We start from the raw sequence: 144179 nt of genomic DNA, 5'->3' as shown, positions 1-144179 counted from the left end.
ATATTTGGTTTTAAATAATTGATGCTATAAAAATATGGTCAAATGTTCTGATTGACAGCTGAGACTGACTTATGATTGGTCCAGCAAGTGTATCCCTGGAACATCTCCACTCTGCAGACTCTAGATAAACAAGATCCGGGATGTTTGGGCTTAATTTCTGGATAGTTGGAGGGAGCAGAGACACGTCGCCCATCTTTATTTACAGTCTATGGTGAGCGATAGTCTATTTATATTTTTACTTTGCTCGGACTAAAGCTGCTTACTACCTACATTCGATTTTGATGTTTCCTTTACCCTTGTCATGGCGAAGAAGCCACTTCCTGAAAATCACCTCCCCACAGAGAGCCCGAGTCCCAGGTGACCCGTTGTCCGAGGCTTTACCCTCCACCGTCCTCTGTCTGTCTGCGGGACTTTGATTTGTGAAGCAAGCACATTATCCACACTGGCTTCCATATAGACAGGCGGGAGGAGGAGACGGAGAGCGGGAGGTAATGATCTGCAGTGTCCCGGGGAAATTAGCTCCATTAATCACTCCATTGATTGGTCAGCTGCAGAGGCCACTGGCCGTTAGCCGTCTCTTTCACCAGAAGCAGATATGAAGTGTGGGGACTACAGCCATCTACGGTTAGACTGCAAGTGATATGTTGATGGTGGAGGTGGAGGAATATCTCCTCTCCGGCTGTTTGTGAGCAGTCGGTGCCTGCAGATTAAGAAGAACTGGGTTCGAGCACTTCCTCCATCTTGTGCTCATTCGAAGACCTCACAGTCAGCAGTGATTTGCCCCCAAACCTTTACATCTCTCTCTCACTCTCACTCTGTATCGCTTCCTTAGTCCCTTCGTCCTCCTCCTCTGATGTTTTATCTGCAGCTCCGTGACCGAGCAGCCCGTTTCCAGAGGGGCAGTGTGAGAGCTCTCTCTTTGATTGATATCCACCTTTCAGAAAGATGTACGAGATTTACTAAAAGGAGAGGACATCACTATGCATCAACCATCAATTCATCAAACTTACCTGCAAACATGAAAGAAACCTTATTGTTATTTCCTATAACTTTCAGATGGGCTGTATGTGACAGGGTCAGTGGAACAGGGGTCTCATGCATGTTTAGATTTCTAAGTTGCTGCATATTTAGGATTGTGTGTTTTTATATTATTTGTGTATTTTTTGCTGTTTTTAATCAATGTGATTTATCCCTGTTTGACTGCAGTTAGCAGAGTTGCTAACTGGCCCTGGCCTTTTTCGGAAGAGGACTTTGGAGGGAGCGATGGCAGGAGTACAGAAGCAGAGGAGGAGCCGCCACCGGAGCCTGAAGTGCAGTAGGCCGCGTCCAGATAATCAAGCCTGGGCCAGTAGAGTGTCATTACCGCCAAGAAAATCTGAGCAATTTTCACTTGCGACATTTTGGATCTAGTCATCGTGTTTTTTTTTGATTGCTTTAATAATAAACCTTCCTAAATATACTTTTTGCTGTGATTTTAACTCTGCTTGCCCTGGATTTTTTAAAAAGAACCTGCATAGTCTTACATAAACCTCATGGCTCTCCATATGCCTAGGTGGTGTTGACGGTTTAAATTGTTTTTAATTTCCTTAATATTTATATTTTTTAGAGGAATCCAACAACAGCAGATTATTATGCTTTTTAATCGGCTGAATGGCCGGGGGCCACTACTTCAGGTCTGTCTCAAGCTTCCATTTGAAATGAATTACAATATGAATGTGAATAACGCTGCAGTGTTTTCATTACAAGCTTAAACCAGCAACAAGCAGAGAGGACAAAAAGTTTACGTTTGCATGTTTTTATATCCACCCGGCTCACATGGCACCACTGACCATGAAGCCATTGAACAAGTGCACCCAGGGCATTGCAGTTTCTTTGTTCTCACCAATAATTAGAACAGGAGAAGGGATTTTCCTCACTGTTTCTCCTCTGGGTACTTGAAGCTGCATTTCTGGAAATCAGATGCACAAACTCACCAGGTAGGTTTAAGGGAAACAAAGAGAGGGATTTTCTTTGGGCTTTGCATCAAACACCAGCCACCGCCCCACAGTTATTACTGTATATCCTTTAGTCGGTGCGATACAGATTTTATGAATTCGCAAAAGGCATTCACTTCTTTTTTAATGGTTTCTGGGTCTTTTTACACAGTTATCACACAGATACTCTGCATGGTTTGCAAAACCTTTGAAACAAGGCTAAGGAAAAGTGAGTTGTAAAAGAAAGAAAAACTATAATTTAAGGTTGTGTAAAGCTTCCTGCGGAGACAACACATTTTGAAGCTTGTTTTGCCGACTGGAACAAAGTTTTTATGATTCTATGTGATTATAGATACCAACTATAGACACTAATAAATTGAAGTCCTTCTTCTGCAGGAAGTAATTGCACATCCAGTTGTTAATGTTAGCGAGGCAGTACATAATATTTCACACGAGTGGTACCAGGCTTCAATAAAAATACTTTTTGAGAGGAGGCAGGACATTAACCAATACAGAGCCGCAGCACTGATGCCAACACAGTTCTACCAATGGAGATGTTTTTGCTGTTAAAGTGGAGAACAGTAATAAGTCATTGTTGATGTTGACCAGAGCAGTTTGAGTGCTGTGCAGAATCAAAAATATTTTTCATGAAAGAAATGAACAATGTTACGATTTTATTAAACTACTGGATACAAAAGGCAGCGTAGAGACTTTAGTTCTCTACAATGGTCCAGAGCAGAGAGGACTTATTTAAGTAGTAAACAGAGACATGTTTAAAGAGGGAGCAGGAAAACATCTGGGAACACCTGCAGTTCTGATCAAGATGGATTTAGCTTGGTTACATCTGAGTCAATCTGAGTTCATGTTCTAGTGATTCAATGGTCTCTTGAGGATATTTAATGACACTACAGTTATTGTAGTAAAGTATAAATGAAGCCATGGGAGGCCTTGGCTGCTAAACGTCAGCATGTTGACCTTTACAGACGTTGATACATGAGAGTGTGAGAACAACAGAGAAGCAGAAATATCTGTTTATTTTCTCCTGCTCGGAATTCAAAGCTTCCTTTGACAGTGATGCATTTTTATCAGTAGGAGACATGGGATACAATCTCTTCATGTTGTACACCTCAGCAACAAATCTGCTAAATCAACACAGCCCAGACGTTTTCCCTTTTTTCCCCCCCTCTCTCTCTCATTTTAGTGATTATTTTTCAGTGAGTTGAAAGCTGCAGGCTCGGGAAGTGTTATGCATTTCAGACAGTCCAGAGAGGCAGGCTGCACGGCTACCCGCTGGTAACCCGGCTTTGTTTGCTTTACCTCACTTTGCCCTGGACTTCATTTTGCTACTATGGCCACGGCAGGTCCCCTGTTTCTCTTCTGTGCTCAGCAGACTTTTGCCACAATCTCAGGCAATTAGGACAAATTCAGTGGGATTTTATTAGCCTCAGTCAGTCGTTAATGTCGTGCAAAAACACGTCCCTCCCCTCCACAGGGTCAGGCCTCTGAGGATTGTATAAGGAGGAGGACGTGAAGGTTAAAATAAGATGACGGCTGACTGGATGAGACAAATGACTGTGGGAAAGATGAAGCGGTCAGCCTCATGAGAGCAGCTCTCTACAGGGGAAGTGTGGGCTGTAGCCATGTCATGTATGTTATATGAACACAAAGAAACTGACTAAAAGCAGTGAAGGGTATAACCACAGGATGTATGGCCAGTGGCCTGAATAGCCTGAAATATGTTTCCGTGTGTTTACGTCATGTGTGTTAGTGTAACTGTCTAATGTGTGTGCGGTGATTCACTTTCAGGATGATTCAAGCATCCGTGCTTTTGTTGCGTATACTTCAGTTACTGGGTCACAGTACATTTCTATATATACGGTCCAGAGATTGTAAATTAGGTCAACTCTCAGTCACAACTCCACATGCATCATCTACAGTAACATTAACAAATACAGACACAGGGAGGGTTTTGTGTTGTATAAAACTGGGGAAACAAGTATCTATTTAAGTCTTTTACATATAATGAGCAATAAAAGAGAGAGAGAATTTTAATAATCAGTTGTTATTATTATAATATTAATTAATAATAAAAAGGTCCAATACAATTTCTATATAATATAATATAATATAATATGATATGATATGATATGATATAATATAATATAATATAATATAATATAATATAATATAATATAATATAATATAATGTAAGGGACTTTTAATATATACACGAAATTAAATAATTAAAAAAGTATATGAAAGCAACCAGAAAAAAAACACCTAATGTTGAACAAGTCACGGCTCCATAAACCGATTATTATTTATGTTCCTTTCTTTTATTTTACAATCTCATTTCATTTATCTCATTGTCTTTATTTAACATATATAGTTATATGTATGACACTATTGAACTTCCATACTTGTTGTGAAATTTGCACCTCAGTGAAGAGGGAGAAAAAAAAGTTCGCTGTCGGTTTCTGATGGGAAGGAATATTTGGTAACACCGCCTTCACCTCTGACCCCAGGAATCTACCTGTGGGGACACATATCGAACGCACCCGGCGGATCAGCGCGGTGTTTACATGTTTATACTCATGTGTATGCAAACAAACAGATGTTTTAGCCGCGATTAACCCGTGAACAGAGCGGAGCCTCCGTTATAAACAGTGTTAATATGAAACACGCTCCTCAGTGTGGACACGACTCTGTGAAGGACCCGTAACTCCAGGACCCTTAACTCAGGACCCTTAACTCCAGGACCCTTAACTCCAGGACCCTTAACTCAGGACCCGTAACTCAGGACCCGTAACTCCAGGACCCTTAACTCCAGGACCCTTAACTCAGGACCCGTAACTCCAGGACCCTTAACTCCAGGACCCTTAACTCAGGACCCGTAACTCCAGGACCCTTAACTCAGGACCCGTAACTCCAGGTGATATGTTAAAGGTGCTGCTTGTTCCTGTGGCTAACATCATGTGTCCATGTCAACACATTTTGACACATTGCATGTTTAGTTGAATGGTTGATTGGCTGGATGATGTGACTAGAAATGACATCAAGATTAACATTTTCACATCAGTCTATCATATCGATAATTCTAATGATTGAAGGTTGTGGTTTTAAACTCTTCTTTATGATCAGAGAATGACAAACATGTTTAAAATGTTCGAGTTATATCTACAAAGAAACTCTGGATAGATACAGTATCTATATATCTCCAGCCCCTGTGCTGATGAGTGTTGTGGGTCAAAATCTAATTTTAATAGCTATATATTATTTGTCTTTTATTACGCATATTCCCACATGGGGCTGGGCGACATGGCTAAAAATGATTCTACGATAATCGTTAATTACCATATTAAATGTCACAATATTATTTCTTTGAAGTTCAGAGGCTGATTGTTGCTCCTGAGTGAAGGTTGTGGCTTTGAACGCAGAGAATAACAAACCGTTGATGATTACACACATGATTATTTCTGTTGTTGTATTGCACAGCCCTGTGTGAAGGTCAACGTCCTGCGGCATGAGTAGAAAGAACTGTCCAGATCTGAGTCATCCGGTTGGTGACTGATGAATTTCCAGCCTCCTCCTGCAGGCCAGATATTTCAGTCTGATTTTCATGCTGAGGTGGGAAGTGTGTCTAAAAGCTTCATCTTGCGTTCTGTGTGTGGGTGTTGAGGTCTGCTCGGGATCAGGGTCCCGATGGAGCCTCTGTCCTGACTTATGTTTAGTTCGAGTCCATGTTGTTGCTTCACACTCTATGTCAGTGTGATGTAGTTAATGTTGCTGGTTTGGGATTTGAACATGTGTAACTGTCATCTGCTGCTGCATCACAGGTTACTGTGTGTGTGTCTGTGTGTGGACTCTTCATTCTACCAATCGATACTGGTCATTCTGTGTCAACTCATCACAATTTTCAGCCGCACTGTCACAGATCTTAGTGAAAATTAGCATTGTGATTTGGTCACACGAGAACAATATGGAACTAAAGTTTTGTGTTTCTCGAATCCTTATTAAGTTGGCACTTTTTCTAAAAATCAAGTTCCACCGTGGATCTGCTGTCCACGGTGTAGAACGCCATTTCTCAGATGCTCTTTGCTCGCCAGCGTCCTCCATTATCGTAGCAAAACAACAAAACATCTCTGTCTTTACCGAGAGGTCAACAGGGCAGGCAACAGGTCAAGCTGATAGTGATTGCCCTCTGCTGGATCATGAGGCAAACTACTTTGATTCTAGATAACAGTTTGAATATGATCATTGCCCCCCACGTTCCAATGAAGGTTGGAATTTCTAATAAAAAGTGACAGCCCTATAATGAAGGGAGAGACTTTTCTCTTGTGACCAAATGAAAAAGTTTATTAAGATTTGTGACGGTGCCGCCGAAAGTGTGATGATTTGACACAGAATGACCCATATATAATTTTTATAACAGAGAGACACATATTGAAAGAAAAAACCCTTGAGTTTCTGAGACTATAATTTAATGAGATTAAAATAAACCTCTACTCAGCACCGCCCAAAAAGAAAAATAGAATCTGCTTTGAGTTCTGCATGTGCGTTTTCCTTCCTCAGGCAACCATACCTGACGTGCACATATGAGAACTGTCATATTTGTGCAGTGGAGTTTTTACCGTTGTGAACGTGCACTCCTGCTCTAATCTGTGTGACCGCTGATGAGGTCAACGTGTAAATCATACTTTCAGTCGGTCGCTCTCATTTCTAAGAGCAGCTCTGTCGCTTGGATTTGCAGTCAACCTGCGCACCTCGTGGCACGGCTGTGTAAATGGATTTAAGACCTCATAATGGAATTTTCATTATTAATGACTCGTTGACAAGGCGTGATGAAACTGGCCGCGCACCACAGACGACACTTTGTAGGGGGAAACATTAAATTGTCTTAAAACTGTCGCTCACTCAGCAGCTACGGTGCTGTCACCTGCGCGGCGAGGACAGAGGCACGACTGTTTACGGTGCCGCGCTGCAGAGAAGTCAGCACACGGGCTATATTTATAGTAAGCAGCTGTGTTAGCGGTGAGTAGCCACGGCTCTCTGACAGTTACTTAGCAAACCCCTGTGGGCTCAGACTATCTATGCTTTTTACAGGGAAGTCATTATAGAAGTGGATTATACACGACAGCAGAACCTCATTTCCAAACCTCTCAGGAATGCAGGCTGAAACGTTCCCGGAGTAAAATACTCGCGTGTGGCTCATTCCGAATGTAAAAACATAAATTTGCACTCAATTTAAAATGCTCTGTGCGGTTACATTTTTAACTGAGACTGGTTTATCAATAAGTAAGATATTTTGACTCAGTGAACACGCTCGACTGGGTTCATTCAGCCTGGACCGCGAGCCAAAGCCCCACATTCGGACTCCTTGTTTGATGACTGAAAGCATCTCAGATTCTGATCTGCTTTAATCTGCCCTCTAATCCCACAGCACACAGACACTTTGACCTTCCTAATTTATGAGGCCGTTATCCGACCGCCTCATTGCTTGTAAGCTGCACTGAGAAAGTGGATTTTCCGCCATGTGATGAAAGATGGCCGTATACTGGGGAAGGTCAGTAACCCCGTGGAGTTTTTTTTTTATTTTGGTCTCTCACTTTTCAAAGGGAACGTCCTCCTCGAGATTGTTCCGACCGGTCGTTGTCTTCTGGGTCATGACCTTCGACCCCTTCCCAGCTGCAGCTGCAGATGTAGCATTGTTTCTTGGTTGTGTCCATATTTAACACAACACGTAGTCCAAATAAAGATACAGTTAGAAGTTAAATATATTTTTCATCTTGACCCTGAACTAATCTTTTTAGTTCTCCAGTCAAAGACCTAAATAAATTGTTGCAGCTGAGCTCATTTTGAGGGTTTTCTGTTCTCGGAGGTCATGGACCTGGACAAGGGTCGTTACTGATCATTATAACGATGGAGCGTTTACGTTTGCTTGGGCCTCACCACTTCATGTCAAACTCTCTCACTGTTGTTGAGCATTGTAATGAAGGAATTGCCTTTATGTGAAATCGGGTCGTTCGCTGGAGTGCTGTCACCGCCATTGCCCGCCGCTATGAAAGAAGCTAATTAAAAATGGTACTAATTCTAACACCGACTATGGATCTTATCTTTCACGATCTGTGCATTGCGTCAAAAGCAATTAAGGGAACTGGATGAGCTGAGTTGGCTTTTGTTCCCCAGTCAGTTTAATTATTGTGATGAATAGTGTAAGAACTGGGATATGAACCCTGTTCAGCCCAGAACTCACTGAACAAGTCAGAGAAAGAAGCTTTGTCCTTTATTTTAAATGTTGCGACTCTATCTCTGCTCCCCCAACAACACAAACCGGATTTCAAGAAATGGGGACATTGTTGAACACATTTCTACAGAAGTACTGATCCAACCTGACCTCTGGAGTTTTCCATGTTACATAGAAATCTGTTTCCCGTGAATATGTTCGCTGCAGTGTTGTTATGAGGCAGTTTGATGAAAATGTACATTAACATGTTGCTTCTCTTCAGAAAGCCCACTGATGAAATGGTAGTAAACTATTGTCCAGTGAAGGAATGGTATATACAGTATTTTGTATGTCGGACAAAAATTGTTTTACGAGCGCTCTTGTGTTTGTCTTAAATTACAGGGTACAAGAGTTGTTTGTCTGTAAACTCAATATGGTTAAAAAGTAATATAGTTTGTCTGTTTTTTTTATATTAACAATTCATTAAATTGTGTGTGTATGTGTAAAGGCTGCGCAGCTCTGCAGTTTTCTCCGCAGTGTTTTAGTGTCTTAACTTGTTGTGTTGGTTCAACCACGTTGAACCAATATCTCAGAAACACCTCCATGGAATCTTTTCAAATATGGTACAAACATTCAGTTAGACTCACAGATGAACTTAAAAGTATTTGATGGTCAAAGATGAAGGTCAAGGTGGCCTCACACAACGTGCTTCTCGCCTCTTGAACATGATATTTTTTGCTGTTTTATTCAAGTCTGCCTTTCGAGAATTTCTTCAAATTTTGACCAGTTGTCACTTGGACTCAAAGATGAACTGATTTCAATGGTCATGAGTCATAAAAAATAGATATAGTCTGAAACTGCCCTGGTTGGGGAGGCATACAACCAATTCTAGTTTACTTTTCTGATATAGTTTTATAAATACAAAACTACTTACAATGTACTGGTAGCTTTCTCTGCAATCCTCTGATTTAACACATATAAAGTGTTTCCAAGTGTTTGCACAATTACAGTACTACAGGACAGTAGGTGTGGTCTAAAGCTGCAGATCTGTGCTTTAAAAGGCCAAACAGCTGATAAACAGTATAAGATGATCTGCAGTGTCTCTGTGTACGTCCTCAAAGCACACACTGTGTGATGCATGCTGTTTAATGATGCAGCGTGCTAACACAATGTGAGCTTGATCCACACTCTGCTGTGAAAACACAGTGAAATCCTTAAGCTGCTTACAGAGACATATGGTGAGCAGTAAGTTACTTTATATGTTTATGGCTGCAGGCGTTCTTCCACTCTCATTAGTTAGTGAGGCAGATACTGTTCAGACAGCGCCGAGACACAGAGGCCCGAGTGAAATGGAGGGAGATGGGGTAATGGTTTAATAGCAGGGCAGCTGCTGGTGCTCATTCATACTGATATCTCTTAGGTCCAGTTACGCACGTGTGCAACAGAAAATAAACACACACTGTCCTGGACAGAGTCATGTGGGACATCCACACTGACAAATGAGTCGGGAATAAACCTTCCGAAATGATAAATGGTGCATGGTGATATCCAGCCGGCTCCTCCGACAATGGAATACATGTCCTCTGTGTGTGTGTGTGTGTGTGTGTGTGTGTGTGTGTGTGTGTGTGTGTGTGTGTGTGTGTGTGTGTGTTCACCTCTAATCATCACAAACACATACATATGCAGAGCTGAAGAAGACAGATGATGCAGACTGGCAATACATGCACACACACACACACACACACACTCACACACACAAACCCAATGACAGATAGATGGCATTCTCTGGCCAGCCCACCCCATTAAAGCTGCACGCTGTCCTCCCTCTCCTCGGCTCGGTCCACCAAACCTCACCCACGGGGTCAACAACAATCTAAATTTCAATTAAAGTGGAAAACGCCGCTGATAGAGACTGAATGAATGTTGATGCCTCTTCGTTTGAGGGTCCAGGTTTCAGCGGCTGCTTGTTTGGGGGTGGGGGGGTGGAAGCATTTGGGGCAATTATTTCATTATCTCAAATCCGCTCGCAGCGGGCCGGGGTCGCAGCCCTGGCAGAGATTAGCCGGGACCACAATTATTGTTACAATTAGAAAGCAGGCAGCACCAGCAGAAGTGTTTGGCCCTGGGAAAAACTGAATGTCAACTTCAAGACTGTTATTAGAAAGCTGAAGGTGAAGAGAAGAGTGAGAATGCAGAGGGGGACGGGGCAGGATTGGGAGAGTTTTCTTTTTTTTTAATTGTCTATTTTCCATGTTGTTCAAAGCCCGAAGTCGAGGGAGGATTTAATGAGTTGAAGAAAAAGAGGAGAAAGTGAAGCATATCCCTCCAACAACCTCGCATTAAACCACATGTGGAAAACTGGTTTGCATAAAGAGTAAATGTTGCTTGCTCTGGTGAGGTATATGAGGTACTGATCAGAGCACTGACATTAGAATAATAACGGAATAATATACAGCGTGTTGCCTGGGGACAGCTGGCGAACTTTGGCCCAGTGAACGAGCTTCGGTTCACATCGTCGCGCTCGTGCTCGTCGACGGGTGAAGAACAAGAAGAGACGGCTTTGATGCCGAGAGCGAGAGGTGCAGCCTGTACCTAAGAAAATCTAATTAGCATTCGTATTACAAATCCAGTCCAGCGGCATTTTGCTGACATCATGCCTCTCCAATTACTGTTAACAAAATAAGGGCCCACTCAGCAGTGCAGGTCTGTCTGTGTGAGATCAAACAGGGAAAAGAACAAGATGTAAGGGCACGGTGGGGTAGAGGGGGTATAGGTGAGAAGTAGAGTTGGTGGAGTTGGAACAGAGGGAGGACAGCGAGGGGAAAGGAAAGGATCACTGATGATTGCAGCAGAACCTGAATTGAAATCAACTCTTTCATTTCACACATATTCCTCTTTTATTGACAAAACAAGGTTACCCAGAATGCAGCTTGATCGCTGACAGTTCCGTCAGAGATCAGGTTGGAGCTTGAACAATTTTCTGTGGATTAATAACCTCTGTTCATGTCTTCACAAAATGCTCTCACATTTTTATAGATCATGTTAGCAAAATAAAAGTAGGTTGCTCATCTTTTCCCCCCAAAAACGGGACTTATAAACACTTAGAAAGATAAAGGTAGATGTAGAAAAAAGAGCAAACATAGACAAACTTATTCATTTCACTTTGCAACAATCTGTTTAACAAAGGGAACAGCAAAAACATTGCCTATACAACAGAGCTCATGTCTCTAAAAGCTCTACACAATGGTATCGACATTATACCCAGTCAAGGCTGGCAGAACCAACTGCTGTGTGAGTGTGACAGAAGGATCAATATGTTATTGTGTTTGAGAGAGAGAGAGCGACAGGTGCACAAGAGCCCAAGGCATTGATGCTTTTCAAATGGACAAGTGCGTACTAAACAGTAACCGTAACAGCAGAGAAGGTATTAACATATTGTATGACACTGCATGCGTCAGAAATCACACGTCATGTATCTCGTGTGCGTTCATCACAGCCATTGTTGCTTCAGTACAACGCTCAGTGCAAGAGGAAAAGCAAATGCACAACAATGTGTCTGTCGGGCGAACCAGGGTCTGATAGCTTCCTAGAGCTTGCTTTAATCAGAGGTTTATATGTATTTCTTTTATAACATTCTCTTAGTAACATAATGCATTTGAATCTAAGTTGGCTGGGGGGGCCAGTGAGTAATGTGGATGAGCCAGTGAGTCATGTGGGTGGGCCGGTGCCGCTGTAGCCCATCACTGTCTATGCTTCTGCTTTCAAAGCAAAATACAGTGCTTTGTCACAATATTTGGGTTTTGACAATATATCCTCTCACTCTTTCTGTCATGTATACTGCAGCATCTGAACAAAGATAGACCCACAGGTCCCAGGTCAGACTTTTCCATTCTCCAGAGTATCCCCTCATGGTCTTCCATGTCTTTGATGGAGTCACCGCCACCACATCTACTGTTCTTAAGCAGCCTCTCCGGTGTCAGTGCATTCACCTGTAGCTTCTGTCCCAAATGTTGCTCTTTGTCATGTGACATGATGATGGTTCTTCTTCTGAAGGCTTTTTCAATCTAACATGATACCTTCACTGCACTCTCTTAAGCTAAGCCAAGTTTCTCTCATCATTCAAGGGACGTATGTTCTTTCCTCGTGCCTCTTCAGTTTGCTTGGCACCATCTCAGCATCAGCCAACTTCTCCCGACAGACCACACACTCGGGCAGAGTTCTGTTGACATCCTGCCTCCAGCTAAGGCCATGAGACAGATTTCTTTTTTTGGTCGATTTGCACTGGTGCTTAGTTGTGGTTTGCTCCAATCAAGAATGGGATCCTTTTTCCGCCTCACAGATTTCGTTATGCCTCTGAGCTGCTGAAGTGACAGCCAGTGGCCGGAGACATTTTGTTTCCAGATTGTCTGTCCCCCCAAAAAAAGCCTCGGGGAAATCTCTTCATATTTGGCAGGATGAACTGATCAGATTTCGGTGGTCAAAGGTCCAAGGTCAAGATTATTGTTTGTCACCTCACAAAGCACAATTTTTGTTGTGAACGTTATACCTCAAGAACACCTTGAGGGGATTTCTTCACATTTGGTACAAAAGTTAACTTGGACTCACAGATAAACTGAATAGATTTTGGTGGTTGAGAGTCAAAGGTTAAGGGTCGCGTTGACAAAGCTTTTTTATTGTCTAGTGAATGCAATATCTTGAAAATTATTTTATATTTGGCACAAAATTTAACTTACACTCTCTAAATATACTGATTTAAGGTCATGGTCACGGTGGCCTCACAAAACCTGTTGAAGTCTGCCTTTGGGGAATTTCTTAAAATTTCAACCAGTTGTCACCTGACCCAAAGCTTAGCTGATTAGATATCAGTGGTCAAAGATCATGGTGACCACATATTATTGTGAATGCAATATGTCAGGAACACCTGATGGAACTGAAACTGCACTGTTTGGCAGAGGTATGTAATCGCAGGTAGGTATTCTAGTTAGTTTTTAACTTGAAGTCTTCAAACATGACCTAAGTGGACACAGGTGAAATCACCTGAGGAGATCAGACCTCAGATAAAACATATGCAGGGGTTATCCCCCACTTGAAATGTGCACTTATTGGAAACATACATGATGTTGTGCTCATAGACTGAGGCTAAAGCTGCATAGAGCAGAATATAAACACTGTTTCATCTGTTTCTTTTACTGTGGCCCTGGTGGTTGTAAAGGTGAGCAGTCAGTTGTGTGTGGGGTCAAAGATGTACTGTTAACACACCACTGTTATAATAAATCAGATCCATCCATTAGAGCAGCAGCAGCAGGTCTCAGAGGAGAGGGGACTTCATTCTGGTCTCCGTCCTTTTCTGTATGTCTCTTTTTGAAAAGAGACGGAAATGTGTGTTTGGTAAGTGATCAATCACTGACATCTGTTGGTTATTGCCAAGCTATTATCAAGGCTGCAGCAGCAGGAGCAGATTGCATTGCAATTACATAGTCTTCAGTTTACAATATTGAAACCGATTAAGAAATCATTTCAACAGGTGAAAAGCAATCTGCTGAGAAACAAACTGGTTTATTTCAGTGTGTGTGCTGTGATGTAAACTGCCACTGAGCAACTGAAGGAGTCATGGCTATGGGAACTTAGACACTTTAAGTCCCCATTATGCGCCAAAGAGATGTATGTCCCCACAACAAGAGTAATAGCTAAACCACAAACACACACACACACAAACACACACACACACACACACAAACACGCACGCACACACACACGCACACACACACACACACACACACACACACCAGTCTGACTGTTCCATTTGTGTGTACCGAACCCAAACTTAATTCTAATCTGATGCTCAAAACAAAGTCTTAAAGGTTCAGTGTGTAAGATTTAGGTGAAAGGGATCTATTGGCAGAAATTGAATATAAAATAATCCTTGTGATGTTAAATTGTATTAATGGTTGTTTTCTTTACTCTAGAATGGGCCCTTTTATATTTACATCGGGGAGCGGAGGCCGCCTTTTTTTTTTTTTACAGTAGTCCAAACTGGACAAACTAAACACCTTTTGAGTTTTTACAACAACTGAAGGCTACCACAGGTTCTCTTTCTTGTTTGGAAGGGGAGGGGTATTCAGCTGCAACATGCAACCTTTAACCCTCAAATAGCACTTTTTTATTTGTGAGGACCATTTTTCTAAATTCTTTGAAAGTCTTTGTTGTCCATCTTTATATACATTACATGTCATTTGGCTTATATTGACTTACAATTAGTGCATTCAACATCTACGAGGGGCCATTTAGGGGTTCAGTGTCTTGCCGAAGGACACTTCGGCATGAAGACTGAGGATCGAACCGCCGACCTTCTGGTTGGAGCACGACCACTCTACCCCTCAGACACAGCCGCCCCACTGACAGCTCTGGACTAAATACATAGACTATATATACCTTTTGTATACACACACACACACACACACGTGCACGCACACTCTTTCATAAATGTGAGTTAGTTCTACTTAGCAGTGTAGCTAAGATACTGTTAGCATCAACCAGAGAGTTTTTAGTGAGGGGATAATAATTGGAGATCTGAAGAGGTCGTCGTCCCCACTAATTGACTCCAGCTTAGAAGTGGGCCCGAGTCGACAGTTTCCTGCCTGGCTCCTGTAGACAGTTGGTATTAATGTCATGGCGAGGTGGCAGAGAAAGCATTCGGAGACGGCAGCGTAACTAGTTTTTGATTTGTTTCACGGCAGGGAATGAGGTCTCCAGCGCCGGAGTGAGAGCGCCAATGTGTGTGTGTGTGTTTCCGGCTCCAAGAACACATAATGATCATCATAGTCATAACATTAGCGTCTCAGCGTGATAATGTTGCAGCGTTAGCAAGAGCTAATGGGAACGTAATGATAGTGGCTCTGATTGCTGGGAGGTGTGTTGGCAGGTTGGAGGAAGCTGAACAGAGACACCACACTGTGTTGCAACAACACTGCAACACTACAATGTTTTTCATTGAAGATCGGTGATAGACACATGATGCTTTAGTAACACACCACAAATGAGCATCTACAGCTGATGTCTGACTTAAGCCGAGTTCAGTCTACGTGACTTTCAGTGTTGTCGGATCGCTGTGCAATTTAACACTACACAACTCACTGCCTTGTGATCGGGAGTTTTGCAGAATGACACATGAAGCTCGACGAGAGGTGAAATGCTTCAGCCTTGTTTTTCTGTACGAACCCACCTGAGCGTGAGAGAAAACTGACCTAAAAAAACTAAAACTGACATTTTTGATGCATCACTGCTCAAGTCAGTGCTCATTCAAACCTTTAACAAGTGCTGTGGTCGAAATCCGGTCGATGTTTGCACCAAGAAATCGTTAAGTTCCTGAATAACAGCGTTTTCACTGGCCTTTTCTAAGGAAGGTAAGTTTGCTATCGACCTGTTGTCATCTATTACTGAGGCATCCAGACTGGTTCTTTTAGATTTTCACCACCTGGATTCTGTCTGTCTTCGCTCTCTTATTTTGAGCTTTTGTCAGTGTTGCATTCCTCCGTTTTTTCCTTTTTGTCTCACAAGAGACAACTTGATCTTTACAGGAGCTACGGCGTCAATAACACTTTAACTTCAGAGCTGAACCTGTTTGAAAGGTTCTGGTTGAATAAGTGTTTTTTATTGGTATAGGGCTTTAATTCTGCTGATGTCAGCAGGGATGGTCATTTTTATAGAAAACGCAGTAATAGTCAGAACAGACATTAGTCACCACAGTCGCAGAAATTCTGACCCATGTTAATTTGATTGCATCTCAGTAGTACTCTCCAAAACTTCTCTTGACATTCTGCAACTACCCAGTTCTTCCTCTCCCTCTTAATTATCAGCCGACAGTAGTTGTCTCACATCCTGGATCATTCACAGTCAAGTCATGCACTGTTGTGCTGCTGCCAGAAATCAGTGCTGAAATAATCAAGCTCAGTGGAAGTGGATGCAGCAGGTCGGCAGGTGATTCCTGATTAGGAAGCTTCCTGTCTGCATCAATTTCCAGCGGAAGAACAAGTTGTCATCAGACTTTCGCCATGTGCAGAAATTAGTGTCTTTTTTTAGTTGAGAAGGACGGTGAAGCAAACTGCAGAACTGGATAGGGTTGGGGGAGAGGGGCAAAGATTTTATCAAGATGAAAATGTTCATATTTCTGATATCGTGACAAAGTAAGGTTTTAGTTTTAAACTCTTCTTTATGGGCACAGACAAACACTTGATAAGCAGCACAACATGTTAAAAAACTAGCAACCAAGCGAGGCAATTGCACCACAATTCAGTTTCGTGGCAGCTCAACGCGTCTCTACTCAACAAGTCTGTTTTCTTTCTGTTGTGTTCTAAAGTGGAGTCATTTTGTGCTGGATTGTAAGTGCTGATAAAATGGTATAATAAGAGGCTGCCCAGTTAAACTGAACTTGGCTCAAAGCTACTGTATCATCCAATAATAGTGTAAAATGCAGATAAGTGGCACTTTTAGATCTGATTTAGTGAAACAATTGGAGGTTAAGGTTATTTGCTCACTTCATGAGGCCATTAGAGCCTCATGAAACCGTTGCAAAACCAAATGTGGCAGATTCCGAATGACACGAAGGCTGCAGCCCCTGAACTGAGACACATGCAGTCTGTGGCACGACTCATCGGTGCCATTAAATGAACCTCTGCTCATAAGTCAATACAGAAATGTTCTGGCTCTTTTCACCGATCTGAGGTCAGCATCTGATCAACTGTGAAATGAAAGATTCTGTGGCAAAACAATGTGTTTATTGAACCATGTGACGTGTCAGTGATCTCCATGGCAATAAATCTACACTGTGTTGATCAACCTTTGACTTGGCAACACGTCTGGCTCCCTATAGGGCCTAATTATTTATGAGTCCCAGCAATATGGATCTGAAGAGCTAATGAGATGGCACCCGCTGCTGTGCCCCCCCCCCCCCCCAGCAGCAGCAGGACCTAGTGAAGGTTTCAAACGCGTGCCACCGCCTGACACGTGCCACGGACTCAGCTGCCAGTGAAGCTCCACTCATTGATCCTGTGTGACTGCGAAATGTGTGTCATAATAAATTCATTGGGGTATTGATAGGTGTCTGAGCTGGTTGAAGAGAACGTGACAGTTTATCAGGGATGGTCAGAAGTGTGTTCATAGGATCGCGCACACTGCTCGCCATACACCGGCATTACCCTTCTTTTCAATTGTTACCCCCACCATCCCTCTATCCTTCCCTCTGTATTGCTTCCGTTCACTATCTTTCCTCATTCTGTTCCCTTCCTCTGCCGCTTCCCCTGCCTGCTTCTCTCCTTCTCTCTGAATGATGCCATCAGTCCTTATTGAGGCATTTGCCCAGGCTCATCACGCAAAGTGCCGCTGGCTGCAGCTGAATGCATCTCAACAGGCGAGCAGTGAACGCCAAGGGACCGACCGGAGGATGCATCTGCCATGACACTAATACACTGACTCAGCGCTCTGTGCTCACTACTATGGCCTGGACAGACCCTCAGGGGTTTGGACTCATACAAACATGCACCCACACACAGGAAATCAAACCTGCAGACAGATGTGCGTGTGTGTGTGTGTGCGTCAACAAGTGCACAATGAAGTTGTTTGGATTTGTGTCTGGAGATTTCTAAATGGAGAAGAACATACACGTGCACAGGGTCCCAGCACTCTCCTCGGACGTTCTCAGTAATATCCAGGCCGCCGCCCATTTTCCATCAGCATCTGGAATACAAAAACTCCACCAGCCCTCAGGCCACCCGCTCTGCCAAGATAAAATTTGCTTCCTTCCAACAGCGTTTTGTGTTTTCCTCTCTTTCCCCCGAGCTTTATCTCCCTCACATCATCGTAAATTGCCTTCCTTTGTGAAATACAGTGTGCAATGGAGGGATACTTACACACACACACACACACACACACACACACACACACACACACACACACACACACACTGGGAGTGCTGCAGCTGTCGTCCTAACAATGATAAATTGCAAAGAGACAGGTTGAGATGTAGAATTTTCTCTTTGTTTTCATCACCATCAATTGTCCCCCTGAGCAGAACGGTGATAATGCCTCTAATGGCTCAATCTCCATCAACTTCATGAGCAAAACATGCACAAGCATGCGTGTGTGTGTGTGTCGAGACACACGAGCTCACAATTACTGACTCATCCATATGTTGCAGTCCTCTACCTCCTCCTCTCGCTCAGCTGGCCTGGGTCTCGGTGAGGTCAAGGGAAAGGGTGGTCAAGCAAAACAGGTTTTCAATGAGTGATGCTAATGGCTTATGTATAAAACCGAAAGTAAATAGTTGTTGTTATTTTCCATCTGTGAAATACAACAAAGTGAAATATAACAAATTAGGTTTACTCTGGCTTCACAGTCATGCAGATCTGGGTTAGTTTAATTGGAGACTCTAAATTGACCATAGATGTGAATGTGAGTAGTTGTTTTTCTCTGTATCTTTGCATTTGTGGAACATCAGTATCATGTGAGTGGCTATTCTCAGCCTTGGGTCATCAAGTTAGCAGACAGCACACAAGACTAACAACCCTGTGTGTGGACATGTGCTGCTGGCCACTTATAGGCTCTATTAATATAGATCAGTCTGTTGCTAAAAATAATCATTTATTGGGACTGATTGACATAAAACCTGCCATCACCACTGTATAATGTTATCACAGCACTTAGATTATCAAACAAAGACGAGCAGAGAGATTTCTAAATGTGATCAATGCTCTGAAATATTAGTGATGACGCATTACAGTTAAGGACAGTAGGAAACCTGGAAGTTTGCCATTGATGGAAAATCCTGAAACATATTCCGTCAAAAGTGATGAAGTATTCAAATCGAGAGCCAGGAGCGAGCTGCGTCGGAATAAAGAAAATAATCTTTGATCTTTGGGAGGATTCCGAACCCTCTTCAGATCGGCTCTAACATCAGAGATGAACACTATTAAATGGAAATGATCTATTTGCTCATTTTTCAGCTGAAGAGAAACTTCAAAGTTCAAACTAAAATTCCCATCTGAGTCTCTGAGCGTCCTGCTGTTTTCAATGATGTTGTTCTCTTTGCTTGTGTGAGAACAATCAGATTCACGACCCCAGAACCATCAGAGACATCATGTGTGGAGCACTTTGGGTTCGATGCCATAAATGAAAAACTAGTGGATAAAGGTGAAGCTAATCAGTCTGAATCAGAACGAAAGACACGTTGGCTCAGATTTGTTCAAACCTGCGTCTTTGAAAAATGACCCACCCCCCCCAGTGGTAGATTAACATTTCAGATGCTTTTTGCCATGCAGACGACGGAGAGAACAGGAGCGAGCGGAGGGTAAATGGCCCCAGTTGACCTTTCACTTGAAGCCAGAGAGACAGTAAAAGCTCATCTGTGTTTGTGTGCTTAGCAGCAGGCAGACCCTGTGTCCACAGCCAGAATATTTTCCAACGGAGATTAATCTTTTTTTTTTTGTGGTTGCTCAGATGAACCGCAGCACTTTTTCTTGCTGAACTAATGGAACAGATGGCCTGTGTGTTGTTAACGCTGGATCCAAGCAGCAGGTTTGCACCATGTTCCTTATCTCAGGAAAGCAATGTCGGGGTAGTAGTCTGGACAAGTAGACTCGGATGTTTTCATTGTGCCATGAAGACATCCCAGCGTAGATTGTTCAACACCTCTTCAAACTTTGTTAGTAAAACATAAACAAGTCTTCACTACAACCTCAGTCAAGATGGTTTCTGCATTCTTCTGTTATTTACTGCGCTTTCACACTTAGCTTGTTTGGTCCAGACCTTCAGACTTTTCATTTTAGTGTCAACCACAATAACAGGTGTGAAATGTGCTTCAGAGCCCGGTCAGGACCCACAGACCAAAATGTTATCCTACCACAAGAGGTGGTCTGTGTTTTTATTAAACTCAAGCATGTATTGGTTTGTTTGCAGAGTGAAAACACTTTATTGGATTGTTTGGATCAGTGGTCCAAACTAAATTTATCAGATAAACATTGTAGAATAAACAGAGAAAATGATCTTGATTCACCTGAGTTAAATGTTTATCTGATGAATATATGTGTACACGTTTAAATAAATCGGTTCAGTTGTGAAATATTTGCAGGAGAAGAAGATGCACTGCTTCATACTGTAAAGTACTGGTATTTACTTGAGTTCACACGATTGCTTTTATATATTGTCATATTTATGGCCATATTCAAGCCAAAGCCTTTATGCAGAAACATTGTGCTGCAGTAGCAGCTCCTCTGCAGAACATGTTGTTAAACTGAGGAGCTAAATATTGAGCTTGAAAAGGTTGGTGACCACTGGTTTAGACTTTTTGACCAATTTCAGGAAGACAGCATTAAACAATAGAGGAAGCAAAAGAAACTGAAACCTTAGTGGTCTCAAGAAACGAAGTTGCCCAGGCTCACAGCTGCTTGCGGTCTTTGCCTCTGATGGTACTTTTGAACAAGGATGTTCATTCGGCACATTTGCACTAGTGTTGATTACTGCTTCTGAAGTTGGTGATGCTGGCAGTTATACTGTTAATTCATTTTCTGCATTTAAATGCCTACTGCCTACTGCCTGCCTGCCAAACTGACAACATGCCGATAGTCAGACACATGCCTGTCTACAAACCAAACAATGTCACATATAGGTAGACACAGCCCATGTAGGGGGTCCTGATGACAAGACGTATGTACATGTATGTCATACAACCGTCCAACGTGTGCTCCCTATATAGTAATGTGAAACCAATGTGAAACTTGGTTCAGACTGGTCTGGACTTTCAGGTGTGAAAACGGTCTTAGTTTCACTAACTGCTCCAAAGGATTTCCTGTTAATGACTTCACACACTTTAGAATTTATTCAGGCCACACACTGTGTTATGGGGCTGCAGCCCTTTTTTTAATAACATCAGGTTTTAGCATATAAATCTTCCCTTCTGCAGCTTTATTGTAGAAGAATTATCTGAGGGCTAATGTAAAACATTATTATCACTCCATAGAATACAAATGTATTCAGTATTGATGTGATTTGGGACAATGAATAGAAACTCAGCCTCTTATGGGAGCCATTATATTGGATTTTATACAATTATTACAATTATAAGTGTATAATTTCTTCAGGAATGTCATCAGTTGCCACAGCTGAAAGGATTTGAGCGAGTCGATATTGTCTGACAAGAAAAGTTAGCTGTGGAGAATGAGGCAGGCAGATTTACTGCATAAACACCAGCACATTACAGGGCCATTGGACAGGATGAGATTGTGTTGCCCACGGGGCATCCAGCCCATAATGCATCGGCTGCAGAGGCCTGGTTACCTTTTACCTAGGCCTGTAATGAGTCAGGTTTGTCAGCTGGTGGGGGAACAGGGGAAGTCAGAGGAACGTGATTGAAAGTCAATGCAACAGAATGAGTCCTATTGATCTCTGTCGCTGATACACAGTGGGGGGAGCAGACACAGGCGGCCAAATGACCCCATTTAACCATAATGTGTAAAAGCCCCAGTTACTGAATCACCCGTCCACTTTTGAGTCACTATGGCAAATCCAATGACCTAGTGCCTGACAGCGAAGTTCAGAGTAAAGATGGTGGAGGCTGTTTGATAGCTCATCGTCTGTCGGTCCAGAAAAAGTGTTGCACATTAATCCTCCGAGCGCAGCATCGAGGAGATCTGCATCACTCTCACATGGACTCACCTCCGCTGGCTGAGAGAGCATCACTATCTTGGTGTAGTAGTTTTAGTGTCAGGGGAGTGTTGCTGGAATCAGTCCCTTTTAAACACTGCAGACAAATATCGTTTTCTTTTCACCCCAGTTGTTTTTATTTCCAGTGTGTGCAGGTATGCTCTCAGGCCGGCCAACTACCATTCAGCCACATGTAGCTGAGGCGATAAAGTGCAAGTGGCATTGCTTTTATAGTAGCGAAGGGAGTCTGGAACCAAAGTGTGTGGCTTTGCTGATAATATGAACATATGCCAGTGGAAAAATGTATTTAATGGTGTTTCTAAAGATGTAGGAGGTGATTACAGAAACAGATCTCATCACTCATAGTCAGAAGCTGGTTGAGAAAAACAGGCTTTGCAGGTTTGCAGCTATTTATTCACATGAAAACACGCCACGTTTCCTCTAGAGGGGGGAAACTGAAAAGCGGCAAATGAAACGAGATAAGTTGTTCCCTCTCAAAGTCCCAAATGTGTCCTAACAGGATAATGTTAGATTTTATGAGTATAAAAAGGGGGTCCAGCAGAGGTGTGGTAGCTGTTTGTCAGAGCCTCCCAGGCTGTCTGGTCTGCCTGTAGGTCACGGTCGGCCGTCTTCAATGACGCATCTACCTCTCTCCAAAAGCCTGGCCTCGCAGTCCAAAGAGTCGGCTCTGGTTACCTGAGGGGCCTTCCCCCGTATTCTGAGCCCATATCGAAGGAGGGGAGGGGGCCACATTTCAGATGCCCTGGGGGGGAAGAGTGAGAGAGGAGCTGCCGAGAGATGGTTTTGACTTTGCATGCATCTGGAAATGCTTTTTCCACGAATCAATTTTTTCAGCTTTTGTCACTCATAAAAGCCATAGCAAAGAAATGAGAAGAAAAAAAAAAAAAGCTGAAACCCTTTTCTGCTGAGCTGCATTCTGCAGAACAAGACGTCTGAACGGATGACCTTCATCGTCAGTGTAATGGTTTGAAATGACCTGGTGTTGACAGTCGTCTGTCATCAATGAGCCATAATGAAGTGACATGAGGACAAATTAAAAGGACACAGGAAGAGAACGAGGCTGATGTGAGGGGACCTGAGGGAAAATATCCCATGTTGTGCAGATTCCTCTTTGAAAACACGGTTAATTTTGTCTGGTGCAAATGGATTCTTTCTCTCTGCACCTAGTTTTAATGTGATGGCTTCTCATAACATAACTTTAACTAATGTTCAGACCTAACGTCCCCTTAAACCCAATCAAGCTGCACCAAATTAAACACACTAGTAAAAATCAGTCCCGTATGAAGTGTGATACAGACATTCATGGTCCCCAGAGGATGAATCTGTATCACTTACTTAATTACCTTTCTCATCTCCTGAGTTTTCCTCTAGTGCCGTCATGAGGTTTACTTGTGTGCTTTTGACTGGAAGATGAATGAACTGAGTTGAAATGTGGTTTCAGACATTCATGGTCCCCCTGAGGATGAACTGTATAAACACTGGTCATCACTTAACTTTCCCTACAGCGCCATCATCTGGTTAAACTTTTAATGTGGCTCATACACCTGCAACAATTAGTTGATTAATCCATGTAACAGTGTGTTGCTTTTGTTGGTGATATTTGATGATATCACCACGGGCGCTAGCATATTTTGATATTGTGACATTTTTCAGATTCTTCTTGACCAAGTGCTTTAGTTAGATTCGCAAATTTCTGTCCGAACCAGTCTGAGCCACAGACCCGAACCTGACAGGCATTCTCTTTTTAGTGTCCAAACCTGCCCCCGGCCCAACTGTTTCCCCAATTATAGGCACGTGCAGTGTGAAAAAGTAGTTGGCCCCTCTAATGTGACCTAACCCGACCCGAATATCAGTTCAAAAGTTCTGTCTGAACCCAGCCTGATCCACATGACAGGTGCCAAAGGGCTTGGGTCCATTATACAAACTCCGACCTGCACATCACCTGTACATCACATTTTGGTTAGACATGGGGATGGTTACATTATCATGTAGCTCTGAGCTGCACAGTCTAAATGAGCTGCTAATGTGTCTGGAGACTCTTGGAAAACACGCCCCTGTGTTGTCTTTACCCATCGTTGTTGGAGCTTTTTTTGCTCCAAGACATTATCGACACCAAAAGTTTCATCAGCATGAATTAAAATGTCTCCGGGAGTTAAAGAAAGGCAACTTTTTGACAGCAGGTCTATTTCTCTGAATTTGAGCCTATCAGCGGCTGAATATGGGGCCACCATAGCCTTTTACTTGAGGTTGAAGACATCCCAAGGGCAAAACAAACTCTTCCCTCCAGCCACAACTCACCTCACCCAGTTGGAAAGAAAACACATTTCTCTCCGTTCTGCATTTCGCTTCATCTCGATTGCTCATATGTCTTATTTGTCTTTCCTCGTCCACATGGCTCCTTCTCACTTTCTCCGATTCAATCTTCATAATCCTTTCCTCTCTGCCTCTTTTCTACCCTGTGCATCCTTCCTTCTCCCCTCCGCTCCATCTGTTGGGATCATCACAGGACACGCTCATATATCCAGATGTCTTATATTACACAAATGCCTTTCAGAAGAATTGGCTTTCAAGGCGACCATGCAGGCCGGGGCTGAGTCGAACATCGTCGGGCGCATTCTAGCATCGCCATCAGAACACCAGCTGCCGTGCACTTCATAGCCCATTCGGTCCCGAGGTGCACCTCAATCCCCAAAGCTGTCAAGGCTCCTGACGTGATTGAAAGGTGGGCAACAGAGAAAAAAAGCCTGCAGGGATCCAACACAGCATGATTTTGAATGAATCAGCACATATACAGACACCATAAGCATTGACCCAGTAAAACTAACAGGAGGTTAAATAATCTCAAAGACTTGGCAGACGGTGATAAGTGTGTTTGCTCTGTCTTGGAACCGAGTTGTATCAACACTGGTGTTCCAGTGGTTCCACAAGAGAGGATTTTAAACACAAACATTTTCTCATTGCACACCCAAATGCTAAAGCTTCTATAGTTACCTCAGTTTGCAAAACGCAAAAAGACAAAGCCACACCGCCAAGGAGGCTAACAAGTGACCTCAGGCACATCGTAAAAATGACGACTGATGTCCTGCAACCATGCAAAGCGAGGCCTTGCATTCTCAGATATATGTCCTGCCTCCTGTCTCCCTGCTGAAGCAGGAGTACCCTCTTTGCAGGATGGGGGCATCCTGCAAACAGCGGTGTAATGTCGTGGAACAAACTCCTTCTAGGCTCAGAGTAGCAGCCCATTTTGTCTGCTCAATCTACCAGTCAGAGGCTGACAACGAGATTTATGAGTGAAATAAAGGCAGCCATCGTCTGCGGGTAAACAACGGAAGCGAGAGGAAGAGGAATATACCTTTTTTATTTCATTATTTCTAGTGGGAAAGGGAGAGGACAAAAAACACACATCGCAAATGACAAGAATTGGAAATGTTTTCCAGTGTCGATGCATCCAGAAGGCCTGCGGAAATATCAGAGCTGCGTTTGGGGAGGTGCTGAGTGATGTGGCAAAAGGCTGGAGAGAACAGTTGGGGATAAAGTGTGGAGTGTAACAGAGAATGTTTTAATGGCATGGTATTCACAGTGATAGGACGGCATATAAAAAGGAACATTCACTTCCCTGCCAAGAGGGACAAGTTTCATGCGGCTAGGATATAGTGTATGTCCACATGGGACTGAGAGGACTGTTGTGAGGAGGAAACTTGAAGAAGTAGAAGCGGGGTCAGGGCTCGGAAAGCCCCATGTTGGAAGGGCTGTGGATGTGGAACAGGTGGCTCATGTTTTCACAGTGAGCCTCCCTCAACAACACACCGTGTTCCTGCGACTCCCACCCTGATCCACACTGGGATTTTCTTTACTTTGAAACCGGCTCAAACAGCGAGCTGTATCCTGTTTCGATTCCCCTATCACCCCCTGTCATTATTCACTTAATTACCTTCAACTATAACTCACCGGTCCCTGTGCATCCCACTGCTCACTGACCCAGGAAGGTGCCGCAATATCTGAATTTCACACCGTGTTCTATGGCTCTCGAGGGTCAGTTAACATCACATGATATTCTACCGATTGAGCTGAAACCTTTGCTGAGTTTGCAATTTCCATGAGCCATATATTTAGTATTATTGGTCCGGAGCCTGGGAAATCATTGCGAGCAGTGCTGAGCTGACTGGTGAAGAAGAATCGAAGTGGATCACAGGATGAACTCAGAGTGGGTGCAGCCGCAGAACACTGGGAGAAGCAGCGGGACACAACCTGTAGTTAAACTTGGTGTCCTTCTCCTTTCCCTTTTCCTATTGGTATACTAACACTTATTAATGAATGACAAAGAAAGACAAGTGAGGACAAATGACACTACTTAACCACACTAACAACAGCTTATCCCAACACCAGCACTGGAAAAGAAAAAAAGACTGAGGAAATAAAGAAAATAAAGAAAAACTGTACTATTAGTGATAGTGGAAAACTAACAAAGAAACAAACAAACTGATGCCCAGACTAAACCTTTCTCCCTGAATCACTGCTTGTTGTTAGATATGTCATTGTTTCACATTCACACCATCATTCTCACTTTGCTGTCATGGACACAGTGATGATTGCCCCAGAAGCCTTATTACACATATCAGTGGATCCCTTCATAATGAATATACCTTCCTCTGACTGTACAAAACTGCTTTACAAGTTTCTGAGCAGCTCTCATTATATCGTATTTACATGCTGGTTTAAGTGAACCTGGCCGGCTGCGGGATCAAACACGTAATGTTTCTCATTTGTTCGCAGCGGCTGAGACGCCTCTCGCCCGTGGGAGAGCAGAAATGGGTCAGGGATATTATTTGGTTGCCTGGCCCATTATTTGATGAAGTGCTTAAAGTTTCCCAGAGGTCTAAGTTAAGATCCTCTAATGTGATTTCCCTTCTGGCTAATTACATCCTGAATAATTTGCAGCCAGTCCACCACTCTGGATATAACATCTGGAGCTGATGGAGGGAAGTGTCTGTGTCTGTGTCTGTCTGTGCCTGTGTCTGTGTGTGTGTGTGTGTGTGTGTGTGTGTGTGTGTGTGTGTGTGTGTGTGTGTGTGTGTGTGTGTGTGTGTGTGTGTGTGTGTGTGGTTCAAACGTAAGCAAGGAAGGAATAAAAAATTAAACGCTGAGGGGAAAAAAAACCGATCTCTCTTAGCGACAGAGGAGTGCATGAGGGTGACAAGGTAACGGATGTAGTGTCTGAGCAGCCGGCAGAAAGGGCCATTAAACTGGGCCATTCACTTCACCGCAGACCATAATAAGACAAGATAATGCGTCGCTTTCTAATAAAACCTTTATGAGAGTGAATCCATGCCAGAGCTAGTGGTGTGCGGATCAGTCAGTCTGCTTGGAATCTAATCAGCCTCAATACGTTAAAACCGTGAGCATGTGATTGGAGCGCATAGTATCCAGGAGAGGAAAACTGTCTTCATGAGAGAGCATCTCGTCCCGCGAGGACGCGGCTGTGACCAGCGGCCGCACGACTCTTCCCAGAAGTTCACTCGACACTCACTTGCACATCGAGTTGACTTCTGAAACTTTGTTCTTTGTACAAGGGAACAGCACAACACTGCCACTTATAGACAGGTGAACATGTTTAATACTTTTCATCTAGAAGAGAAAACAGGAGCGATCAAAGATGATGATGCTGCAGCTTTCCAAGAAATGTGTGTGTTTGTTTTTGCCCTCAGACGAAGGACTCGACTCATCTGTCGGAGCGGAGCAGCTGGGAGGGGTTCGGGGGGGTGGAGCTGATATCAGGAGACGAGCGGTGTCACCCGTCTCCACCATCGTCCCTTTGGGTGTTTTTGACGCCGTCACTGACACGGTGTAATTAGTTTTCTTTCTGTTGTTTCATTTTGCGGCGCCTGTGTGTTTTTTGTCCTTGCGCTGACATGTAATTGGTTGGCAAGTTTTTTGTTTTTTTTGTATGTGACAGTTGTGCAGCATATGGTGAAGAATAATGGAAACGTCCTAAAAGTCTCTTTAAAAACTGTTGGCGTCTGGTTCACAGGTGAGTAAGGCAGAAAGAAACTGTGGTTTTCTATTTGTAAGATCAGCTGTGCTCCTCTGTGGCTCCTGTATGGCCCCTCAGTTTGTCTGAAATGAGAAAGCATAGAACATAAAGTGACCCCAGTGATCCATAACTCCTGAATCCAGACCAACAAGGACCACTGACACTGTGTTGATTGATAATTGTAACGCTGAACTGTTATTTGGCTGAAGGATGCTCCAGCCTCTCTATAGTCTGGTAAAAACAGATGTAGCGTGAACCAAAGATGTTTTATACACTGCATTTACTGCTTCTTGTGGTCTTTGTTTAGAAACAAAGGAAAGGAAGTAAAATGTAATTTCAGCTTCATACATTTCATTTCTGTCTATAAAATTGACCCTGAAGCAGTTTTAGATTTCGGTGATACTCTCTGCACCGAATGTAAAAATAGACAAATTCAAACCCAACTTGTATACAAGAGAGGACCTGTGACGGAGAAGATGTAAACCACAAACAACAGGATTTTATTTTGGCCTGAAGGATGAACCACAGAGTGTCTCATTCAGCCGAGTAGACCCGGCTGTAGTTTGAGTAGAAATCTCTACTAGAGCAGCTTGAACCTGTAAATACACTGTTTTAGAGTAAATGTGTCGGTGGTCAAATTTGGAGGAGATTAAATGAGACAACAAGAAGAAGTGGATGGAAGTTATTATAGTTTCTCTCGTATTATGACTCTTCAGAGCATGTTCGGCTAAATAGGAACAATACTGAGCCTGTAATTGTCCATGTCTCTGTTCAGAGCTTTAACAAAAAATGTAAAAAAATCTGCAATATTTCTTGAGAAAGTAAAATTAATATTCGCACGATGTTCAAGAAAGTGGGGGATTTGTTCCTAGATCTGTTCCCTCAGGCCTTGTCTGCACTACTGCAGGTATTTTTTTCAATAGCCATTTTCTCCTCCGTATTTAAAAAACAATCTTTGTTTAACAAAATATCTCTGTCCAACACAAAACTACTAGAGGCCCAAACACTGAGGAAAAAGTTCATTTAGCAAAATATCCTCATTGGTGTGCACAGGGCGTTAATCGAATCTGCTCCACAAGTTCGAAGGCCGATACCCCACCCTTGCAAAAAGTTTCAATAAAGTTGGTTCAGTAGTTTTTGGGTAATCATGTAATGTCAAACTGCAATGAAAACATAACCACCTTGTCAGAACACAACCTTTGCAGATGTTTCAGGAGCCTGTTCTGCACCAACCTGTGCAGTTATGAGGACCTGTGAAGTGTCTTACTACAGGAAATCTGTTAGTTTTTGCCCTGTGTTAAAGTAAAAGTCAGACACTTTGAGTGACAATATTACCAAGAGGGTTTATTAAAACAATTCACCCTTCTTCTCTGCGTGTGCCTCGGAGCGTCCCATGTCGCTACCTGTCCCGCAGATGGTGGTTATACTGTAGGTGACAGACGGACGAGCTGAGCAGACGACAGCAGAGGTAGGAAAGATGACACGGAGGACTGAGAGGGGCTGAACATTTTGAGGGCGAGGTACAGAGAAGAATCCAGAGTGACAGAGCCGCAGGAGGACGGGCAGACCGTTGAGCAAATGAGGAGGGATGTCATGTGCTCATGAGCAGCGGCGGAGAGAGGGCTGTGGGAGATGAGCGCTTCAGACTGACAGGGGGAAGAAGAAGAGATGCAAGGGCAAAGAAAGACGGCAGATTACGGGGGAGAAGACAGACTTTTTGAAGGAAGAGGGGTTGCAAATCGTCTTTTACACAAAGTCGAAAAAGTCTTTGCAAAATGTTACTTTCATCTACTTATGTGGTCTCTATTTGCATCCGTATCCACCAGGAAAGTTGCTCTTCCTGCATTTTGTCACGAGACAGTTCTGCTCTTAAAAGGCGGTTTGCTGGATAATAAAGATTGATAGTCAGTCTCATTCACTCTCTAATTGGCAGCATTTCTGCACAGTAAAATAAAACCTTTCCTCAAGTGGCTGGGACACCCCCCACACCACCACACCAAGAGGACAGTTGGACACTGAATCGTCATAATGAAGTTTCCTCATTACCAATCACTCTACTGAACGGCCCTCAAGCCAAACCTCTCTTTGAATCCTTCCTGGATATGTGTGATACTTTGGATGCTAACTGGACTACACTGGATTCTGGATTTCATATTTATTTTTTCAATTGAATCTTATGATCAATGCAAGGAGTGGCAAACCTTATTCAGACAAGATTATTTTTTCTGCTCAATCTGTCGAAAGTATTTGCAATGTTTGATGGCCACTTTGCACTGGATAAGAAATCTGTGGAATCAGTTTCAACAGCTGCTGATGGGAGTGGCTTTTTCATTTGTGCAAACTTCTTCTTCTTCTTCTTCTTCTTCTTCTTCTTCTTCTTCTTCTTCTTCTTCTTCTTCTCCTCCTTCTCCTCCTCCTTCTTCTTCTCATAAACTATTCAAACACTAAAAAGACAGCATGGCCGTAACACCAGAGAAACTCATCCCAGCGCCAATCCAATACAGAAACATGACAAAGTGAGTGGGGACATGATGCTAAATTCAGTGCCTTGTTCTGGTGATGACTGGTACATAACCACACTACCCACAGTGTAGTTAATCATGTCCAAATAAGGCAAACGACAACAGCATCCACCCAAAGCTACCCAGGTCTCATACAGAGGGCTAATCTGAGCCTCAGCAGCAGGCGCAGGGTCTCGCACAATGCCTTGTGTAATTAAAATACAGTATCTAACGATTCCAGAGACATTCTAGGAACGGCAGGGGAATTCATTCATTACTTTCTTTTATATTTGCAGAGTTTGCAGGTTTGTAATTTGTGCTGTATTAATGACTGTATTTAATAACAAATGTAAATCCATATTTTAAAAGGGAAAGCAATCAGCTGTACACATACACTGTTGATGATGGTTGATAAATCTCTCTCCAAATGAAGTGACACACATTGCAGAGGCAATTATCCAACACCTGGGCGAACTGACCCATAGAGCAAAATTACAAAATCCAGTGTTTTCAACTGTTTTTAGGGCTGTAGGTTTGTACCTAAGCTAATGTTGCCTCACATTGCATTTTTGAATTTTGCATCCAAGAAAATAATCACTGAGCTCGCAAGCTAGTGTTTTTAGGTCTTAATGTTTCGGTCTGTTTGCTCATTGTCTGACTAAATACACCGATATAGAGCAAGGAACGAGACAGAAAACTGCTGCTTAAGTTTCTTCTGTGAAGCTCATATACAGAGAGTATGTGACAGCAATACAATTACTTAAAGTAAAAATTCTGTCAAGCAGAAATTGAACAATCTCCAAGTCCTTCTGCCTTCCAACTCTCTGAGGCCTCTGCACTATAGTCGGACTTCTGATTCTGGGGACTAAATTTGCCACGAGGTGTTTCAGACTCTTCCTTTGGTGAATAACTCACGAGACCCTTTGGCAGCAGAAACTGGAATCTCTTTTCAGTTGGGATACAAAAATATATATATCATAGTTTATCTGCTGTTTTGCTACACATCGACTTCTATTTTACTTTTTTATCTTAATATAGCCTTTATTTTCTCCGCTGGAGTAGCGACTGCTCCATGAAGTGTGCAGATGATTAAAAGTCAATGGTACAAATACATTGTTCATCTTTTAAACCTGCTTCAACTTAGCGCACAAGCTCACCAACTAACAACTACTGACTGTTGGGACTGACCGATTAACCCAACAGGGAACCACTATGTCACCAGACCTCGACATGGAAGAATTTAGTTGCTCCACATGTTAGCAGTCAGACATTGATGGTGCAATAGTGCTGCCTCATTCAAACCCAGACGACGAATCCTGTAATATTCCTTCAACAAAGGTGCTGCCAGTTTGCTGTTTTGTTAACTATACCAGAAGCAACAGTGTGGAAGGGAAAACCAAACAGCAGTCAGACAGTGAGCCAGGGTCAGTGCCATGTTGTCTGTCTCTTCCTCCCTCTGTCGTGTTTCCAGACACACACACAGGTTCCCATCACCCTTGGAAACCCATCAGATCGCGACCACAGTGGTTATTAACCTCTGCCACAAACCATACGCCAGCAAGTTGGCAGCCGGTCTAAAGAGTCCACGTGTCTTTGATGAGGTTTTTCGAGGTCCCTGGTTCTCTGCACAGAGGGAAAACACTGCATCTTTGGACGGTTACATCATGGTGCAACAGTGTGTAGATAATCGTCTTTCAGTGTATTTGTTTCCCATTTGCATCTCCAATTATCCTGTGAATATTGCATATACTATTCCTCCAGCAGTCATTAGTCAGGGATAAAACAAACAGTGCAGACAAAGGAAATTAATTTGAAAAGCAATGTGTAATGTTATTGCCATTTTCTCATTTTTAATTGTTTCCGAAGTAGCCACTGGAGATGGAATGCTTGATAATTTTAAATTGTGTTTATTGTGTTTATGGGGTTGAAAGTCATATTCATGGGCATTGCATTGTTCCTGGCCTCCAATTGTTTTATTCCATGAGTCTGACAGTAAATAAGCAAAGCTGGCACTTCTGTATTAGTTTGATAAAGTCCCTAAACACATCAAATGGCTGTGTAATAATTATGGTAGTCTGAAGGGAGTTAAACTTGAATCACTGTGGATTATTTATATAATTATCATAACGGAGGACCTTTTTTCCAGTGTGATACTTTCTCTCTCAAGAGACTGAGACATGTTGGATATTTTTATTTCTCCATTAACTTTTGCCTTCTTCTGCCCAAAGCAGAAAAGCAGCGGAGCGTTTGACTTCTGTCTGGAGGAAGCCACCGCACATAATGTCTGTATTTGTTGGTTTGGATGATGAAGGCGGATTGTGTTTGTTACCATATGGTTTCATTTTTCAGCTGAGCCAGTGGCCTGGAGGCGGAACCAGTTCCTCTGTTGTTATTGTTTTCTAGGTCTGCTCTCAGTTCTGAATTTAGGCCTAACAGAGCCGAGAAGATTCATTTGAACTTGTCAACTGGTCAAGAGCATGAGACAATTTAGTAGTTTGCTGCAATGTCTGCGTTAAGGTTGTTCACCATGAGGATAGAAAACGATTAGATTAGAAAAGGATCCGATTTAATTTAAGAGGCCCAAGGTTTTCTCTCCATTGATTAACAGATCAGAGTTAGCCCCGGGCTACTTCTGCACCCAAAACGAGGGTACAGTGTAAAACACTGTTCTTTCAACTGGAAAACAACTTGCCCTGTAGAAAGTAGTCTCAGTAATGGTCCCAAATGCACCGTCCAATCCACACATGAATACAATACTTTGCCAAATAAATATATCACAAAATCCCAAGTTGTAGTTATGACTGGGAAAAGAAAACTCTTGATAAGTCGGATTTGGCATTAAAAAGAACAGAAAGTCCATTGTTGAACACAACTGAACACTGCAATCAAATAGATGTTGTACTTTTAATACTCACACAGTAAAACAGCTGTCACTCCATATTGTACTGCTTTGTTCAAATGTTCAAATTGTTCAAACAACTAACTGTCTAGAGACGTTAATGTTTTTTTTAGGCCAATTGTTTGCTTGTACGGTTTACTCACAAGCTTAGTGCAGTATTTCATCAACTTTTTACATCTCATTTAGATTAACCAATCATCTGTTATCATATGGTATAAAGTATGTCATGAAAACATCATTATTAAATGTTATTACACATCATATATATACATATACTACATCATTATTACAACATCTAAAAGTTTGAAGCTCTATGTGAACACTACATTCACTCAAAACATAGTTTCAGGTCCTCGAGTCAGAGAAACTCCAATGGCTCTGTAAATGACAACTAGAAATCAGGCTAATCCTAAATGTAATTCCTTCCACTTTATTTTAATGGTTGCATTGCCGTTGCCACGGTAAAGATCTACACTGTCACATTAAATTATGAATTTCCTTACTTCACTTCTGAGACTAATAATAACAAAGAGATGACAATAAATAGCAAAAAAGCTGACATCTCATTATGTTTTCCATCACCTAGGCCTTCAGCGGTACAGGAGTGAGATACACAAAAGTGAAGCGCCCACATCAGTCACACACACACACACAGACACAGATGCTGCTCAGCACTCTCCACCTGCCTCACCATGTCTGCCAAATTAATCTGTGTGAGGAGATGAGTTTGGGATGAATTCCTCTCTACTGGATGAAAAGCAGCTCCCATATGTTGGGCCTGCTGGGAACCTGAGTGCCGTATCCTTATTTCCCCTGAGGCGGCAGTCGGTGTAACCCAGACCGAGGCATGGCGGCTGTAAATGGAGTAGAGATAAGGGAGTTTTATCTGTAGAGACTGCTGGGAGCGCACACACACGCGCACACACACACACAGAGCTAAGCAGAGGTTCATATCCTTAATGCGACCTACTTCTCCTTATGTTACCTGATGTTATGATGGCTTCTTATCTTCTGTGTATGAGATTGTGGGTCATCTGAGGTGAACTATACTGCTGGAGATGTCGCCTTGAATTTAAATCAGCAAACAGGCAGCAACAATCTTCAAGAGAAGCAGACACAAAGAAATATGACAAATAACAAGCTCTGAAATCAGCGTGGTGGGTATCTATATATTTATAACTTAATACCTAATAAATACATTTTGGATTGAGAAGTCCTCTACAGTGTGTAGTACCAGTTACTTAATAAAATCATATAATTTTCCATCAGTAAAGAACTACTTGAAACTTCAATTTTCAGTTTCAATCCCTGTTGGGGTGTTGAGTCCTCTGACAACCCTCAGAATGTAAAAAGTGCGCACAGCCAATTCAATAGAAAACACTGACATTTTGCTCTGGGAGTTTTAGCTGAACAAGAAAGCAAAAATTAGCCAATACAAATAAAATGAGGGTGAATTATTTGACTAGTATGTGTAAATCAGCCGAAAAGAGATAGGTCATGTTTGTCCGGTTGACTGAATGAAGACAAACACATTTACTTTGTCAAGATGTTGTTGAGACCGGGTCCTTCAATTGGAACGTTGAGATCCTATATTCTAGCTGTACCGTTGTCTCCGAGTTTTTTTCGTTTTCAATATTGTGACCATATTCTTCTTCTTTTGTTTTGTTTCTGTGGGTTTCTTCGATAGGAGCTGTGAGTATTAAAAAAGTTTGGACCGTTTTAAGTGTGAAGGATGTGGACACGAATCAAAGCTGTGTTGTGAATTCATCGTCCACCACCGACAAACTTCTTTGTTTTAGGAAACAATGCATTTAAAGTTTCCAGATGTAAAACATTTCGTGTGTGCATTTAAAAAAACATGTTTCTTATTTTGTGAACTCCGTGGCTGGAATGCTGATGTGTTGCATTGTGTGACCCGACCATTGATGTCATTTGTTATGTTAGGAATCTGAGGAAAATCATAAATAAATTTGTCAGCATAACGAAACAGAGTTTAGCCATTCCGATGTTATGCTCCGACAAACATAAGAACCAAAGCAGCTATATTGACCCTCATATATTATATTCAGCACAGCCGTGTCTGGAGAGGATCAGCTTCTTTTGTTATGCTACAGCTGTAAAACAGCACAGCCCCATATGGAAGATATCACAAATTCAAAGGCAGGTTTCAGTTTCTCAGTTTTATCTCCAAGCATAATTTCCCTCTGCTCTTTGCCCTCAGTCAACACAGACTTTGATCAAGAAGACATCTTCAGATTACTTTACTCTGATTTATTAAAACTTTCTGGATCATTTTACAGTTACGCCGGATGAAACAAATTCTCAGCTTTGCCCCTGACGGACTCATGCGTCCATTCGTGACTTTTACTGTTGATATTCATAACTCACAGTTGCCAAATTGTGATGGGGAAAACATTACATTTCCCTGATACACATCTGAGCACAGACTAAACACAAGCTAAAGATTTATCATGTAAATATTTTGGCACAGACTTAGGCTAATTCCCTAGTGAATATCCGGGGAAGTAGTGGCATCATGCTGCATAAATCAACCATGGAAACTCCATATGAAACTTAGATACAACTAAGATTTCTGTCAACAAATGAACAGGAAATTAGACGCATTCATTTGGTGCCAAACAAAGCAAGAGCCAAAAAACACAAATGGGTCAAAGTGGCCTGTTTGTTTTGTCGTCTCTGTCAAAGTCATTGGAGCTGTGTTTGTCTGCCTGCACTGGCCCGAAATGAAAACACAGAGATGCAGATATAGACGGACGTTGGGTATAGACGTTCACATACCAACGCAGAGGCTGGAGCATGATGAATGATGTTTGGGCTCTGGACGATGCACTCCACTGAGGACGAGGACAAACCTTTGTGCCGAGTCCGTTGCTCTGTTTAGCCTTTCTTGTCTCGGATGAGCCAGCGGAGACAGCGGGAAACGATGCTTGGCGTTGGAGGGGGAGCAGCACGTTCTCTAAGACTCTCGTCGCTGTGTTGTACACGGGTCCCTGAGAGTTAGTCGGTCAACACAGTGATGATGGATCACCCATAAGGGCTGGAAGTCAAGCGGGGTCTCATGTTTCCCCCTGTGTCCTATGTTTATTATTACACTGTGTTGAGTCATCTGTCAGCAGAGCTGCCTCAGGCCATGACACAAAGGGCAAGCACTACAGTGTTGTGACTAATCAGCCACATCAGGGCTGTGTTGATTATTAATGCTTAGTGTAAACCTGGTGAACTGGCTGTTGAGCTAATACAGCTCTATACCACAAGTTAGTATGTGACCAAGATAAATATGATAAGTTGTTGACGTCACCATTAATGCAGTGGAGGTCTCATGTCGCCTGGATCACCTTTATTGTTGTTGAGTCTTCCCATCCTAGTTTTATGTCCGGATTTAGCCATGTAAGATAACGATATGGACTTTTTTTTTTAGGATGCTTTTACCCCTTTTCCACCATGGCAGTTCAAGGGCTGGTTTGGAACCAATGCCTAATCTTGAACCAGTTCTTTGTGTTTTGACAGACAAATAACTGAGGGCCAGAAAAACTGGTCTCAACTGCACCAACACTTGCTATTTGTGGAAGTAGGAATTGTTTACATCAGATGCTGAGGGCAGGATTATCCTGACCAACAAGACCAATACGGTCCGGGATGGAGACAAACTGTTGCCTTGTTCTCGCTGTGGTCGGCCATTGTTGATGTCGTCACCTCAGAAAGCCCTATGATAGTCAACCAGTTACAGTATCCAGTGTCTCAATAACAGAAGATGTAAGATTAACAGAGTTCTGAGTGAAACTATAATGTTTATCAAATTTGGTAATGTTTTTTATTTTGTTTGACTTGAATTTGAAGCTCACATTGTTGATTGAACAGTACCTACGCCTGCGTTAAGATCGTTCCAGCCTTGGTGTTTGTACAATTTGCGGATTTTTGTTCTTTTTTTTTTGGATGGATTTGAATTAGTAAAGCTAAAAAATACACGATAGGTAACAGACCTTTGTCTCATCTGTGTCTGTTTGGTTTGCAACAAGGTGTTTTGGCAGCACATTGTACCTCTGCTTCCGCTGCAGCAGCCTCAAACACAAGAGAACACAGATTGTCTGGGCCAGTGTTGTTGTGGAGCACTGTATCACTCAGAGAACAACATGTAGAGAAGAGCCACTTGTTCCCCTGACTGCGAATTGAAAAGGGAAACATTTGCTCTGTTGTTTCTTCACACAGGAAGCTGGTGGAATGAAATCTAACGGTGAAATGCAGTCAGCACAGTCTCCCATGCTCCTTTTGTTGTCAGCGGGTTTAAAGCGTCGCAGGTCTGTGTGTTGTCACATGACTGAGTGTCAGTAAAACACTTCACGTTAGAGGAGTCCTGGGTATTGAAGTTTTCAGAGACCTCTCCCAGGGTCAGATTAATTTGTAAATGGTCACAATTTTATATACATATATATGGTGTTTTTGTGCTGTAGAGTTTCGTGTGTGTGTGTGTGTCCATTTTAAACGATGACTGAAGACATATTGGCCTCAGCGATCACGCCCCAGCAGCTCGTCCGGCTGGGAGGTCACAGGAAGTGCGTGTTGTATTTAAGGACCTGTCAGCTGGTTTCCCGGTGACACCTCCTGCGGCAGTGGTGTCACCGCACCTAATGAGTCCTCTGGCCTCCTGGGACTTTTTCACAGGGTTTAATCCAAATAGCGGAAATGACTTGGCGGTGACCCCCCGCCCCCTCCTCTGCACCTTGTGAGGGCAAACGGGAGGCAGCACACACTTTACACACTAACTTGTTAAACGCAGAGGACAGAAAATGAGTTTCCGTTATGTCGGAATAATGGTTTCTGCCCCACTTGACTTTGTGAATTTCATGAAACGTTTTTGCAGTTGAACAGCCTCTTGCCAAGAACTGTCAGCAGATCCCACACTTGATTTAAATGTGTGTACCACAATTTCCAAGCTCTTAAATCCCACTGTAAACTGCCTGCAAGGCAGCAAACACAGCCAGGGAGCAGCAGGTGAACACAGTGGAGCATTTAGCTGCTGAAGAGTCCAATATCTCCCTCAGGAGGCTGTGGAGACCAAAACAGAGTTAAAATACAGGGAATACTGGACATAAACAACATTATTGACCTTTGGCTGCTGGATGTGGACATGAGCAGCCGTTTGATTCAACAAATAAAAATATGATATATCAATATTGTTTTCTCTGCTTGTTTCAAACATGTGGACCCAGATCAAATATGACAGAAACAGTGAGTGTGTAGGTCTGTCAGGAGAGAAGCTCTGAATATACAAAATCATAAACCTGAAGAGACACCCGAAGGAACTACAAAGAAACTGATGCAACATAACAAGATTTAGTCTCACCGAAAGTCAGTAGCTCAGTCAAATATTCAAGACAGGTCGTTTTGGTGCATTAAACAAGACGTCCATGTTAAAACGTGCAACTTAATTACCGTACACATCTCAGGAATGGGCCCATGCGGCTAAATGTCTATTTGTGACATCTAGTAGTTAGTAAGCAGTTATTAAAGTGCATTGTATATAAATCAAAAGATTGCTGTACTTTGACAAAGTCTGTTGGGCGGTAGTTACTATAGCTGTCTAGTCATTTACAATAGTCTTTAAAAGTTGTTTAAAATGTAATGTATAACACAACACAATGACTGAATTAAATAAACACCTTTGTGCCACAGTCAGCACTGAACATTATAAGTTGAGGATTTATTGCAGGGCTGTTCTTACAAGGTTCTTATCATTTTCACCAGACTGTTGATTGTACCATACAGATGTTTTTTCATGCTGCCCGCGAGTTCCTCTGACCTCATTCAACAGAACACTACACTTGCTCCCACTGTCCACAAATGAAGCCAGGAGATCCCAGATACACACGTTTCCATCTTGGATATTTGGAGTCTGCGCATTAGTCAGGGGATTGAGCTGCGGTATTAAGGTCAAGATGATTAACGTTCTCAACCAATCCAGAGTCAGTGTCACATGTCAATCATAATGTTTCACCCTGTTTGGCTTCACTTTTGGCAGCAGTCATGTCATCCATCTTTATATACAGTCTATGGGTACAACAATAAGTTAAGTCACTCAAACCATTTGTCCTTGTTGAGTGAGGACACCAATAAAAAAGGGAAATGAATTCTGAAGTGGAAAAAAAAATCATCAGGACAAATTCTTCCACTGTTATGGTGAAAGAAAAGATTCTCATTGTTATTAGTGACTTATGTTTGACATCTGGGAGAAATGGCAGAAGCAGCAGACACATATCTCCAATGTAGGCCTTTCATCTGCCATCACTGCTGAGCCGAATATTTCTGCAGATAATTTCGTCATAAAAGTAAAGCTGTAATTACCTGATGCAATCTGAGCTATTTCTATCACATCCCACATGTGGATTTACACCAGTGCAGCTTTCGTCAGACGAAATGTTTAAGTGTAGCACTCGGATACGATCAAATAGAAAACAGCAAAGGTCCTGCAGCAAGATGGTCCGGGTCGCTGGTGTCATTGTTGAATGGGTTTACCCAGACGAAGGGGTCGCTTCAGTCTGACACGGTGACCAGAACCTTTCTCCAGGGATTATGAGAAAGAGCAGATTCTTGAAGAGGGTCAGTCAAGATCTGTAAAGGCTTAACATTGTCTGTGCTTTTTAAGGTCTCTGATCGTCTGCGCTGATACTTGAAATATGGGGCTGTCCCGCAGTGACATTCTGATCTGACAGTTTTAGAAGGAAAGCAAATAATATCAAATGTCACTGTTGTAGGTCACCTTGAAAAAAGTGCCTGTGAACGGAGGGAACTTGATGATTAACCCATTAAAGAAAATAGAAGAAAACAGCATTAACAAAACACGTAAAATCTTTAAGACGAGCTGGAGGACCAGAGCTTTTATAGATCTGGCTGACATCACCCTGGTGATCTTCATCCACTCCCTGCAAGCTGAGAGCTGAAGTTAAGTTTCTCTGATGCTCCGGCAGATCCCAGCATGATGGATGGATGCAATCTGGATAAAATCTGGTGAGAAGTAGGATATGATAGGATGAAGTCATCCTGTAAACAGCAAATTAGGGTTTGGCAGGGTTCATTTGAATACTGCAACATCTGGCTTCCCCCTGGGCCAAAAACTTAGTGTGTGTGTGTGTGTGTGTTTGTCCTACACTGAGGCATGTGAAGTTTTCCACTGCTTAAAATTCACTTCTACTTAAAGAAAAAAACAATACAGATGTCACATGTTCATTTCCAGCTTCATAACTTGTGTTTAAAGTTTAACGACCAAAGTTTCCGAACACATAGAATAATGGCTTTTCTCACTGATGTCAAGCTGTGCAGACACTGTGCGACTTTCACCTCATTTCTACTCTGGGTTGGTCTCCACCAGCTGATTTTAGAACAAACTGACCTGAAACATGACCTATACTGCAGCCAGCCACCAGGTGGCGATTGCACTGCTTTGGCTTCGGTTTTGGGGAGTGTCATCCATCTTTATGTACAGTCTGGAGTTGTTGCTGCATGAAACTTTATTGGAAGAAAACTAAAACACAATGCTACTTGCTAATTAGTGAGCTTCTGATGTGCTGGACAGATGACAGATATTTGGACAGAGTCAGTCTTGTGTTTATATGAAGCTGAAGTAACGGACAGCGATGTTGATCTCGTACAAAATAAACGTCCAACTAACCCCATAACTTTTTTCGATGTCTAAAAAAGTGAGCAGGGTATGGAAATATACAGATGCATTAACTCCTGTTTGGTGTTTTGTTGCTTTGAGTCAACATCCTGTGAATATACAAAATATAAGATGAGACAAATGAACACCTAGTGTAATATATCCTCAGTGGTTCACGTCTGCCAAGTGTCTCCAGATATGAACAGACCAAACAACACTCAGCGAGAAGGAGACTCATTACCAAGAGCAGGAGAACATATATAAATCAATGCAGTGCGATTGCTTCAACTCTCTCATGGGCATGAAGTTTGGATCAAAATTATAGGAAACAGATAACTAATCATAGAGTGAATTAGAGACGGGCAGACACCCAGACTGATTTGGCTGCGGAAATACATCAAGGGGTCGATGTGGATTATGTTTATGAGCTTAAACCGCTGCACTGCGGTGGCCCGGCCGGTCGGCTTCGGACTGACATCGGAGAGCGCATGCGGCCCGCTCATTAGACGGACAGGTGCTCAGACAGGGTGGATGCACTTGAGCACACAGTTCAATAGAGAGGTGATTGGAGCAAGAGGCCTTTTGTATTGGGTTCATTAGATTCTGTTTCAGGGAAGAGTCGCTAAAAATAAATAATCATAAATAATTGAAATGGTTTCAACTGAATGTTCTGCCTTTGTGGTGTCAAATGACATGTTTTTTTGGGGGAAAGAATTACACTGCAGTTCATCCTGTCTATGAAAAGTAGGATTTTATTTTCTGCAATTGATAATAATGAAATACACAATCAATCATGATGGTGTCTTGGTGCTTAAAAGCAAACTGGCCAATAGAAAATGGAAGCCTAGAGGAAAGTGACAGAAATGAGCTCCTCAGACCAAATGAGTCACTTAAGCCCTGTTTTTATCTGACAGGGGCCCAGCAGCTGCTTCTTGTTAGCTTGTGCTAATGAGCGCATGCAGACGTACATTACTGTTAGAGGTATATTAGTGTGTGAATCAGGTGGCTTGTGGTGATGACGAGAGATTTATCTCAACCGCTCTGCGATTCAGTGAGAAATATGAAAGGTGTCCGATTCACCAGCGTGTGTGTGTGTCTGTCTGTGTCGTCACGAGCGATCTAAAGAGAGGTAGAGACGCAAGGAGAGTCTGACTAAATCTCGTGCAGCTTCACTGTGAGGAAAGATTTTACCAGTTTGAGGAACGTATCGAACATTATGTGGTGATCAGTGTTGATATTGGGACGGTGGTAACAAACAAATCAACGGGTTGAGAAAAAATACATTTGATTTATAGTGAAACTGCAGCGGGTCAGAGGACATCAGCTGAGTAGGAGGTCCTTCATATGTGGCCCAGGACGGATTCACATTCACACTGTTATGGACACATGTGGCTTGTACTCTCTTGTGCACCTGAGCACTCTCCTGCTTGATGATCAGTCACAGATAATCACTTTTTCTCTTAGTTTTTCTCTCTCATGTCTCACTCTGTAAAATCAGCTGTGCCCTCGATTCTTCCTGCAACTCTATAGAGAGATAAAGTAAAAATGATCTGCAGCGCTTTGGGAACATGTCAACAGGGATGAATTAGACTGTGAAAAGCTGAATTAATGAACCAAGTCTTCGCTGGCGGCGCCGCTGACGTGACAGTGACGGGTGGCTGGTGCTGAAGGACGGAGACCTGTCCCGAGTTAATGACCCTGTTCTTCACAGCCACCACAAACTGTGTCCCTCGGACCAATCAGCCTGAAACAAGCATCTTGAATTAATATCAATTAGTGTAATCTTCCACTGATGTTGAACTGTGGACTTTAATCTGTCCCTCCAGAGACAAGCAGCCCTTCCATGTCTCTGCTGTTTGTCACTTGACATCACCCCATTCAAAGTAAATGAGCAGCGTTTCGGTTGATGCCTCTAATGCACATGTGTGAGTCGATTCAACGTAGATGTCCATAAAATCCAGGCCAGCAATGATCTGTTGTGCAGACTAACAACACAAGCTGTAAACACAGTAGTTAATACCCAGTATAAGAATCAGCAGTAAATGCTGCTCTCTCTTTAAACCAGCTAAAAATAAAATGTGGACTCTCATATAATGATCCAAAAATTCTCATTGTTTCTTGAGAAACTGCGAAACCTTATTGGATATCACGCAGATGTTACCAGCGATAGCTTCGCAATGTGCAAAGTCGGCATGTTTTTAAATAGTAAGGTTTAATGGAGGCCTTTGGCACATAGGATATACGGCTTTGATACAAAAGTTTGCAAGATCTTAGTAATAAAAATATGTCATATTTCGAGACTAATTCTTTGAGTCTTTCCATAACAGATAATCCAAAGTTTCCTCTCCAATAAGAGTTGAACTGGTGTCTGCTTGAACTTCACCCAGAGCTGCAGTCGCTGGTTCCACTCATCTCTTCAGAGTGAACATTGAGCGCTGCTTTTTATTCTTAGCATGATTCAGCATAATTGGCACTAACATCCTCTGATTACCAGTTGTTCACAAAAGTCTTATTCAGCTTTAATAAATCTGGCCCACAAATATATTACATGAATTCTCATGCACAATGTGTAATTTGTTGCCAGGGGTGCGTTCATCCCGTGAGACCTGAGAGAAGCTGTGTGTTATGGAAAATTGATGTTTCTCTGTCTAAGTTAATAGAAAAACAAAGTGACAAAAATAATAAGAATAATGGTTAGCAGCCTGATTTCATGCTGGAGCTGCTGTTTGTAATCACTCCAGTGTTGAAGAAAATTAGGAAGAAATGACTCAATGCGTGTTTGACATCTCGGATGTGTGGTTTTAAGTAACTGTTCAGCTGCACAACCATTCGGCAAAACCCAGTAATTGAACAGGACATCCAACAGAGCTAAGCTATGGTGCTATTAAAAGTTTTATGAGGTTTTAAACATTAGACAGCAGTTTGAAACTGTTCTATGTAAAGATTGGTGTAGTAATGTTCCTGTGAGCAGAGATTTAAGGTCACAGTCCCTCTGTGTGCATTGATCCGAGCCTCTCTGGTCCTTTTAGTAACCAGGCCATGACAATACCGTGTTTGTGTTTGTGCATATTAGTGCATGTGAGTCCCTGATGGGCCTGCACATGTTTATGACTGATACGTCTATAGCTCTGATTGGTAAAAACCTACCACCCAGGTGGACACGCTCCAACAAACCTTGTAAACCCATCTATCACCTGCACAACAGAGTCGCCAATACCACTCTACCTCCCACGCCACAGCTGTTTGTCTGTCTGTTTGCAGGATTACATAAAAACAACGTCAGAATTTATTGAAACTTGGTAGAAATGTGGGGTGTGAGCCAAGGACGGACCCATTATCTTTGAGAGTCGATGAAGGAAGCAGATCCAGGGGGGGGTGTGGCATATGGTGGCAGTGAACATCATATATATAAAACCCTTCACTCCAGTCGCTAGAAAAAACATCTCTAACGTTTCCCTGGTTTCGCTCTCTCATTTTATAGAACGCCGGACTCAGATAAACACTCGCCCCTCTGTGTTTATCCTGTTTGGAGAAAGTCCTTCAAGGCTTTTATCCAATCTAAACACCAGGGTCACACTGTCGTTTTTGGGGCCAATTTGGCCATCATGTCTGGATGGCTCGATTGGGTAAGTGCGGCTGGGGTTGTGATGTTTGTGACGACTCTGTGCAGCAGGAACTGACATCGAAGAGGAAATTAAAGATTAAACCCAAATAATGTTGTTATGGCGCAGATACAGGACAGTGTGGGCGGCCACAGCTTTCAAAGTATTAACTCAAAATGTGTAATGAAGATGTCATTATGTTGAATGGAGCAATGGAGCTTTATGGAACTGTGGATGCAGCTCATATACTTCTGTTTTGCTTTGATGAGACAAATGCTATTTAAAAACCTACAGATCAAGTGAATGTCCTTATTTATAAGTTAATATGAGGCTTCAACAGTTTAAGTTTGATAAATCCAGTAAGTATATTCCAAAGCTAGTGTTTTTAAACTATTTTTACTTCTGGGAACTAAAGCACTAAACTAGAGAACTAAACCATCACTTGAAGTTGTCGACTAAACTCCTCAACTTCAGATAAACATTTTGATGTTTTTGCACAGGAGGACGATCGTGGAGCTTTGACCCCGTCACTCACATGAAAAGTGCATTAGCAAGAAGAAGCTCTCTCGGTGTTCACATGCACTCCTGGCTGTTGTTTTGAGACTTTTTTATGTGGATTCTCTCAACCACTGAAAAACAGCTCGAATCTCCCACTCCCACACCTGACGTATATGTGTCTGTTTTGTCCCAACAAACAAGGACACGTTGACTTCCATCTGAATGTCCCCCCAGGACATTCTGCCATGGTTGAAACATCACCACCATTATCACCGGCACTTCTCTGCTAAAGTTTATGGAAAGTTTGCCTTCTGCTGATTTACGAGATTGAACAAACAAGATGAACCGTTTAAAATTAATTCTAAGAAAAGTTTCTGCAAGAGATTTTTATCTTTCTATCAGAGGCTATTCTAAATATTCCAATTAATGCAATCTGATATGCAACATTTTACAAGGGCAAACAAAACAGATGATCTGCAACAATCTGCAACAGTTTAATTCTTTAGACCCCTTCAGACCTGGTATCAACATCCAACATCTAATCCGTCCTTAATCCTTGTACATATTTATATTTTTATATTTTCCTTACTCTTGCTCACATCTGTGAACTCAGACAGGGTGAAAACCACATCATTTAGCCTTGTGTTTGCCTTTAGAGCAGCGAAGTGCGATCCGATCACAAGTGGTCGCAGGAGACACATTCAGGACGCATTCTACTGCCAGGTGTGAACAAAGGAACTTAGAGCTGACCACTTATGATCGGATCTCTGAGGACGGATGTTAGTACCAGGTCTGAACAGGGCCACTGACTCCATCTGATGCACCAGTTTCCACCGAGGAGCTGCAGTCAACAGACTCCAGAACAGCTGCTCTGAGGGAAGCGGAGGCTCTTAATCACTGAACCTTTCATCAGCAGGAGCCCCACAGTGTTATTTCTGCTCTGTTATCACTCCTCTCTTCAAGGTGGGTTGATGCTCGGCTCGTATCAAACATTAGGAAATGAATAATAAAATCCTTCGTATCCTTTATTTACCCAGGTGAAGCCTGCAACGTAGTGGAATGGCTAAAAGTGCAAGGCCATGAAATATTCCCCAAACTAACCAAATCATTTAAAAGTGTTACCACATGTGAACCACTGGTCTACATACAACATGACAACATGTTCGTAGCCTTAATAAAAAGCATGAGGAGGTATCAGCCCAGATGTTTGTTTTACGGGGAGAGGATGTATTTTTGCTTGCAGCCATTTCACGAGCAATAAAGACAATGGTAAAAGTTTTATATGAGAAATAAATGAACAGATCCACTGAATGGAGAAATTCTTCCTACTGTTTTAAAAGGTTTTTCAATGTGATCATCTGTGAACAAATATTTCCAGACTGAAGTCAAACCAAACCTACAAGTCACATCTTTCCTCACATTAGTTCAATAATGATTTTACCGGATTCTCTCGATTCCAATGTTCTGTCCATGTCGTGGTTGAGACACATCATCACTGTTCCACTGATATTTGCTGGGATTGGAATCTAACATGGCCTCAGATTTGTAATGATACCTTTTTGTTACACTGTATTTCCAAGTAGATCAGCAGCATATGGATCCCAAAATGAGTTTTTAAGGCTAATGATATGTTCCAGTGTGTCTTCCTTCACTGAACTGAAAAACAATTTATTTTATCAGATACTCTGTTCTTATCTCATGCAGGTAACTTTAGTCTTTTAAGAAAACACTTGAAATACTTGGACCAACAGCTCCAGCGAGATGACCATCTGACACGAGGAAGAAATTTCAACAGTGGAACGAGACGTGATGGTGCCAAGGTGTAATAAGTTATGGCATAGAGGCTTATTTACTGTACTTAAGGGAAGACACTACAGGTGAATACTGTCAATTATAAGCCAATAAACAATTTAACGAAAGCCAAAACTGTTACATTTCAATATGAACAGTTTTATATGCTCTATTGTAAACTAATTAAACTATCTCAACTGGTATAGTTGAAGATTTTAATTATGACAATAAATGATGAGGATGAAAGAGCGTCAAGTTCATGGTTATATAATACATTTGGTCAATGCATTAGTTAATAAAATTATTGGGTTTTTTTATTTATATATTTCTGCATTTAGTTAAAAGGGTGTGTGTTGACATTTTCCAGGACAACCGGGCCTTCACCATTTGAGCGTACGCATGGTCAGAGGAAGTTGTAGATTTGTTCGTACTCTGCGAACAAATTTTGGTAAGAACATATTGATGAATCCCGGATTTGTGCGTCAACATCGTACGCACGGTTTAAGCCCAGATTTTGTTTGTGACTGAGGCCCATTGTGAATAAGCATGTTTTTCACATGTTGGCCTTGGAGACACGTGTGGAGACACACTCTATTGCCTGGTGTGAAGTGACGCACTCAGATCTGTCCACTTGTGATCAGAACACCACCGACACATGTTAATAGCAGTTGTGAACAGGCCCGATATTTGAGTCACTCAGGCTTAAAGGTCTAGTGTGTAAGATTTGGGTGAAGGGATCTATTCGCAGAAATTTAACATCAAATAATCCTAGTGATGTTTTCATTAGTGTGTTTCATCTAAATTGTAAAAAATGTTGTTTTCTTTACCCTTGAATGGGCCCTTTTATATTGAAATACTTTATATTTACATAGGGACCGGGTCCTCTCTACGGAGGCCCCCATATTTTTACAGTAGTCTAAACTGGACAAAACCTTTTGGATTTTTATGACAACTGAAGGCTGCCACAGGTTCTCTTTCATGTTTGGAAGGGGAGGGTGAGGTGAGTGGGAATTCAGCTGCAACATGCAACTTCAATAGATGTCACTAAATCTTACACACGGCACTTTTAAGTACAGAATATTTCTCTGGGACATCCCCCAACACCTGCTGTGAGAAATGAAGAAAGCTATGTGACAGTTTGATGGGGCAGCCACCTGATTTAAATGTGTGTGGTTACTGTAGGACTTTTCCAAGTACCAGTTTATGGCACGTAATAAGGTTCCCATGACCGGCATTTATCAGAATATGTGTAAAACATGAGACGCTTGCAGCTTCAAACACAGTGGTGACAGAGCACTGGGTGCTTTACTAATAAAGGACACTCTGCAGTTAACACACAGTATGTATTTCACTTAATTTTCCTCGCTGTCCACTGGGAAAAACATCTCTCCAGTTATACCCAACTTCAAAGGCCAGCAGGGTGGATCTGTGATCTGTCCCTAATTTGGGATGGGACCCTCTGCTCTCCTGCAGCTCGTAGTGATTTAAGCAGACACAACCATGTCCTTACATCGGCTAAACGCCGCCATGACGCTGCTCCACACTTTGTCAGGTTTTGCATGACCTCGCACGGCCTCGCACCTCGTTTGAATCCTTCCAAATGGTGGCTCTCAAAGCTGGTGTCTCCTCTGTCAAATCTTTTTTTCCATCGCTGCACCCATCTGTCCTGGTCCTGTGTTTGCGGTCCACATCCTGTTCAAACTAATGAGCCCGAGGTGCCGACTCCATCGTCTGTTCCAATCTGCTCCGGGTGTGCACTAAAAGAAAAGAAATCCAAGTTGCCATCAACCCAAGAGGACGGAGCGACATCCTGGGAACGATGCAGCCAGCCATTCAGCTTATCAGTTGTGCAAATGTCAAAAGTTTCTAGCCCGTTATGGAACAGAGAAAAGGACATTTTGCAGGACCAAACCTCTTTTTATGGTGTCTGTGCTACCGCTGATATAGCAGTTGACATTTTAGACTAATTGTGAAAATCCTGGAGAGCAATGGCGCGATGCATCATTCTCCAAACATCAATCACAAACTGGTCAGTGACAGATGAACAGACGAACATTTCAAGAGCAAACCTTTTTTTTCTTTTAGCTGAAAGCGGAACTCCACATGTTCCTGTGTCTTTTGGCATCATGAGAGATGAAGAAGAAAAGACCAGGAGTTTAGTTTATACTCTCTGTTCCCACTGATCTCATAGTGCTATCATGACACCGTACACCCACTGAAACCAAGCGGAGAAAAAAAAGCTTCTCAGTGAAACATCCTGACAAATGGCTCACAGCTGATCACATAAAAGCAAGAGGTCATGAGAATTTCTCCTTGTGAGGAGGTGTTTGCTGTTTTACAGGGGAAACCCCTGTCAGCTCGGAGAGAGACTGGATTTTATATCTTCAGCTGTAGGTGACTCTTTCCCCATTGGCAGTAGAGGAGTTTTCCTTTATTTGTTTTGTCCCTGGTGCGTCACTTTCAATGTTTAAAAAGCACCGACAACTGGCGCGCTCTCTCACCTCGCTGTCTTGCCAAATTAGCGATTTCACCCAGGTATCAGGTTTCCAACACTGCTGATCGGAGCCAGAGCAGATTTAAACTCATGTCAGAGTCATTTGACCTGTGAGTGAATTCTGATCCATTCCCATTGCAGACAAAAGCCAGATGTTAGTGGGTGTTATTGAGTTTCTTGACCAGTGGAAAAACAGGATTTGGATGAGCCGCAAACAACAGTACAGAACCAAAACAATACAACAAAGCCAAGATACAGAATAAAAATCGGCAATAACACAATAAAACATAAAAAAAGAGCTGTTAAATTGTTTCGGGATCAAAGTGCAATTCCTTTGAAAAATACTAAAAGTCATAATACATTAATAAATAAATCCACATGACAACTTCACGACTGCAGCTTTGTGTCTGTGTTAGGGCTGTCCCTTTTTAGTTTGAAATTCAAACAAACATTCCAACATGAGGGGATGGGTTCACATTCGAACTGTAATGACCTGTTCAAATTCAAAATATGCAGTCTAGAAATGAATTAGACCGTCTTAAGCAGTTTTCCTCGAGATCCAGGACCCGAGCAAGCAAAGCCGCCCTGATCGGACACTCACTGCATCAAAGCATCTAGGAAATGTCATGTGGTGTACATTGCAACATAGGAACTGTTTGTCAAATTCGTTCAAACTTGAGTTTCTCGAATCACCGCCTCTCCTGCTGTATAAACATTCAGGTGGAGCTGAATCCATTGAACCACTGTAGGAGAAGAAGAGGTGATCAAAGAGCTACAGGCAGAACTCAGACGACGAAAAACCATGTGGAAAACATGATGGAAATGTTGCATGTGTTAAATGGGGGGAAAGTTCCCATCTTCTCATTGCTACAGACACATCTGACGTCTTCACTTCTTCATGCTTAATGGACGCAAGATATTATTGAAACCATCTGTTTCCATTTCACTTCTTTTGTTCCATTTCGTCTTCTGCGATACATCAAACTTCTTCATCTCAACCGAGCGTTAAAACTTTATTTGGCGTTATTTGGACATTTCAAATATGTGTCTTCTAACAGAGGAAAGTGAGTGAGATACTGATGTCCCTCAGGTCAAGTGACGGGTGCTTGTCTCTGTCCGACTGGTGAAATATTAGCAGCTGGAAATTTCGTCTGTCTCTCTGAATCTTTTACTGACTGTAGACGTTGGAAATTCCTTCGTTTGTTTAATTTTTCTTCTCTTGTGCTCAAATCCATCAGGGTGTATTCAGACACGCACAGCTGCACAGTTGTGGACGTTATTAGTTCACACAAACACTGGAGACGCGACAGGGTGCCATTTATTATTAAGTGTTATCAAGCTGAAAATAACCACTGCCACTCATGACTCAAAGTAACATTCATTATCTCTGACATGTGAGAGCAGCAGCAGCCTTCTGAATCCTTCATAAGACTGAAGCCGAGTTGTTTTCAGCTCCAACTTCCTGCCTTAACGTCAGATCATTTCAACTACTACTACTAACACGACTACCAATACTAAAAAAATTACTTACCTGGTGTAGGCAACAGGAAAAAATATAAAACTGTAAAGTACATCCTCATGTCCGAGCTCCAGGCTTAGAGGCAGGAGGGGGGGGGGGGTGTTCAACCGTCTTGCACAAACTCATAGCTACTCAGAACAGAACTGATCTGGATCATGTTCATTTAAGGGGACTGGAGTGTGTAGTTCTGACTTTCAGACCAATTACCGGAAGTTGAGACAGTATTAAACAATAGAAGTAGAAGAAGAAGAAGCGGCTCGCAGGATAGCTTGAAGTCTTCGCCTTAGATATAAAGTTTGAATGACAAGGATGTTCAGATTGCATAATTGTAAACAGATGTAACAAAGACATGAACCTTGGATGAAGAAATCTGAATCTGAGCTGAATGACCTCAGGACTTTTTAAACATTCCTGGTCCCCAGCTAGTCAACTAGTCTTCCAACCTACAAACCTTCACCCAGCTTGCTAACCACACGTCGTCACCCAGTTGCATAGCCACCAACATGTTCCAGTGGTCGCTGACCTTCTGCCTGCTTCCAAGATGTCAAGGTTTGGGTTAGTATGCCTGCAGCCTGCTCCGTAGTCTTCTAGTCTCCAGTCTGTGCAGCAGTCATCTAACCCCTCAGCTTGCTTGCAGGCTGCAGCAGGCTTCCAGGGAGCCTTTTCTTTGGCACCACCCTTGCTTTTGTCATGAGGTAAAAGACATGGACCTTAATCAGCATATGTCCCCAGTTCCTCATCCATTTAATAAGGTCACTACTTTTCTCTAAAAGTTTTGCTCAAAGACATCATTTGGGAGGAGACTGCACGTTCAGTGGATGGACGTCAGAGTGTACATTGCTTATTAATACAGTTTCCATTTCACATCAGAACTGACTAAACAGAGCAGCAGCTGCTTATTACAGGCATAAATGTGATGTGCGCTCTGGGACCCAGAAACATGGCATCTGTGATTGACACCAAGCTAATGGGGCTAAAGCCAACACCAGAGTTCCTACTGGTTTGTGGTTTGTGGAGATGGCTGAAGGGATTATGTTCAGAGTGTATTAATGTGTACACATTTACACAGTTGTCTGTCTGTCACTGTGCGTTGGCAGGCGCATGACATTTAAGGATATTTTGTACCTCACTGCCAAAAAACACAAACCCGCTGTAGCTCAGCTCATTGAATGTCTGGTTACCAAGCAGAGGGGGCAAGTCATCTTCTTTAATGGCCCAGTAATAGACGGCTATTATTGTGATTATTACCCTGTTTGAGCCCACCTCTGACAGTAATGAGGCCAGTGGAGCTATAATCAGTTCATAATGTAGTGAGGAGCCCTGGCACACAGAGCAACAGTTGGAAGAAGATGGAGGCAGAAGAGAAGAAGAGGACAGCTGAGGGTTCTCGCATGAGGCCAGATGCCAACAACACACAGGCTGCAGGAGGAAATGAATTCATTCCCAGAGGACGTGTCATGTAACACCAGTGTACACACACCTCTGCTCAGCCCCTGAGCCGCTCGGTGGGAACGATGCAAAACACCACACAATACGCAGCGCTTTGTAAGTGTTACCACCTGCGTTGCCCCGAGGCATCAGTGATGCTGGATATCAACATTGAGCCGTCCAACTCAATCAAAAGACACTGCAACAGGAGGGCAAACCAGAGCCTGGACTGAGTTCATAGGATTAAGGCAGGAGGCATGAACGTGTCTCCATGTTTACATGTAATCCATCAGGCTGCAGGTACAGTATATCTGATCCTTACGTCTGCTCAGTTACAAACAAACAAAACAATCAGTGAGACCTCCATGTAGGAATGTGTGTGTCCAGTGGACTGACATAACAGTCTGGACATGGGATACTTTATTCCAATGGTGTGTCCAGCGTTACAATATTCCACGGTGTCTTATTCCAGGACAGTCTGCTCCAGTTTGGAAGCGTGGGAAAGTAGAGCTGCTGTTTGAACCAGGCCAGTCAGGGGACCCCTGGGGTTTGTGTGAGGGTGTGTGAGTGGGACTGTGTGTGTGTGTGTGTGTGTACAAGTGTCTGTTTTGCAGCAGTAGCATCCGAGTGAATCCAGCATATCCAGTGACATCATCCGAACCCAAACACAAAAGCTGTGTGTATCAGACTACTGTGTGTGTGTTTGTGTGTTCGTGTGTGTGTATTTGTGAGGGCTTGTGTTTATATTGTGTTTTGTGGGGGGGACACACTAACCCGTGGAGACATAAATTGAGGTCCCCAATGCTTTTTTGGGTTAAGACTTGCTTTTATTATTTTATTATTACAGGGATAGTGAAACGTGTGTGTGTGTGCGTGTGTGTCTGTGTGTGCACTCTGTGAGACTATAGATCTCTGCCTTTTTAAAAGTCTTTGCATCTCCATATAGAATCCTCTGGATAAGCTCTGATTCGTTGGCACAACTTCTTATAAAACATCAATACTTCATTAAAGACCAGACACTCCTCTAAAGCAGAAACATGTCAGCTGCTTGATAATGAAGACTGGAAACATCCCAGCTCATCCAGGTTTGCTGGGAGTAGTGGTAAAGTTACTAAAGTAAGTTTAAAAGTACAGCAGGTAATTAACTAGCATCTCTTAACTGGGTCTTCAGCACATTAAGGAACGAGGACAGCGAATTTAAAAACTGGGAAATGCTTTTCTTCCTTCACATTTACATATTTCATTTTTCTTCTCTTTTAATCGAATCCATCATGGCTCATTCAGACAAAATGTGCAGAGCCGCACAGTTGTGGACGTTATTAGTTCACAGAAAAGCTGGAGACACGACAGGGTGCCATTTATTATTAAGTGTTATTAAGCTGAAAATAACCTCTGCCACTCATGACTCAAAGCAAGATTCATGATGCAGGGTTACCTGGGTTGAGGCAGAGCAGGAAACAAAGTGCCAGTAACACAGAAGGGGTAAAGTTGTGAAATGATCCACTGTCATTTCTGCAAACACATGATTTTTGTTATTTTGTGTAATACAAAAAAAAAACAGCAAATAAAAAGAACGTTTTTTTTTCTTTCAACCTTCACAAGATGATTAATACGCCCCCTTTTGGGATGTATTCGAATATCTCATTATTGCGATCTTTGGGTCTGAGTTCAGTTCATAGAGTCACACCTAACCCTTCTGATACACTGAGGTTTGTCAAACAAGGAGGAGAAGCAGCGAGCAGAGTGAGTCATTGTCCTGCTTCTTTCTGACTGAATGATGTCACTCAGGGACATTAAGGCATAAGCATAAAATAATCATTTAAAGTTTGATTTCTGAACGTTCCTACTCAGCTTGTGTTGTTTTTTTCTAGGCAATTAACAAACCAGCCTTCGCCGAGATAAAAAGCCAGACATCTAACCAATGCCGAGGCTTATCTCTCCGAGAATAACAATAATTCCGGGGTCTTTGTCTCCAAGAACAAATATACACGAGAAAGAAAAAATACATTTACGCGCATTTCACTTTAATTGTCACAAAACCGTTGCCTTGTCCAAACCTCATGTTGTCTCCAGTACTGACATTTACCTCTGACATATTCAGGTATTGTCCCTTGCCTAAAACTTGCTGGTTCTCTAACCTTTAGACGAGACAGGCTTTTGTTTTCCTTCAGTTTCACTTCTCTCGCAATCGTTAAGCGACCGACGCACACAAGTGATTATCATTTCTGACAAAGAAAAAGCAATTAAGTGAATGTGAGAGAGGGAGAATTGCTGCTATCAACACAGAGACAATCCTGAGATGACAAATGAAAATCCACTGGCCGCTGTCGGCTCTGCTTTGACGCCCTTTGATGGTGACAAATTGATTCATAAATCGAACCTGGTTTTCAACAATGTCAGTGTAATGGAGGTATTTTCATTTGCAGCAGAGCTCCAGCGTGTGTCTCAACAGGACAAGTCGTTTTCACCACAGGTGGAACGAGAAGGACTTTCTGTGCTGGGAAGGAAAAAGTCAACATGTCATGCATTAAAATGGCAGCCATGATGTGAACACTGGGTGCTGAATGTACACAGTACTTTCAAAGTGCGTCACAGTACAAGTCACATTTACCCATTCAAGCACACATAAGTGCTTTCCTTTATTCCATTCAAACATTCATATGTCAGTGGCAATTTGGGGTTCAGCATCTCTCTTAAGGACACTTCAGAATGAACATGTAAGGGATCGATCCTTCTGGTTAACGGACGACCCGCTCTACCTCCTGACCAGTTACTTATAAGTACCCTATCAGACAGGTACTGGGGGACCAGGGCATGAGGGGATTTATAGGTGAGGAGGAGGATTGCATGTCATGCACGACCATTTAACCCTGAATTTACTGTTGAATAAAGCCCTCCCCCAAACAACAATTGTCCAATCATAGTCAGAGTTAGCACCTGTCAGGCCTTAGATTTATCCACACGTTGAATTAGTGAACATGAGGCTTTAGCAAGAATGATCCTGCACATACTGTAAAAATATTTTGTGGGTTTGTGCATTTTTAATAGTCTTTTCAAAACAGAAGTGCTATTTATCAAGCGGCAAACGTCAACATATCCAGTGTTACTCCTGAGTCAGAGCCATTTGATTCAGTGTTGACGTGTATAGATGACGACCTGCATTATAAGAAAACCAGACCTTCCCCTACATCTGTTTTTCAGAAAAAGGACAGGAAACACTGGGACACTTGATGAGATCCCATTAATCCAAAGAGGAGAGAGTCCTAAACACTCTTCGTCCGGTACAAAGGAAACATGAAATACATCTACATCTCTGAGAAATCAGCTAAAATGTCCAACAACACCTTATCTCTCAATGTTTAAGAAAGTTTCTTAAAAATTCCTGGATGCGCCCACTGATCCAGATCCGCCCCAGATTTTGAGTATGGTTTCTCAATCTCAGCATCAGAATCAGTTTGGAATATTTTTCAGACTTTTTGACCGAATCGCCTCGTTTCCTGGGTAACATTGGCTGAGAACTAAAGGTTATATAGTCCTCACCCCACACCTGCTGGTGCCAACCACCGATGGACCTCAAAAGAAGAAGAAGAATGTTGTGCAGCAGACGTTGGGGTGATTTCTACTGGAAAGAAATCATGGCTGACAGAATGCAGCTGCTTTTTATAAATTTACTTTTGAAGTCTGACGACATCTCACATGGGAAGGTTTCACAATGCATCTCGCTGCTGCTGCTGCTGCTTTCACTCATGTTTTCTCTAAATTATGGAGAATTTCTCATGGTAGCTTCTCCCACGGCCACTGACGTCAGTGGTGTCAACAATTGGACCAGCAGGTTGGAGCCGAGGAAATGCGCGGAACCAATTCCAGATCAGGCACCACGTTGATAGAAAAGAAAATAGTTCTCCAAGTAATGATCAACTCTCTCAGGCCACAAAATCCAGTTTAAATGTGAAAACTAAAATGCTCAAACCAACAAAAGCAGCCTGAAGCAGTGCTGGATGAAGTGTTACTTATTTTTTTGTGCCAAGCCGTAGAAAACTAAAATGCTTTTTTTACTTGTCAGTGTTGTATTGTTGTCATTGTTTAGCACTTATTGGAATTTGTTTTTTTGTGTTTGTATCTTACGAGGTGGTTTATTCAAAGGTCTACAGCAACGCAAGAGCAGGAACCACTTTGAGTGAAGCTGTTCCACCAGCACATCACAATGAGATGCGATCCCTCAGGTGTAGCAGAAGAAGACAGTGACGACCCAGTAGGGTTTTCCCTGTACTTCTGTTCGAGTGCTGCGTGGTTACATGAGCAGCTCGGTCCGACCGAAGCATCATGTGGCTCTCATTAATTATAATCTTAATGTGTTGCTGATTTAGCTCAGTGGTTTCTAAAGACCTGGAGCCCATAATTTAATCAGCAAATGTAATCATAGTTCATGGAACAATGACTCCCCAATGGAGGAATGACCTTCTCAGCTCAGCTGCTACCACACAGGCAGCAGATCCCTTCGTTTCAGGGCGGACTATAAACACATCTCTTTAGGAGAAGTTTCCGGCCTCACTGTCCATCACTGTCGGATGAAGCTGAAACCACAGCCTCTCCTCGACTCTCGTGTCGTCGTATTTGAGGTATTGAACATTCCTCTCCATCCGGTCGCTCAGTTCCTCTCCACCTCACTTCATCACATGTCTAACGTAGAGATGTTCCAATTTTCCCCTTCCCAATTCCTCTTCCGATACTGGTGCAATTTAAAGACTCGTATTTATTTTAACAGCTGCATGCTACTAACCCTGTATAGAAGTGATGATTGCTATCAGTGACATTATTTCCACCAGTATTCCGACTATTGACCTTATTCTGAATAAGACATTATTTCAATTATAATGTTTACGTGAGCTGCTAAAACAACATTCCATTCATATTCCCATTTACATGTTACAGAGCATAGCCCAGTTATGACTCACACCATATAACACCCAATGCTGCTCTGTTAGTTTTGAAATCCCAACCTGAAATAGTTTAATATATGACGTTACCATATTGGTTGTTCTCTTCCTAATTTTGCAAAAGCTACAACTCCTTTCTATTCTTCCGTCTTGTTTACACCCGAGCCATGCTTCGTCAAGCAGTTATACAGACGTGTACATGTCTACATAATGAGACTAAGATCAGAATACTCCTATTGGTCATTCTGAATTTGACCTTATTCAGGTTAAGGTAATCAGAAAATGCTGTTTATACAGCAACATCTTATTCAGACTACTGTCTTAGTTGGGTTAAAAAATAAATCTGTTATTATTTTTTATTATATTACTTGCATTGGGTCTGACATTGTTGGGTTTATTGCATTTTTGAATGGAGTTTCTAAAGTTTGCTGCTGCAGTTCATTCGTCTTGGTGAACTCCTCATCCTCTTTCCTGTGATGGTTCTTCAAATGCTTTTTGAGATTGCCAGTGTTAATTAATATACTTTCCAATGCCGGTATCAGCCCTACTCCACTTCTTAGTCAGGAGTCAGTTGCAGAGAGCCTAAAATAAATGTGTAAAAAACAAATCTTTTAAGGAATCATTAGTCAATTGTTGCTACTTCAGTCGTGAAAAGTCACTTCAGAGGCTAAATGGCTGACAGTAGTTTGTAAGTGGTGGAATTCCCTGTGGTGCTTCTCATCTACCACCCGTCCTCTCTGCTTCCTCTGTTTTTCTTTTTCTGTATTTTCTTCCCATTTTCTGTCCGCGTCCTCCTCCTCCTGCTCTCGTCACATGGAGGGGCGCCTCGATCGGCCTAATTCAGCCGCCCCTACGTGAGAAAGAGCTTTTCGATGGAGGAGCACAGAGAGTAAATTATAGATGGATGGATAGAGTCTGAATAATTAAGAGAACCTGAGGCAGATGGGATTGCTTTTTGGGCGACCAGACAGCTCTCCTGATGTTCAAGTTCAGTTCCTCTTATAGAAAATGTGGTGTAGGGACCCTGGGCGCTGTGTTTGTGTGTGTGCGTGTGTGTGTGTGTGTGTGTGTGAAACATTTGCATACATATGCATTAGGCCGTGTGCTCAAACATTTATGTCTAATAATTGTTCAGGCGTGATCAGGCAGACTGACTGTTTTGCCTCCTGCAGCGACATGTGACAGACACAGCAGCCTGCTCTCTTCACGTGTTAGCACCACTTTAGCGATTAAAATCAAAAACAAAAAGAACTATAGAATGAATAACCAATTATAGAAATAATAGAATAAAAAGTAGATTGATGGTGGATGAGTTGTGATTGTGTGTTTTTGTGTTTTTAGTGTGATTGAAATGAAAAACAACAGAAAGCGCAAAATACTGCAAATACACACTACGCAACCAAATACACTAATACACTGCTAATACACAACTGCTGTAAATGCACAAATACGGACAATACAACCTTGATTTTGCTCATTTGATGCTTTTCTTCATCTTGATATTAAAAGGAATATCTTTGGATTTTGTAAAAACACATCACATGGCTGTGAGAAATTTGAATCAACATTTTAAGGAAATAATCAGCTAATTAATCAATAATGGAAATAATTATTATTTACAGCCCTGTGATAAAGTGAGGAAGGGTCATTCTGTTTAGCCTTTGTTAATATAATATATTCATATACATTATTCATCATACAAAAATCAGAATTAGTCATATTCTTGGTTTTGTATAAAGAATCTTTGATAAATGACCCAAAGTAAAAGTCTCCTGTTGCAGCGTCGTCCCCCTGCAGGAGGAACAGTGTAAGTGTCCGGACAAAAGACACCCGAGCTGATGAGTTCTCAGGAGATCCAGCCTGACTTCACATATACTCACCAGATTGATAAAGGAGAGATGGAAAGAGAAAAGCTGCCGTCACTGTTTGAGCAAACATCCCGCAGTGGAGACAATGGATGACACATCCCACGGCCTGTCAGGAGACGTCCTTCTCTCCCGCACAGTGAAATGCTCCAAGGGATTAACTGTGAAAACAACACCTTCTGTTCCACTGCAGGTTTGAAGTTTGATCAAACCGAAACCTGCAACTTTTACTGTGGACTTTACAGGGCAAAGTCACCAGGAAGCTGCTGCTGTTCTATACTGTTCCGATTTTACGTTGAATGGCACATTAAATAGTCCACTATGTGTTACCTAATTTATTATGCAAATGTTCCTCCACTCTAAGCACAATAACAGTGTCCCAGCTCTGCATAATAGCACGACTCTGACATGTCAAAGCCGACGTCCCTTGGCAAGTTTTCCTCTAAGGTCAAGTCAAAGTAGTGAAGCTGAGTTCAGCACCACTACAGAAACACATCAAGCTCCCCAAGAAATGGACGACATGACAGACAGAAAATCCCAATTATGTTTTAGATCTGAAAAGGAGAAATAGACCAAATGTTCTGAGCATGCTCGAGAGGGCGAGTAGAATAAATGTCTTCAACAAAGGCTCAAACAATGTGAAACATATTGCATCTGCACAACAGCTGTTCATTAAACACGACAGCAAAGCACCATGAAACAGCCAAACAGTGACAATGTGATGAAGTCCAGAAAAGGCACATCTCCAGCACAGCTTTGAAAAATATGACCACTGTCGAACCTGTCTTGGTTAGGGTTAGGAAAGAAGTAACTATAGATTAGGTTAGTGTCAGTCTCCAGGAAGTCATTGAGACACAACTGTGTGTGTCTGTGTGTGTAATTAGGTTTGCCACGTGGCCTCCTGCTCACAGAATAGGTCAGAGACATGAGTCACAGACAGTGACTGGGAGATTGTTATTGATGTGAGTCTGAGACAGACACAGGGAGAGGGTGTTGTCCGCACTTTGTATTTACTTCCACGGGTGTGTGCTCACACTGTGTAATTACAGAGAGTTGTGTTTGTCCAGTTAAACCATGTATTCACAATGCAGTAAACAAAAACCACATTACTCGCGACAGCTCTGTCTTCCTCACATCATCTCAGCCAAACCAAATTCTGCGCATCTGTCTCCATCTTTCTGTTCCTGACTCTGAACAAGAGTCAATAACAAGAAGAAAACTTTGTAAATCCTATGATTAACTGAAAGACTTGACAAATAGCTATTGCATTACATTGCATTACGTTGGTCCATGACTTTGTTTTGTTTCCAAATGTGGTTTAAGTTTAATCTACAGTTTTTAGTAGATGTTGATCCATCCATCCATTACCCATAATGCTTCTCCTTTAAGGGTCCCGGCTGACTGTGGACAAGAGGTAGGATACAGCCTGGACAGGTCATATAGAGCATCACAGGGGCAACATAAAAAGACGAAGAACCATTCTCACTTACAATCAGTTTAGAGTTTTCAATCAACCTAACCCCAGTCTGCATGTCTTTGGACTGTGGGAGGAATCCGGGGTGACCAGAGATAACTGGGATCAATCAAGTTGTTCAGAAAACAGAACAACAATCCAAACAAGCACATTTTCTGCAAAGCACCAAATAAACTCAACTGAACCTTTTTTTTTCTTTCTGTCAAAATGACAACTATTATCTAATGCTGCAGTTTTATATCTTAATCTTTTTACTTGTCCCAGAGCGGATGCTGTCAGCCACTGGCGTCACTCGTATTGTTTAGCAGGGGGATTGTTGACGAGTCACAACACTGTCAACGCTGAGGATGGAGACGTCACGGTCTCGTGCCTTCATCCCACCAGAGACAGATCCAGAGCAGAGCTGCCAGTTTCACGGGATGCAACAGGATCCGTGGCAGAACGTGTGCAGGTTCACTCCCTCGCTCCGCGACGCCGAGCGGCTCCATCGATGATCAGACAAAGCGTTGCAGTGTATGGATCGCTTCCTGGTTCTGTGCCTGGCATTTGGAGACTGTATCCTGTTCAAATCGAAACACAGCAACACACTAGTGATTTCTACTAGTCTGGGAAAGTACACAGTTCTGCACAGTATCCATTATAGCCATAGTGGATAAATATACACCTTATGATCAACCTCCAATGGAAACATTATGTGCCAACGCAGGAAGTCATCCACCCTTTATTTACCAAAACCACAGTAAACTAAACTTTGCAGAGCAATAACTAGCAGGACACTTGGAGACTACAGACCAAGTTAAAGAGGGAAAACAAACCTCCTTATCCGGATCTGCTCCAAAATGTTATAGTTTCTTCCATGGGTCATGCCCCTCCCTTCCTCGACATCCCGTGAAAATTAGTTTTTGAGTAACCCTGCTAAATACAGCAATGAAAACATTATAATATAAAAAAGGCATTGGACATAATGTTGGTGTTTGAAGAACTGACATTTGGTTGGACATTAACACCTTAAAGTCTGTAGTTCTTTCTATCCCTTCCACTTAGTTTCATTGAAATTCGCTCTACAATTTTTGCACAATCCTGCTGACAAAGAAAGAAACTAATAAACAGACAGGGATGAAAACGTGCCTTTGTTGAGTGAAGTAATAAGATAACCTAAAAACAACAAAGTCCAAATCAAAGTCTTAAACTATTTCTGACATCCATGAGACCATAAGGTGTCCAAAGTTGTGAACCTTCATGTGCTTCCGCAGTATCAGATTCTCTTTCTGATCATCGACATTTATTAAAAGTCAGAAGGCGATCTCTTCTTACCCACCTGCCGAGCCGTGCGTAGCTTTTCAATGACGACTCCTCCAGCACTCAGGTCCTGTGTCCTCTCCAAGGCCAACTCGTGCATGACCACTGCTGAGCTCTGCCTCGCAGCTCACAGTTTATTTCAAAGGTTCAGTCCTGGACAAGCTCAAAGAGTCGGCATGCTAAATCGATGCTTATACATTCGGTCACACTGAGGCCACCATGCAATACGCAGGCTGTGGTGTCTGCATTCGATTTCCTTCTAAGGTTGCTGTTGCATTTGTGGGCATAAAGTAATAATGGGTTTATGGTTATTGCACCTCATGTGAGATGGGATGAGCTGTGTTTTTCAGTGACACTGGAGCCTAATGGGTTTATGCTGAGCTGTGCTCTTTGGACTGCTCCAAACCACATCCAAGGGGTTTTCCCTTTCTGCTGGGGTCTCAGGGGGACCACATGTTTTTCTTTTTCATTCCACCAAAATGGAAATGAGAACTGCACCATGAATTTAATGTCTTCTCTGTATAATGATCCCAAGATGCAGCAAAAAGCACAGGCCCACGGCACCTTCACTGTCATGAATGATCGGCAAATATAGAAAAGGCTTTCATGTCCAAACAAACAGTATAATTAGTCGACATGGGTGGTTGCCGGTTCGAATCCCAGTTCGGCCGGGTTAGGTGTTTATATTTATATATGTAGTTTGCATGTTCTCCCTGTGTTTGCCTGGGTTTTCTCCTGGTACTCCGGCTTCGCCCCACAGTCCAAAGACATGCAGATCTGGGTTAGGTTGATTGAAAACTCTAAACTGATTGTAGGTGTGAACAGAGCTGCTCCCTCCCTGTCCGTCCTGCTCACTGAGCATCAGCACAGCACTGCATGCTGGGATCTCAGCTGCCACAGACGCACCTGGGGCCTGGAACACTGGTCCTGCTGTGATGACTTTTTTTCTTAGTTGTGTATCAAAATACAACAGCTGATGAAGACAGGGGCTAAGTTCCCATGGCCCCCTTCAAAAACAGCAATAATCACAGCAATGACAGTATTATTGTAGATTAAATGTTGGCTGTGTTGTTCCCTTCAAAGTGAGGTCAGGAACTCTGAAACCCCCCCCAAGTCACAGTGTGCAGTGGCTGTAGATGTATTTAGAAAACTGAAACTTTCAAAGCTGATCAGGTCCGTGCTGAATAAAACTACTAACGAACTGAGAGGCTGCAGGGTCATAAAAGTTAAAGCCAAAAATGGCAAAGCCACAGAGAGAAGTGGGAAGTAAAATGTATGTGTAAGTAAAATGTTGTAATTTGGAATAATCGGATCTTCTTGAGATGATGGCTGTGTGTTGGTGGCCTTTCGATGTTGAAGGCGATCACAGTCATCAGTCTGTCATCATGAATAATCACAGTGATGCTGATTCCTCCTCCACACATCCTGCTCCTCCGGCATCATCATATCAAACGTGTTCACGACCAACTCTTGGGGCGTCGAGGTGTTGGATCAGATTATTTTCGGGTTCGGCCCAGCCCCAGAATCTGCTGCGTAGCTTTTAACCTTTCAATATCAGAAATAGTCCTGCTCTTTTAGAGATCCGGACAGGGACAGAGCCACTCAGCTTCGCCTCACAGAGAAGAGGACTCGCTCCAGCCCCTCCGACACTTTCCACTGTCTCGCAGCAGAAAAGTGACACTGCAGCAGAGTCATAAGTCGTTAGGATGGACACTGCTGATAAGAGCTGTCTGACTAAAGTTGGGAAGTGGAAAGCCCTCCTGACAAAACAGTGGGTAAAGTGGAATTAGGGCTGAATTTTGTTCCAAGTCCATGTGCCACTTTCCCTCCGTCATGACAGCAGGGGTGGGGGCTTTGCTGGCTTATCCGTGGGATCCAGAGACTCTGATTGTTTCCGTGATGGCCTCAAATTTCCTTGTGTTTGTTTTTTTCTTGCCTTTGCTGTGCTTTTCCTCAGACAGAACTGGGAGCAGTCAAAGGTCAGTCCTGTGGAAAACAGGGCTAACAGTTTCACTTTCACCAGCAGGGGACTTTAGAGGATTGTGTAGCCCAGTCATGTCTTTGGGGGATTCTGGGGCAATGAGATTGCTACTAAAGCCATTTAGAGCTTTATCAACACTAGCCAATCACTGTGGCCCGATGTGGAGCGCTGAGGACCATCCATCACAGAGAAGAGAGCAGGGCCAGGACGCCTCTGTCACTAGATAATGCCTTGTGAGGAGAAAAAGGAGGGGGTGGCGTCTCCAGAAGACGGAGAATGTCCTCCACTGTCCTTAAAGGACCCGTCGTCTTTCACTCTGATGAAGTCCTTTACTGTAGGCATGTCTTGTATGTATGGTGCAGCCGACAGAGGCATAAAGAAATAACCAGAACAAACACCAAAAACACACAACTTCAAGAGAAACTTCAAACCCTTTCATGGAGTCTCGAGGTCGAAGCCTAACGCCAACAACACCAACAAGGCCTGAGCACCAAGAGCCAGAGAGCTGTGTCCACCATCACCACCCAGGCTGAACCAAATCACAACACTCAAGTCTCAAAATTCGTCATTTTGGCTCTGTGTGCACAACCGTTTTTTTTTTAGCAATTGCAAACATCGTAACAAGTTGAAGAACAACCTGGACAACAACAAATAAACGAGGAATTGGGACGTGAGTTTCTACGCCCAACCACCATCAGAAAGAATCGAGTCTTGATCAAAATAAATCTACCTCAGAGATCAGAGTGATGATTTTTCAGCAGAAAAGGAGAATCTGCAGCAGCCGATCTGAGTGCAGGGGATGTTTTGTCTGAGTCCAACACTGATACATCGGGCCTATTACATTACCCAACAGCCAGGGTACACATTTCATTATTGGCAATAACATCTGCCCCATATCGTACGATAAAAGATACAAAATAAAAAAGAATCCCAGCCACCCTCAATAAAGGTGTCTGTCAGATATCTGTTCTCTCTGATGGGTGCGCAAAGAAACCACAAAGTGTAATCTTCAGCACCGAGGCCTCTGACACCAGAGAGGGAGATAACATTCACTCCGCTGCAGAATATAAGAGATCAGTCCTCCTGATGGGAGCAGGCATCAGAATAAACACTGTGACCAGACACGAACGCATGATGACAAACAGCATCAAACCTCCACACTGTCTAGATTTGAATAGAAAGGTAACAGTGAATATGGCTTCTCTCTCTCAACAGCAGCATTTTATTATTGCTATTGTTAGTTTGTCAGGATAAAATGTAAATAACTTAAAAGTCCGAACTAAGGTCTGTTTGTTTATGTGAAATCTCTACGAATTACAACACAACCATTAACATATATTGGGTTTAGTTTAGTTATATATACATATATATATATCATTGTAACATATTGGTATACTGTTAGCATTTTGATTAGTAGATTACATTTAACATATTAACATTACATTCTACAGCTGTTTTTTAACCTTCTTATTTCCCATTAGAGATCTTTATATGTACTTCCAACTAATATTGTGTTGTGAGTTTTTTAGGTTGATGTGGATGAAATAATGGATACAGTATGTTCTCCTAAAAACTCTGTGTCCAGAGCTCAGCTGTGTACTGGGTAATTGTCTTTTTTATTTTCCTTTTTAATGAGAATATGTTTTGGGAAGTGTTTTGTGAGCTCGACTCGACAGCCGGTTTTCAACATGTGTTGTAAACTGTAAAAGAATAAACTGAAAACTGCACTGCACTTCCGTTCCTGAGAAGGACACCACGCGACACGATGCTGTGAGAACCGCCACAGTCGTTGTGTTATTTTCCTGACACTGATTGACGTCTGTGTAACGCGGCGCTGGCATCGCGTACTGCCGCAAGAGAAAAGTTGTAGATTCACGTGACCACGCTGTCACATTTAGATTCAGATCTCACCAACTTTTGTTCTCGTTTCACTTGTCCTGAGGATTTCTATTTCTTCCTCTCGTTAGGTGACTGTGCTGAGCTCCACTCTGTAATTTTCGAAGCCCCGGGGAACTCGGTCTCTCTCATGTTTCACCACCAGACTGGAGGCGCTGGCAATTGCAGAGTGAGGAGTTCATGCACTCGCAACAAATATCACCACTGCCTCCTTTGGCCTTTTGCTCAGCCCTTAAATGACTTCTCTAGCTTAGAAAAATGAAATGAAAAGCAGTGTGTCTTGCTTGACAATGAAAGCTGTGCAGGGTGTCTGTGCACCTGACTCGTCCTGAAAGACCCTCTACCTCAGCTGACCCTCGCAGCGGTATGGGAAGGAAAAGTCATTTAGTGGCGCTCCACACGATGACTCATTCCCCCTCTGCCAGAGCCAGATGAGAAGGGAACTTCCCTTCTTTCCTTCTTCAGTGACTCCTGTCTCTCCACTCCTCTCTCAGTGTTGACGTTCCCACAGCATGATGGGCGCCCGTGTGATATTTGTGTCCTGCTTCTCTTTCCACCTCCTGGCACACTGTCAGACACGTTTAAATCAAAAAAGAGAGTTAGATGGGTATAAAATTACGCAAGAGCCGGAGGGAGAAAATGATGAAGGGAAGGGGAGGGGGAGGTTGTAATCTAGAGGGATATTGCATTTCCACCACTGTATGGCTGCAGGAGGATTTTTATCACTGGACGGGCCTCAGTGTTACGAAGCTGCTTCCAAGCACCTGTGTCACATTGGAGAGTGTCGCTCTGTTGTTCACCCCATCAGAGCTGTGACACGGACATTACAGTCATCTGCTCCGTGTCCTTGGCCGGCACAGCACCTATACACACATCTTCCCCTGTGCATATGCTGCTGCCCGAAGACAGCCAAGGATTCGACGCCCGTACTGTCTGCACATTCTATTTATCCATCTCAAGTCACTCTGTGAAAACACTCAGCGGATTCAGCTCGCACACAGGCCACATTAACAGAGACGAGGTGGGATGGTTAAATCGTTTGCTCACAAGACAGATATGAGTCCCACCCAGAGTTCTGGCATTGCAGCTTTGGATGTTTGCAGTCTCTGTAAAACACTGGCGTACCCGTGGTCCTGCAGGCTTCTGGTTTCTTGGAAAATGTGGGGAAGACTAGAGCTAAGAGGCAAAACAGAGCAGCTGGAAAGATGCATGCCTTTGTACAAGGGTCATAAATAAAGGGTAGTTCTGGTTTATTTTCATTTGGGTCTTATTTTTGTAGTTGGGCTCATTGATCCTATTTGTATTAAAGGTGGAGGGGGGAAGAACCCAAACATTTGAATGGAACGGGAGGGCGAGGGGAAGGACTCTGAGAGCATCTAAATGAAATTCATCCATCACTACTGAGCCATGTCGAAATATTCACAATGGAAAAACAAACACACGTGGCCATTAACAGCCTGACCTTTTAAATTGTATGGATTTTTTGTTTTGCCGTCAACATCTCACCTGTGGTCACTGCTTCATGTAGGTCCAGAGTTTAATGTTCTTATTGGAATGTGTTACATTACCACTCATTTAAATATGCTCTCATGTACAGTACCTTTATGAGTACCTGATTAGCATGAACACATGTGGCGGCCCAAAGAGTCTGAGCAGTAGTTATTGGAGAACAGAGCCACGGTATCAAGGTCCTGCCTAAACATCAGCCCGACCAATCATGAGTCAATCTTGGCTGTCGTGACATTTTCCTTTTTGTAACCTCACATAACTAATTAAAACCACTTCAATAAAATGTTATTTGACTTTTTGGTTTGGTCCATGTCACATCTGCTAACATGGAGGAGGCTGGGTTTATGACATATGCTGTAGCCAGCCACCAGGGGGGTTATCCAGATGTTGTGGCTTCACTTTTGGGAGCTTTCATATCGTCCATTTTTATATAGCATTGATCTGTATGTTTGGTTAATACTGTTGCATGCTTTACCTTTAATATATAATGTGCATGCATGGAAAATCACTTTCACATGTAAAAAGTGAACAATAATATTCTGTGCTGTTGACTTGTTTGTTTCGTGTTTTAAGCTTCATCTCAGTTTGTTGATCTGTGTCACAATGTTCCCAGATGTCAGCAGTAACGTCACTGAGTCATCATCATCATAACAATCAAAACAATCAAAACAATGACCAAAACTGCAAACATATGTGTATCCCTGTGAGGACCAGAGCTCTAAACCACAATGCCTATAGGAGCTCAGCTTTTAGACCACGAGTCATTGTGTGACTTACTGCATATTGATCACAGCTTCTAGTTGAGTGGACAATCACAGACACAAAGCCAGGGCAGGCTGGCTATCACATTTCCATATCCACTCTAACATGATGGCGCCTATTGATTGTGCTCATCCCTTCGGCGGCTAATAAATAATATGTTGCTTTAGCTGCTGCAGTTTTTTCCCAGAGCCTCTCTTCCATATGGATCCACGATGCTGCGTAAACCCCCATTTGCTCCGAGTGGGACCACCGGCCATTACTTTATAATAAAGATGAAATATATGATGTATGTAGGATCTCGGATGGTGGTGTCGAGGCAAATAGACGGATAATTGTAATGGATGGTTTTAAGGATAGCAGAGCCATTAGCTCGGGCAGGGATACAATAAGGAAAAGAATAGCTGCTGTAATTGTGTGTCCTCTGAGTTTGTGTGAATGTGTGTGTGTGTGTGAGACAGAGAGACAGAGATCTAACTTTGACAGCAGTCAGTCTGGCAGCTCTCCATCTGTTGAATAACTTTTTTCTTGTTTTACGCAGCTGACAGCTCCTCTGTCACTCAGAGTTGTGACAAACGACGTTACACGCCGAGCTGCTCTCTTCGTGGTTGTACAGTTGTGTAGATGTACAGATCTATTCTGTAGGTCACCTCAGTCATAGTGATCCCAGGGCTGATGCATTTCCTGGACCCAAAAACAAAACACGGTAGAATTTCATTGATAAAATGGTTTTGATATTATTTGTGATGAAATAATGAATTGATGTAGGGGCATTTTTTCTTTCTCAATGTTTAAGTTGTGCCAGTGGCTGAAGTATCTCAGTGACTGACATAACATTTTGTGGCAACATTCGTGGTCTGCAGAGGATGAATCCCTCTGAATTTGGTGATTCTCCAGACCATAGTCTGTTTTAAAAGATGGAAAGTGAAGCCAAAGCGAATAGGTCATAAACCCCACCTCCTCCATGTCAGTGTCTGGGATATGGACGAAACTAAAAAGTAAAAGTACCTGTCAAAATTGTTTAACCAAAGATGGTTTCAGTTATTTGAGGTCGTAGTTACCATGGCTCCATCCCCCGATCACTGCTGCACAGACTCAGACTCTCCCACTGCACCTGGTATATGTTTGCATTTTGTTACAAAAGTTCATGTGACTCGAATGACTTTTAATTACCGTGGTAATCTGACTTCATCCGGCGCCATCTTAAAGTCAAAATATTGACTTTGGTTTATGAACAAATTACCTAATGACATTCCTACCTGGAAAATGGTAAACATTAACCTGCTTAATATTAGCACCTTAGTATTGTTGCTATGCTGAAATTAGCATTTAGCTGTAACCGTTTTGTCTAAACCTCACAGGGCTGCACAGCTGCAGCCCATGACTGTAGAGGACTGTTCTGGTTTTGCATCACAGATGTGGCGAAGTATGTTGCAATACAGAAATGTTTTGTTGTTTTATTATTATCATGTGTGAAAATGTGTGAAAATCTGTTTTAGTTTTTTTTTAATTTATTTGTCAATATTTAATGATTCAATTTGTGTATTTCTAAAAATTAAGAATACCCAAACAAAAGTTGATAAGCATATTTTATAAGTTATAGTGCAGCTACTCTTTAATTATAATAAATAATTATTTATTTATTTTATGTGCATCCTTGACCTGAGAAAACCGCAGTGACACAATAATCACCTGGAGTTTGTTATTCTGGGGCTTTCAACCACATCTCACACGTCCTATGTTTTTTCATGAATAAATAGAGCGGGCTCACTCAGGTGACAACTCCTGAGCCAGGTTTATTCACTGATGACGACTGTGACCTGTTTGTTTTTTACCCCTCACTAAGTGACAGTTAGGATGCAATGGTGACTGGGGACCGAGGGAAGAAAAGGAAGCAGAGATTTTTCTCTTGGTGTCCGTCTCACATCCTGATGCCTGAATGTGTGGAAAGAGGAAATGGAAGTGGAAAAAGAGACTAAGAGAAGGAGATGTGAATCATAAAGACACATAAATACAAATCACACAGAAAATCAGTGTGAAGTGCAGACAAAGCAGATTCTTTGCTGGAGTCGTGCCTGTTGTCAGAAAACAACACTGAGGTTTCGCTGAGCTCACGCACCAAGGGCTCGTGTCCCTCTGGACATTACCCCTCAGCACCGGGTGTGGACACCCGTCCCATCCTGTCCCTGCAAAGACACCTCGTCCGCTGTGGTCGGGGCAGGTGCTGGGTCCCAGCAGGACGGCGGTGGGGGGAGGCAATGTATGCAATTCCTGTCTGGCAAGCAGTCAGACTCTCATGGGAAAGAGGCACAGGAAGCGTGTGTGTGCGTGTTTATGTGTGTGTGTGTGTGTGTGTGTGTGTTTTGTGTGTGTGTTCATGCTACTGTTTAGACTCCTGCCTCTCTGAAAGTGAAAATCTGGCGAGGCAGCAGGTGTAGGTGGAAAAAACTGCAATGCTCTTGGATGTGATATAAGGTCAGCAGTACTGTATAGGCACACACACGAACTCACACACAAACTCTCACACACATATGTACACACACTCAGTGAATGCCTTTGAGCAGGTCTGTGGTAAAAGTCAAGCGTTGCAGTTGAGCCATACTACACTGCACCTCCGCCTGCATGAAACAGAATCAACTCACATACATATTTCAAATCAAAACATTCTACAACAATAAACTCTGTGTGTCTCTCCGCTGACATTTCTCCAAACAGTGGAAGCTTCTTTTCCAGAAAACCTGCAGCAGTCAGAGATAAAGACAGTCGCATCCATTTTACCACGTTGAATTCCAGGGGGTTTCCAGGTTGTGAAGTTCTCTAAATCTCTGCGACTGTAAAAGGCAGCTTATGACATCAGCTACCTGCCACATGGAGAAATTCAACAACCTGTGTGTAATACAGGCAGCAGTATCTGCCTCCGCTTGGCGTCTGCCCCCAAATTGTCAAAAGTCAGGTTGATTTCAATTTCTCAGGGCTTGTGATGGTCAGTCTGACCGTGACAGATCTCCCAGTGGGTCTGTGAGGATGAGGGAAGCAAAGTGTGTTGTGCTCCTGGATTTTGTTTTAAAGGCGATGGCATTCCGCCTCATCTCCCTACAAACGGCCCGAAGCTCAAATTCATACTGTAGAACTGTGTGTGGGCTGTGCAGAGAGAGTGGCAGCGAGAGTTTTCCAACAGCGCTGGGTTTTCTCTGGGGGCTCCGGTGTCCTCTCACAGTCCAAAGACATGCAAGTCAGGTGAAATGCAGGTTTAAGTGTGAATAAGAGCCGTGGCGCTGAACCTGTGAACCTTTGGAGACCTGTGTTTTGTGCTTGATAGGCTGGATTGTGAAGTATGCACACTTTTACAAACAACAGTAAATTTGTTCTGTATGATCTTAAATCAATTTGATATAATGTGCCTTAACTTTAGCTGTTTGTGTTGCATTCAAATCTGCACCAGGGCTCAGTGTCTTCTTCACAGTGCATACATTAAACTCTGGGTTACACCACAGTCTGTGTCTTGGCTCCACCGTCTCGTTTGTTTGCACTGAGACGATCCTCTGGGGCAGTGGACTAAGTGGAAGATGAAGCGTAGGTGCAGGGTGAAGGAGGAGTACAGAGGTTTAGACCTGCAGTCAGTAAAGTAGATCAGGTCGATGCCAAGCGTCAGAGGAGCACGAGGCTCTGTTAAAGCTGCCAGGAGCCGACTCAATAAGAGCTCTGTGGCCGCACATCGCAGGTCAGGTCTTGGGACAGTGCAGCACCAAACGAAGCAGTAAAGATTAAACTAAAGTGCCGAAGTTTAATTCCAGGGGTTTGACAAAATAATAAAAAATCACTTGAATTGTTAAGGAATTGCGTTTTTATAAATATCCCCCTCTATTTTCAGAAACTCAACGGTAATTGGACAAATTATCAGGATTATTTTGAACACTCGGATAAAAATACACTGCCTGATAATGACTGCCTGGAGTCGAGAGCCCATGGACAAATGCCAGGCCGAGGCTTGTTTGTGGGATTTTCTGTTTAGAAAAGCTGCTCGGTTCGGTCGAGGTCAGGAGACCAGCTCGGTCACTGGGGAATATTCTCTTTGTTTGCTTTTTAGAAGCTCTTGGGTTGCTCTCGCTGTGGGTTCTGGGGTAATTATCCATCCACACTTTAAAGCACAGTCCTGTCAGTTTTCTTGCATTTGGCTGAATCTCAGCAGATCATTTACAACGGCCCTGTACACGTCAGAATTCATTTCGCTTTCACATCATCAGTTGACACCAGCGATCCCATGTCCGTGCCATAACACTGGCTCCATCGTGTTTGACAGATGAAGTGGTAGCGTTGGATCATGACCCATTCATTATCCTGCTCCAGACTGTTCTCCTCCCATCGTGCTGGTACATGTTCATCTTGGTTTCATCTCTCCACAGCTGGACAGTATATTTTCTGGCCAGTGGTTTGCACCTTGTGGTGAACCCTCTGTATTTAGAGTCAAGAAGGTCTGCCTTGATTCTAAAGTTTGACCATCTTGAGGTTTTTCTTTTGGCCACAACTGCCATGAAACTAAGAGTCGATTGTAGTACTCCCAGGTCCCCACATATCAAAGGGGCCTTTCACACTCACTTTATCCGCAATACAAAACCCACACAGTCACGGGTAGAAGTCCACACAGAAAGACCCCAAACAAAATGGGATTTGAACCGAAAACCTGCCGTGAGGCAACAGTACTAAACACTGCACCAACATCCCACCAGGAGCTGATACCCACTTAGAATTTCAGCTGTTGTTTTAGCAGGTCATTTGGGGGCAACTCCACAAGGTGTGTAACCACCTCCAGATAAACCGTTTGATCACTTATTTCATTGAGCTAACACCAAGTGAGGGAAGGAAACATTGTCTTGTCCTTGTGGACATATTTTCTAAGTGGACTGAAGCTTTTTCTTCCTCAAAACAAGATGCAGCTGTGGTTGCAAAAGCCTTAAGATCTTAAGACCTGAAGCCACAGGATGTAATTTCTATTACAATCACTAATCTTAAGTCATCATAACTTAAAATTAGTTACTGTTGTCTTCTGTCTGTCGCTTTAAATCGACACTAGGTGCTGTGACCAAGGTTTCACCTGGTAAAAAGCCTTTGAACAAACACAGTAGTTCACAGGGGGCGACGTGTTCTTGTTCCGCATTTTTTTGAAACTGTAGTTGATGGCAACCATGGGTGACAGGCCAAAAGAAACCACCATTTCAGTAGTGGAGGAACACTACTGGTGGTCTCTGTGTGCTTTTAATTTGTGCTGCTGGTGTCTACACGCACGTCTACGGAGCCAGCGTCGTGTCTCATAGACCGAGTGGTTGAAATATATATTATGTATTATTATATACAGTATATATAATGTATTATCAAGAAATACACGTGTTTTGAATTGTTTTTCAACACAGTTACACTTGAGCATGTGAAATATTCAGTATGTGAAAGTAGCACTCAAGTGTTTGTTACGCATTTGCCCACCTGAGGTGCACACGCCTCACAGTTTGCACAACGATTAAAACCACACAGCATTTTATCAGTCTGCAAGCAGCGGCTGGAGGCACAATATGTATCCTCAAGCTGAGGTCAACTTCCTGTCGTTACTCCAACATGGCTGCTTTATCACATAAAAGGCTTTTTACAGCACCACTCAATACATTGTTTCATGCACATGCACTCTCACGGGCTACAGTATGAGGCTGTCCTATATTCCTCACAAATAAAACACACACACACGCACAGAGAGAGAGAGAGAGAGAGAACGAGAGAGAGAGAGAGACCTGACAGATTACAGTTGGCATCCGTAGCCTAGATATGAAGATAGTTGGTGCTGCAGCTCTTATCCAGAGGAAGTGGAGCTCAGCAGCCCGGCGGCCAGAATGCAGCCCGAGCTCGGAGAGGAAGAGGGAGGATATTATCATTGTCTCCATCTGTGGAAGGTGGCACAAGACAAAATGAGAGACGCACCTTTCATTAACCCTCACCTTCCTCCGCTTGTTCTCACGTGTGCATGTGTGTGTTTGTGTTGACGTGGTGATAAAACGCTGGCAGAGGGTGTGGGAAGTTACTGAGAGTGAGATGTGTGTGAACCCTGCTCTCAGACATAGAGACACTTGAGATTTAATTGTAACTGTGTCTACGTCCATTTTTTTCTGCTCATGTGGTTGTAATTACTACTGTAATTTACATCTCTGTAGGTGGCCATTAAATATAGCTTTAAGCCATAAATTAAATCCATTCTCAACAATGTAGCACTTGCAATGTGGGAAAGTCCTTCACACATTTACAGCAATGTCTAATTGTCTTCAGCCAACATTTCCACCTATGTAGAATATGTGAGGATTTGCCTAAAAGGCGGCATCAGATGGACCGACGTCCACCACCAACAACACACTGGGTGCTGTCTCTCTCCAGTCTGTAGTCCAAACACAAGTCTCATGTCTGGGCCACACTGGCTGCATGTGTAGCGTGTGACCGCTCTGTTGCTGATCTACAGGAAATGTAATAAATATAGACATTGAAACTGTGGTGAAAGATCATTTTCAGTTTATTTCGCTGTGAACCACTCGCGGACGTGGAGAAAATAGGCGTGATTCTTTAAGAGTAGCGTGACTCACACGCAGGAGATGCACCTGAGACAGGCAGTGTAGCCCCTCTAACCTGACAACATGGGCGTCGAAATGAAAGGCAAGACAACCTGTGACGCACATGTGCCGCTCACGCTTCAGGATGGCTGCTTTCTACCCGTTTAGTGAGAGAGGTTTAGTGCTGCTGCTTTTTCACGGGCTTCAATCTCTACACACTGTTGAAGATGCATGTTGTAATAATTGCTGTCATATTGTGAGATAGTTGTAAGCTAATATTTATATATCCTCCATATCCTGCGTCTGATTGCGGCTGTACTGTCCACAGCTCCCCCACACAATATGTGCTCCGGTCTAATCTATGATGCGTTGACCCAGACACTAATACATTTCAGCAACAGTTGACCTTTGTCAGGATGACAGTGTTTTGATGAGGAGACCTGTAGCTAAACGCCGGATGACAGCCTGGTCGTGTAAGATGTGATTGCTGCCACAGGGTGTGTCAGAGCCTGGCAGAAAAAACCGAAGAGAGAAACTGGGTTGTTAACATTCATGGGAAATGATCACGGTGTCAAAGGCAGAGGCCATGTGTCATCTGTCACACTGGCCGTCTTCTCTTCATCCCTCTGATGGATGGATGGATGGATCTTTCTTTCTTTCACCTGTGTCCACTTTTGTCAGAAGTTACACAAAGGCACATTCACTTCATTATGACTATGACTGTCATTGCTGATCAGATGTGAAAGAGTTTTTTAATCAGACCATGAACATAAGCAGCATATAAACAATAAAAAAATGATAATGCACATATACTATTGTTTGATCCGGAGAGATTTATCAAGAAACAAATGAGAGTGATTATAAGTTAAATTCGATTTATTTTGAACAAGATAAGTAGACTTTGGCGTCTTTCACAGCTCCCTTAGTTTATTTGGATTTTCAGATTTTTCAGTTTAGACTGAAGTGTGAAAGGTGCCTCGAAACAAGGATCAAACTAACCATGGTTCAGATCTTTGCATTGTGAACACAGTTTATTGATAGTTCAGGCTTTTGGACCAGTTGCAGGAAGTCGAGACATCATTAAACAGTAGAAGAAGAAAGCGGTACCGGCTTACAGGATTGCTTTGAGTCTTTACCTCCCATTATATAATGTTTGAATGATGAGGAAGTTCATTTGGAGCATTCGGACTAGGGTTGAGTACTGCGGCTGATGTTGGTAACAAAACTAATGATATGAACTGCCAAACTTACGTCTACAAACCTTTCAATGTCAAGTAGGTAGATTCAGCCCACGTATGTGATGACAAAAGGACGTATATATGTCATACAAAAGTTTTTAGTCCACTCCCTAAATTACAATGTGAAACCAAAACTGACCTGAATGTAAACACAGTGGACCATGGTCTGGACTTTCAGGTGAGAAAACACCCTTAGAAGAACTTTTTCTTAGCATCATGTGTGTATAAATAGCTCTCGGACAGATTTGGCATCATGAAGCAGAGAAGTGCTACATATTAGCATATCCCCGCTCTTCAACCACCTGTCCGTCCCGCCTTCTGTGGGGTGGGCGGCCCAAAGCACCTGAGCTGCTGGCCCTTCCCTGCCGCCCTGCCACCCCTCTGTTGTGAATGTGAGCTTTAATGGGCAGCCTAAATCACTGACCTGTCACTTTGCGCCTTCATTCAGATTAATGTGCACTCCAATGGTCCAGGCATTAAGCCCCACAGGTCCTCTCAATGACACACCTCAGTGCTCTGTGGCTCAGCACTCATAACACACACACCCACACACACTCACAAGGAAAAGCCAATACAGCAGTGCACTGCAACCTTGGGAAGAGAAGAGTTGCTATGGAAAGAGGGAAACAATGGGAGTCAAATGTATCTGTGGATGTATCCAATAACAACACAACCGTGTCCTCAATCGTTACCTCATCTCACCCTCCTTCAGCCTGCAGCCGATACACACACGACATGGAGAACAGCTTATCTTGATTCATAACATCAGTTTTCATTCAACTGTCCAGGAGATTTTAAGTGAATTACTGATATGAGACAAAAGATGTGATAAATAAGAGGATGATTTCCAAAACTACGAACAAAGAAATACATGTGGTGTTTATTAGTCAAACCCGATGGATGGACACTTGTATATTCATACATTTTCCTCCATTAAAAACTGTTTTTTGGAAACATTTATGGAAAATGTTCCTGACATGTGTCTGCTCTGTTTATCCCGAACAATTTAATTAAATATGTGTTGTTCACACCCAGAGTCTCAAAAGTCCCATTCATTGTCCAAACACGTCTCACCCAGAAGTGTCAGCTGTGACAATGAATTAATGGCTCTTACTATTTTCTTGGGACAACTTCTGTAGTGACAACAGATGTTGTTGTGTCTATAAGTCACACTGGTGTCGACTCTTCTTTGTTTTAACTCCTGGAGTGATTCTCAGTGGCACTGGGGGGGGATTCTATTGAAAATACTGTTGTTTTATCATCTGTTTGAGAGAACCTGAGGGGGGACATATGAAAGGATGTTCTGCCCCCATTTGGTAGGAGAGAGAAGTGCAACTCTCAACATTAAGGGCTGTGACCTCATATAGCACCAACGCTTACTGCCCAGATGATTAACAGTACACATCAACAAAATTACAATATTTACAACATTGATTAGAACATATACAACTCAGTTAAATGATGCAGGTATATATGAGTATACCCATGTTAAAGGTGGATGTAAACAGTAATAGTGTTGACATTGTTGGTTTTCAATAAGCAATATCTTGATGATAAATGAATCTAATGATTGGGGCACTGATTATTATTGATATGATGTTCGGAAGGAAAACACAGGATTGACTTAATGCAAAGTTTCTGCTCTATTTTCTGTAGATTTGATTTAGATGAAGCCAGACATGACTAGGAGGAAATAAACCCTAATCTTTTCAACTAGCCAGACATTTCTCTATGAAATTAGTTTTTTTTGTGTGTGTGTTTGTAAAGTGCCAGTGATTTTAAGGCTGTAGACGGTTGGACAAGACATTAGGTGATGTGAGAAAGAACCATTGATTCATTACCATTTAAAATAGGTTTGAAACTGAGTGTTTATATTCAGCAACTTGTTGCCTCTGTCCTAATATAAGACTGTATCACTCTTCATCTGTGGCTTTTATAGAAAAACATACAGAATTTCTTTGACAAAATCAGTTTCAAACAATATTGATTAGGCCAGAATGTGCCCGGTTGTAACCTCTTCTGCAGTTTTCCATGCATAAAATGCAACAACAAAAAAATACCTAAGCAAATGATTTGTGTATATGCTGAAAAGGACCTGGGCCCAGTACAGATCTCTGTGGGACACCCATGGATTGACACAGTGGGATAAAGCCATAATCACCGATTGTGACCGAGGTGAGAATGAGCGGTTAAAAGTCTCTGTGTTTAGTTTATGCAGTAGGATGTTAGGATAAACATAATGGAGCCCAGAATTGAAATTAGAAAATGTACATATGTAAAGTCATAACCCATGTAATCAGATCCAAAGCTAAATTATTCAGCCACAGTCAAGCTCACTCTCTAAATATTCTGGATCTTCTCTCCATACCGCTTCGGCTCATTCACTTTCACAAGCAGTACATGTGGGCACAGGACTTGTCTCTAATATTTCAAACACCGGGACAAGTGCTCTTTTTACAGGGACAAGAAATAGTCCTTCAAATAGCCTTTTCTCAGAACAAATCATTTCTGTCCTCCTCTCCACTGAAGAGAGACCCCTCACACAGTACCGAATGGTGCTTGATTTTTTTATGGCATTGTTAAAGGGGTAATCATAGTGTCATTTGCCACTGTGATCACTGTGAACTGGCCTCCCTTGGTTAGGCCTTGTTATAATTTCCAGACCCCTGGTTGAGAGCAGCTCTGTATTGCACCAATTAGAGCGGTGAGTCATATGTCAGCGGCTACAGGAGAATTCAGCCTCTTCCACTTTGAGCTATAAATCCATGTCTGGCTGTTACACCATCAAGGTCTATTGTCGCTGTGCTGGTGACTGACAGGTGGTAGTCAGGCACATGTTGGGCGATGTGGTCAAGTGTGTGTGTGTGTATGTGTGCATGTGTGTGCCTCTGTGAGCGACAAGGTGAAAGGTCCGGGTTTTTAATTCAGTGTTACATTAAACTCACCCTTAAATGCTTTCTTGTAGTCTACTTTGTGTAACTAATGTATAATCTGAGAATGACACACTATTACTTCTTCAACAAAGCAAGTACACTAAAGTAGCATCTGCACTTTTCCATCAGTGCACAGTGAGTAAACAACAAAAAGACCAATGTTTTCTCCCTTAGAATATCCATCGAACTCCCTCCCAGTAATGTCAGGGACTCGGCCCGACCCCCAAGGCTTAATTAGATTAATGGAAGAGGAGCAGAGCATCTAATGACCTATCTCTCTGCATCACTGGATGGCGGAAAGATGGGGAGTGCATCAACTCTCGCTGGTTCCTCTTCCCCTCGCCCTCCCCTCAGCCCCAGACAAGTCAATGATCCTTTAGCACGCTTGGAGATACATTACATGAAGCCCACGGCTGCAGTCGAGACCCCGTCTGCAGCGCTGCGGCATTTTCACTGCTCGGTCTCCCGTGTGACAAGAGGAGTGGAACAGCGAGGAAACGGGCTGAGGGGATGGGCAATAGAGGCGTAATTAGATTCCTAATGACGAGAGAGAATGTCTCACGGAGATAAGAGATAAACAGAAACAGGAAAATATGCAAAGATAATGAAAACGACAACGACGAGAGATTTGTGAGCAGAAATTGCCAAACTTACAGTTTCTCTCTGTATCAGCTGTATCAGTCTATTCATGTTGTTGATTCCACATATACTGGAAGTCTAGTAGCAAGACAATCAATCAATCCATCAAATTTGTCTGTGTCACAATTTGCCTCATAGGCTTATCTACCAACAACGTTATCTACCCTAACGAGTAATGAAAAACTAACCAAAAAAAAGGTTAACAGTGGAAGAAATGCGTTGAAACGCAAGTGAGGGATTACTCTCCGAGGATGGACCGAAGTGCAGTAGAGAATAGAGAACTTCACATTTTGATAGTGCGGATGTCAGTACTGTAATACTCTAAGGTGTAGTTCCTCTGATGGCCACAAGATGGTAGCACCAAGAAATCTACGGTAATTAAAAATCTGACTATTATTGTTTTTATTACCATTATTAATAATAATAATGATAATAAACTATATTTATAATATATATTTACAATTATAATTATTATTATTATTATTAAATTTACAAATTAATGTATGTCAAACCAGCTTTAATTTAAAGCCACAGTCTTTTCTTTACTAAAGGCTGAGCTACTGACAGACACACACACATGCTCCATTAGTTTTGGGCCTGCCACTCAAACTTTATAATAAATCTGAATTTTGTTTTCTGTGTTTCACTCCAGTAATGAAATAATGTCTGCCTAAAGTCACAGAGATTATTTAGATCATTTAGTTTAGTTTAGTAAAAGTGCTGTGTGCATGGATGAATTTATTTTCTTGCAGCAAACTGAAGACTGTAAACAGTCTGTGCTGCAGTGTAGGCGACCAGATGCTGAGCTCCTCACACATGCACTCAGATGCATTGGTACAGGCACTGCTCCAGGGCCTCAGCCCTGCTTTAGTGGTCACCCATAAGCCTATTGCGATCACTTATGAGATGGTGATGTGCTTAGATGTCACTGGTGATGGTGGGGGCTATTCAGCGTGCTAGAGTATTAGTGGTGCTAAAAGGAGTAATACCATCAGGACCAGCGTGGTGCTTTAACAGAGGGGGAGAAGAAGAAGAAGTAGAGCTGGACAGGCAGAAAAGGGGAGGGTTAAGCCCGGAGGAGGGGATCTTGTGGGGCAAGAGGAATCCGTGCATTCCCCTCGTACAGGTGGAAGAGAACACAGCAGATGCACCTTTAGGTTTCTAGAAATGTTTAGTAAATTCAAGGGCCTCCTCAGTGGCCCGAAGGTCCCAACGGCTCCTGGGACCACCAGAGTGGCCCCCGACCCAGCTCCAGCTCCGGCTCCAGATCCGGCTCGGCTCCAGCTCCAGATCCGGCTCCAGCTCCAGATCCGGCTCCAGCTCCAGCTCCAGCTCCAGCTTCAGCTCCAGCCGAGGTAAGACGTGCTGAAAGAAGGGAAAAGTGGGTTTTATATTCAGTTTCACAAGCTTCTGATACTTTCAATTCATCCCTGCTGTATTGAGAGCTGTTGTATTTTGTGGAGCAGCTTTCATACTGTTCACTTTGTGCCAGTAACAGCAGCAGCAGCAGCCAAAGCTAAAATCCCAGCTGCGAAAAATGAAATCCTGCATCCAGCTTGTAAACCAGCAGATTTTGTTACATTTGATTCTTCTGAGATCTCAAGTGTTGAAATCATTCTTCGGCATTTCACATTCATTTCACCTCAAACTTGGCCCTTTTTAAGAAGTCTCCATCAGGCGAGGTGGTAATTTGTCAAATGCAAAATTCACTTTCTTAAAAAAACTTCTGTAAATTAAAGGGTCTCTCTAATGATTGTGGTTTGAGTAATGAAGCCGAACATGTTGGTTTGTCTCGTAGGAGGCGAAGGCGGCCGATCAGGGGAATGAGGCCAAACCGCAGGGTAAGTCATCGTTTATTTGAGAGGCTGAAATGACACATAGAGAAGCTGAATTACTGTACGCCCCTTTTTGTTTGACTTCGTGTCAACTGGGCTGTCTTCAGCTCTCTGCCCTCTGCTTTCCTTGGACCAAAGCCTGTGGTTAGATACTGGGAAGGCTCTTTAACTCATGGGAGCCTCATGAATATGGTGTTTACTTACTAAAAGGCTTATCTAAATTCAGTTTTGACACCCACTCTCTTCAGAACATGCTCTGACTAGGCTACTTCAACAGTAAATACACATCAGTGCTGATTATAATATCTTTATTCAGTTGAAATACAATTACCTCAACAATTCTAGCAACCATATCAAGGTATTTTAGTTGTTGTGACGCTTATTCTGCTCATTTTAAGAATTGTGAAGCTTCAGGTGACTGTGATTAGCTTTTTCTGCACTTGTCGGGCATAATTCATGATCAAGATGACATGTATATTGATTTAACGATTGCCATGAACATATATCTATTGATTTAACAGATTAATTGAATCTCTGTGACTTGCTAAGTGTGTTGTTTTCGGTTTAGACACCTACGTCTTGTAGAGTCAAGCACAATAGGTGGGTCTTCAAGGGCAGCATGAATGTGAAGAATATTAATATACCCCCCAAACTATTAAATTAACTCAAACTATCCTCTGTCTGTTGCACATGCTTGAACAAAAATCTGGCTTGTTGGACATGGTTAATCGTCACATTGAATCTGTCTTTGTTACTCTTTCCTCTACAGTTGTGTGTTTAACAAGTACAGCAATGATGCCACAAGAGAATCAAACTAAACAAAAACTAAAGCGCTCTTTCTTGAAATCATGCTTAGATACATAGAGCTGGCAGGCCAGTTGGCTGGTACTTTATGTTTCCCAAGAAGGAAAAAGCCAAGTCAGCTACTGTCAGGATCATTTTTAAGGTTTTTTTAAGATAATGACAGATACAAAGTGCTTTACCATAAAACAGTCAGAAAAAAGTGAACGCAAACTGACAAGATGTACTGAATAAAATTAAAGTCTGGAGGCGATTTTCCAAAATCTTTCTCTTCTCCTTTCTCAGAGTCAACTCCTGTTCCAGCCCCAGCCCCAGGCCCAACCCCTGCTCCAGCACCTGGCACTACAGCAGCTCCAACTAACCCTAATCAAGCCGGACCTGATGAGTAAGTCCTTTGTGCTGAAGTTTCCAGTTGATTTAGCGACACAGTTGTACAAGTGGCTTTTTACCAGAGCTGTTGTGTGGATGAATAAGATCTAGGACACAAGACTAAATGAAATTAAAGAGAGTAGATATAGAGTATTATACTCTTAGATTCCACCTACGAAACACACTCCTGGATCAACACTGATCCACCAAACCAGTATCAAATTAATCACCTGTCAGATTCCCTGGCAAGATGGCAGACAGAGACAGAAACCCTGAGAGATGAACCAGCATGTTAGATCTTTATCCCCTGGTGCTATATGCATGTTCACAGAGGGACGGCCAGAAAGTGGATTAAAAGCTTTTCAGCTTTTTAGCGTTAAGAAGCTCACCATAGCTACCTCTGCTCCAGCAATACAAACCATGAAGGGTGACAAGAGATTTGATGCTCACAGTCGTAAACACTTTTACAAATGAGAAAACATGTAAATGTTTCATCAGTGGATAATAAGGGGGGTGGGATGTAGGAGCTAGGGGCTCTGCAGTTAGAAATGTGCACCTCTAGTCTGAGTGAGGTGTGGAATAAATAGCATGAGAGCGTCAGGAGTTCACAGGTGATGCACTGCACTCCACAGCAGGGCGAGCCTGGTGTGAGCTCTTTATTGACATGTTAGAAACGGACCTCATTCACCTCAGATGAACACAATGCAGTGCCTGATGATAGAGATCATGTTTAATGTTACAAGCAGCGATCTGGTCCAGTGACAGAATTATGACCTGCACTGGCGACCATCAAGATGTGTTTTGTTTGTTGTTCAAATTCGGTTGTCCAACTAATTACCGTATAGAGTACACATAAGTTATTCTGTGGTGCAGCTTTAGAACCAGAGAGTAGTGCAGCCTTAGAACCAGACAGTACTGCAGCTTTAGAACCAGAGAGTAGTGCAGCCTTAGAACCAGAGAGAAGTGCAGCCAGCTTGAACCAGAAAGAGAGTGTGCAGCTTTAGAACCAGAGTAGTTTAGAGTAGAATCAGTTAGAGTAGATGGTTAGTACAGCCAGAGAACCAGAGATGTAGTTTTAGAACCAGAGAGTAGTGCAGCCTTAGAACCAGAGAGTAGTGCAGCCTTAGAACCAGAGAGTACTGCAGTACTGACTCCTTTTACTTTCTATCAGTAAATCATAATAAAACCCACTTTTCTGCACTGAGTTCATCAGCAGCATAGTGCTCCAATACCCCACGTAAAGACCATGTCCAACGTGGTGTCAGGGAAAAGGTATTGATGTCCCCATTTGAGTTCTTGTCCGTTACTGTGTCACTTGTTAATTAGAATAAGCTTGTTTTAATTCATTTAAGAGCTGAACTCAGACATGTGATAGAGATTTGCTGAAGAGCGTTCTGCGCAGTCACTCCTGGATCCCCTGGTCAGCCAGATGTATTGCTAAAGTTTGCCCACTAGAAGGCGACACACGAACACCGACCTGCTGTCTGCACTGCTGAGTGTGTATCAGCTGAGTCTTTGCTACACAGTCAGAATGTCTTTACTTGACACTTAAAATCACACCATAGCTTCTGCTTAATGGTGCCCATCAATAAAAAACAGCTACAGGAAGGGTTGAGCAGGGATTAGTGAGGCGGGGGGAGCAGTTTTGGGTGGAGGGGCAGGTATATGTGGGAGGTTGATAGCTTTTCTCATCAGAAAGCAGCTCCGGTGAAAACTGTAGACTCGGGACGTGGGTTGTTCAGAGATAATATGCTTCTATTTCTGTTTCACAAATTAAATTCATGAACCTTGGCTGCACTGTCTAAATAGACTCATGCCACCAGGGACAAGCGTCAACATTTTCATTTTAACTTATATTTCTATTGCAGTTTGGGTGAAGTGACCCTTTTAAATAAATAAATAAATCAGTGACCTTCTCTACTCCTTATCAGGTGAAGTCAATCCTTTCAGAAACTAAAACCTCCTGTAAAAATCTAGTTTTATAATGATTTATCAGAGGAATCAACATGTGTACTGTGTCACTGTAAATAAATATGCAGCAGCTCACCTGTTCACTGTGTAGAAAGCATTTAGGTCAATAAGTCAGATCACGTCATGTCACATCAGCAGATGATTCCACTGCTGCTGTGACTCAGTAGATATTCTATCAAGTCAGAGTAAAGCAGCTGCAGTCAGATATGTGTGTTCAGTGAGGTCTGTGTTGCTGCTGCGACGTTGAAGTAGACAGAACTCGGCAAAGTCTGTATGGTGCTCAGATTGTAACGTATAGATAATAATTGCCTGAATGAGCGCGATTAGAGTTCAGGCCCCAGAAAATGCGTAAAAAATGCTAAAACTACAGCAGCCCTGAAATGCAAAACACAACAGCAAATCACAAAACACATCAGCAAATCAAAAGGGAAAACAACAAAACACAATGACAAATTAGAAAACAATGACAAATCCCAAAGCACAAAGACATTCATCCTAAACAGCAAAGGTAGGTACCTGCTACGAACAAGGCTCATTGCTGATTGGACGCACGCGATGTGCAGACAAAACCTGTTTTGTGAATTGTTGTTGTGGTTTGATTTGTACCTCAGGGCCACCATACAAATATACATATACCGTACATTACAGGAGCTGCAGAATCTGTGGGTGCATCATGAAGAACCACAACTGTCGCATGATTGCACGTCTGAAATATTGGCCATGAGTCATAGAAGTAGTAAGAATTGTACCTTAACACGTGAAATCAGACAAAAAGATGGTGGTCTGATGTTGGTGGTGTTTGGTGTTTTCCTCAGACCAGAGCAGCCCCCTCCTCCGCCCCCGCCCATCGTCATCAATAGGTACTCAGACGATCAGCTCCGGTCCATCATCAAGCAGATGAGGGAGAGACAGGCGCTGTACAAGGAGAAAGTGGTGGATCAGTACGCTTCTTCCCCTGAGATCACCCCTCCTGTCAGTGAGTACAATCTCAGCTTTACTCGTTTGGGTGGAGGCCGGGCAGAGCTCCTCTGCAGCACCAACCAGAGATAGTGTTATTTGATCTTGAACATTGCACTCAGTCTTGATATTGGTCTTTTCAGCACCTCTGCTCCGCAAAGACAACTACGCAATAGTCATAGAGGAGAGGAAGAGACAAGCCGAGGAGGATCGGATAAAGAAGGAGGAGGCGGATAAGAAGAAGAAAGAGGAGCAGGAGAAGAAGAAGAAGGAGAATGAGCAGAAGAAGAAGGAGGAGGAGGAGAAAAAGAAGGTGGAGAGGGAAGAAGAGAAGAAGTTGGAGAAATTGGACATGAAGACCAAGATGACCGAAACCGCGTGGCGCACTGTGGACACCATGCTGAAGCCGTTTGAGGACAGTATGGACTCTGTAGTGGGGATCACCATCGACCCTTTCACAGACCGCCACTACATCGCCTGGCTGAGCCTGGTGACCCTGGCCTTCAACTACAACACCTGGTTCGTCACGGCCCGCCTGTGCTTCCCGTACCACACGGCGACCGCCATCCCTTTCTGGTTCGCAATGGACCTGCTGGCCGACCTCGTCTACCTCATGGACTCCATCCTCTTCCAGTCCCGCAAGCAGTTTGTCAAAGGCGGAGACATCATAGTAAGTGTGACCGGTGATCATCAGTGAGAATGAATACGACACCATGCCCTTGTTCAGTAAATGCCCAATAACACATTTAGGTTCAGGACAATAGATAGACAATAGATTCTTTTTATAAGCACTTTTCCATAAACTTCTCCTCATAAAGCTCAAGTTATGTCACATAAAGGGATAGTTCAGCCAAAAATAAAAAAATCACTCATTATCTACTTACCTCTGTGCCAGTGGAGGGGTGGGTGAAGTGTTTGAGTTTCAGGGGTAAACAGTGTTGCAGCCAAATCCAATAAACTGGTGAGTAGATAATGAGTGAATTTCCATTTTTGGGTGAACTATCCCTTTAACTAATGAATAAATTCATTTTTAGATATAAATCCCCCCCGCAAGGATCAGAATTAATTACTTGTCTTTTTTAAATGATTTGTTTATTTAGTCTTCAAATCGTTTCGTATGATATTTGATCTTTCTCCTTCTCTTCCTCTCTGTCACACAGAAAATCATTCACTATTTATTCAATTATCAATATCAATTGTTAATTGTATTGATACAGCCCATAGTCACATATCACAATTTACCTCATACGTTGCAACATGCTATTAACCCTCGACTAGCCCTGAAACCGCAGCGAGGACAGGCTGCAACTGCGATGTGATGAAGAGGAGGAAAGAGAAGCTCCTTGTGTCATTCTTGTATTTTCTTCAGGCACTAATAAGGATTAGATCTTTATCATGTGTTGAGTTTTGTTGTTTTCCATTTGCCTGATGAAGACCAGGCAGCGTCTAAACTCACTTTTCTCCCTTTCAGAAAAACAGAGAAATGACTAAGAAGAACTACAGGGACTCAGAGAGATTCAAGGTATCGTAAAGTAAATTCTTTGACCTTTGGACTTGACTGTGAACTAACGTCAGCGACCGTCCTCATCCTGTCTCTTATCGTCAACAGATAGACATGCTGTGTCTCGTACCTTTCGACTTGCTGTACTTGCAGTTTGGATTCAAATCCATTTTCCGAGCCAATCGTCTGCTGAAGGTGAATTTACTCATGTATATGTTTGGAGAGGTTTTAATCCGACAACCCTGCAAACACACTGAGGTCATTTTGTTTGCTTCCCGTCATCGACCTTCTCATTATTGTCATCAAGGCGGATACGTTCTTTGAGTTCAGCGATCGTCTGGAGAGCCTCATGGCCAAGGCGTACATCTGGAGGTGAGTCACATGACAGGAAGTCACAACCTATGATAACGCCATTATTGTTGTCAATGTACACACTTCATGCACCCAGTGATTTAAAAAGAGCTTTTAACCCATGAAGGATGGACCAGTGGAAAGATGGAGGTGGTAGATAAAAGGAGGGTTTTCACTGGGACTATTTCCTCAGCAGAAAGTAGTTTGGGTGATAACTGTTGTGCGTGGATTTGGATTGTCCACAGGAACCATGACTCTTCTTTCTTTTAGTTCTTTAATGTTGTACCACTACTTTACATTTGCACTTTATTTCAGGGGTTACAAAACTCCCTGTATTAATCTACTGTATGATGGTTCATTATGGCACCATGGTGGTGAAGGAGCCACTTAATGGAAGCAAAGAGGAGCGGAGCACAGCGACACAGTTAACATCTTTCCTCCTCTGTCAGAGTGATTCGAACCATTGGTTATCTGCTCTTCATGCTCCACCTCAACGCCTGCTTCTACTACGTGGCCTCAGAGTACCAGGGCATCGGCAAAACTAAATGGGTCTACTCCGGCCTGGGCAGCGCGTGAGTACACTGCATCTGTCTTCCTGCTTGTGTTTGATTGTATGGGAGTATTTTCTCTTGCCTGCAATGTACACTAGTACTAGGAGTGTACAAAAATGACCAGTCAGTAAAAAGTAAAACAAGCGATCACCTACCAAACTGTTACTGACAAAGCTAAGTCTCATTATAGTGTCCTCTTCAAAAAGCCTCTTCAACACACTAGTGACTTACAGACAAAGTTCAACAGAAGTGAAGTTTCCATTTACAAAAACTGAGTTGGACGGAACTAAAAAGATGAGGAGTTTTGTGATGTTCCTCATTAAGGAAGTTGTTCAGATTTCCTAGGAATCAGATTTTACAGGTCAAAAATGTTTTTTAATAGTTCTCTGAGGGGGTGGCAGAGGCAAAGTGTGGAGGACCTTCCTCAGGCCACCACACAATCTCTAACTTCATTGTAAAATGATAATGTATGCCTTTTTAATCAGCTAATCATGAATAGCTCATCCAAACAGGCTTTAATAAACTTGTGTTTTTTGACAGAAAATATTAACTGTCATTATTTTATGATTAAGATTTAGCCATTATGTTGCACATTATGTTTTATTTATTTGTATGTTTCCCTTTTAAAGCTGAAAGCTTGTCAGCAGCTCTCAGCAGCGTCATGTGATTGGAAAGGTGTGTTAAATTATAACAGTTTGAGCTCTGAATTCAACATGATATATCTTATTTCTAGCATTTCTGGTTAGGAGAAAATCCAAAACATTAAAAAAGTATTGTCTTTCTGTGTTTGACATTTATACAAAAGTTTATTGTGTAACCCTGATTCAAGTTGCAAATGATCCAAACATTTTCCGATTGACATTTCATTTATATACAACACAGACCTTCAGAGAGTTAACTTCAGTGTTGGTTGCACAGTAACAGAGTTTTTAGTTGCAGTTTATAAAACCTCCATCACTGAGTGTCATCCAGAGAAAATGACGCGTGTTGTATGTTCCGTCTTTGCTGCCGCTGCAGTTACCTCAGCTGCTTCTTCTATGCGGAGAAGTCCCTGCTGATGATCGCTGAGCTGCCATTTCCAGACACCATGTTCGGACAGATCTTTCAGATGACTAACTACCTTTTTGGGGCATTCTTTATGTCCATCATTCTTGGCCAGGTAGTTTCTTTGTAATATTTTTTTATCATTTTAATAATGATATGGTCATGTTTTGGCATAAATGACGTTTTTCTTTTCTTCCTTTCTTTTATTTTTTTTAATTTTCATCTAAAAGTCGTAAAAATTTTGATTTCTTTCAAGAAACCTAAGCAACTGTAGGTTTCTTGAAAATTTGGCAGCAAAGACATCAAGGGAATTAAACTGTGCAGCGCTCTTGGAGGATGAGCATCCTTTGAATCGCATGCACACACACGCACACACACTCTCGTGTCTTCGTCAGGCCAGTTACAGCGAGCGTAGTTTGTGATGACCCCTTCTAACACCCCCCCCACCCTGTCCACAGGTACCTGCGTTGTTACTACTACGCTGTCCGCAGTCTGATCAACATCGGGGGTCTTAACGAGCCCCACACCGTCTTTGAGATTACCTTTCAGATGACTAACTTTTTCACGGGCGTCTTTGTGTTCTCCAGTCTGATCGGACAGGTAACATAGAGCCACACTGTGTCCGTTGCATGACCCATCACAGCGTCCTCAGTTCGTCTGAAACCCTGGTAGAAATTAGCGTCACTAAATCAGCTCGTCTTCATCTCCTCCCACATTTGTCTCGTTACTATGTAGTGATAGATGGAGGAAACCTGTCGTGGTAGAAATGTGGATGATCATTAGTCGTAACACTAGCACCTCACCATCCGTTGTTTTTCTTTCATGGTTCCCTGTGGGGTCTTAACTGTCAAAATGTTTAAGTAATTCATTCATCCAGTTCCACAGAGGTCTTCCTCTGTTCATATATTTGTTGTTTCCCGCCTTCTCATCTCAGATGAGAGATGTCATAGGTGCAGCCACAACCGGACAGACATACTTCCGAGCCTCCATGGACAACACCGTGGACTACATGGTGAACAACAACATCCCATTGACGGTGCAGAACAGAGTCCGCACCTGGTACACGTACACCTGGGACGCTCAGGGCATGCTGGGTCAGTACACTCTCCACAAAGTGTTCAGTTCGGTTTTTCTAGAAAATGTCACAAAGTCTGAAATGGACAGAGGTGTTATGTTTTTTGGGTTGTGCAAATGTTGGAATGTCCATCCGTTCATCTGTCTCATTCTTGGGAACACTGTCACTGCGCTTGAGTAGTTCACCATGAATCAAAACACGGTTCTGCTTCCCCTCCTGTGGCTCCAGACTCATGCAACGCCCAGTTGGGCCTCAGATTAAACTCTGTCTTTGTCATCTTCCTCCTTTCAGATGAGTCAGAGCTGCTGGACAAAATGCCTCTGGTGATGAGAACCGCCATCGCCGTGGACATCAACCTGGCCACCTTTCAGAAGATTGAACTTTTCAAGGTACAGCCACATGAAAAAAGACACCGCAAACAGGCAAACTGCAGGTTGGACGTGATGTCAGATAAATCCGTGTATTTTCCCTCAGGGCTGCGACCAGCAGATGTTGGTGGACATGTTGCTGAGGCTCAAGTCAATCGTCTACCTACCTGGAGACTTTGTGGTGAAGAAAGTGAGTGTGGAAAGTTACTGCTTACTGATGTTAGAGATGACTTTCTATGCTCATATGTGGGATCTTTATTTTTATTTGGGTTATTGTTTCTTAGTTCAAATCGTGGTTTGATCCAGATTTCATGTAAATCTCTGCTTCGGCCTGTGCAGGGTGACATCGGTAAAGAGATGTACATCATCAAAGGTGGAGCGGTGCAGGTTGTGGGAGGACCTGACAACAGCATTGTGTTTGTCACACTGAAGGCCGGCTGCGTGTTCGGAGAAATCAGGTCAGATGACGTCCAAATGCTTTGTTTTAAACATTGTGATAAACTCCAACAGTGATGTTTAACATGATGCTTCTAATGAGGAGATTATTCTTTAAGATTCACTCGCAAAGAAACACCAAGTAGGAATATTCACTGATGATTCTTTGATGTATTTTTTGGTCTCAGCCTGTTGCAGTCGTCCAAAGACGGAGGAAACAGGCGCACAGCTAACGTCAAAGCATACGGCTTCGCTAACCTCTTTGTCCTGGAGAAGAAGGACCTGTTTGACATCCTCGTCCACTACCCCGAGTCTCAGAAAGTTCTTGCCAGGAAGGGAAGGTGAGTCGTGCTTTTATCATCTGTTGTTACAGGTGTTTTTGTTATTCATTTTTTTCATTTTTTTTCTAGCAGTTGATCTTTATTTTTGAAATAGGGAACCAAGTAAAGTAAAATTCTCGCTTGACAGTAATAAAACAAATTATAAGAAATTCTAATCTTGGTTTTGTTATTTTTTATTTTACTCAATAACTGAAGGTTTAATTTTTGTCAGTCAGCAATGGCAGTATGCCGTTTCGCTCATATGTTACTTTGATATTTGGCAACAGGCTCATTTTATGAAACAAAAACAGGTTTGCAGACCATTTCTTGTCAGCTAGAAGTTTACTATTTGGTCCACAAGTTTCAGATGTCCCTTTTTACCTCCACCAAAGAGGTTGTGTTTTTCATTGCTCTTTGTTTGTCTGTTTGTTAGTTTGCAACTCGTTTTCTTGAAACTTAGTGGAGGGATGTGGTTTGGGCCAAGGAAGAACCCAATAACCTTTGGAGTGGATTTGATTAAGGGGCCAGATAGTTTTTTTCTTTTTCTTTTTCATTTTCTTAAACATTGCATAAATAATGAAAACCATCTGGTGCATATTAAAAGTTTATAACTATGAAAAGTTCAAATTTGGTGCAGATCCGGATAATGATCCAGATTTAGGCCCAATCCCATTTCACCCCTACCCTCACGTGTAGGGGTGGGCTGTCCCAATACCTGTTGGGACGGAGGGGTGGGGTCGAGGAGGGGGTGGGGCCGAGGAGGGGGTGGGGCTCTACACCCCTCCAAACGGAGATTTTTCAGACCCTCACTGCAAACGGAGGGGTACCCAGAATGCCTTGCGGATCACCGGCAAGCTGGGAGGGAGACCCACAAATGTAGTATTTTCTCCATTAATAAGGATTTTAAAATGACGTTAATATCTAAGTTTAATATCATTTCAATGTATTATGGTCACTTTTTTCACAACAACCTTAAAATAAAAGATCGCGAGCGCGCTAGCTTTAGCATACTGGCGTTAGCATGCTAGCGATCTTTTTTTTGCATGATATTCACGTATTTTCGCATCGGACTACCGATGACGTGTCGGCTTCTTGAAGGGCTGTCCTGTCCCAATTCATAGGGGAAGATTTCCACCACTATCCACATGATCTCAGTACAGTGGCCAATCAGCCTTGCGCTAGGGTTAGGGTTAGGGTTAGGATTGGGCGTGGCGAGAGCCAAACAAATGTTGGAAGTATCTTTTGCTACAAAGCGATCATTTAGGTTTTCAGACTACTTCTGTTTTGTTTTTTTTACATTTCTTATTGAAGAACTAGAAAATCAGCTATTAGAAGAAATAGAAATGTGTAGGATTTGTTGTAGTTATGCACTCCACTGATTTTTCTAATATTATGATACTTTTTTTTTTTTTTTTAATGTTATTTGTCTCTGCTCATTAGGTTTTGCAGTTTATATAATATCAGAAGACATTTCCGTCACAATGTGTATATGTGTGTGTGTGTGTGTGTGTAGGAAGCTGATGAAGGCCAAGGGTCCTACAGTAGCGAAGGCCGACGAGGAGAAGAAGAAGGGTCTCGCTCTGTTTGGACCCAAACCAGCGACGCCCAAACTGCTGCGAGCTGTCGGTGGAAACTTCAACAGAAATTTCATCAACAGGATGAAGGTAACGACTCTTCATTCATCTTTACCTGCCAAACCAAAGCATCTACATGTATTGAACATAACAAGTGATTCCTTCTGGTTTGGTTCTCTCTGTGTTGCAGGCTGCTGCAAGTGGACAATGATTTTTTCGTTTCTTATTATCTCTTTTTTGAGAGTGAATGTACAGCTTTATTTTCAATATCTTACTGCTCTTTTTTACTGACTGCTTTTTTGTGTTGTAGCACATCGTTTAAGAGTCAGTCACTAATCCATTTTTGGATTATTTTTTTGTAAATGCTTTTCAACTCATTTCACCGATGCTCTGAGGGCAGAGCAATTCAGGAATGTCAGTTTGTGATCCTATAAAATAGAAAATGCTGTAAATTATTATATTTTTGTTTTTTAAAAGAAAAGGGGCTGTTAAATGGCAAATTACGTGGCACCACTCTGTCTCGCCACACCCAAAAACAAAGCAATGAAACACACCATCTTAAAATAAACGTTAGGATTAAAATATAAAAATATGACAGAATGGAAACAATATAATATAATATATCAAGTATAGTAAGACTGTAAGACTGTATTAGAATAGCACGACAAATTATTGCAATACAACTCAAACAGAAAAAGGATTTAAACTAAAAGCCAATTTTACATATTTTAAAATATATGACATGTGCAATATTTGAATCCAAAGACTGCTGCCCCTAGTGGATACTGCCATTTTTTGTTTATGAGCATTCATTGGCTTTGTAGAGACAACCCATCATTGTAAATACTTGGATTGATTATGCTCAATCAATCTGATCCCTGTCTGTATCTGCTTCAATAAACGACCCCGCAACTTCACAACAGTTCACTCCCAGAATGATCATTTCTTCCCTTTTCGCTGGTTGTGCGTCTGTGTTTGTCGGTGCCCGTTCAGGTCTAATCCCGTCAGCCAGACGGGGACGCTGCGGGGACTAATTAACTAAGTGGTTGTGTTTGTGAAGTCTGCAGCCGGGAGGGACCGAAATAACCTCAGCACGGTCTAATTTTACACCATCTACTGTGATCCCGTTACCACCTTCATAACCACATTCACTGCCCATTCCGTTAGTAAACATGTCCGGCCAGAAATGAAAATCTGTTTCAAAAACCCTAATGGCAGAATTAATAACAAGTGAACCCACTTTACTTGCAAATGTCATTTTTTTCATTTGATACTTGATTACACATGTTTACATAAACAAATTGTAAAGTAATCAGGACTAGGTGTTCCTTGTTCTGGACTGGAGCCAGCCCTACATAACTATGTTGCCTGCTGGTGATTGGCAGCTGAGACACAGTCTCTGATCTGCGGTTGACTCCAGGACAAAGAGGAGTTCCCAGAGGGCATTAATGAGTCTAAGAAATTGAATTCCCTCAGTCTGGAGTTTGGATGTTAGACGATCACTACACAGCAACAACACCCAGTGGACAGGCAGGCCTGTTCTCTGTAGCCCCAACAGACCACCATGCTCAGCAGGTTGAAAAGGCTTGTAGGGGCCCCAGAGCCGCCCCCTGCCCCGGCTGCAGACCCTCCTCCGGCCTCAGATCCACCAGCTAAGGTAAGACCCTGCTCTCTCTCTGACACCTCAAATATTCACAGTAAATGAAACAGAAAATCACAGCATACATTATTTCAGGGCATTTTACAAAGTAGGGTTATGTGTTTATTTTCATCCAGAATAATGACATGAACAGTTACACAACAACAGTTTGTTGAGTCGAAAATAACTTCGAAAGATTTAAGCTTAATTTGAACCTTTTATTCAATAAACAGTGAGTTAAAGACATTTTGTTTACAGTTCTTAAGTACCAACATTTTTATTTGTTTTATATTTAGTATATTTATATTTTATTAATATATATAATATATATATAAGTTATGTCTAGAATTATATGAGAACAATATATTATATAATGAAGCTTGATTTGGAAAAACGTTCACTTTATACAGTTTTGCTTGTGACGTTGAAATATTTTTGCTTCAGTATAATTTACATGTTGCTTCTATTTTAGTTCATTATCAGTAATCACTTCAAGAAATTAGATTTCAGACGTGAGTACGTGTGGCAAGATACTTATAAATTGTGTATTTGATCTGACTTCAGTGATAGTTGAAATCCAAGCGGTATAAAACTCTTTAAAGATTTCAACTTCTTTTCCTCTGTATTTAAAAGTTAGATAATTAATGTACAAAATACAGAGTAGTGGGCCTCATGCGGGGCCCTGAGGAACCCACCAGTAACCTTCATTAATCAAAGTGCGTTAAATTGAAAATATAAAGGGTGTAAGAAAACAGTTTTAGCTTTATATAGATAAAATCACTGAATTAAAAAATATTGGTGACTATAAACAGCTTTCATACATGCTCCATTATTAAATATCAAACCGATCAGCGTCTTGCCACCTGCTTGGCACACAGGCTCATTAAGGTTATATTAAGGTGATTTCGGGGAAAGCCTCTGAAGCAGCTTGGCACTGATCTGGAGAAGAAGTAGCTCCATCAGGGAGGGGGAACCTGCAGGGCTGGAATAACTGTTGTTTTTAAATGAGGCTGAATTCCTGCAGGATCTCTTCTAACGTTGAGGGGGAGGATAGTGAGGATTCATTGTGAGGGTCATTTGGTGCATTAGCAGCTATTAAAATAACTTCAGCCTTGCTTTGGATTTATAACAGTCGTATTGGTCGCTTTAGCATTTTTGGATAAATTCTTAACATGAACCAAATTAAATGAGTCTCATCATCTAAGGTTGAGCTTTGTCCTATATTTGTTTTAAGATTGTTTTTAAGATGTTGTGTATTTACAGGAAGAAAAACCTCCTGAAAAGAAGGATGAAAATGAGCAGCCAAAGAAAGAGGAAGAAAAGAAAGAAGAAGAAAAGAAAGAGGACAAAAAAGAGGAGGGACAAAAAGAAGAAGCAAAGAAAGAGGAGGAGCCAAAGCCAGGTGAAAAAGTAGTCAGAGCTCGTTCAGTGTTAAACCAACAATAACGTCACATCACATGTGTTTGTGTTACATGTACCTTTTTAACACACGTTGACCAGTGTCTGGTGTTATTTTCTCTATACTAGCTTTTGAGTAATGGAATCAGATTGTCTCATTGGTTCCTAATACTCCTACTTACACTTCACTGTCTGATCATAACAGCAGAAAACAGCATTTCTATAAGCAGCACTTTTTATCTATTACACAAACCGTTCACTGCCTGCACACAGATGGCAGGGGCAATTTCAGCCTTTCAGCACGCTATTTTGCCCAAGGGCACCAGACTGGAGGAACAGGAGATCGAACCACCAACCTTCTGGTGCTTAGCTGCTGCTCAACACTAAAATTCCCTTCTCGGTTTTGGAGGTTAATTTTGACTTCACTTAAAAGAACAGGCATCTTTTGGAAGCAACCTTTTACAATTGAACTGATTTTATTGTTGCAGAATAAATTCTGCAGAAACCAAAGGAGAAACTGTCTGACTCTGATCAGCTGCTAACGTCACCTTTCATTTTGTTAATTGTCAGAAACTGCCTGACACATTCTGTTTTCATTTACAGCTGCTCCTGCTGCTCCTGCTGCTGCTGCTGCTCCTGCTCCTGCTCCTGCTGCTGCTCCTCCTGCCGATCCTGCCAATCCAGAGGGTCTTGAGGGTAAGAATTCATCATATATGTTGTGTACCCCACACAATATGATCAACCCAACACAGGATGAGTATAGATAACTACAGGTTCCACAGGACAGCACTTCAAATCAGGATTTTTATTTAATTTTGTTATATTTTTTGTTTTGACCTCTCACATTCAAGATTAAAGGCAACATCAGACTTTCCATAACAGCAAATCTTGTGCATGACCCTCAAGAAAAGATGAAATGTACCTTTGTTGATCCTCCATAGAGGAAATCCACAATCGACACAGCAGCTTTCATGGAAGTAGCAGCACAAGGGAAACATGTAATGAGAATAGAAGTAGAAATAATAAATACAATAAAAGTAGCTATATTGGTGCAATAGAGGAACAAGCTCCGACAAACCTGATTTATGTGGCTGGAGTTCAGCAGCACATATGAAAGTATTAGTATACTCGCGATTCCAAAAACAAGATATGGTATATGGTTTTGTATTTATATAGCGCTTTTCTAGTCTTGATGACCACTCAAAGCTCTTTACAGTACAGTTTTACATTCACCCATTCACACACACATTCATACAGTGCATCTATTAGTAGCACTTTTGTTGTTCTATGAGGGGCAATTCAGGGTTTAGCATCTTGCCCAAGGACACTTTGGCATGCAGATGGGGAAGACTGGGGATCGAACTGCCGACCTTCAGGTTGGAGGACGACCACTCTACCCCTCAGCCACAGCCCCCCATTGAAACTTATTTCACATTTTGCACAGTGAGATTTGTTTTTTTATGTCTTCACTCAATGTTTTCGACGAGTGCACCAATGAAGCAGCTTCTCTCATCTGTGTCTGCAAAATTGCAACAACATTTAGGAGTCAATGACAGGCCAGCATCTCATTTTACAAAAATAAGACTAGTGATCAGCCTATAACATCACCACTGCCTTCTCCTGTCTTTATAAAGCTTTAAGAAATCAACAGATCCTTCCTTTGTGGATTCTGATGCACTGGTGTTTGTCTTTTGAGTTCACTTTGCTAGCAGCTGTAGACGCTCCTTTGTGATTCATTGTTAGTGTGCCTGTGTGGAAGGAATTAGGACCATGTGGAAACATCGATACCAGTATTATATAGGTGTCGCCGCTATGGCACTAGGGTAAAAATATAGTAGTAAAGTCCTTATTAAAGTATTCATATATTACAATAATAATAAGCACCTTTCAAAGCATGAACTGTTATTTCATATCTGCCACAGTTTAATCTCCATACATTGTGCACAAGTCTTTTAATGATGTTGACATAGATGGACAGTGTCGATCTGCACAGCTCCACCCCCACTGTTTCCTCACAATAAGCACAGTGTGTGGACTGTGTGTTTGCTGCCGTCACATGGTCCCACCGTGACTCCTAAAGTAGAAAAGGAGCTTATGGGAGCTTAGTGGTATTTATCAAACAATTTATTTTGGTCTTTGCAGGTAACTTGTGTAATGTTTTCGGCAAGAATAGAAATTGGCACGTCTCTATATCACAACAGGGATTTTATGTCTCATTAAAATGACAAAATCCTTTTTTCTGTAGGAGGTTCAGATAAAAACTGAAAAGTCTTGCTAATGTCAGGAGTTCTTAGAAGCTAACGTAGAGCTGCTTTTTATTCTGTAACAGCAGATTGTTTGTGACAATAACAACATGACACTGCCACACAAGAAGGAACTGTCCCATTTATACAGAACTACTATTAGTTCTGTATAAATGGGACAGTTCCTTCTTGTGTGGCAGTGTCATGTTGTTATTGTCACAAACAGTCCTCATTCTAAACCTGCTCTTGATTTACTTTACATTGTGTCCTCCTCAGACAGTTCTATAATATACTGTCACTTTTAATTGTTTGTGTGCAGCTTTTTATAAATATGGTCCTAATTCAGAACTGCCTCTGCAATTTACACCACACGTGCCAAGTGTGAAGCTGATAAGATGAAGAGTTTACGAGATACAACATACAGACAGACGTTTATGAAATTGGTTGGTAGATAATATTGAGACGGATCACCACTAAATATTGTTTTGTTCTTTGTTTTCAGTGAACAAGCTGAACCTCCTCCTCCACCTGTTGTCTACTTCCGCTACACAGATGATACACTCAGAGATGTGATCAAAAGGTTAAGAGAACGGACAGAGATGCTGAGAGAGAAAGCCATAGACCCTTACGCCACTTCTCCAGAAATCACCCCACCTGTCAGTAAGTACAGAAAAATATCCAACAAAAAACAAAAGCATGGAGACGGGATAGAAGCTCATAGACATGGAGAAAGAGCCACTTAACCCACCATCACTCCCTTTACCTGTTTAGCACCTATCATGAAGAAGGAGGACTACATCAGGCTGAAGGAGGAGGAGCGGATAGCGAAAGAGGCAGCGGATAAAAAGAAGGCAGAGGAGGCAGCGAAAAAGGCGGAGGAGAAGAAGAAGAAGGACGAGGAGAAGAGGCTGGAGGCTGAGAAGAAAGCGGAGGAGGAGAGGCTGGCGGAAGAGGCCAGGAAGAAAGCGAGGTTCCTCCCGGAAATCAGCTGCTCCTGCTTTGACGTCCTCATTCAGCCGATCGAGGAAATTATGGACTCGACCATTGGAACCACCATAGATCCTTTCACAGGTAGGTGATGTGCACACAGACGACCTGACAGTTCAAATGAAACATGAACTCATAAAAAGAGTGAAAACTGTTCTGTTTTCTGTCTCCAGATCGCCGCTACATCGCCTGGTTGACCGTGGTAGCCGTGGCGTACAACTACAACGTTTGGTTTTGCTCGGCCCGGTTGGCGTTCCCTTACCATAACGCAACTGCTAACCCCTTCTGGATAGTTTTTGATGTTCTCAGTGACTTAGTGAATGTGATTGACATCGTCATTTGGCAGCCCCGCCTTCAGTTTGTGAAAGCCGGCGACATCATAGTGAGTCACAATCCCTGTTATTGTCCTGTGTCTGTGATTGTTGGCTTTGAATTGCAGTGTTTTACTCTGTGTAACCGACAAAAATCCTCTCTCACCTGCAGAAAGACCGAGGAATGACAAAGGTTCACTATCGGAAATCACAACGGTTTAAGGTAATAAAGCAAAATCACTTCCAACGATGTAGGCTACTCACAGGTTTAACATATTTCTACTTTGTTCAGTTAGAATTGCTTTACAGAGGTTTTCAATATGAAAACATACAATCATAAGCTTGTAAAATAAAATCCAATATCAGAGATTACTAAAAGCAGGGTGTACTTAAAGGTCCCTTGACATCTGATGTCCTGTCAGATTCATCCTGTGGCCCTTTGGAGCCCAACCCCCTGGTTGGAAGTCCATCTGTAGTGTAACAGTAAAATATGCTTTCACAGACAATTAAACCATGTCATTTATAACAGTCAAGTATTTATGCTTTTGTACTTTTAGTTGAACTGTAAATTAAGGACTTACTTATCCACTGCATTGTCAAATAAGTGTCATCATACTTCTTCCATCAATATAAATTGATGTACATTTTATACATATACATAATCTACAACTCACTGTAACCTCCTAGTGAGAGACGTTGTGTGACTATAAGTGTTTTTATTATTGTTCCTCTGTGTGTGTAGATTGATATATTCAGCATCGTCCCCTTCGACATTCTCTGTCTGCACTTTCAATTCTCCACCATCTACAGACTCAATCGGTGGATTAGGGTAGGCAGGCAACACGCCATTTTTACAAATAATGGAAAAATGAAAAAAAAAAAGGCTTTGGTTTGACAAGACTTCACAGTTTTCTTTGTGTTTCATTCTTGTCTACTAGATTGACTCATTTTTTGAATTCAGCGATCGACTTGAGAGCATCATGGCCAAGGCTTACATCTGGAGGTAAAGGCTCATGGATCAATGGAGCAAGTTCATTCTCTCTTTTGACCGGGGTTCTTTTCACCGAATATATTATGATGTTTGTATGCCTTCCTTTGACATTTTCTCACTTTCATTATAATGACAGTTTTATGGCTATCGCTATGACTTTTTTTGGCTTAGTACACACTATATATTACTCTTAATATATATATAGTAACATTTCTTGCTTTTTCAATCACTAAATTACAAAAATTATTTTAGAAATATAATAAAAATGCCATAGTATAAAAAATAATATATTATAAAAGTAAGGTGAAGTTAGTCATAGTATAAAAAATTTAAATTCATAGCATCATAATTCATAATAATATCATAGCGTCATAATTCAGAAGACTGCAATAAGGTCAAAGAATAGTAGGGGAATATAAATGTATATAGAAAGGAATAAAAATGTCATTTATCATAAGGCATGAAAATCACATAGTATCAATTAAATCAAAAGTCGCAATAGTATAATAAGGCCATTCAAATGTTAGAGTAGTATCATAGTATAAGACAAATGCAGTAGAATAGAAAATCGCGTTATAATATACCAACAAAAATCGCTTTTAAAATCTAATTGTGTATTTTTCCGTGGTTGTGTGTCTGCTGCAGAGTGGCTCGCACCACAGGCTACCTGCTCTTCGTGCTCCATCTCAACGCCTGCGTGTTCTACGTCGCCTCGGTTCACCAGGGCCTTGCGTCGACCACGTGGGTTTATGACGGAAAGGGCACGGCGTAGGTTCCTCTCACTTTGTTTGACCGTTTGCGATTAAGACTCATTTTGATGCGAGTGGTGCTGCCGGAGCTGTCCATGGTGCTGAAACACTGAAACCTCCTGTCCCTCTACAGGTACCTGCGTTGTTACTACTTCGCTGTCCGCAGCCTGATCAACATCGGGGGTCTTCCAGAGCCTGTGACCACCTTCGAGATCACGTTTCAGATGACAAACTTCTTCATTGGTGTCTTTGTGTTCTCAAGTTTGATTGGACAGGTAGGAGGATGGTTTTGACTTTATTTATGTCTTTCATGCAACACTTGTGTTTCGATGGTTATTCTTTTTAATACGAGTTGTTCATTGAGTCTCTGTATTGTGTTGTATGTGTTAATTTGTTGATTTGTTCTTTCTTTGAGATGAGGGATGTCATTGGAGCAGCAACAGCAGGACAGACATATTTCCGGGCATCGATGGACGGCTGTGTTGCCTACATGAACACTTATACGATCTCCAAGGTCGTCCAGAACAGAGTTCGCACCTGGTACAACTACACGTGGGCCGCACAGGGCATGCTGGGTAAGTCTCACAAAACAGACAGAGAAAGTCAAGACCCACAAATAAAGACCTTCAAGTGTGTGTATACAGATTAACCTCCATTCATGAAAACACACTCTCTGTCCTCTCCAGATGAGTCCGAGCTCCTGGACAAGATGCCTCTGGTGATGAGAATCGCCATCGCCGTGGATATCAACCTGGCCACTTTTCAGAAGATCGCACTGTTTCAGGTGAGGTAGCATTCACCTTGTCCTCTGGTAGGAGTGTGTTTGGTCCGAGACAAAACAACTACAGCTACAATAGTGAGTATCTTATTGATAACAGCATTGTTATTTTGGTTATTTTATATACCGGGAGTGGAAGTTACATCAGTAGTGGTAGTTTAAAAAAAAGAACCTAAAATCCGGTCTCTTTAGATACTGCAGTCTTTTGCAACTCAAATGCACCAAAAACTAAAACTATACGATGACACTTTTTATGATGCCTTACTATACTATGACATTTTTATTATATTTTACACGACATACTGAACTATGACATTTTTATCACATTTTAGACGGCATACTATGATATTTTTATAACAAATTTTAGCCCTTACTATACTATAGTATACTATATATACTCTACTAAAAAAATTATAAAAATGCTGATGCTTTACTATACTGTAACATTTTTAATGAGAATTTTGACGCCTTCCTATACTATGACATTTTATGACAATTCTGACGCCTTAAGCCTATGAGATTTTTAGTAACATTTTTAATGCCCTACTATACTATGACATTTGTAATGAAAATTTTGATGCCTTATTATACTAGGACATAATTAAGAAGTTTATGACACCTTACTTTACCACTGAAAACTTACTTGTGGACCTCAATCTGCTTCTTTCAGGGCTGTGACCAACAGATGCTGGTGGACATGTTGCTGAGGCTCAAGTCAATCGTCTACCTACCTGGAGACTTTGTGGTGAAGAAAGTATGTGTGCATGTGTGTGTGTCCCCGTTAATGATACACTTTGAAATTGCAGTAAATGAGAACACTGCTGACGTCTGTGTTCCCATCCTGCGCTCTCTGCAGGGGGACATCGGTAAAGAGATGTACATCATCAAAGGTGGAGCGGTGCAGGTTGTGGGAGGACCTGACAACAGCATTGTGTTTGTCACACTGAAGGCCGGCTGCGTGTTCGGAGAAATCAGGTCAGGGTCCACATGTGTTAGTGACCACTACAACATAATATAAAAGGATTCAATACTGTTATTATTTTAGTCATCAATGAACAGCTTGATATAAGTGAATGGGTTTGTTCCCTGGGTTTGAATGCACTTATTGTAAGTCGCTTTGGATAAAAGCGTCAGTTAAATGAAATGTAATGAATTACGTCATTAAAAACTCTCCCCAGATGCAACCAAATTTTTCTATTAAACAAAGCACATTTACATTTAGAAGTCTTTCTTAAGATTGCATTTGTAATAATTATCAACTGCAATCCAACACCTTTGTTTTAACACTGGTATATTAACAAATGATGATGGCAAGAGACCCAGTGATTTTGGACATGGACACATTTATGCTTCTAACCTTTCCTCCTCCCGACAGTTTACTCCAGTCTGCTAAAGACGGAGGGAACAGGCGCACCGCTAACGTCAAAGCACACGGCTTCGCCAACCTTTTCGTCCTGGAGAAGAAGGACCTGTTTGACATCCTCGTCCACTACCCCGAGTCTCAGAAAGTGCTGGCCAGGAAGGGAAGGTGAGTCACTGAAGTTTGATTGTGACGATGGCTGTTCATTGTAACTGTCACGACTAATTTATCCTCCCAAAATAACTCAGTCAGATCCAATTTACACTACATAAAAATGAATAAGTAGCTCATTGTTGATTGTGTCTGTGACTGCAAAGGCAACTGCTCAGAGCCAAAGGTCCGGCAGCTGCTAAAACCGACGAGGAGAAGAAGAAAGGCCTGACTCTGTTTGGAACCAAACCGCAGACGCCCAAGCTGATCAGAGCGTTCGCCGAAATGCGTAAAAAAGGAGGCTTCTTGGAAAAACTCAGGGTAAACTTTTCATATTTAGACTGGGTCAGCTTTGATTTGGTTGTGTGCAGCTTTTACTGATGACCTCTGGTCGCAGTCACCTCATCACCTACTGAGTATGGAACCTTGATGTGATTTTTTATATATTTTTTTGTCCTCTGTCCACAGAAAAGTGCAGCAGAGGCAAAGTGAGAACAGGACGTTTGATGCCACAGATCCACACTTTTACAAATTTCCATCATTCTGTATCATCCACCTTTCAACCATTGACTCAAAGGGACAGATCTGCAAGCCAAAAGGATTCTAGTTTTCATGTGATGCTCCTCGGCACACATGAAACCAGGTTGCAGAGCTGAAACAGGACATCTGTAGTTATAATCTAATAATGTTCACCTTCTTAACTTTGGTTTCTTGTCTTTAATAGAGAAAGAAATGTCTGTTAAGCCACATGATGCAGTTAATATTGTGTTTTAAGTGTGTATATTGTAAATTATGTGTAATTTTTCCATATAAAATGTATTTAAAAGAATATTTTACTACAAAAGACTGAGCTCTCTTATACTTCAGACTGAGGTTCTTTCTCTAGTCATTTAGTTTGGATGTTTTAGATTGAAAGAATTCGTTGTTTTACAATGAGCAGTGATGGCATCCATGGCTGAGCAGACAAGGAGCGCCATCTGCTGTTTGACAGGAGAATTGAAGTGAGGTGCTGGGTGCTCACGAACATTGTGACACTGAAGCAGCATTTTTAATTCGGAGTAAAACATACTAAACACTTGAAGATACAGAGAACTGGTTTCCTTTTCTGTTTGAAAACTGGAATCGACTGTAACTGACATGAATCCAAGCCGTCCACTGTCTCTGTCTCTGCAGGAAGAAGCACACGACAAACATATTTCATGTCCACGTAAAACGCACATTTATTTGGGGTCTTTTCCTCTGTTCCTGGATTATTGCCACGTGATTCTAATAAGTCACCTGGTTAAATAGCTAATACTGTATACTCATGGTTTGGTGTCTATTAATAATACCTAATAATTACCAATACATCTCTTCCTGAAGCACTTAAGGAAACAAACTGCCTGAATCTCTGAGGCTTAGGATTTGTGTATTTTTAGAGGTAAGCATCTTTTAACAACAACACCTGAGTATCATGAAGCTCTCTAACTGTGAGGCCACATTACAACAATAAAATGCACATAAAGCTACAGAAACAGGATCACTGATAAAAAAAACAACAACAGCAGCGTAACATGGTATAGAGCAAATGGAAAAATCCACACAAATGTAGAATAGGCTGAAACATAAGGCATATACACTACATAGTTTCCTCCTCATGCACAAAACTGCAGTTGGACATTTTCTCTCAATATGCAGACAGACCTGGTAAATAACGTGACCTATAATCCGGTTTGGGATTGAGAACAGTTGACAAAGACGTGTCAGCTACTCCCCCTGCTCTGCGATACTGTAGATTTACAGTCCAGCTCCGTCATGAGTCTGTTCAGAGTCAGTGAGTCTGCAGGATACTTGGCCTGTTGCACAGGAAGTCTTTATCTCCGTGATAGATTTGTGCAGGAACACGATGTTTAACTCGGGAGCTTCCAGAAGATCATCTGTCTGTCCTCCCCCCCTGTGATCACCGTGCTGCACAAATCGTTCATCCACATCGCCGTGACAGCACCTGGGCAAAGAGAGATCATTTTATAGTTTGACATACTGTATTAAATATTAGAAATCAATTGACAGTGGATTTTTTTTAAAGGCTGAAAGGTGATTATCATTTCGCTGCATTTCCATTTGTGTGACCACGCCCTTAGTGGGAATTTAAATTTTGGCACAAGATAAGCAGAGGGAAAAGTAGGAGAAAACCTGAACTAACTTGTCTCTTCTGTTGAAAAACTGAACATTACAGAGAAAAAGAAGGTTTACAAGTAGTAACACAGACCAGAGACCGGCTGCTGACTCTATGGTCTGAATTTGTAAAAGCTCAACACAATCAAAATGTTTCACAGCTCCTTTGATTTGACTAAAGTTACACTTAAAGTATCATTTGAACAAATAAAAGCTACAGACTGCTCCCCAGGTGAGAGGTTAGATCATGAGGTCTACCTGAGTGTGCGGCGATCTTCTTGGTGACTGTGTTGCTGAGCAGGTCCCACAGCAGGAGGTCACCTGACTGCCCCCCGCACAGCACAGAGTTCCCGTCCCAGCAGAAACACCTGGAAACAACCACACAGACGCTGCTGAGTCCTTTAGGAAGACCACAGGCTGCTTACATGGCCGAGACTTGAACACAAATCAAAAGGCACGAAAGTTGTTTAAGACTGATGTTCTCAGCTTTGACTCATTTTCTATGGAGCCTAAAGACATATTCCAAAATGGAACGCAGAAAAAGACCAGGAAATTGGGAAAAGTTCAGCAAGAATGTTTCTGGAGCAACTGACATTTGAATTCTAACAAACAGCGTTTTAGGAAAATTTCCAGGAAAACGTCCAGAGTTCCGAGCATGTGTGAGAGCAGCTCCTCTGCGGCGACAGCAGTGTGATCTCACCTCTGCTCCTCCTCTGCTTTCACCGTTGAGATCACCATTCCTGTCTGGACATCGATAACCTTCATGCAGGAGTCGGCTCCGATGCTGAGGATGTGTCGACTGTCTGAGGACGCAAAACAGGTTCATTACTTCAGAGTGGGTCATGGTTTCCAGGGGATTCAGGGTTAAGAAAACAGGATGCACTTATTAGTTTGTTTAGATCTTTCAGATTCACGTTCAGGTCCCCAGATCATTGCCATAGTTACGTAATTTCTCAATTCAGCTTTATTTGTTACTTACAGAGTGATATTGTTCAGCTGTTTCTTTGTTTTCCAGGACAATCGAAAAAATAAAATGGCCATTTACACCCCTACTTAATGCTTTTGCTTGTAAAGGCCTGTATGACTCACACAGAAGAACTAATTCAATAGCTGCCAACACTTGAAGGCAGAGTGTTAAAGTGCTTTGTAAAACAATACAGCACTTAAAGAGCCATGCAGAAGCAGTTACTGAGCCCTGCATCCATCTAAAAGGCCCATTTTATTTTCCGCCCACTGAAGCACCGATTCTGAGCCCTGCTGAAATCAGAGAAGCCAGAAGAGGTTCTGACACGTACCAGGACTGAAGGCCGCGTGGTGGATGGTTCCTGTGTGACAGTGGATCTGCTGCAGTGTTTCGTAGCTGCTCGTGTCCCAGATGGTGACGGCTCCGTCCTTACAGCCCGTCACCAACAGAGTCCCCGCTGGATTCAGACCTGCGGCGTTCACCTGAACACGGGGACGGATAAAACAACACGACAGGGACGTGAATTTGTTGAAGCCACACAAACTGCCCTCACATGAAACCCCAGATTTAACAGCCCCACTCACCCCGGTATCATGTTCCAGCTCAGCCAGCAGCTCAAACTGGGATCTCTTGTGACTGGAGGAGCTGTCACACACACACTGCCAAACCTGTCAGAAAATAAAAACACAATTCACTGCACTCACTTAGACGACAATATAAACCATACAACAAATGAATGCACCATCTAGGGACCTGTATGTAGGAGGCACATTGAGGAATACATACTTTTAAGTTTATAGTCAAAGCAGCTGTCCAACATAGTACTAGTTTTCTTATCATTTCTGTACTTATTTGAGATTTTATATACATATTTTCCTTGTAGAGACATTTTATCCTATTTTTGTCTTATCTATTTTTATTGTATTATTTTATTAAAAATGTAATCAATGTCACTGAAATTCTCCACTGCTTTTTTTTTTTATCATATATAAGAAATATATGTAAGAAATTCTCCACTACTCTATTCAGGCCAGGAGACCCTTCCCCACGAAGAGATGCCCCCTGCTGTTGATGCTGAGAAGTTAAAAACAGCTCAGTCAGTGGAAAACAGCAGCTGCCCGATAGCTGATTAATGGATTTTAAAAAGTGTCACATGTCTATTATTATTACTTTCAATGACACATACTCTTTTAATAAGTGCCTCATTTTTGTATTCTTCCTCTAATGAATAAGAGCTGACATAACTTTTCTTCGCCTTCTCTTCTCTCCCAGTCCTGCAGTTAATTAATGATCCTTGTTCCCACAAAAACCCTCCAACGTTCACATTTTCTTTTTCACTTAAGTAGTGACCCATGTGTGTATACGTGTGTCTGTTTCTTTGCATAGGGTTATATTGAGTAGAAATTAAATAAATGAACAAAAATAGCAAAAAAGAAAACATCTGTCTGCAACATTGATGTCATGTTGTTGTATTTGATCAATTTCTTACCTTGACAGTGGAATCCCACGACGCCGTGTACAGTCGGTCGTCATACCAACACATTTCACTGACCGCGTCATCATGACCCATCAGTGTGTCCTGCCGCCTGCCATACGGGATGGAGTAGAAATAACTAGGGGACAGAAACATTTTGAAGTCAGGAAAATCTATTTAAACACCTGGCGGCAAATGCACATACGAAATTGTACATACACATTGTTGTCCCATGAAGAGCACGCCACAGTTTTACCGTCTGCCAGCATCAAGCATGACGACAAGGCCTGAAAAACAGACGTCGTCCAGAGAAAGAGTCAAGGAGGAGCACAAGGAGGGATGGTGAACAGGTAAGTAAAGTAAAAGTGTGTACCATGTTTGAGAAGGACATGCTTCTCTGGAACTCCTTCAGCTCTTTGGAAAACATCTTCAGAGATGAGTCTGGAATGAAGAGTCAAACAGTCAAATGATTCAGAGGAATAAAAGAGAAATAAGACATTTTTTATCTCTGTAGAGAAAGAAAGAAAGATTTTTTTCTGACCTTGGGATGTGGAGAAAATGGCGGCTCCGTCTCGGGTCACTGCAATGCCCGTCACAGCCCTGCACGTTTACCAGAACATGTGGAAGGATTGAGGATGTTTTTAGGTTCATGTAGAAGTCGCATAAATAACAAATAGCAAAGACAAAACTGAGACAAATGTGAGGTTAGAAAAAGGACTTTGAAACGTGAGATGGTTTTGTCAGCAGCCACCTGTCCTCGGCACCTTCTGCTCTAACAACTTCCTCAACAATACATTTCAAGATGTTACTATTTTTAAAACCCAAGGCAGATGAGAAACTGGTGCAGCTGCATGTCGCCTATTTGCTTTGCATGAACTTCCTCATATTTCAACCAGAGCTTTCATTTCACATGTAGACCAGCAATGCAGCTGTATTTCTGCTTTGTTACCTTCGCCAAGGAGGTTATGTTTTCATGTCTTTTGGTTTACTGGTTGGATTTATACAAAATTGGGTGGAAGGATGTGGTATAGATCAGGAAAGAACACAGATCAGGCAGCGGATCCAGGAATAATTTTGTTCTGCTTTCTTTAACATTGTGAGATGAGGCGTCTTTTGACATTTTGACTGATTTCCCAGGGAAAACTTCATAGATCTTGATAAAAGGACAAATATGGCTCATTTAGGGGAGTGATATCTTTAAGTGTCTGCAATTTGGGGCTTCTTGATTGAATTTAAAGAGGGCTGTTGGGCCTTGGCGGAGGGATGCGCAACACTGAGTGCCATTCTAGTTATTACTGCAGCCAACCGGACGCCTCTTCACTCACTCTTTATGGATCTTGTGGCTGGAGACCTGGGTCAGGGTGCCCATGCTTGTCCAGGCCATCTTCCTGCTCTCCTCAGTCAGGTCCTCGAAGGATGAGTCCTCGCTCTGAGAGGCTGGAAAACAACACAGGAGTCACTGCTGGAGGAACATGTGGATGTCCATGATGGAAACGGCAAGAAAACTGTGTTGAAGAACTACTACTTCTTTTAAGTCAAGTCCGCACACGTAGCAAGATATCCAGACCTTTGCTGATATATATATACACATCAGTCTTTTCAGTGTTATTCATAATCAACTCGTGAATAGAGATGTACGGTTGTGTAACTCACATGGAGACAGTTCACTGACTGGTGAGTTGATGCTGGAGCTCCGGGTGATGTTGTGAAACCGTGGCGTGATCCTCTGAGGGTGGGGGCTGCTGAACAGCTGCGTGGGCGTCTGACCAAACTCCAGGATCTGTGTCAGCATGGCGATCCTCTCGTCGGGGTCCTCGATGCTTTGCAGAGAGATGTCGGAGGGAGAAGTTTGGTCAAATGATGTAGAAGAAAGTATTGTTATAAAAACTCTTGAGGGATTTCAGCTGATACCTGTCACAGTCGATGCCGCCTTCGTAGGTCAGAGGGTGAAATACTGAAAGAGAATGAGACAGATGTGAGTTCTGGTGGGTTGCTGATGTTGACGATAGCTGCTGAGAACAGTATTTTACCATTGTGAGCTGCCACAGCTTCGCCGCCCCTCTGTCTGAAGCCAAACACCAGGTCAATCCACTCGTGCAGCTGCTCTGACACGTACTGACTCTCCAGTGCCGTCCTGTGCTTCTGGAGAAAATCACCAGCATCTGGATTAAAGAGAAAGAGGGCACTATAAATATGCAGCCGCAGGACACACTGAAAAACAATAGTTGAAATATTAATAAACGGCAGCAAGATCAGGTGGATTTCGACCCATCTCGGTTCGAAAAGGAAGTTACCTGAGGCCCACGATGGGAGAGCGACATCCCCGACTAAGCTTCCATTCTGCCTCCTGCCCAAATCCAGACTCATCCTGTTTTCCAGGAAGCTGCAGTCGTCCCCGTAAAACTCTGGAATCAGCTGCACGTCAGAGGAAAAATACTTTTAGAATAATTGTATTCAGTCATACTGCTTATGATTATCTATTTTATTGGGGATCATGTGCAATATTTCCTAAAACATAACTGTTGCCATATGATGGTTTGTACCAGGGTTAACTGAAAGCTCATTTTGATCAGCAACAAAAGAACACAAACAGGACACAAAGTTACACACAGTAGTAGATCACACATGCACACAGCGTGTCAATACAAGTGCCACATCAGAAACAGGGAGAGTCAGTGGTGAAAGAGCTGAGGATCTTTAAGCTGTAAAACTCGTTCTCCTCTGGCTCCACTTGGCCGACTGTCTGAATGCAGTGCCACGGCGCTACAGTACAATCTCATCAGTATCCTCACTGTCCTATAGTCATGAAAGTCACTGAATCTGTCCTGAATCAATAAATGTCTAAATAATAAAATCAGTGTTTTACCTCTTTGAAGTCAGTTGCTCCCTCTAAGCAGTTTCTCCATGTTTCACCGACGCTGTGAAGAGGAGACACATCATCATTAATTCCAACATGTATGTGGTCTGGGTGTGTTTTGTTTATTATTTTTCGTGCGTTGCTGTTTTGATACCTGTTTTATTATGTAGTGATTGTGATGCTGAGACGAGACTGTACATCTCAAGAGGTTTTTCCTCATAAATACATTTGATCACATAAAGGCATATTTAATCTAATGGTAACTTCATCATTTCTTAAGTTGTTCTTAACAGATCATTACCAGTAAATGGAGTAAAATGTACAATACATCACTGGTTTGTGATTGGTGATATCCTACAATTCAAGGCTAGTCAGAAATACCCAGCATATGTTTGGTTAAGGACCTGGACTGATGTCAGACTTTCTGTACCTGTTAAACATGCGATCTGCGTGGTCGTAGCGACCGTTCTGGAGACACAGCATGTGCTCCGGAGCTGCAGGCACAAGACAATTCATCAGATTAACAAAACACCAACATGGAGACAAGGAAACACAGCAGGCAGCTATTAACAGTAACAGTGTTAATATAATACCTACACCCCTGCTGACACAAATGACACATGTATAAACACACTTAGCATGTGATATAGACCCGTACATGCTGTGTGTTAATGCACAAGTGTGCGACGTACCAACTCTGGCCAGGTAGAAGAGGACGTAGCCTGGAGAGGAGTAGTGACTGCCGTACATGAAGCGAGGTTCAGGCATGCCTCTGTAGCGAGCCTGTGAACAAGAGAACATCTCTGCACTTACTGAGGAGCTGAGGAGCTGAGGACCACAGACGCTCACGGTCCAGAAACAAGGAGACATCAGTGAAGAGACTCACCAGCAGTCGGTCCAGACGCTCTTTGTTCAGAGCTCCCACCGGTTTGCTCAGGTCCCTGAATGTGGCGGCGTTCGTCATGTCTGAGACACAGAAGCTCGGATGGTTAAAGCTACATTTCAAACACATGATACTAGATACTGCCAGATACTAGAGGCCTGACGACTCACCTAGCTGTGAGCTGGTGTAGTCGTCGATGACCCAGGGGAAGATGGGATACTGGGAGAGGTCGTTGCAGCTGCGGTCCGCCAGGTTGTTGAGGTGGAGGAGATACTGGTAGTTACTGAGATGACCTCGCTGCCACTGCAGCATGTAGCTCTCTGCTGTGTGCTCCGTCATGTGGTTCTCTGAGGGAGACCAACGAGAACAGCAGGGTGGAGAACAGTCATGTGTTGTTAGGTTTTACCATTACTAGTGTCCAAAGTCCAATAAAAACATAGAATTTTGTAATGGAATTTAAGTGACCGTTGTCAAGACAAAATAATTGAAAATAAACAGCGAGTTTTCCCCTGAATGTCAAAGTTGATGATGTTTGTATACGCACAATGTGAACCATTGGGAATGACCGGATTTTCCGCATTAATCAAACACATAGTGCTCTTATGGAGAAAGCAGCTTCCTCTGTGACATCGTGCTACATGATCTGCATATGGACGATGTAAATCAGCTCCAATGATTCCCTGAAGCCTCGAGCTGATACTCAGAGCTTCTTCTTCTTCTTAACCTCACTGATGCTGCTTTGTGCCTTCTGAGTCATATTAGCTGGACAAGTGTGTGACTAACCACAAAACTGAATCCATTTTCTCCACTGTGAACTGATAAATATCTAATCTCTTGCAGGCGACTCCACAACAACTATAATAACTTAACAATTATATTTGATTAAATCAAGCCACATCAAAAAAGGCTTACTCATACAAATTAGTTCCTCAAATATGTCTCTGAGAAGTCAAACACCCGAACTTGCAATCTGAGAAAAGCTTTTTAAAAAATCCTGGATCTGCCCCTGATTTGGATCAGCACCATAATTATTGTGTTCTTCCCTGACACCACATCCTTCCACCAAGCTCCGTGGTTATCTGTTGCAGTCTAGGTTTTGTGTAACACTGCTATGTAATAGACAAACAAACCTTTGGTATAGGCAATAGCTGATATACACAGAAACACAGCACAAGCAACCAGCAGGATCTGTCCCACCAACACACACTGTAAGTGTTTGAATGATGTTTTCAATATGGTGAAGAACACAACTAGTATTTGTCTGTTAGAGGTTAATATAGATTCTGTTTGTTCATTATTGTCACTAACATGAAGATCTGCTCATTGAAGACAATTTTAAATATAAATACAGATGATTCCAACACATTTTTCTTGCCAGTGTAATGTACAATTTTGAAGCAATAGCAAAATCATCACAGCAGGAAACAATTTGAAGGTTTGAAGTAAACCAAAATTCAGTCGTGTTGATTTTCTCACCCAGGAAAGTGGCGATGTAGTAGTAGATTTCATCTCTGTCAGCGGTAAGGTAGAACTTCAGGTAGATGTCAGAGCAGAAGTCGTTCTCAGTGCAGAACACCTCCAGACCCTTGGCCACACATGGACACACATGCACTCATCAAACTGTACAGATATACCAGACTGTGACAGTTCATGATATAAACTAACATCATTAAGTATGTGCAAGGTCCCTCACCAGTGGTCTGAGGCAATGTCGTCTTTTGTAGATTCTCCTGACTCGGTGGAGTTTGATTTGAATCACGTGTTTCTGACATGAGAGTAGAAATTGGAAATTAACTCAGTTAAGATGAGGTGACTGTTTATCTTACTGAGAGCACTTAAATTAGATGTGTCGGCTCACTGGAAATCCGTTCAGCGGCTGGAAGTAGAGGTTTTCATCCGTGATGCAGACGTGACCGGGGTTGGACACCAGAGGCGTGACCATCTCCACCTCACACTCCATGTGAGGCTTCTCGGCCACGTTCTGAAAACTTCACAGCAAAGTATCGCCAGCGTCATGTTCAGCTACATGATCCAAAAGAATCAACACTGCGGAGCTATATATCTGATTATTGTATTGAATTTATACACTTAAACCAGCAGGTGAAAACACAACGTACCTGTTTTTGTCAAACGAAGACCTCGCCAGTCGTGATTGTAAATTAGCAGCAATCTGGAAAAACACATGAAGTATGTTTGATAATTGACAATAGAAAAATTACTAAATAATTACTAAATGCAAGGCAGCAAAAATATATGGAATGAAAGACAGAAAGAATCACTTATGCTTTTGTTTTACGGTGTCTCCTCTTTTCTGCTTGTGCACCTGAACATAAAGAAGTGACTGACTCACCATTGCAGTCTGGTCTCCGAGCTTTTCCAGACACGATGCTCTGTGAAGCTGCAAGAAGCAGCAGAATCAGAAGGTGGAGAATTACAGTAACTCGTACAGTGAGCGTGCACTAAATCAAATTCAGCACAAACCCCTAAAGATGGACAGATGAAGGGAATCAAACACACTGCTCAGTCCTGTGACAGTCACTTACCTGAAGTAACGTTTGCACGACGTCTTCTGTTTTAGTCCAAACCTCCAGTTGAAAATTAATTTTCTTTAATCCCTGTCGAAGACATATGAGAAGTTTATTACCCAGCCTGTCGACATGGCTGTGTTTGTGTGTGTGTGTGTGTGTGTGTGTGTGTGTGTGTGTGTGTGTGTGTGTGTGTGTGTGTGTGTGTGTGTGTGTGTGTGTGTACAAAATAACCATGCATTGAAAGATTTTCATCAAACTTGGTGGGGGTACTACTATATCTCCAGGCCAGTCAAAGGACGTGAAACACACATATTCCACCATATCTCCCCAAATAATAGAGAGACAATAATGGCAATACAATATAAAAAAGTTAGTATGGCCTTATATGGGTATATACAGCATACATCGCTTCTGCAATGCTTCACATTTCATATTTGAACACATAAACAAGTCTTGGAGTCTCTCAGAGTCCTGTGTTCCTGTTTTAAGGCCTTAACCAAGTAATTAGGAATCTTAATGTTGACATAATTACACACTAACTCAGGTTTAGCAGTTTCGTGATCCTGGTAGAACCAGTAGTCAAATGTGATGCCTGAAGCAAAGTACTGAAACTGCTGGAATCCACATCTCACCCTCACCCCTGCTAACTGAGTGGATTTAATCTGGCTCTTGCTCTTTAGGAGGTGCATGACCAGACTTTCTTCGAACAAACAGATGCACAAAGAGTGTGAAAACATCAGTCAACACACAAACATCAGAGATTGGGTCGACTCACCCTCTCATTTCTGTAAGGGGAGATCACGTTGCTTTCTTTGATGTAAATAACCTGAAACCAAAGAGAAAATTAGATTTTCCTTCACAAATCCATAACAATTAAGCCGGACAACTGAAGACAACAATAAGACAAACAATCACCATTTATTTCAGCCTCACAAATCATGAGCACTGATGTCGCTTCGAGGATCAAGCACACTGACACACACAATATCACATCTCCATGGTAACAATAACTCACCTGTCCACATGAAACAGAGATGGCTGATGGTCGAGGCCTGTGAGGAAAACACAGAAGTGTTTAAGTAACAAAAAACACCCACAGAACATTATTTTAAAAAGCCCAAGGTTGGTTTTCCGGGTATATTTAGCATTTGTGTGGTATTTTTGAAGTGACCAAACCAGTTTGACAAAAGTAAAGTGGAAGTGTAAACTCACTCATTGAAAGGGTTGTTCTCTTTCTGCACAAACTCAATCTTCTTACAGTCTCGAAGAGGAATCTGCAGATGAAGAGAAAAACCACATCAACACACATCTGGTTTCTGCATCTCACAATGATCATTCAAAACTGAGCACTGTGTTTTTTATATAAACACTTTGGGTCTCACTATATTAACTGAACATATACTGTTCTTTCTCTTATCCTCAGATTTCCCCTCATGATTTCTAAGAGAACATTTTACTAATAATACTAATATTTCAAATTTATTACACCGAAATTAGTAAAAAAAAATATATATATATTTGACAGGAAGAGTTAAAAAACAAACTGTTACTAAAACAAACCTTTAGAATTGGCTCTGTGAGATCCTCAGGATCAAATATGATGGATCTGGAACAGACCTTAAACGAGCCTCTGCTTTTTCTGGAAGAAAAAAAATTATTATTATACAATTATACTATTTATATTATACTGCAACTTGTATTGAATGTATACAGGGAAACAGATGTAAGGATGTTATGTTATTTAACTATTCTTTTGTGATTTTTTTTTTATATATCGCTCTGTGTCAATATTCTTCTAAAAAACAAATTTTCTTCTTCTAAAAGAATTCAAATATCACATTAAACTAATATTGATTGACCAAGTGTGATAAATAAATAGGAAAGTGTATTTTGTTTTGTGCTGGAAACCCCTGAGACATCGAGGCTGATCTGACAACAGCTTGTTGTTCAAACACTGACAGAAAACAAATGTCAAACTACTTCACTGACATTACCATACGGACACGGATTGAGAGAACAAACAATCCCATACCCTAACCCTAGTATGTTCCTGTGTTACAAACCACAATTCCCTCTTACTTTTTTCCTGACTCAATTATCTTGTCAGTGTATTTGTGTAGCTTGTTAAAGTCTTCATAACAGGATGAGATGATGTTTGAACAGTTGTTAAGTTCAAGCTGCCCTCAGCTCCACCAACCTTCAACAAATATCACTACCTGATGTGTAGCTGTAACACACAACCTACAAATACATTTCAAAATCCTGGTTTTAACTCACAATGACCCTGAGGTGTCATTAGTCGTAGATAAAGCGATGCTGTGAATAATCAGAATTACCTCTCCTTTTTTGAAATGTTTGTCACGTGGTAGGCGATGTGCTGTTCAAAATAAAACTCCTCCAGATCCAGCAACAAGAGAGAAAACCTGAGGGAGAACAGAGGAGAGATGGAGTGAAACAACTGCACAGTGTGTTCAACGTGGTGGAAACAACAGGAAAACAAGCACTGAGGTAAAAATTATAATAATAAGCAGGATCACTGCTAAATATACTGACCAGGGACGAAAACAACACAACCACTGAATTATTAAAAGGACAAACAAGCGGAATACAACATTTTGTGGCTCCAGAGGGAGCATGAGCTCAAGTGGCTTCATGGGTAATGTAGGCACAGAGGAAGAAGACTGCATGGAAAAAAGAACAGAGCTCTTTGAGTGTCTGGTAGTCAGAGGCTTCTTTCCAGACATGTTCTCACTAACAATCAGCTGCGACAGTTATCATTTATTGAGACAAATGTTTCGATTACAGATGTGAATTTAGATCAAGTTTAAATTTCCATGTTCAAGTGTCCACTGATCTGCAGGTTTGGTCACTGGAAGTGATTATTCACTCAGGCCCTTCATCCACCACAAAAGACGACAGACTCCAAACTCAACGGTGAAGCCAAAGCGTTTCAATCGCCACCTGGCGGCTGGCTGCTGAATACGTCATAAATCATGCCTCCTCTATGTTAGTGGACGGGACATGGAGTAAGTCAAAGTACACGTCGTCAACTATATATTTCTTAATGATGGTTTCTGTCATTTTAAGTAGTTCTTATCACACTGATGTTTGTTCAAGGGCTAATTTTTCTGGTACGATGCTATAAAAACGGGGTGACGTCATGATTGACAGCTGAGACTGACTCATGATTGGTCTAGCATGTATTATATGTAGGACCTTGATACAACGGCGATTGATCAAGATGGCAGCGTTTCTATCCGCGGTATTTTTGGGCTTAGTTTCTTAGTTCCTTGTTAGGGAAGTGCCATCCAGGATATGTTGAGAGCAGGATAGTCCATGACAAGACTCTAATTTGGATATTTTTATAAATTTGTCTGGTGCTCACAGGCAGGAAAGTCTGCAAATCGATGTTTGAAGACTGAGGGGAAAGGAGCAGATTTAACAAATACTTTTTTCATCTATTCTAGGTCATTTTTTTTACAGTGCAACCACTTGACACTGCAAAATAGATTACAAAATTCTGATATGCTGGATTAGTATTGGTGCTTATAAAGACCAAACTAATAGGATGTGGTTTCCACATTCAAGGACAATTTTGGTGTTTTAAATTTTTAATTATCACTACACTCACCAACTCAGTTTTACTTACATGAACACAAACCACTGCCTGTAGGGAGAAGGCAGGTGTTTGGTCACTGCAACACTGACCCAGAAACAGATCACCAGCTAATCTAGACAGATAATGAGTGTGTTTACCTTTGTAATCTCCACCAAGGAGGTTATGTTGTCATTGCTTTTTGTCTGTTTGTTTGTCTATTATCCAGATTAGTCAGAAACTGCTGAAACCATTTTATAGAAACTAATGAAATGGTTGTGTATGGGTCATGGATTGAGTTCAGAGGGCGTCTACAAAATGATTTTTTTATCACTGTCTTTAACAATGCATTTTTCTACTTTTGTGAACATCAGCCGTATGTATAGCACTAATAACTATAAACAGGTGAAATCTGATGCAGATCTGGATAATGATCAAGAATCTGTGAATCCAAATAAATATTTTAAGAGGATGATCTATGCACAGTTGAAATACATTGAAACATATTTCTCATAACTATATCAAAGGATAGATATTTTACCTGCGTTTGCTATGAGAAGTTTGCAGTTAGTCTATGTGTACTTGTTATATGTATGTGATTGCAATACATGTATTTACAATATGGAGATAAAGTGGCCAATCAGCTTTGGCAGAGGTATGCTCTCTCCAAGTTCCCTTCTACTTTGAACAAATGTTTGATTTCATAAAATGTAAAAAAGAGCCAAAGACAAATATAAATCCTCTACTTGGAATAACAAATTACATCACCTGCTTTTCATTCACTGAAGTATCCTGTTTATCTGAATATGCCGTAACTTATTTTGAACAGTAAACTGATGGATACACAGAATGCTACTGAAAAAGTCCTTTGTCAGTGTTGCTCACATCCAATTGAATTAACAGTTAGTAAAAAGAAAAACATATTTTTGGCTTTGAGTTCCATGCAGGCAGAGTAGTTTGGTGGTTTTAAACTATGGAAGAAGACACTGTTATGGGGTTATTACATGATACTCCGAGCTGAGGTTTCTGAATGCATTTCAGGAGAGAAACAATAAAGTCAGTTATTTCTAAACACCACAGTGGAAACATAAATTTATTTTCCTAACTACACATTATCCTTATCAACCCACCCACGGTCTAAAGACAGTTCGTCACAGCTGAGGCCCAAATATCTTATCGTCCATTTTTCAGAAGCGACTTCTCCTCTCATGCCAAGTTGGCTTTGAGTCAAACTGGCCTGACTGAGCACTTTAGACAACTGTCACATGGAACATCATTTCAAAGCTTTTAGGGAATAAGCAACGTGGTACATCAGGATCATATGTCATTCTCTTCTTACTCAGTATGATGCTACTTCTTTCATTTGTTCACAGCAGCTGCCGTGTGGTTCACTATGATAGATATAAAGGCTGTGGGAAGCAACTCATCAATTATACATAAGGCTGATTCACCCAGTGCACAACGCCCCAGGTCTACATAATCGTATTAATAACACGGTTATCAGAAGCTTGCATCATATGAAGTAGAATACCAAAAATAACAAGCTTCTGACACTGTGACGAGTTTAAAGACCTGAAGTGTTTTAGTGTTTATTTGTCACTCAGTTGCTGTTAAGTTGTGTGTCATCAACTTGTTTTAAATTGTTGTGTGTGTCAGTAATGATCAGATGGAAAACCTGAGTGAGGTCTAGAGCCCGACTGTAAAAATAACATTGCCGGCAATATATTAAACAAATTGGCAAGTATTTCTAAAAATGATTATGAACTTAAATAAATTGTCAGCTAACAGTGAAAAAAGCCTCATTGTTAAGTGAAGCACTGGTGAACATATTTTTTTAACTGTCAAAAACACCAAAAGCCGTTTTCGGACAAAACCGGAGAAGTGGCTACGGCGTTAACGCGCAGTCTGTCTTTCACACATGCGAAACAGAGCGGGAGATTTTTCAGGCGAGAAACTCTCTTGACATCTTCGTCTGCGTCTTCTACGTGTTCGCCACCGCATTTTTGCGTCTGTCACACATCAGAGGCACCAACCCCTCCTCCGGGGACAATACGGAGGAACTGCAGAGTTCAGTGCCTGCCTGAAAGCAGCCAAAGATGCTGATGCTACTTTCACAAGAAACTACAAAAACTAACAACTTCTCAAATTGTTGGCAACAGCAGCAAAAAGACTGCTATGTATAACACGAGTGCACCGGGGGGGCCCAAAGCCCACTTTTGCCCCTGGGCCCCCTCAGGAGTTTGGCCTGGCCCTGGTTGTAGCTCCAGTGTGAGCCCGGTTCTGCGGGTCACTGCTCCCGATCCCGCATCATCACACAGCTTAGCTCTCATTAGCTGAGTGGCCCAGGGTGACGTTACACGCAACAGCAACAACAACACACACACTGACCGACAATGACGGGGTAACCATGGTGAAGCAGCACTGACCTCTCTTTGGTCCGTTCTTGCGTCTTTAGAGAAGCCATCGCCGCTCTGCGTTCTTCTCTGCGTTCTGCACTGCGACCAGACACAGACCAGTAAACACGGAAATCGTCAGGAGACCACGTGACCACAGATTCTACACAGAGGTCTCACTCTGACTCTGCTTTCCGAGTACCGGCTTCTTCTCCAACCGCTGCCTCTCAGGAAAAAAAGGAAAAGGTTACATCACACATATTATTATTCTGCAAGATTATTATTGTGTGCATTATATTGCACACACCACTAGGCAATTACATATTTTTATTTGTCCCGCTACCTGTAAGAAAGTATACTATTTAAAAATATTGACAACATTTTTTTTACCGCTGTCAAATGTCACAAAGTGTCATATTTGACCCAAACACTATGTGAGGGGTTAACTGGCAAATTGTGGTACTAAGGACTAAAAAGGATTATTTTACACACACAGAAAAAAGCAACTTCAAGTGTTTTAAAGAGTTTTAAACATATAATTTAAATAGTATTAAATAACATTATTCATCATTATTTTAAATGTAAATCAAATGTAGTCATGAAAATATCTTCATGAGTTAGAGTAAAACAAAAAGTATTTACTAAAATAAATGATTGTGAAAACTTCCTTCATCAGTTGGTGTTTTCATCACCATAGCAACCAGATGCTAAGATTTGACTTCGAAGCTGATTTTGATTGACAGAGTAATTCCATCATAATTCCACTGGGGCTGGGACAACAGGACCAAACTGATTGGACACCTTCCACAGGAGACATCTGATTGGCTGTTGTCTTTTTGACTCTGTCTTTAATGCTGTTAAAGTTGAAGAAAGTTTGTTATTGCACTCTGACCTTGTGTGAGGTAAGTCATGTCTCCCACTCTTGAACTCTGTATTTATCCAGCATGCTAACCTCTACAATCCAGGCTCATAATTCAAGTTTGAAATGATGCTACTGTAAAATATGAAGCTGCTGCTGTTACCTGCTGCTGTTAAATGTTGATAATGTGCTGGTTTCTGTGCTGGTTGTTGTGAAATGTATTTATTCAAATGGGATAAACCCCTTGAGTTGCACCAACTGGTTTTCAAGAGGATGGTTGCTTTCATAACAAATGTGGGAACATTGTTGACGGCTCGTCTTGTAATATTTTATATTAATAAAAATGATATTGCGATAATTACTGATGTTGTTTTATTGCCCAGCCCTAGTTATATAAAAGACCCAAAAAAATTATAAATATATTTAGCGATAGAAAGATAAATAAATAAATATACCTAGACATAGATACAAGTATAAATAAACTAATTAATTAATAAATGTGGGACAAAATAAATAAATAAATAAGTACATGAATACATGTAGAAATAAATGTAGACATAAATAAATATAGAAATACTCAAATAGTCTTTCTTAGTTTATTTATACTTATACTGACATATTAACAATATATGTTTGAGACAGGGTGGATTTGCGGAGGAACAGAGTTTATAGGCTGCTTCATGCAAATGTCCGATTATTGGATCAGGAGATTCATGTGGAGTAAGACCTCGGGCTGCGGCGCATAGACGATCTTTGTGGTGACGTGTGCAGGGAAGTTTGTGTGCAGATGTGTGAGTTGTGTACTTTCAGCGGGGCCAACACGCAGGGGATCGGACCATGACCATGTCCCTTCAGGGGTCAACATGTCATGGAGACGTCACATCAGCGGCTGCGTCTTCAGCCTCTTCTTCGTTGTGTCTTATTTCACCAACAAGGTGAGAGTGGAGTTCGAACCCCACACAGCATCCCGTCATCACCGCTGTCCCACTTCTTCAACGCAACTTCACCGCTGCACAAAGTCTCTCACAGGGGGGGGAACTGCGACCAACACGTCATCAATAATCAATAATCAGCAATAACCGTCACTTTAGATCGATTCTCCCTCAGATTGTGGCTCATCAGAGCAGCAGGGTCAACGCGAACAGGAAGTGAAAAGCAACAAGTTAAAGTTGTTGTTGGTTGATTATTAATAATCGATAATATCGTCAATACATCAATAATTATCGCGATAATATTATTACCTTAGCCAATGAGGTGACGTTTTCATCTGCGTTTGTTTGTTTGTTTGTTTGTTTGTTTGTTTGTTTGTTAGCAGCATTGCATGAAAACTACTTGACGGATTTCCACGAAACTTGATGGAAGGATCAGGGAAAAAACCCTTTAAATTTTAAACCCACTTCAAATCTGACACATTTAGGGAACTGATATGAATCTTTGAGTGTGTGCAATTTGGTTTGTTGACTTAAAGAGGACTGTTGGGCCTTGGCGGATGTTTGCTCTCCACTGAGATCTGTTGTAGTTTATTTGAAGTTTAAAGACTGAGTGAAGGTTGTGGTTTAAAACTCTTCTTTATGAGCAGAGAACGACAAACACTTGATAAAACACTAGATCTTACAAACATGAGGGAGATCAATTATGTGATATACGTCCTCACTGTGATTACACAATGCATAGAACTTTAGTTATATTGATATTAATGTTATACAGTATATTGTGATAATATTTGTTGTCACTGCAGTTTATTTTGAAGATAAGACAATTACTTGGATCTAATGGTTTTTTCCCCTCTTTTTTCAGTTTGTCCTGTCGGTGTTAAAATTCACATATCCAACGTTATTTCAAGGGTGAGTAGCTGAATCCTGTCACGGCCATTATGGGCTGAAATGTTAACACACCTGCTGCCAGTGTCCTTAAAGGTCAAATGTTGTTGGTGAGAGAAATATCTGTGCAGTTTATTTGGCTGCAGTTTGTGATTCTCTTCATTTTTTGTCTCTAAAATGCCAGAAAACAGAGAAAAATTCAGATTTTTGATCAATTATCAACATAGTTAACAATTGTTTCTGTAGGTGACTCAGTTAATAGACAATCTTTATGGTCTTTGAATCTTAAAAAAGTGTCAATTAGAATCTGCATCTTGCTTAATGTTAAAGCGCTTCTCTGTTCCCTGTACATAACTGTAAATAAAGATGGACAACATGTCTCCAATTCCTCCCACTATCCAAAATTGTTCTAAATACGAATGCTGCCATCTTGTGCCGTATTTTAATATTTTATTTTTTTATAGCATCAAATAACTAATTATAACCAAACGTATTTGAAAAATGAACACTTGAACATCAGTGTGATAAGAACTACCTAAAATGACAGAAACCACCTTTGAAACTTCTTAATTTTTTCCATGTCCTTTAAAATAACACGGTGGTGGCAGGACTTATGGCCAATGCTGCAGCCAGCCACTAGGTGGAGATCGAGACGCTTTGGGTAGCTGTCATGTTGTCCATCTTTATATAGAGTCTATGGAAATTACTGTTTATGGTCACTTACGAGACAAAAATCCTGTCCTCAGATGGCAGACGTTCATCGGGGCTCTTCTTCTCCTGCTCTTCGGGAAGCTGGGATGGGTGGAGATGAGCCGCATCACCAGGTACAGCTTGGAGACTCAAAGGATTCGTATTCCAGGTGCATGCCGACGCTTTCCTTAGTGTGATGTGTTTCACCGTTGTGTTACAGATCGGCAGCTCTGCCCTGGCTCCCGGCCTCCCTCCTGTTTGTAGGAAACATATATGCTGGATCCAGAGCCTTATCACACATTGTACGTCCAAAAACCTCCTTCAGTTAAAATCATGGTATTCTTAAAAGGATGTAAAAGACTGAGGAGGCCATTCTCAGGATTGGACGAATCAGGTGGCTGCAGCAGTGTTGTAAGGGAAGTGCGTGTTTTCTCTCCCCTTGCAGGAAATCCCTTTTTTCTTCACACTCCAGAATTCCTCTCACGTTGTTAGCTACACAATTCTGAAGGTTGTTCATAGAGAGGTAAGAGCCTGCACTTTCTATGTGAACCATAGACTGTGCATAAAGATGGACGACAGGACAGCTCCCCAAAAGAGAAGACAAAGCATCTCAATCACCCCCTGGTGGCTGGCTGCGGTATAGGTCCTAAATCCCTCCTCATCCATGTTAGTGTGTGGGACATGGACAAAACTAAAAACTCAAATTAATTTTTTTCAAAGATGGTTAATGTAATTTTAGGTAATTACAGATGTATGTTCAAGTGTTCTGATAAATTCACCAGTGGTCGAGTGCATGTATCAACGTGACCTTGACACCACAGCTCCATCTCCTGGTCGCTGCTGCACCGACTCTGGCTCCAAATGATTTCATTGGTGCAAGAGGGCGCCGTCGTTAGTATCCGGGTTGTTTTAGCTTCATTTCTGGATAGTGGGAGGAAGTGGAGACGCGTCGTCCATCTTTATAGACAGTCTACGATATAAACACGTGCAGCGCTGTGACACACCGCTCATCATCATCTCTCTTTCCACCTACAGAAGATGCGCTGGATGACATTTATCAGGTTTGTGCTTTTTGTTTCTTTCACACGACATAAGTGCATAAACACTTTCCATTTCAGTCCTCACATAAAGTTAAATAAAAAGTTACATAAAAGCAAAGCAACAGTGATAACTACAGATATACAGATATATCATAGATTATATTAAAAAATCAAAAAGTATGATAATAAAAAGTTCCCTGAAGCTTAAAATGTTTTTCTCTTCACAGCATCTGCCTCATGCTGCTTTCAGCCATCAACCTTCCCCTCTATGACCCGCAGGTAAAAATACACATTAGAATCAAATGATGAATTTCTCATAAACAGTCCATCGTCAGTGTTTATCAAGTGTCGGCTTCACCTTTCCCCTCTTTGTAGTTTGACAACAGTGGGTACCTGTGGGCCGTTGCTCATCTGTTCTGTGTCGGTGAGTAAAGTCTGTTTGATCTGTTCCGCGGTTGAAAATGAATTCAATGTCGTCGGCATGTGAAAATGAAAATGTACGAGATTAACCCTCTTCCCATCACTGGTCTGGTTCTTACACATCAAAGGAAATATCTGAATTAGATATAAGAGAGTTACTTATCAAATCAAGTAAATGATTAACTAAAATAGAAAATGGCCACAAGTCTGAAGCAGGGGATGTTCTGATTCATGTTTCAGGTGCATACCGGGTGTTTCAAGTTCATTACAAGCCCAGAGACTTAAGGTGTGTTCCTCTCACATTAAGTACAGACTCTACGATTGATTAAAGTTGTCAAACCAGTTCACTGACACTGTCTCACTCACCGCTGACCCTTTCATTTCTTTTCATTTTAGTGACCTTGAAATACAGTGCATCAACTACCTGTTCAGGTAAGAGAGAACTACTCCAAGGCTGGTTTCTGACATGCTACGGAATTTTTCCAACATTTTCCAGATGTGCTGTATGTGAGAGCAAAAAACATTGAAGCATGTAAAGGTTAAATGATCCAAATTAAAATTAAAAACCTGAATATGAGCAGAATATGTCTCCTTTGATATCAAAGTGGCAGCTGCTGCAGCTTCAGTTGTCGTCAGTGACTGATTTCATCTTCTCCTCTCAGTGTTCTGCTGCTGGCTGCTGCTGCTCATCCTACAGGTATGAATCCCTCGGCTGATGTTCCCCGTCATTTCTTATTTCACTTCAACAGTGCATCACTACATGGTTTCTCTGCAGGCGACCTCATGGCTGCCATGGAGTTCCCCTCCCTTCAGTCCTACACGTTTCACTGTGGCTGCTGTGCCAGGTATTTTTGTAGCTTTGTGTCTTTATAATGAATCAGCACTGAGCATCTATTGGATCTGTATTTATTTTATTGTATTGATCAGAATCCTCCAGGAACAATGGCTCTAGGAAATAATGTCCTTAGGAAGTAATGTCCTTAGTTTTACAGGATAAAAATAGAAAATACATGGATGGATTTTTGATTTCTTCCGAAAATACTTTGTAAGCAGTGTTCTAAAAATTGAATGTCTTAATAATTATAATAATAATTGTTGTTTCTATATAGTTAGTGATTTGACAGTGTTTGAATTTGTATTTTGAGGTCAGTTCTAGTTTTTAATTACAGTCCGTGGTCCACAGCGCCCTGCTGGGGTTTTTTCTGCTGTTGGCCACCGTCAAACTAAAGAGTGGAATCTCCCTCGAGCACTTTGGGATCTGGTGTTTTATATCAAAGGTGAATGTCAATCACGTTTCTATTCATGTTTAGTTATTATACTTCATTGCAGCGACAGAATTATAATTATTTTTCAAAATTGACACGAAAAGCTGGTTATGTGTTTTCAATTCAGATAAAACCAGATTAACCAGATAACCCTAACTACATTTTTTCATCCTTTCCTCCCAGGTTTCTGCCGTGTGCCTCTCTCCGTTGGTTTTCTCCATGGAAATAAACGCTCCATCTCTGATTTGGTGAGTTTCTCAGCTGCTTTTATTCCCTGCAGGCTAATGTTTAGGTTCTGTGATGAAGCAGTGGCACGAGTGAATGTGCATGATCGGAAGAATTATTCTTTCAAATAACTCCTATGCTATACCAACTAAAGCTGCTGATGTTAACTGCTCATATTGTTGTGTGGTTGCAGTGTGCTGGGCAGTCATGTCGGGGAGGCCCTGCTGGTGTATTCTGAAAGAGAACCTCAGCTTTGACAAACAGCAGCTTTCACTTCAATGAAGAGAACATGTTTCTATTTTTTCACTTTTCTAATCTTTGGTGTTTAACCTGCCGACCAAATAAAACGATCTCTGTAATATGTTGTCTGTCTTAGATTTCATCTGGATGGAGGTTTCACTGTAGAAGTCTGAAATTAGTTTCAACAGAAGAGACATTCTCTAAACATCTTAAGGTGTGATTACTGAACTAATTTTCCGGAAATTATCCGGAGGGGCCGTATGTGAGAATTCAAATGTCAGAGTCAGTTGCTTCGGGCCTTTTCCTGTCTGAAAACGGCTGGTGTGAAATATTTGATTATGTTCAATCTACTTGAATGAAGAACCGTGGCGTTTACAAACCTCTAAAGGCATATAGTAACTTTTATTTATCTAATCACATCACAAGCACACATAGCATGTACAGTCTGTACAGTCAGGTGACAGCTTCACTGTCCTCAGTGCAGTTTAAATACAGTAATAAACTTATTCTCTCATGTTATTTACTTGCTGTAAATGAAGTCAAACTTCTTCAGCTCTCCTCCTTTGGGGAGAAAAAAGCATTTAAGGGTGTTCTCCTCCGTGAGCGAACCTGAGGATTCTTCTCCTCCTTGATGTAACCTTTGAAAACAAGGAGAAAAGTCTTTAAATTTCCGCCTGACCGGACGTGCATGTGTGCAAAGTTATCAAGCATGTTAAAGGCCTCAAAAAGACATCACAAGACCGAAATGGTAAACATCCATTTGTTGCTCTGGCCCTATTTATCTCAGTCTACCAGATAATGCATTGATTTCCCTGTATTCTAAAGCCCCAGGGTGTGAGAGAGCATGTAGGTTAAAATGCTCCTTTAATGCTCCACTACCATACTGTACTGTACTGTGTTGTTAAATTACCTCTTTCAATGCATGTTTGTGTGGATGGGAATCCAACTTCCCAGAAGTTTTCTGGAGTAGAAGGAGGAATGTAAAGAAAGCGGTGCCTCGAGCAGGCGGACAACTTCTTCTGCTTTTCCTCCTCTGGGAGATAAGCATAATACTGGAAGAAAAATAAGCATACTTTAAAAAAAGAAAAAGGATCAATATTAAAACATGTTTTACTTTATAATGAAAATACTTACAATTTCACATTCCTTGCAGGTAGTGCCCTTCAGTTTTCTTCTCTCATCTTTCTTGCGAACTACAGCCACATGTGCGAATGTTGGTTGTCTGAGCCAGAGAGAAAATTCAGGCTGTGAGAAACTGACAAACTTCAGGTCCAGTCTGTTCTTTCTTCCTTTATCTGTTCACCATCAAATATGACAAAGCATGAAATATAGAAATACAAGTGGACGTCTGACCGGCTCACCGTGATTTGCTTTGACCTGGAGAGTTTTCAGGAGCGTCTCGTTCTGTTTCAGGAAACAAACAAGCTAAGTTCAAGAGCTGACCTCTTCTGATAAATTACATGATGACTAACAAAGTTCCTATTAGAATGAAACCTACCATCGTCCTTTTCTTCTTCTTCTTCATCATCATCATCATCCCCACAGTGCTGGCTTTGGCCTATGTGTGAACAGCTGTAAGACTTGTATTCCCCATTGGCCGAACTGTCAAACATCATGTCCAAACTGTCATTCGCCTTTTCGCCAAGTCCTGGAGACGAAGAAGAATGAAACTGTTACTTAGGATTTAATCACAGCGCATTCAAGATGGTTTATAACAACGTTTTAATTTTCTGCACTGACAGAATCAACTTGTGCTCATGATCTCGAGTTATTACATCCTCCAAGGAACGTTATGTTTTAACCCCTTTCAGTATGTTGTGTGTCGGCTTGATTTTAAGATTAAATAAAAACAACAGAATGGATTTCCACAAAACTTGGTGGAAGGATGGGACATGGGCCAAGGAAGTTCCCAATAAATTATGGTGCAGATCCAAGAATAACCTAAAAGGATGTTTTTCTACATTTCTCAAAGAATAATTCATAGATCTAGATTTTTTTTAAATAAATCGGACATGTTCAGGGGACTGACATTTAGGAGTGTGTGTAATCTGGTGCAGATCCCTTGAATGTAAATGTGGTTTCATGTGGGGCCTGTTGGTGTTTGGTGGAGGTGTGCACTCTCTGAGAGTTCTAAAAGTTTTGGTTGGTGTTTTTACCTGTAACACTGTCCTCTCTGTCCCGGTCATTCTCTCCCCGACACTGGAGTAAACTGTGACTAACCCAAGTGCAGTCGGTGTCCTCGAGTTCTCCATGACACTGTTCCTCTGTTTGCTAAAAGACAAACAAAACCTGTGTGAGGTTTCATATATCCAGTACATCCAGATGCTGTTTTTCAAGGTTTCATTAAAGGTTAAGACTTGTGCTGATCACAGAAAACCTTCATAAACAACCAGGAGCAACAGTCGCTGGATGACACCTGACAACTAGCAGGATATTTGCCTTACAATACGACAGAATGACCGAAGAACAAGTTTTTAAACAACACAAACAATGTGAGGTCATGTGACAGTACCTCGTCTCCTCTCCGCTCGCTGTCGTACATGGACAGGGCGAGCGCAGGGTCGATGCTCCACATGGGCTCCACCTTGTATTTCCTTTCAGCTGCGGGAGCACAAGTCAACACAGTCACTTAAAATCAACTGAATGGATACTCAGAACAATCAGAGGCACGATTTTCATTCAAAAGATTTCCACTGCGAAGGACAGGAACTCGCCATTCTCTGCTTGATGTTGGTCACGTGATGCGTTTCTTTTCCTCCCAACACCGCCCCCCGATCCTTTACACCTCCCGTCTGGTTTCTTGAAAGCTGGACTTGCAGAAAAAACATTGGGCTCCTTTTGTCCTGGATAAACCTGTTGAGCAGATAAAATAGAACCAATATAAACATATAGGTAACAGGATATAGAAGCCAAGGAACTACATTTGGTTCCTGTACAACACCTGTCTCTCTTTGTCCTTGCTGTCCGGTGGCTGCTTCACGAGACTTTGATTCGGTGTGGAGGTGCGCTTGATCACTTCGGGTTCTATGTGTTTGCCTTCCTTCTGTGTGTCCACCCGCTCCTGGGTCCCGTGTTTCTTGTCCTCTTTCCTCTGAATTTCCTCCTTCTTCCTTTTAGCTTTGTGAATGGAGCTGTCCACTGAAAACCTCTCGACTCGGGGGAGGAGAGACAGGGACCTTTCCGAAGTGGAGCCTGGACTGTGGATCAGTGTGGAGGAGGAGCCACAAGGCCTTTAGACACGAGAACCAACATGGCTGTTAATGGTGTGTTTGGTTTTTTTTGGTGGTTTTTTTATTCATATTTTGCTGATAATACTTACATACTTTTGAATTGTACTTTTTTTAAATCAAGCTTTTACTTTCACCTTGCTGTACTAGTATTTTGAATGAGTAAAGGATCTGAATATTTCTTTCACCAGCAGTACTTACTTTAAAGAAACGTTGTTTTTCCAGGGAGGGTTCAAGCTTCTCGGCTGCGCTGGAGGCACTTCACTTTTCTGAGGAGAGGAAAAATAACCAAATGAGTTCCACTGTCCAGGTTAAGATTTAATTATTGTTTCAAAAAGATAAATAATGATTAAGCTGCAGCAGCATGAGCCCTACCTACCATGTGATGCTTGACAAGAAGTTCGAAGCCGCATGTTTCTGCGACCACCTCGTCTCTACCAGGATTTACATCGTCTGAAAGGACACAGGGACGTGTTCAAACTACAGTAACAACACCACAGGACCAGGTGTCAAGCTCCTGAGTCCAAATCAATGACAGCAGTTGGATTAAATTAAATTATGGCAGTATATATTTCACTATTAAATTCACTCATTAGTCTCCGCTCTCTGAGTAAAGAGGTGGCTCTACCTAACACCAGGATGTAATCAGATCAGACATGACGGCCTTTTCTGTGTGAATTAAGCTGATATGACGTTTGTACCGATGAGTGTTGCATGGTGCTGCAAAGCGATTGTCAGAAATGTGACCACAAGACGAAAGAGCAAACCAGGTCGTCAAGAAGTTCAAGGAAGGAAATTCTGCATGACGTCAGTTTCCTGTTTCTGTTCTCTTAGAAACTACGAGTCCAGTCCTTCCTGTTAGTTCTAAAAACGACGATGATACGAGAGAGCACAGAGGATGAACTCGTACTTGAGATCTGGGAGGAGTCCAGGTCACATGTGTCGGGCACAAGCACTTCTGCTCTTCCAGGATTCTTTTCGGCATCAACAGGCTTCTTATTCATCTCTAAAACAACAAGAACAAAACGAGATTGAAGACATGACGCCGTGGGGCGGCGGATTCAGAAAACAGACGAGGGAGTTACATGTTGAAATGTACGTTGAAGCAGACTGACCACTGAAGAGCGAGTTGTTAATCTGCGTTAGAGGCCGTTCTGTGTATTGAAGGCGCCGGCTTTTGTCCATATTTTTACGTTTCTTCAGTCTGTTCGCCACGGGCAGCGAGCTCGCCATTACTGGTGAGTCGGGGATGATGCCTTCCTCCTGTTCTGGGGTTGAGGCCCGGCGGAGCTCTGAGCTGATGAAGCAACACAGACACAGCAACAACTCACTGAGACCTTCGACTCACTGTGCAGAACAACAGGTCAAAAATGACTTGAATAATAAACCAGTGCTCCTGTAGAAATGTACGGAGGAAAACATGAGCAGAAATGAAACAACTGCAGGATTTGTAGCTGTCCTGCAGAATATAAAACATTTTATCTCATTTATTTGAGCATATTTACAATGTCAAAGCCAAATTTGTGTAGTAAAAATCTTACCAAGACATCTTCTGCACTTCAGCTTGTAGTTTTCTGTTTTCATCCTTCAGGCCGTTTCTTTCATTCTCTGTGGAACACATTTCCCAGCAGGTGTCAGCGTATTCGACTTATCTATATTTTGTCTAGAGGCACTAGAGGAAAAATAGAAATCAGGCGATCTCCAAAGTGATCAGGAGTCATTGTGCAGCCAACATGGAGGCTGACAGTTTGGGCCAATCCATCCTGCAGATGTTGAGATATCTTGGAGGAAAAGTCATAATGTTAGTGCTGGTGGCTCAACAGTAAACGACTGCTTTATCTCTTTTGTGGCTAATGTTGTTTTTTAGTCAACTGCCTTGTCTGATTTTTCACTTTTTGGTTTTACCTCTTCTTCTTAAGCACTTTGTGACATTGTTAGGAAAAGTGCAGAATAAATAAAGTTGTATTATTATTGCTACAACAGACACAATGTTAATCTCTCAGTTAGTCACTGCTCCATGTGATAGTAGAATAAGAACAATAACAATACGTTGACTCACGCAGTTCAGCGACGAGACGCAGATTCTGTTCCTGGTCGTTTTTCAGGTTCTCCTCTAAAATGGCACATCGATCACATTCTCCTGCTCGGAGCCTGGAAACAGTGAACAGAGTCGCTCACTCTGTTCCATGGTTTCATATGGTTTGAACTTAACCTGTACTGAGGGTGGTTACCTCTCCTCCAAGAGGCTGATGGCATCCTGCAGGCTTGTGTTCTGCTCCTTCAGCTGCTGGTTGCGACTGTAAAACACCTCAAGCCTCTGAGCATCTCTGCAGAAATCAAACAAAATCAAACGAAATCCAACAAATGATTAATCGATCAACAAAATCTATTTCAGTCAGTGTTTAATTGTTACACATTTGAAGTACAAAATAGTAAATGTCTCTAGCTCCTCACATTTCGGGATTCTATGCTGTTATACATGACTTGTTGGACAAAACAACAACTACGAGCAATTCTTTCCAACAATCTATGGAGAAAATAATGGAGACAGGACTAAATTTTAATATTCATGAATATAAAATCCTGTCTTTTGTAGTGATTGAGGCTAATAAAGACCCACTCTGTTTAACCTGTTTTCTTTTTACCCTATTTCTTTAACGTTTTAATTAAACTGTAAACACAAACTTGTTTCTATTTTAGTTATTTACGTAACACATTTTATGGACATATCTTTTCATGCTTGTATGTGTGTAGATACTCTGTAATAAACTAGACATAAATATGTCATGAACGTAGGTTAAAAATACTTGTGTTATTATCTTCACCATGATTCTCTCAGAGTGACACAGTGTACTTACAAACAGCGCTCCTTCTTCAACTTGACCACTTTTTCCCCCAGTTCTGAAAAATAAAAAGCAACAAATGCACCAAACCTGTAAGTGAATTTTATTTGAGCATCTGATAATAATCGACAGGAGCCAGGAAAGAAAATTCACATGTGTGTGCAGCACATCATGGGGTCCGTCACCTTGAAGTGCATCCTGGTGACACTCTCCAAGCTGCTTCCACAAGTCCTCAAAGAGTTCAGCTGCTCTGTTTGTCCCACTGCTCGGCCCTGGGCTGCTCATCCTCACAACTGCAGAGTATTTCTTAAATGAAGGAAGAACAAAGAACGACACTAAAGACAAATATATTCTAAGTCTTCTGAAGTCACTGCTGGGCCAACACTAGCAGATAATCAGGCAGATATCTGGAGCGATTTAGCTCCTCCTAACAAACATGTTTGATATTTACAATTTGAAGTGGGAGACAATCTGACCCAGTGGTGTAGTATTAAAGGAATGGCGAATGGGTGATATACTACTAAATTGTTATTATGGGATTTTACACCGACGACGATTGCTGTTACGTCATAATTCTGCAACGATGATGTGTGTACTGACCCAGAGAAAATGTAGTTTCATAAAGCGTTATTCTTTTGCCGATTGAGTCGTCTACATAAAAGTCCCTATACAGTGAGCAGGGGTTAGTGAAGGAGTGGGTGATTTCAGACATGGCCATCGTGGGTTTAAACGCCAAGTGAGTGGTCCTCTGTCTCAAATAGATTGTCCAGTGGGTGCGTTCTCATGATTGTAAATCTGATACATCTGTAATCTCCCATGTTTTTAACATGAGTTGAAATTTAAAAATCCTCTTGTGTGCAGCAGGCATAACGTGACAGACAGATTATTCATCCAATCACCTGCCGAGTAGATTACTAAGTGTCTGCCCATTCCCAGTTTCTAAATAAGCCTGATCTGCTGCATCACATGACTCTTTACTTAATAAATGACTTCATCTCTCTAGTCCTGGTGGTTTTCTGGGTGCCAGCCCCCAACAGCTTGGGCCCCAAGAACGGATCTTTAAGCGTGTGGCCCCTCAGGAGGGGACTCCCACCCAAACAGTAGCTTCTATTCCACAGAACACAGGACAGGTTTTATCCACACCGTTAAAATAAGGGGAAAATACAATGAGAAAACTGTGGCCATGTTTTCAAACGACTTCCTGTGTGTTTCAAACATAATGGTTCGTTTTCTCGTCCTTATCGTCATTTTCTTGGGAGCTACGAGAATGAATGACAAGTGACAATGACACAAACACCATTCATTGTGTTTGTCGGTGTTAAACTTTACATGAATGGCGCTTCTGCTCCTTCTTGCTGCTAATTCAACCATTTCATCGGGATGTAAACAAACAGGAGCTTTTGAACGAAGGTAGAATTAAATGACACTTACACATTGACGACGTCCTCAGTAAAAACGACTTAAACTCGTAGTTTAATCAGCTTTAAAACAAACACGCTGACATGTTGTTAATATGAACTCAGCTCTTCTTCTTCTTCTTGTTATATCTGCTGCAGGATCAGAAACTGGCGCGCCCCGCTGCATGCTGGGAAAACTCCCTCTTCTTCTGTTGTGAGTGCGCTTCTACCACTTCCTGTCTTTAGCCCCGCCCATTATATACGTCAAGTGTGCTGCGTTCAGGACAAGTGGGAATTTGCGAGGCAGTTTATTTTCCACTTTTTTGATTTTCATTTTTTTTATTGGATATATTCCTTTTTATTTCCTGTCAATGGTTTAACTGGATGCATGTGATTGCACGTGTTTTGTTTATTTCGGATGCATGTTGATTACTAACTCTAAATAATATTTTTAGTAATCAATGTTGTCACGTATGAAACTAAATGCTAAATGTGGAATTGTATATTATATTATATTTAGCATTCATGATTATTGGCATCTGTATGAGTCTCTCTAGGAAAAAAAAAATATTTATTTATTATTTATAATTATATATCTTCTAACATGTTTTATAACACATCCATGAACTGTACAGGGAGAAAAATATAACTGGATTTATTATCAAGTTTAACCATTGTGCAGTGTATTAAATGTCAGGAAATAAGTGCAATAAACTAAGTTAAAAAAAATAAAAATCCCACCAGAAAATACCATTTTGTTTGTTTGTTTATTTATTGTTAACTTTTCCTGCACAGGTTCTTGACGCTTCATATCTGGTACTGTTGGGTGCCAAAAGAAAATACCCAATAACACAAAAAATGGAAAACACATCTTATTCTTATATTTGTTTTTATTTTTGGTCTTTCTTTAGAATACAAAACACGAACCAAAATCACAAAAGTAACATTTACAAAACAGATCGTTAAACTGAGGTGACTGAGGCAACATAGAAAAGCATGTCTGAAACAGTGATGTTGGTGGGTCAGCCTGGAACCTTGAGGTAAGCAATGTCAAAAAGGTCAAATATCTTAACTGTTTTTAATAATTAGTGCCTTTACTCAGTAGTGCTAATCACAAATTTTATGTTTGACCATTACTATTATCATTATAATTTCCTAACATGTCCACATTTAGCAGCGATTAAAAGATGTAGTGCTTCAGACCTAAGAACTAAATGACATGTAGGTTGAATATTCATGTTGAGCTGTATGGCACTATTTTAATGGGTTATATTTTAGTCGTCTAACACACACACACACACATACACCCACCCTCACACACACACACACAACTCTGTTCCTACTCATTCAATGGTTGCAAATGATTAAAAAAAAAAAAATCCTCTGCTTGCACCCAAACCCAGAATACTTGTTGCTAAAATAAGTGAATACTTTAAGTCACCCAAAGCGTTTCAAGCAGGGATCAAAAGCTGCTCCAGACTTTTGCAAAAGTTAACGCAGTTTGTCCTAAAACGTGTAACAGGGCAGAAAAAATAAAACATGCGTAAAGCGACTAATTATTGGAATGGCCATCAGTCGAAGGCACAAACTCAAAGTCCCATCTTTCTCCTAAAATACCAAAAAAAAAAGGTAACACATAACAATGCATAACGCCGCATCGCTGAAAGAAACAATAAAAACTAGCGTCACTCACCAAAACACAAAGCAGTGAAAATAGCACAGTTTAGTCTGCACTGGAGTGCGCAGGTATGTTTTTGCATGAACAAACATTTCTCGTCTTTTCTTATTTCACATATAAGACATGGTCACTGGTGATTCAGCATCGGAGATTATTACTTTTCTTTTTAGTTCCTTTGGATGTGTGCCTTTTTGTTGATTTTGCATCTGTCACTGCAGGTAGATTGAGCTAGCATTACTTCATATAGCTATATGTACACATGCATTCAACATCATAGGTGTACCCCAAATAAAAAAAAAAACCTCCCTTTTCACCACTTAAAAGAGTTGAAGCTATAAAAACCTGCATGACAGTCCACAAAAAAGTTTGCATGGGGGCTGTTTGATGTGAGATATGCAGCAGGTCGTAGAGGTGCTGGCGCTGGGGTGTGGCGTGGGATGCAGTCGTATTCCGTAAAGGGGAAGAGGGGAAGAGGATAATGGGGACAGGGCCGATTCTTCACCACCTCCTTGTCTGAATGGCGCCCTCTCTGTATGTAGTTGGGTTTTAAGATTCACATTATGCTGGAAGAGGAGTAACTGGTTGCAAACTCTGGCAGAGCAGGTCTTCACCGAGAGCAAAAAACACTGGAGTAGAGTGTGAATGCATATCTACCATCTCCTGACCTGCAGAGAGAACAACACGCTAATTTGATGGTGAAATCCACGCGTGACTTTGGTGATATGTTTCGGATGAGCACATCATACTCACGCTTCCCTCTCTTCACCACTGCGGCGGCACGTAGCTGTAGCTGGGTGTGCCGGGAGTCCGATATGTGGGCATCTGGTGGGGGGCAACAGATGCTGGTGATGGAGTTGTCAACAAAGTCCCTGAAGAGCAGAGTGAGAGCAGTGGATTTCTTTAAACAATATTTGTCATAAATCATGAGATAAAAGGATATTGGAGAAGGGAAAGAACAAATCTTTTCCACCTCATTAAGTTCTCTTCAACCACAGCTCTGTATCTTCCTGTTTTGATATCCATTGATCTCTTATTCACACTAGATCATTTTCAGCCTGATTTTTGAGTTGCCAACATATTTTGGAACTCGGAGACAAAAGCCGAAAGTCTGAGCCAAATCGGCGTTCAGTCAGCCGTCGCCAAACACTATATGTGAATTCTTCAAAGGGCTCGCCGACACGTCACCTTCTCCAAATACATTTCTAGCAGAGAAAACATCTAGACAATCAGTGGAGGACGCAGAGGTGGTGGAGAAGGTACAAGAAGTGATGACTTTTGCATATTGCTTTTATTATAAGTACTATAAATATATACTTAGTCGGCTAAGAGCATGAGCCACGCAAAGTAAAAAGTGTATGAGTGAAATTATCAAATACAAAGTTATTTTTCCTGAGTTATGAAAAAGTTATTATATTGTTAATGGCAAAATTGAGAGTAATTACAAAGATATATGCAATTTCCATACAACTGTGATGTGACGCCCACTGAAACATTTCACCTCTCCTCCATGATGAGGAATGCGAGACTCCCAATCTCCTAACAGCATGTCGTGTTGTGTGAACTTGCCATCACTTTCAGACAAATTACACTTAAAGCACATGTTTTCACAATCTTTCTCCAGTTTGTTTGGATTTGACCTGTACTTGTATTTGAACTCTTCTTTAACTCTCCTTAAATCCACAATAATGTAACATATCAAATAACTTGAATGATTCAAGTGACTGGATTTAAGACGTATAAAAACCCTGTGGCTCACCAGCGGACATGGCCATGGTGGTGCCTGCTACCATCCCCATGGCGACGCCGTTTTGGCGGTGATGAGGCATGGTCGGGGCATACATGGCCGCAGGCATCCCGTTCGGCTGGACCACCGTCGTGTGATGGATCACATGAGGCGGTGCGGCGTACAGCGGCTGTGTGTAGTACGTGCCCTGCTGTTGTGACGGTATTAACTGGATAGGAGGAGAACAGAGCAGCATGTTACAGCTGAAAACACAGAGGTGAACCAGGGAAACCAGTTTCCGTCAACATGAAAACAAACTGAAGGCGTACTGACCTGTGCATATGGGTTCTGTTGCGGGTAGGTGCTCCTGACAGGGTAGACAGCAGCAGGGTAGGGGTTGGGTGAGGAGGAGTATGGTGGGACTGTCCCTGAGTTGGGAGAGCAGGACATTTTGAAAGGAGTGCCCGGAGCGTAACCTGGAGAGCGAGGGAGACACCTCACATTAGTGCTGCAGGTTTTAAATGTGCTGTCTCTTAAATCTAGTCTCTGGTTGTGGTTGAAGAGCAGCTGGAATTATTCGATTTTTTTTAAATGTAGTAGTCTGTGTCATCTTCCTCGGATGTGATATGATCATAATGTGGTTCGAATTAATATTTTGTCTATAAAAAGGAGAGTCATGTGACAGCTTAGATCACTTTGGGTTGTAATCTAAGGATTAAAACTTGTATTTGTCAGTAAGCATAAGCGGTGAACTTCAGATGTTCTCCTGAAAAGACCTGGAGGGGCTGAATGACATTCCCCAGAATTTCTCCTGCCAGACCCCTCCCCCTAAAAGTCTGGATAATATTTGAGGTGTGCCCATGTGAGAAAACAGCAGGAGATCATCCAGAGGATTACTGTCGGTCTGCACTGCTGCAGAATGAATGCTGAAATTGTATCCACTGCTAGTTGCCATCTTACCCATTGCCATTTTTTACCTCGGCCAAGGAGGTTTTGTTTTTCTGTTTCTTGGTCGGTTTGTCAACAGGATCATGTAAAAACTACTGAGCAGATTTTCAACTTCCCGCGAAATAATTCATGGATCTTGATGAAAAAAAAAAAGATCAGACTGATATGTGCGCGGCTTGATTGAATTCAAGGAGACTGTTTGACCAAATACAATTTCATTTGTATTATATACATTCACAAATCACATTTTGCCTCATAGGACTTAACAATGTGTACAAGGTGAGACATCTTCTTAACCCTTGACTAGTGTGGAAACACTATTCTCTACTCTTCTATGGTACTCTTACAGTATATTAAGATAAAATCGTTGGAAAAAACATGTTGAATGTGATCAATTTAATGAAGCGCAACAGTGTAAGTATGTGCAAAGCATTAATCGCCACTATCTTAATAAAAAACTCTTCTTACCACTGGGGAAGGCTGCGTTTGCTCCTGCGTAGATGTTTGGATTGTACGCTGGAGCAGCTGCGTAGCCAACAGGGAATCCAGCTGCCATGAACAAAGAGAAAGACAGAGAGCGACAAAAGGAATTTTATGTTTGTTGCCTTTAGGATATTTTCCTGGAGTTTAGATATTTTAGTCTTTAAATGATTACCTGGGTAGCCTAAACCTTTAGTATTGGCAAAGGGGACCCCTGTTGGGGAAGGGCTGTAAACAGGATTCATTATGGTCACGTTCTCACAGATGCTGCAGAGAGAAGCACAGTATTATTTTAAAACATGTTCAATTTAATGCAAGGCAGAGATAGAGAGACGACACTGAAACTCCGGAGAAATATGAAGATGTAGACAAGAAGGACGTCATCTTAAATAAGAAAACATTTCCACCTGATACCTTGTGACAAAGACATACAAGTAGTCAGATCTTATGATAAAGATCATGCTACAGAAACTGTGACACTGGGCCCAGACGACACCAGTAAGGTACATTCCTATTTAGTAACAACATCATTTTATATTCTTGTGTATTTATTCATACGGCACAGTAACAGCAGCACTTCTGAACAAAAGCACTCAAACTCAAAACGCTAACAGGAGACTGCTGCTATGAGTGTAACAGACCACCAGGTGTCACTGTATTTGCTTTGTTTGAAGCCCCACTGATGCATCATTGATTCAATGATCCATGAGGAAAACGTATAAATCCAACACTGATCCATGAGCGGTTCTCCACGTTTCCAAAAACAACTTTCATCCTCAGATATCAAGAAGGAAAAATGGTAGGAAAACATAATAAACACAGTCGGCTAGAATGATAAAAGACCTTTGACTTCACAAACAACAAATCAGTCAGTGTTGATCCTAATCAAACCTTCTGGGCGATTTAACTGCCGAGCTGTTTCTCCACATCGAATCAGATACAACAGTGTTTATGTATTTTGTAATTTGTGTTAATGGCTCTATCATCCACCGACCACCGAGACATCTGGAACAGAGCGTGCTGAGCTGCTGGTGTGATGAAGAACTGCTCCGTAAGCAGGATCCTGTGCATGGACATTTCTCTACACAAAACTATCGCACCACAATTTAAGACTGAGATAAATATTTAGCTTACTTTTTGCACAGCTCAATCTGAAATGGTAACCCATCTTTTCTGGCAGTGTCAGCCTACTCTAACAATTCTGGAACCATGACAGAAAAATTGAGGAAAAAGCTTTTATCATTAATTCGTTGATCATCCTTGCCAAATTCTATACAGCCTACATAAATAAAAAGGGTTTTCAAGCCAAAGGCCCCTTTTTCTGTTTGCCATAATAGTATTTAAAAATGTATAAATCCTGTTACAACAAGAAGGCCATAAAACAGTAAATATATGGGCATGTAAAGTGTGAATTTTATGGATTCACAAAATGTGCCCTTTATTCATTTTTTTATTTTGTATTATTCATTTATTTATCTTTGCTAGCTTGCAGAGTATTGAGGGATGTTTTAGTTCAGCGCAGGTTATTATGAAGAGAAAATAGACACAAAATTTTAAATGAAAATTAAGACTTATAATGTACAATTATTTGTGCGTAACCATAGATAAGTGTCTTCATATCTTACGTTTCACTTTTAGATCATGTAAAACACATTTGGGACAATTTTGAGTCTTTGTTCTTTCCATAACTGATTCCCCTCTTATCCACACCCTGTAAACAGAACGCTGGGAGGCATCTCTCTGCTGCTTATCAATGAAACGTTTTGAGTTGAGAGCCAACTCTCAGTTTGGCTTAAGTCTAAATCGTTGCCATGGAAATACAGGAAAAATAAATTATTTCAAGAAATCTAAAATAACACAGGGTACCACTCCACTACTGGATTAACATTACAGAGATGTGGGGGTTTTTTCGAGTTCCACAAAGTAAATTATTACAGATGGACGGACATATATGCCCACATTATAAAAACAACTGAATTAATGTCTATTGGTCTTGAGCAGTGATCGACAAATGTGTTTTTCACTTTGGTCCTGATCACCAGCTCTGACTTAGCTGCCTTAGCTAACTGATTTGTACACCTAGCTTTTCCTCACTAGTCCTAGAGACTGTAGCATTAAGGTGCATCAGAGGTTCACTATAGAGAAATCTGATTTAATGGCTGCAGACAGTTTATTAATTAGCAGATCACTAGTCCAGGTGCTAAAGGATCCACAGCTCTTACACAGTCACTCTTTATATTTCAGTGATGAGACGGTTTAAAATTGACTGAGCACATGATCTAACTCTGTGGTGACGGGTCCAGTGAGGACTGGGCTTGTTTGGGATGACCTTGCCAGGTAACACTCACTTTGTGCGTTTATCTGTTCACACATATTCATAACTGCAATTACAACTATTTCGTGGAAGCTGGTCTTGTGTTTTGCATGGTATGCCTAATTTAACACAGTGCAAGAGCAAGGCGTGGCTCTGCCAGAGCACTCACTGCAGAGCAGAGTTTAAAATTTAAAAACCAGCTCTGTTCCATAAACATTTCACTGTTTTTAGCCGTTGTTGAATTTTGTAACATTCTGTAAACTGCAACTTATCAAAAAAGTAAACACAGTAAACACAGCTTCAGTCATTCACATTTACGTTTTGCATTACACAACTTTCTTTGCTCTGTTGCCAGAGGCAACTCTGACATCTGCTCCACATGCTCATTAGTAGAAAAGAACTCGGGTAGAGGTTTGTCTCTGTGCTGCGACAAACATCATTACATCACTTTTCAGGGAAATATTAAAGATTGAATGAACCACTAACTGGGTAGTGAGCTGAAAGTGACGTGTTTCAGCTAAAGGGAGACATCTTCACATGGCAGAATATGAGCTCACATTAGGATAGAACCCGACAATTATCATCATTATTGATTGATTTTAACATCTGTTTTTTTTTTAAAAATAATTATTCATGTGTTTATTTATGATATATTGTAAGGTTTCATTGGGTGTCTATAAAGGCGCTGTTATATAAGATGTATTATTAATATTATTATTTATCATTATTGATTAATCTACATTCTAGTTTCTACATAAATCCATAATTAATTTGGTCAGTAAGACATCAGGAAATAGTGGGAATGCCTGTTAAATTAAACTAGAGAGACTCATGTGATAAAGAAAAATCTGCATATTTGAGAAGGTGAAAACAATAAAGGTTTGGCAGCTCGGTTGGGCGAAAAATAATATCAAGATACAATGATCCACATGAGTCTATATCGATACTTATATTATTATTATTTAGTTAGTTAGTTTAAAGGCTGTTTTTTGCTCTGAGTGAAGGTTGTGGTTTTGAGCTCTTCTTTATGAGCAGAGAATGACTAACATGCTAAACAGCTAAACATTTTTTAAATCTGAGGTTGATCAATGATGTGAAACCTCCTCACACGATGCATAAGCATTATATCGATATGTATTGGACTTTTGTTGTAATGCTACTGAAGAAAATTATATTGAGGCAGCTAACAACAAACTGAAGAAGCTCATGTTACTATTCATGTGCAATTTTATTATTCATGTGCAATGTTACTTTTTATGGAAAATATTACTATTTTCCCATCATATTTTGCTCAATATCATGTGCAATACTCCAAATTACTTTTATTATATTACTATAAACTGCCACTTTAGTTTAGTATTTTTTTCATTGTGTCATGGAACTGATTTTATTCTCATTTTCACTGGTTCTGCATTTACTCCTTATAAACATTATATTTTCATTTATAATTCACTTCCTACTTTTATTTCTATCGTCACTAATATTTTTTAGACTAAATACTTATATTGCAATATTCTCTGTAGGCTGTTGTATATTGTGATCCTGCAGCAAGCTGGCACAATACTTTTTTGGGGGTTAATACAGTGTTATCTTATTTGATCTAATTGTGATTATTATTATTATTGCCTTAAAAGTGATGATACAATAATCCAAATATGTTGATCAACTAATCGACGAATCGGCTCGACTTGGCAGCTTTAGCTTTGATTAAAGCAGCGACGCACACATGCAGCTCAGTGAGCAGCGGTAACTCAGCAGATCTCCGGTGTCTGGTGTCAGGATGAGTCCCGACACAAAAAAACTGACAACAACAAAGAGAACACAACACAATAGCTGAGCACAGGCCGAAGTGGATGAGCCTCGGGACCCGCGCACACACGCACACACACACAGGCTGCTGTTTACAGGTGACGTTATGTTCCTGCACGAATAAAGATGGCAACCTGTCAGTGGGAGAGCAGAGCAGCCGCGGCCGGGGCTTTGTTACCGCAAGCGGGCTCGGCTCTCAGACTGCGGCCGCCCCGAGGACACCCACCCACCGCATGTACATCGGACCCTGCGTCTACTGTGACACCTGTCCTACCGCGGAAAACACCGCCGGCCCGTCCGTCGTCCCCCAGGCCAGCGGCGGACAGACGGGGGGGGGGCAGCCTGTCCGCAAGGCCGCAGAACAGAGCGCAGACACCGCCGTGCCCGCAAACACCGCCGGCCCCCCTCCCCCCGACAACCGCAGGTGAACACGCACTATGCCCCGCACACAATGACCCCCGGTGAGTTACGGTACCTGTACGGGTCGCGGTCGAGTGTCCCTCTGTCCTCTGCCGTCAGATGAGACGTTGCTGCCGCTGCTCTGATCCAGATGCTTCGCTCAACTCTTTTGAGCACCGCGCGTCACTTCCGAGTGGCGTCACGTGGCTCCCGCATATATTTATTTTATTACATTTATATAAAAAAATACAAACTATAAAAACCAAGACACATTCCTACTTCCTTCATCAAATCATTCGGTCTCAGGTTGTGTGAAAAAAGAAAGAAAAGAAAAACCACAATACAAGTAATACTTTTTTAAATCCACCGATCAGGCGAATCCTTTTTTTATTCCCCAATATATGCTCAATCTGTAAGACAATTATGAAACAGAAAATATAAATGTGTTGTTGAGTATTTATTATTCAGAGTCTCCAGTGGCTGAATGAGGTTCCAGGTCCTTTGGGCTGTCAGTGCCGGTCCACTGCAACACAGTTACACTATAAAAATGCCACACTGTATTTTGTAACAGTTGCTACCTTAAAATATCTTAAAACCAATTAATAGACACACTGTTACATTACCAACTGTCACTGTAAAACAACTGTATCACTGATACACAGTCATTTGTAATAGTGCATCGCTGAAGCACTAAATGACTGAAACACTGTAACACTACCAAGTTTCACTATAACACAACTG

General features: G+C 41.8%; 6 protein-coding genes across 7 annotated transcripts; 3 read left to right on the top strand and 3 right to left on the bottom strand.

Annotated features, from left to right (window-relative positions):
* The first annotated feature begins 80423 nt into the window (after nt 1-80423).
* LOC118098602 (cyclic nucleotide-gated cation channel beta-3) lies at nt 80424-93529 on the top strand. Its single transcript, XM_035142603.2, is given in 18 exon segments — nt 80424-80724; nt 80727-80810; nt 81254-81296; nt 82377-82476; nt 85247-85407; nt 85532-86058; nt 86860-86910; nt 86998-87084; nt 87197-87261; nt 87690-87812; nt 89294-89435; nt 89770-89929; nt 90202-90299; nt 90385-90468; nt 90618-90736; nt 90902-91054; nt 92547-92697; nt 92798-93529. Coding segments are annotated over 18 exon segments (2271 nt in total). The 5' UTR covers nt 80424-80622; the 3' UTR covers nt 92819-93529.
* A 468-nt stretch (nt 93530-93997) lies between these two features.
* Nucleotides 93998-104057, top strand: cngb3.1 (cyclic nucleotide gated channel subunit beta 3, tandem duplicate 1). Its single transcript, XM_047337866.1, has 18 exons — nt 93998-94264; nt 95510-95648; nt 96248-96340; nt 98389-98547; nt 98659-98958; nt 99048-99256; nt 99358-99408; nt 99928-100014; nt 100124-100188; nt 100822-100944; nt 101059-101200; nt 101341-101500; nt 101612-101709; nt 102374-102457; nt 102560-102678; nt 103079-103231; nt 103381-103534; nt 103682-104057. Exons 1-18 carry the CDS (start codon nt 94172-94174, stop codon nt 103703-103705), a joined length of 2253 nt encoding a protein of 750 aa, XP_047193822.1. The 5' UTR covers nt 93998-94171; the 3' UTR covers nt 103706-104057.
* A 351-nt stretch (nt 104058-104408) lies between these two features.
* nsmaf (neutral sphingomyelinase (N-SMase) activation associated factor) lies at nt 104409-120230 on the bottom strand. The gene is made up of 31 exons (XM_035142717.2): nt 120095-120230; nt 116410-116496; nt 115634-115712; nt 115286-115347; nt 115089-115125; nt 114849-114899; nt 114089-114160; nt 113896-113943; nt 113663-113715; nt 113404-113533; nt 113239-113310; nt 113022-113130; nt 111716-111892; nt 111549-111628; nt 111355-111445; nt 111093-111156; nt 110672-110723; nt 110100-110220; nt 109836-109967; nt 109717-109759; nt 109459-109625; nt 109131-109242; nt 108347-108405; nt 108179-108246; nt 108025-108092; nt 107821-107944; nt 106916-106999; nt 106663-106813; nt 106068-106170; nt 105626-105735; nt 104409-105197 (listed from the first exon to the last, which is right to left on the bottom strand). The coding sequence occupies exons 1-31, from the start codon at nt 120130-120132 to the stop codon at nt 105103-105105; spliced, it is 2739 nt and encodes a 912-aa protein (XP_034998608.1). The 5' UTR covers nt 120133-120230; the 3' UTR covers nt 104409-105102.
* Nucleotides 120231-121673: 1443 nt separating this feature from the next.
* LOC118098588 (transmembrane protein 241) lies at nt 121674-126739 on the top strand. Its single transcript, XM_035142576.2, has 15 exons — nt 121674-121855; nt 122718-122764; nt 123487-123564; nt 123651-123732; nt 123876-123953; nt 124466-124491; nt 124698-124749; nt 124846-124894; nt 125131-125176; nt 125287-125322; nt 125553-125587; nt 125666-125735; nt 126074-126167; nt 126339-126403; nt 126574-126739. Exons 1-15 carry the CDS (start codon nt 121784-121786, stop codon nt 126635-126637), a joined length of 894 nt encoding a protein of 297 aa, XP_034998467.1. The 5' UTR covers nt 121674-121783; the 3' UTR covers nt 126638-126739.
* Nucleotides 126740-126991: 252 nt separating this feature from the next.
* Nucleotides 126992-134306, bottom strand: rbbp8 (retinoblastoma binding protein 8). Of its 2 annotated transcripts, none has more exons than XM_035141870.2 (19): nt 134122-134306; nt 132876-132996; nt 132706-132748; nt 132079-132174; nt 131907-131998; nt 131389-131455; nt 130963-131144; nt 130758-130853; nt 130227-130300; nt 130049-130116; nt 129562-129850; nt 129335-129473; nt 129133-129221; nt 128777-128891; nt 128119-128268; nt 127982-128024; nt 127755-127842; nt 127531-127672; nt 126992-127258 (listed from the first exon to the last, which is right to left on the bottom strand). In XM_035141870.2, the coding sequence occupies exons 2-19, from the start codon at nt 132973-132975 to the stop codon at nt 127170-127172; spliced, it is 1962 nt and encodes a 653-aa protein (XP_034997761.2). In that variant the 5' UTR covers nt 132976-132996; nt 134122-134306; the 3' UTR covers nt 126992-127169. The 2 variants fall into 2 exon arrangements, with proteins under 2 accessions (XP_034997761.2, XP_034997762.2); XM_035141871.2 differs by having other exon boundaries at nt 129562-129817.
* A 653-nt stretch (nt 134307-134959) lies between these two features.
* On the bottom strand, nt 134960-143660 carry fam168b (family with sequence similarity 168 member B). Its single transcript, XM_035142255.2, has 7 exons — nt 143515-143660; nt 139092-139183; nt 138905-138985; nt 137822-137964; nt 137522-137717; nt 136516-136634; nt 134960-136430 (listed from the first exon to the last, which is right to left on the bottom strand). The coding sequence occupies exons 2-6, from the start codon at nt 139159-139161 to the stop codon at nt 136528-136530; spliced, it is 597 nt and encodes a 198-aa protein (XP_034998146.1). The 5' UTR covers nt 139162-139183; nt 143515-143660; the 3' UTR covers nt 134960-136430; nt 136516-136527.
* Nucleotides 143661-144179: the final 519 nt, after the last annotated feature.

This window comes from Hippoglossus stenolepis, chromosome 19 (genome assembly GCF_022539355.2).
Source record: "Hippoglossus stenolepis isolate QCI-W04-F060 chromosome 19, HSTE1.2, whole genome shotgun sequence".
In the NCBI taxonomy this organism is placed as follows: domain Eukaryota; kingdom Metazoa; phylum Chordata; class Actinopteri; order Pleuronectiformes; family Pleuronectidae; genus Hippoglossus; species Hippoglossus stenolepis.
The sequence above is the reverse complement of the archived record's forward strand: the minus strand, read 5'-3'. Positions and strand labels throughout refer to the sequence as shown.

Coding starts and splice junctions, on each gene's coding strand:
- cngb3.1 (XM_047337866.1), top strand. CDS start 94,172: ATGCTCAGCAGGTTGAAAAGGCTTGTAGGGGCCCCAGAGCCGCCCCCT. Junction 98,959..99,047: donor CACCATAGATCCTTTCACAG/GTAGGTGATGTG, acceptor TTCTGTCTCCAG/ATCGCCGCTACATCGCCTGG. Junction 100,015..100,123: donor GACTCAATCGGTGGATTAGG/GTAGGCAGGCAA, acceptor CTTGTCTACTAG/ATTGACTCATTTTTTGAATT.
- nsmaf (XM_035142717.2), bottom strand. CDS start 120,132: ATGGCTTCTCTAAAGACGCAAGAACGGACCAAAGAGAG. Junction 111,157..111,354: donor CTTCTACCTGGCCAGAGTTG/GTACGTCGCACA, acceptor TTGTGCCTGCAG/CTCCGGAGCACATGCTGTGT. Junction 109,626..109,716: donor GGCGGCATCGACTGTGACAG/GTATCAGCTGAA, acceptor CTCTCTGCAAAG/CATCGAGGACCCCGACGAGA.
- LOC118098588 (XM_035142576.2), top strand. CDS start 121,784: ATGTCATGGAGACGTCACATCAGCGGCTGCGTCTTCAGCCTCTTCTTC. Junction 123,954..124,465: donor TGAAGGTTGTTCATAGAGAG/GTAAGAGCCTGC, acceptor TTCCACCTACAG/AAGATGCGCTGGATGACATT. Junction 124,895..125,130: donor TGCTCATCTGTTCTGTGTCG/GTGAGTAAAGTC, acceptor TTCATGTTTCAG/GTGCATACCGGGTGTTTCAA.
- rbbp8 (XM_035141870.2), bottom strand. CDS start 132,975: ATGAGCAGCCCAGGGCCGAGCAGTGGGACAAACAGAGCAGCTGAACTC. Junction 130,117..130,226: donor TTCTTGTCAAGCATCACATG/GTAGGTAGGGCT, acceptor TCCTCTCCTCAG/AAAAGTGAAGTGCCTCCAGC. Junction 128,269..128,776: donor CAGAGAGGACAGTGTTACAG/GTAAAAACACCA, acceptor CTTCGTCTCCAG/GACTTGGCGAAAAGGCGAAT.
- fam168b (XM_035142255.2), bottom strand. CDS start 139,161: ATGAATCCTGTTTACAGCCCTTCCCCAACAGGGGTCCCCTTTGCCAAT. Junction 137,965..138,904: donor AAACGCAGCCTTCCCCAGTG/GTAAGAAGAGTT, acceptor CTCGCTCTCCAG/GTTACGCTCCGGGCACTCCT. Junction 137,718..137,821: donor AACAGAACCCATATGCACAG/GTCAGTACGCCT, acceptor CCTCCTATCCAG/TTAATACCGTCACAACAGCA.